Source organism: Mustela lutreola, chromosome 5, assembly GCF_030435805.1.
Source record: "Mustela lutreola isolate mMusLut2 chromosome 5, mMusLut2.pri, whole genome shotgun sequence".
Lineage (NCBI taxonomy): Eukaryota > Metazoa > Chordata > Mammalia > Carnivora > Mustelidae > Mustela > Mustela lutreola.
In genome coordinates this window covers 150,083,260-150,225,312 of record NC_081294.1, presented here as the reverse complement: position 1 = coordinate 150,225,312, position 142,053 = coordinate 150,083,260, and the positions used below count along the sequence as shown (strand labels likewise).

General features: G+C 42.3%; 4 protein-coding genes, 1 long non-coding RNA gene and 1 pseudogene across 13 annotated transcripts; 2 read left to right on the top strand and 4 right to left on the bottom strand.

The window, feature by feature from the left end:
* Positions 1-9,075: 9,075 nt before the first annotated feature.
* B4GALT7 (beta-1,4-galactosyltransferase 7) lies at positions 9,076-18,682 on the bottom strand. 3 transcript variants are annotated; one of them, XM_059175849.1, is made up of 6 exons: positions 18,537-18,682; positions 14,912-15,274; positions 11,705-11,930; positions 10,540-10,623; positions 10,173-10,277; positions 9,076-9,765 (listed from the first exon to the last, which is right to left on the bottom strand). In XM_059175849.1, the coding sequence occupies exons 1-6, from the start codon at positions 18,584-18,586 to the stop codon at positions 9,610-9,612; spliced, it is 984 nt and encodes a 327-aa protein (XP_059031832.1). In that variant the 5' UTR covers positions 18,587-18,682; the 3' UTR covers positions 9,076-9,609. The 3 variants fall into 3 exon arrangements, with proteins under 3 accessions (XP_059031832.1, XP_059031834.1, XP_059031833.1); XM_059175851.1 differs by having other exon boundaries at positions 18,420-18,549; XM_059175850.1 differs by lacking the exon at positions 18,537-18,682 and adding an exon at positions 18,383-18,530.
* A 2,866-nt stretch (positions 18,683-21,548) lies between these two features.
* On the bottom strand, positions 21,549-25,180 carry LOC131832621 (transmembrane emp24 domain-containing protein 9). Its single transcript, XM_059175848.1, has 5 exons — positions 24,965-25,180; positions 24,695-24,795; positions 23,798-23,923; positions 23,339-23,485; positions 21,549-22,423 (listed from the first exon to the last, which is right to left on the bottom strand). Exons 1-5 carry the CDS (start codon positions 25,146-25,148, stop codon positions 22,274-22,276), a joined length of 708 nt encoding a protein of 235 aa, XP_059031831.1. The 5' UTR covers positions 25,149-25,180; the 3' UTR covers positions 21,549-22,273.
* Positions 25,181-32,668: 7,488 nt separating this feature from the next.
* Positions 32,669-35,196, top strand: LOC131832619 (transmembrane emp24 domain-containing protein 9-like). 2 transcript variants are annotated; one of them, XM_059175847.1, is made up of 5 exons: positions 32,669-32,916; positions 33,313-33,413; positions 33,725-33,850; positions 34,403-34,549; positions 34,675-35,196. In XM_059175847.1, the coding sequence occupies exons 1-5, from the start codon at positions 32,778-32,780 to the stop codon at positions 34,822-34,824; spliced, it is 663 nt and encodes a 220-aa protein (XP_059031830.1). In that variant the 5' UTR covers positions 32,669-32,777; the 3' UTR covers positions 34,825-35,196. The 2 variants fall into 2 exon arrangements, with proteins under 2 accessions (XP_059031830.1, XP_059031829.1); XM_059175846.1 differs by having other exon boundaries at positions 32,669-32,931.
* On the bottom strand, positions 32,985-37,864 carry LOC131832620 (uncharacterized). 2 transcript variants are annotated; one of them, XR_009354121.1, is made up of 3 exons: positions 37,602-37,864; positions 33,766-33,904; positions 32,985-33,173 (listed from the first exon to the last, which is right to left on the bottom strand). It is a non-coding gene; the product is annotated as an uncharacterized LOC131832620 (long non-coding RNA). The 2 variants fall into 2 exon arrangements; XR_009354122.1 differs by having other exon boundaries at positions 33,772-33,904.
* Positions 37,865-43,587: 5,723 nt separating this feature from the next.
* On the bottom strand, positions 43,588-45,274 carry LOC131832618 (elongation factor 1-alpha 1-like; annotated as a pseudogene).
* A 7,519-nt stretch (positions 45,275-52,793) lies between these two features.
* Positions 52,794-129,957, top strand: YTHDC2 (YTH N6-methyladenosine RNA binding protein C2). Of its 5 annotated transcripts, XM_059175841.1 has the most exons (30): positions 52,794-53,178; positions 54,616-54,706; positions 63,562-63,758; positions 65,108-65,307; positions 72,605-72,771; positions 73,527-73,629; positions 74,871-75,027; positions 78,021-78,128; positions 79,705-79,853; positions 81,450-81,585; positions 89,316-89,442; positions 89,699-89,764; positions 94,811-94,989; positions 95,429-95,525; positions 95,606-95,693; positions 95,780-95,860; positions 97,821-97,903; positions 101,144-101,249; positions 103,184-103,303; positions 103,620-103,892; positions 106,543-106,669; positions 107,764-107,969; positions 108,306-108,501; positions 110,796-110,905; positions 114,000-114,292; positions 119,884-120,061; positions 125,640-125,843; positions 126,604-126,786; positions 127,985-128,072; positions 128,174-129,957. In XM_059175841.1, the coding sequence occupies exons 1-29, from the start codon at positions 52,995-52,997 to the stop codon at positions 128,063-128,065; spliced, it is 4,290 nt and encodes a 1,429-aa protein (XP_059031824.1). In that variant the 5' UTR covers positions 52,794-52,994; the 3' UTR covers positions 128,066-128,072; positions 128,174-129,957. The 5 variants fall into 5 exon arrangements, with proteins under 5 accessions (XP_059031824.1, XP_059031826.1, XP_059031823.1 ...); XM_059175843.1 differs by lacking the exon at positions 126,604-126,786; XM_059175840.1 differs by having other exon boundaries at positions 127,985-129,957.
* The last annotated feature ends 12,096 nt before the right edge of the window (positions 129,958-142,053 follow it).

Below are 142,053 nucleotides of genomic sequence, written 5' to 3'. Positions count from 1 at the left end.
TCCCGCAGAAGATCAGCAAGAACATCCTGTCAATACTAAGTTCACCGATGAATGAGAACTGCAAAACTTCAGAGGGAAACGGGAATACAGCACATAGAATTCATGGCTTTTTTCACATGATTTTTTTAGTCTTTCAAGTTAAGTTTTTAAAATTTTTATTTTTTCTTACTTTTTTTTAAAAAAGATTTTATTTATTTATTTGACAGAGAGAAATCACAAGTAGATGGAGAGGCAGGCAGAGAGAGAGAGAGAGGGAAGCAGGCTCCCTGCTGAGCAGAGAGCCCGATGCGGGACTCGATCCCAAGACCCTTAGATCATGACCTGAGCCGAAGGCTTAACCCACTGAGCCACCCAGGCGCCCCTTTCTCTTACTCTTTAAAAAAATATTTCCTCTTTCCTATTTTAACCTTTTTAAACTATTTTATCTAATCAACCTCTTTTAAAAAGTCTTTTAGGGGCACCTGGGTGGCTCGGTTGGTTAAGCGGCTGCCTTCAGCTCAGGCCATGATCCTAGGATCCTGGGATTGAGCACCGCATCAGGCTCTCTGCTTGGCAGAGAGCCTACTTCTCCCTCTCCCTCTGCCTGTTGCTCTGCCTACTTCTGCTCTCTATCTCTCTAATAAGTAAGTAAGTAAATAAATAAATAAAATCTTTAAAAAAATCTTTTTAAATTTTTCATTGTTATAGTCATATTCTATCATATTCTATCCCTTCATTGTATTTAACCTTATTTTTTGTATACATATAGGTTTCTCTTTCTTTAAAATTTTAGGATACGGTTTTTTCTAACAGATCAAAATACACCCTAAATCCAGTGCATGGCTTTGTTCTACTCTCCAGCCTGATCACATTCTTTCCTCTTTATTTTTTTCTTCTTCAACTAACTTATCAAGTCCTTTTTTAGAATCTTTTTAAATTTTCATCTTTATAGTCATATTCCATCCTTTCATCATGCTTACACTTATTTTTGTATATATAGAAGTTTTCTTTCTTAAAAATTTTGGGAATTAGTTTCTTCTAACAGACCAAAATAACCCAAAATCAAGTGTGTGGCTCTGTTCTATTCTCTCTCTCTCTCTCTCTCTATATATATATATATATATATATATAAAATTTTTTTTTCTTTTCTCCCCCATTTCTTCTCCCCCCGGTTTCATGTCTCTTCTGATTTGGTTAGTGTATGTTTTTCTGGGGTTGTTGCTACCCTATTAATATTTTGATCTCTCATTCATCTATTCTTATCTGGATAAAATGACATGGTGGAAAAACTCCCCACAAAACAAAAACAAAAACAAGAAACAAAAAACAAGAGGCAGTGCTGATGACTAGGGACCTAATCAATATAGACATTAGTATTATGTCAGAGATAGAGTTCAGAATGATGATTATCAAGGTGCTAGCTGGGCTTGAAAAAACCATGGAAGTACTAGAGAATCCCTTCCTGGAGAAATAAAAGCTGTTTCTGGAAATATAAAAGAACTAATTTCTAACCAAGTTGAAGTAAAAAAAAAAAGCTATTAATGAGGTACAATAAAAAATGGAGGCTCTTACTGCTAGGACAGATGAGGCAGAAGAGAGAATTAGTGATATAGAAGACCAGGTGATGGAGAATAAAGAAGCCGAGAAAAAGAGAGACAAACAACTACTGGGCCGTGAGGGGAGAATTTGAGAGATAAGTGATACCATAAGATGAAACAATATTAGAATAATTGGCATCCCAGAAGAAGAAGAAAGAGAGGGGCAGAAGGTATATTGGAGCAAATTATAGCAGAGAATTTCCTTAATTTGGCAAAGGGAACAAGCATCAAAATCCAGGAGGCACAGAAAACCCCCCTCAAAAATCAATAAAAATAAGTCCACATCCCATCATCTAATAGTAAAACCTACAATTCTCAGTGACGAAGACAAAATCCTGAAAGCAGCTCAGGATAAGAGGTCTGTAACATACAACAGTAGAAATATTAGATTGGAAGTGGAGCTATCCACAGAGACCTGGCAGGCCAGAAAGGACTGGCATGATATATTCAGAGCACTAACTAGAAAAAAAATGCAGCCAACTGGGCTGTCCCAGAAAATAGAAGGAAAGATAAAAAGCTTCCAGGACTTTGGGTGCCAGGGTGACTCAGTTGTTAAGCATCTGCCTTCAGCTCAGGTCCTGGGTCCTGGGATTGAGCCCCGCATCAGGCTCCCTGCTCAGCAGGAAGCCTGTTTCTCCCTCTCCCTCTGCTGCTTCCCTGTTTGTGTTCCCTCTCTTGCTGTCTCTCTCTCTGTCAAATAAATAAATAAAATCTTTTAAATAAAACCCAAAAGCTTCTAGGACAAACAAAAACTAAAAGAATCTGCAAACACCAAACCAGCCCTATAGGAAATATTGAAAGAGGTCCTCTAAGCAAAGAGCGAGCTCAAATGTAACAGACCAGAAAGGAACAGAGACAATATTCCTTACCGTAACAGTCACCTTACAAGCAATACAATCGCGCTAAATTCGTATCTTTCAACAGTTACCCTGAATGTAAATGGGCCAAATGCCCCCAATCAAAAGACACAGAATAACAGAGTGGATAAAAAAAATACAAGACCCATCTATATGCTGTCTGCAAGAAACTAATTTTAGACCCAAAGACACCTCCAGATTTAAAGTGAGGGGGTGGAAAACAATTTACTATGCTAATGGACATAAAAAGAAATCTGGGGTGGCAGTCCTTATGTCAGATCAATTAGAGTTTAAGCCAAAGACTATAATAAGAGATGAGGAAGGACACTATATCCTACTTAAAGGGTCTGTCCAACATGAAGATCTAACAATTTTAAATATCTATGCCCCTAACATTGGAGCAACCAATTATATAAATCAATTAATAAAAAAATCAAAGAAACACATCAACAATAATACAATAATAATAGGGGACTTTAACACCCCCCTCACTTAAATGAACAGATCATCTAAGCAAAAGATCAACAAGGAAATAAAGGCTTTAAATGACACACTGGACCAGATGGACATCACAGATATATTTAGAACATTCCATCCCAAAGTAACAGAAGACGCATTTTTCTCTAGTGCACATGGAACATTCTCCAGAATAGATCACATCCTGGGTCACAAATCGGGTCTCAACTGGTACCAGAAGATTGGGATCATTCCCTGCATATTTTCAGACCACAATGCTCTGAAACTAGAACTCAACCACAAGAGAAAAGTAGGAAAGAACTCAAATACATTTCTATACACCAACAGCAACACAGAAGAAAGAGAAATTAAGGAATTGACCCAGTTGCACCCAAAACCATAAGATACCTAGGAGTAAACCTAACCAAAGAGGCAAAGAATCTGTACTCAGAAAACTATAAAGAACTCATGAAAGAAATTGAGGAAGATACAAAGAAACGGAAAAATGTCCCATGCTCATGGATTGGAAGAACAAATATCATGAAAATGTCTATGCAACCTACAGCAATCTACACATTTAATGCAATTCCTATCAAAGTACCATCCATCTTTTTCAAAGAAATGGAACAAATAATCCTAAAACTTATATGGAACCAGAAAAGACCCCAAATAGCCAGAAGAATGTTGAAAAAGAAAATCAAAGTTGGCAACATCACAATTCCAGACTTCAAGCTCTATTACAAAGCTGTAATCATTAAGACAGTATGGTCCTGGCACAAAAATAGACACATCAGTGGAACAGAATAGTGAACCCAGAATTGGGCCCTCAACTCTATGGTCAACTAATCTTTGACAAAACAGAAAAGAATGACCAATGGAAAAAAGACAGTCTCTTCAATGAGTGGTGTTGGGAAAATCAGACAACCACATGCAGAAGAATGAAACTGGACCATTTCCTTACACCACACACAAAACCAGACTCAAAATGGATGAAAGACCTCAGTGTGAGACAGGAATCCATCACAATCCTTGAGGAGAACACAGGCAGCAACCTCTTCGACCTCAGCCACAGCACTTCTTCCTAGAAACATCACCAAAGGCAAGGGAAATAAGGGCAAAAAGGAACTATTGGGACTGCATCAAGATCAAAAGCTTTTGGGGTGCCTGGGTGGCTCAGTGGGTTAAAGCCTCTGCCTTCGGCTGGGGTCGTGATCCTGGGGTCCTGGGATCGAGCCCCGTGTCATGCTCTCTGCTCAGCGGGGGGGGGGGGGGGCTGCACCCCTCCCCCCGCTTGCCTCTCTGCCTACTTGTGATCTTTCTGTCAAATAAATAAATCTAAAAAAAAAAAACAAACCCAAAAGCTGTTTCACATCAAAGGAAACAGTCAACAAAACCAAAAGACAACCAACAGAATGGGAGAAGATATTCACAAATGACATATCAGATAAAGGGCTAGTATCCAAAATCTATAAAGAACTTCTCAAATTCAACACCCAAAGAACAAAGAATCTAATGAAGAAATGGGCAGAAGACATGAACAGATATTTTTGCAAAGAAGACATCCAAATGGCCAACAGACACATGAAAAAGTGCTCTACATTACTCGGCATCAGGGAAATACAAATCAAAACCACAATGAAAGACTACCTCACAGCAGTCAGAATGGCTAAAATGAACAAGTCAGGAAATGACAGATGTTGGAGAGGATGCAGACAGGGGAACCCTCCTACACTGTTGGTGGGAATGCAAGCTGGTGCAGCCACTCTGGAAAACAGCATGGAGGTTCCTCAAAAAGTTGAAAATAGAGCTCCCCTATGACCCAGCAATCGCACTACTGGGTATTTACCCTAAACATAGAAAGGGCCACATGCACCTGAATGTTTATAGCAGCAATGTCCACAATAGCCAAACTATGGAAAGAACCTAGATGTCCATCAACAGATGAATGGATAAAGAAGATATGGTGCCTATATACAATGGAATACTATGCAGCCATCAAAACTCCCAAAGTCTTGCCATTTGCAATGATGTGGATAGAACTTGAGGGTATTATGCTAAGTAAAATAAGTTAATCAGAGAAAGACAATTATCATATAATCTTCCTGATATGAGGAATTTGAGAGGCAGGGTGGGGGTCTTGGGGGGAAGAGAGGAGAAAAAAAGAAACAAAGAGGGATGGGGAGAGAGAAAAACCATAATGGACCCTTAATCTCAGGAAACAAATTGAGCATTTCTGGGGGTTGTGGGGTACTGAAGTATAGGGTGGCTGGATGATGGACACTGGGGAGGGTATGTGCTATGGATAGTGCTGTGAATTGTGTAAGACTGATGATTTCCAGACCTGTACCCCTGGGGCAAATAATACATTATATGTTAACTTAAAAAAAAGAACAGCTACAAAAAACAGAGCTAACATCATACTTAATATTGTGAAACAAAGCTTTTCCTCTACCATCAAGAACAAAACAAGGATGTCTGCCTTTGTCACTTCTATTCAACACTGTAGTGGGGTTTCTAGCCATGGCAATTAGGCAATAAAAAGAAATTAAAGGTATCCTTATTGGAAAGGAAGGAAAACCATTTCTGTGTTACATAATTACATATATAAAAAATCTTAATGGATACACACACAAATTATTCAAGCTAAAAAATGAGGGGTGCCTGTGTGGCTCAGTCAGTTGAGCATCTAACTCTTGGTTTTGGCTCAGGTCATGATCTCAGGGTCATCGAATCGAGCCCCATGTCAGGCCCTGGGCTCAGCATGGAGTCTGCTTAAGATGGTCTCCCTCGGCGCCTGGGTGGCTCAGTGGGTTAAGCCGCTGCCTTCGGCTCAGGTCATGATCTCAGAGTCCTGGGATCGAGCCCCACATCGGGCTCTCTGCTCAGTAGGGAGCCTGCTTCCTCCTCTCTCTCTGTCTGCCTCTCTGCCTATGTGTGATCTCTCTCTGTCAAATAAATAAATAAAATCTTAAAAAAAAAAAAAAAAAAGATGGTCTCCCTCTCCATCTCTTTATGCCCGTCCCCCTGCTTGTGCATTTCCTCTCTCTTTCTTAGATAAATACATAAATCTCAAAAAAAACACAACAACCTCATAAGCCCAGTTATAATGAAAAGGGGCTTACAGGGAACAACAAGAGCCCCACTTCACCTTGATGGCTCTGAAGTGGTTTTCAGGACTGAGGACCAGAGACCAAATATTATAACCAAACATGCTCCCATTGCTCTTATTGCTGAGGAAGTGCTAAGAGCTGGGAGCCAGGAACCATGGATGAAGACCAAATATGTGAGAAGAAATTGCTTTTGGTCCTCTGACAGACCAAATGTATATTTCTGACAAATCATAATATCCCAAGCCCTTAACATACGAGTCATAGTTATTTTAAATTTCCTCTCTGTAATTCCAAAATCTGTGTCATAACTGAGTTTGGTTCTGATTCTTGCTCCTCTCTTCAGTCTGTTTTTTCCCTTGCCTTTTAGCATGGCTTGTAAATGCGTGATTTATTGGGTCAAGGGACTGATAGAGACCTTTAATGTGAAGTTTGATGTTAGTCTGGTTAGGAGTTGGACCAGTTTAATGGTTACTGTAGCTTTAGGTGTTGGTGGCTTTAAGCTGTCCTAATGTCCTTGTTAGTTTGGCCTCAGTATGGCTTCATTATTAGTCTTGTTCAGTCTAAGCTCTCCCTCCCCCAGACTCCGTCTTCCATCCCCCTGGAACCACTCCCCAAGGATCTTTCTAGTACACAGACTTAATCACAGGTCTCTGCTCAGAAACTCTCCGCTGCTCAAAACCCCTGTGACCATGGAATAATGTAGATGCTGCTCAGTGTGGCCTTCCCAGGTCCTCAGGCGTCATCTTAGCCTTCCCTCTGCTGTCCACCTGCCCCAACTCCTACGCTGCATCAGGGTACCAGGGACATCCCGAACTGCTTCCAGGTCTTACACCATCAGGCTGTCCCCAGTGTCTCTGCCTTGCCCTTGCTGATCCCTCTGGAACCCTTCCCATCGTGACTGCAATGTGGCTCCACCACCAAGACCCTGCCTTTGTGGGGAGGCCTTTCCCAAGTCCCTGGTACATTCCTCAGGCACAGTGCCAAGCTGTGGAGCCTGCTGATGTCCCAAGGGACCTCTCCAGCAGAGAAAAATCCCCACCTTCCTCCAGGCAGAGGAGGCAAGGGGCAGACACTCTGGATCTCCCCCTGGCTCTGCTTTTGTCCCAGAAGTGGGTAGGGGGGAGGGACACCAGATGGCACTGACCGGCCCTCCCATCAGCCCTTCCGGCTGGGGAGAGGAGAGGGAAGAAGGTCTGGAAGGGAACATCTAGATTCCCTCATCCCTGGCACCTGCTCTATGGGCCAGGGATGAGGGAATCTAGCTCTCAATCAGAGTCTTGGGATCCAAACCCTGAGCCCCATCATGTATTGGCTCTCTGACCTTGGCAAGCTACTTAACTCTGTTTCATCCTCCTCCTCTATAGAACAGGTGAATAAATAGGACCTAGCTTAGGTAGAGAGAGGATTCATGAGAGAAAGCAATGGCAAGAATTCTGTATGTGGGTAACACCCAATGAGGACTAGTTGCTATTCTAGCCACCCCGTTAGTCAAATGCCGCACCAGCTGCTGCTGAGTCCTGGGTTCACTTCCTGCCCTGGCCGGCAAGACAAGGAGGTCAGCTCCCTTCTGCAGAGCAGGCAACCAAGGTGCTGAGGAAGTGGCAGAGCTGTCTGCTTCCTCCCAGTGCCACTGCTTGGCCCTCTCTTCCTCTGCTGGAGTGGCTGGGGAGGGAGGCAGGCTGCACATTCCGGCTGCATCAGGCCTGGCCTGGGGTGTGTATCAGATCCTGGAAGGAGGTGGTGGCAGAGGGCATAGGGGAAGGGGAGGGAGCCTCCCAGGGCCAAGGCAGCTGGTCCTGCTTCATTCTACTCCCTCCATGCAGGTGGCAAGGAGAGAGCTCCCTTTCCTTGTGGGCATTGCTACATGCTGGGTGAGGACCAAGGTGGGGGCTCTGATGCCACACCCATTCTCACCAACTCCAAAGAAGCTGGTGTTCTGCCTCCATGTTCTGGAAGCCCAAGATGATGCAGCCACGGTTGTACAGAGACTGGCCCATGGGAAGCGCTTCAATCCCCTCTCCTGGGCCTCAAGTTGAGCAAGACCCTCCCCCGCGCCCCGCCCCTACGCTGTCATCTCCCTGTGCTTGTCCCTCACTATGCTGAGTGAAGCTGAATTGCTGGAAGAGGTCAGTTTAGGATAACAGGGACCCTCTGTTAGACATCTGAATAGTTCCATTGTACTCAATTACACCATGCTCAGGTGATGCAGTGCACAACTCCGGCAACTGCATGGGGCCACCCTGAGATCATCCTCAGTGTGGTAGTCTTTTTGGAGCACAGCTGTTGTAATCTACCCTCCCGAACTCTGGGACTTCAATCTCTTCTTTTGGCATTTCAGGTGTCTTGTTAAACAAACCAAGCATCACTGATCCAAGACTCCTCTGACTGCTGGCCCAAATCTTTGGCAGTCAGATGCCTTGAAGAGCCCCTCACCTCCTGCTCTCATTGGCCCCAGGCTTCCATGCGGAGAATTCCTCCAAGGTCACTCCCCAATTCCATGGTCTCCCTTGGCCCCCCCTCCTTCGCCTCTCCTGGACATCATGTGATCAGTGGTTATAGGCCTCATGTTGTGGGAACGCTCCAGGATTCTCCTGCTTCTTGTCTTCTTCCTCCCACCTCAGAAACGTGGTCTTCCCACCCCCAAGCTATATAACCAGGTCCTTGCCGGCACCTTCTGCCTACCCTGAGTCTGGGCCTGTGGATCTCTGTCTGTCCATCCCAGTGCGGTGGGATGAAGCCCCCCTACTCCCCCGAGTTGGAGCCCATCAGAGCCCAGGGGGACCAGACTGCCCAGAAGGGCAGTGAAGCCTGGAGGGCTGTGGGAGGTGGTAGGAGCTTTGCCCGTCTTTCGGCTTCTCTCCCACCTGAGCTTCCCCTGGACTTGGAGTCCCCAGCCCTGTTCCAAACCCTTGCTAGCTTGTCACTAAGAAAGGGGCCATCTTTTGCCCCATTCCCCTCCGCTCGGTCACAGGCAACAAACTGGTGCTCTACGACATGTTTTGTTTGGCCCAGCATCCTTTTCTGAAGTTTCAGTGAGTTGCTAGCATTTAAAAAGTAACCGATTTCACTTAAGAATCCAGAATTCTAGTTTCTTTTGAAAAAATCAGAAGATCCAGCAACATGGGGCCTGCGTTCCTGCACAGTGACATGCAGCCAGAGCCGGCGTCCGCAGTGTCCTACCGTGGGACCTGCACAGCGGTGTCTGCAGTTCTAAATGTCTGCAGTTCTAAACCTCTTGATGGGCCCGGCCACCCATGTTCATGGCCTGGCTTCTGCCCAAGGCGGTCCAGGGGGAAGGAACCAAAAGTCCTCATGGTCTGAGTGCCCGAGGGCAGGTGGAGCAGGGCAAGCAGGAAGGGGGTGGACGGTCCCAGGTGGGAGCTGCATCCAGCCTCTCTGTGTCACTGTTTATTGCCAGCAGCGTCTCGGGCGCCCAAGGGTGTGTCCCGTCCCGGCTCCAGCCTGCCCTGGGGGAGCCGGGTGGCCTACTATCCGCTGCTTCGGGACCCTCCACGTCCTACTGGAGTTGGGCCCGGGGCCTGAGGCTTTGTCCTGAGCCTGAGGAGCTGTGTGGCCTGCGGGTACAGGCTTCCTTATTGTCCCGCCAGCTCAGCCAAACGTGCACCAGGGGGTGGCAGTCTTGTCACAGTCCAACAGGATGTTGAGGACAGTGCATGGGGCCCCGGCCACTGACAGGGCAGTTCGGGAATCCACGCGGTACTTCACGGTGCTCAGGCCGCCCTCGCGGTCCACCTTGAACTGCTCCTGGGAAGGGAAGGGGGAGCGGGCAAGTACTCAGGGCTTTGCGGTGGCCAGTGTTCCCCAGCAGCGCCCCACTAGTAAGCAAGGAGAGCCAACGGACCCATATGGGTGTGTGCGGGATGGTGGCACCCATGTCACAGGTCTGCCTGGGGTTCGGCACCTACAGCAGAGTCCCTCCTTGCTCCCCGCCTGCCCGGACCCTGAGGTCTGGGCCGGCCCACGGTGCCCAGGTGCCCATGCAGCCACCAGGGCGGGGCAGACTGCTTGAGTAGAGTGCTCAGGGGCTGTGCTGGACCACACAGTGGAGGACAGGGTCATCTGGGCCTAAGAGCATGGTGGTAAGGCTTGGCCCCGTTGCCCACCCTCCACATCACTACCTGTGCGTCCCCAGTCAAGGGACCAGTCAGCACCTGTTTTTGAGCAGCGATGCGCTTCTGGTCCCTCTTCCGCCAGGCTGGGTCATGCAGGTGGCGAAAAGTCTTGTACCCAGTTGTGATTCCCGAGGGACGGAAAAGCTAAGAAGGCCAAAGGAAGTTGGGTCAGGCTGCCTCTCAGAGCTCTGGCCCTTACCACTACTGTCCCAGGGTCCCAGCGCCTGCCAAGGGCCACAGGCAGGTGCCTGCACTGCTGTTCGGCAGAAGGGGGCGTGCTCATCGGGGGCAGGGCAGGGGAGCCATCTCCAAGCCCCTGGAACCTCATCTGAGGGCAGAGAAGGGAACCAGGGCAGCCACAATGACTGAGGAGGTTGGAAGCCTTTCGAGGGGCGGGGGTTGTTACCTGCAGCCCGGCCCCTTTGATGCGCCGGTAGAACTCGTCATCTTCACGGCCCCAGCCCCAGAAGCGGTTGGACATCCCATTGCACTGACACAGAAACAGGCAACGTCACTTGCCCCATCCTCCCAGGGGCAGTCCCTGGTCTCCTATCACGTGGGAGTCGGCCAAGGCCCCCTGCTCCTCCTCGTCCCCTGGAGATTCGAATGGACACCCAGGTCCCACAGCTGCTGAGGTATGGCGGGGCGGGCACTGCAGCCCAGTCCCTTTGCCTGTTCTAATGGGGCCTGATTTCTCAGAAAGGTCTGATGGCAGGGAGGGAGGGCACCTCTCTGGGGAGCTGGTGATAGGCAGAAGCGCCAGCTCCTGCTTGACTTCTGCCTGCCCCATGCCCCCGTTTCTCCTAGGGAGGCTCTGCCCTGGTCTCTTCCCGGGCGAGAGGGACAGCTGAGCTCTGGCAGCACCTCTGCCGCCACCTGGCCTGGGGCTTCATCTACACAGAGCGGGCTTCAGCCACACCCTGAACAGATAGGGGTCTGAGCCCCTTGGTCCTTCCCACCCTACCCCTCACCACCCTTGCCCCCTGCCCACCTCCACCTCCAGCCACAGCCCCTGACTTGGGCCGGGCCCCTGACTTAAGTCAGGCCAATCAGGAGGCAGCATGGTGCAGTTCTGAAACTCCTGTCTGGGTTGCTGAGGAAGGCACTCTGCTTCTGCTGACCCTGGGCCTAGATGGACCAGGGCAGGGGGCAAAGCTACGACAACCACCCCGCACCTCCAGTGTCTGGAAATCAATCCACTCTGTGGACAAAGCCGAGCTGAGAGATGGCGGGGGAAATGGTGTCCCGGGGACCCTGAGAGGCCGGGCCAGCTGCCCTAGAAGCCAGACCTTCCCCAGGTCCCACCCAACTGGGTCCACTTTCCCAGCCAAGGAACTCCGAGTCTTCTGAAGCCAGCTGGTCCGGCGGTTCCTGCTGCCGCGGCCGCATCCTCCCTAACTGACCCACTGGGTTCCATTCCTGTCCCGTGTCGCTGGCCGCTCCTGCGCTCCCAGGACGGGCCTGGGGCAGGACACCTCCGTATGCTTGGTCCCCCGAACTGCTGCACCCCCAGCAGCACCCCCATGCCGGCGAGCACCCCCTGGCCCTGGGCTGCACGTGCCGGGCCTCACCAGCTGGTAGTGCTGCTTGGAGAGCAGCAGGATGCCGCCCACGTAGGTCTTGTAGTGGTAGAGCGGGTGGAGCTCCGGGGAGGCCACGTGGAAGGGCCCAGCCTCAGGAAAGCCATAGTCCAGCTCCTCGTTGAGGGGCAGCAGGTCCACGTCATGCATGGCGATATAGTCCGTGCTGTTGCTGCTCTCCAGGAAGCCCACGTTAATGAGGGCTGCGCGGTTGAACCTGCACAGGGAGGCAGCAAACTGGCTGAGTTGGGGGGGTGGGCAGGTGGGCTTGCTCTCCCCGCTACTGTGAGCGGGAGCCTGTCCTCCACAGCACACAGCCCGGGCCAACCCCCCTGCCCGACGCGGTCTTCCCAGGGTGGGGGGGGGGCTGCCTGGCTGCACGCCTGCCCCAGCTCAGCTCACACATGCCTAGCAAGCCCCTACCCTGCGTCAGAAACCAGCGGGATCCCTGCAGTACCCATATGGAGAAGTCAAAGCACTGCCATTAGGGAAAGGACATGCTGATAAGAGGAGAGAAAGGTAAGTGACTGTGTATCTAGCCAGACCCTGGCAGGTGCAGTGGAGGAAGGTAGAGCAGAGCGAGGAGTGGGGAGGCCGCTGGGGGGCAAGTCAGTGTTCTTTCAGACGGGAGGGGGGCAGGGGGAGCCATGGTAATGGGGTGGCAGGTGAAGGGCTGAGGGAATGAGCCAGAAGGGAGCAGAGAGGAAAGCCACTGCCAAGGCCTGAGGCAGGAGCAGAGGCAGGCCGTGTTGTGACTTTGGGTGTAACAGGATGGCTGTGGCTGGGGTGAGGGGAAGAGTCGGGAGTGTCAGGGGGAGCGGGAGTCAGGCTGGGAGGCTCCTACACTCATTCCGGCAGGACACAGCAGTGATTTAGCTCAGGGGGGAGGTGAGAAGTGGGCAGATTCTAGATGTATTCTGAGGGACAGAACGCACTGCGTGAGGGAAAGAGAAGAGCTAAGGACTCTGAGGCTTTCTGGCCGGAGCCACCGGAAGCGAGGAGCAGCTGGCTCCTGAGATGGGGAGGGGGCGGGTGAGGAATCAGAAATGCGGTTTTTTTTTTTTTTTTTTTTAAAGATTTTATTTATTTATTTGACAGAGAGAAATTACAAGTAAGCAGAGAGGCAGGCAGAGAGAGGAGGAAGCAGGCTCCCCGCTGAGCAGAGAGCCCGATGCGGGACTCGATCCCAGGACCCTGAGATCATGACCTGAGCCGAAGGCAGCGGCTTAACCCACTGAGCCACCCAGGCGCCCCCAGAAATGCGGTTTTGATCACACTAAGCTTGGGATGCCCAAGACCCCGAGAAGGAGGGTGATGCGGGCGGCTGCGCGTGTGGGTCTGGAGGTCAGGAGAGCTCCTGGGCTGGAACAGACCCAGGGTCAGCAGGGTCTGGACGGGGTTTAGTGCTGAGACCGGATGACATCCCCAGGGAGTGGCTGTAGCCAGGAAAGAGGACGTGGAGGCACTGAGCCCAAGAGCACCAAGGTCGCGAGGGCAGGAGGGTGAGGCAGAACCAGAGAAGGACATGGCCGGGTGGGGGCGGGCAGTAAGGAAAGAGGAGAAGCAGAGGGCTTCAAAAGCCAAACGGAGGTGTTTTAAGAAGGAAGTAGTCAGCCAGATGGCCAATGCAGGCTAAGAACAGGGCTTCAGGTCATCGCGGCGGGCTCACTGCTGGTATCAGTGAGAGCTGCCTCCCTGTCACAGATGTGAGGGTAAATGTTGGGAGGAGAGCAGGTTCCAAAGAGCGAGATGGGAGAGAGGGGAGTTCTGCTATACAGGGGCGTAGAGAAATGTGAGCGATGGGAGGTCACAGGGTCTTGTCTTCTTTTTTTAGATGGGAGCTATTTCAGTGTGTGTGCTGATGCAAATGCTCCCAGAGGGAGGAATTCGTGCAGGAGAGAGAGAAGCTGATGTCTGGAGCTACGTCCGTCCGGGGCCCGAGTGGCAGAGCTGGCCCTGGAGGGGCGGGGACGGGGCAACACCAGCACGTCCGCACAGAAGCTGGTGGGCACTTGGGCACACCCTCTTCCAGCATCTTCTCAAACAGTTCTGTATTCTCAAACGGGAAGCCAAGCCATCGGCTGAGACTGAGGAGCAGGGAGGAGCAGAGAAAGGTGCAAAGCTGCGTCAGACAGCGGCGCGGCAACAGGCCAGAGGAGCACAAGGCTTCCAGGCAGGCCTTCCATTGCCAGGAAGATGAGCGGAGTACCCTCTCCAGCCACATTCAGCTATCCAGGTGTGGGAGAGGCATCGTCAGTGGTGGTGGGTCAGGGAGCCAAGAAGTAGGTGAGGGACTGCTGCTAACGATGGACCCTGGATTCCAAGCTGGGGTTAGGAGGAGACAGTAAGGACAAAAGGGTGGGCTGTGAAAACTGGGGTGAACTGGGCCTAAAGGGCCTGGTGGGGCCCCTGAGCCTTTGGACCCGGCTCCCAGCTGATGGAAGTGCAGGGAGAGGAGGTAGAGGGGACGTGCGGACTGGCTCACGGAGGCAAGCAATGCGTGGTAAAGGGCGAGGATCTCAGGGTAACACCTGACGGTGAGCAGCTTCGAAGCTGTGGTGTTGACCCTCCCTTCCCCGAACACCCACAGCCAGTTTACGAGAAAGCTCTGCATGGGCTTCCTCCCCATCCCATCTCCCCATCTGCTCCCCCAGAGCCCAGATGCCCTCACCTCCCTGCACCCAGCACCCTTCTCCTGTCCAGGTAAAAGCTATTCCTCATACAGCAGCCGTGGCCATCTTTTCAAAATGGATATTGGGGTGCCTGGGGGGCTCAGGCAGTTAAGTGTCTGACTCTTGGTTTTGGCTCAGGGCATGATCTCACAGTGGTGAGATCGAGACCGTGACCAGCTCGGTGCCCAGCATGGAGTCTGCTTGAGATTCTTTCTCTCCCTCTACCTCTCCCACCTGCTTGTTCTCTCTCCCTCTCAAATAAATAAATCCTAAAGAAACAGAAAACAGCTATCAGATCAGGACACTCTTTAACCCCAAATCTGCCTCTCAAATTCCCAGCACACCAACGAGAAGGGACCACTGCTCCTCCAATTCCTGCCACTGCCCCGGTGTTGGGGGAGGGGAGGGTGCTTTCATAGGCCAGACACCCCCCTGGCATGGGACTCCTGTGGGGAAGGGAGGCCCGAGAGGCCGAGGCAGGGTGAGGGCCTGGAGAGGGGCTACTGCTTCAGGAGACCGTCCCTACCTGAAGTGGTCCACCTGGTTGAGCACATAGATATGGTGCTGGATCTTTTTCCGGCTCAGGAAGCGATGCATGTGGGGCACAAAGACCAGGAGCTCCTCAAAGCGCTCGCGGAAGGGCACCAGCACAGCCAGGCGGTGGGGGCCCCAGGAGGCGTCTTCTTCCCAGTGCTCAGGTGGTGGCTCGGGGGGGCAGGAGCGGGGTGGGCCCGGGGTCTCCTGCCCTTGTCCCCTGGCTGCCCGGGCCATGTCCCCGGAGCAGCTGAGCTGCAGCCAGAGCAGGGAGAGGAAGCCCAGTAAGAGACAGGCAACGAAGAGGTGGAAGACGGAGCACTTCCGAGGGAGGCCGCCGGGGAGCAACCTGGACCTGGGACGAGAGCAGAGACTAGGTTAGGAGTGCCAGTGGCGCCAGGGGTGGGGCCCTCTGACAGGCCCCTCCTCTGGCTTTCCCCACAAGTTGGGCACACAAGACCCGTCTGCCCCAAGCACCTGGGAATTAGTGCAGAAGCCCCCAGAATGCTTTGGTTTGTGCTGCTACCTCGTGTCAGAATCCTGCTCACTGCTCTGGGCCCAGCCTCTGTCACCCTGCCTCCAGAAAGCCCTCCGACCCTGGGGCAGAGCTTCCCCAGCTCTTTCATACCCCCTTACTTTCTGTGAGTGAGTCCAGGTCAGATCAAGAGCTACTGCTGCTGGACGGGGATGAGACTCCTTGTCTCCTGTACCCTCCCCTCCCCAGGACATACAGCCGGAGGTCCAGGCAGGAGCACCGCCTTACAGATCCCACCCATGGCCTTCCAAACCCCATTCCCCTGTTGGTTCACCCCCAGCTGAAACCTTGGCTTCATCCTGCTTCTCACACCAGAGAGGCCCCCAAGGCAGGGGCCGGTGCCAGCATCGGTCCCAGAGAAGAGCCCTAAATTGATTCTGGGAAGATTGGATCTGTCCCCACAACAGTACAAGGCCCAAACAGACAATGGCAGTTCACTGAACAGGTCTCAAAGCTTCAGTCCAAGGGGCAGCCTATGTCACAAGAAAGGAGAGCTGGAAGAGGGAGAGGAAGACGCTGGCAGGGGAGGAAGATGGAACCCAAGCTGGGTTTAGAAGCTGCCAGCGCCACTGAATGGCCTGGACACTGAGGAGTGCTGGGATCCTTCTTGCTGAGCATGGGAAGGAGCTGGGCAATCTAAGAAAAGTAGAGTTTACTCGATCTACTGCTCCTGCAAAACACCCAGTTTTATAGCCTTAAAGAGTCACCAGTTAGCTGGCGACAGTTAGGCGGCACAGATTGGACCCGAGTTGCTCCCTACTACCCCTGCAGGGCGCATGCGGGGTAACCCAGAGCTTCGCCACTCACCACATTCCTTCCTGCTCCAGTGCTCACACAGCCTGCTGGGCCCTTCCTTACTTTATCTGCCTGGAAGCCCCCTGCTCCTCCTCCAGGGCCAACCTCCACTGTCACAGCCAGCACGGTCCCTCCCCTTCAACTCTAATGCCGGGGCCTGCAGGGCCCACCCCTCAGTGTGCACCCAAACTGATCTACAAGCTCCCCCCATGACCTCTGGGCCTTCCCTCCTTGAAGAACTGAGAGGTCTGGAATCACTGGTGTCCCTGTTCGCCCTCTTCCCCGCAGGTCATCGATTCCTGCCAGCGGCCCCAGTTTAGGCAGCAGAGGGCTTGCTCGGTGAGTCACAGGAAAGGTTCAAGCAGTCGCAGCATGCTTTAAGTCACACACCAGAGCCAAACTGTCCATAATGCACAACCGCCAACCTGGAAGCCAGCAGCCCTAGCCAGGTCCCACACATGGCAGAGAGGTGGCCAGGTAGGACACTCTGCCTGGGCTTCTGACTTACCCCCCATTGTCCTGTGGTAGGACTCTCCTCCGCTGCAGAGCAGCGGAGCCCAATCCTGCCAGTGGCTTGGGAAGGCCGGAACCTCTACTGATTCTCTCTCGCCCTTGGGGCTCTTTCTGGGGGTGGGATGGAGACCGGGGATGCGGACATGAGGAAACATCCCACCTTTGGGAAAAGAAGCAGTGACTGTTATCCAGGGGTGTGGCATGGATTGGGCACTCTGTGCAATTTCACAGGCTGTTGCTTCAGTCCAGCTTCACTTTCAGGACCATGTTCTCTTAGGCACGCTTATCCTTTGGGCTCTAAGAACCCAAATCAACTCCATTCAGAACCAAATCTCCACAATCATCAGGACAAGTGGACACTGAGGGCTCCTGGCGCCACCTGGTGGCCATCTCCAGGTCTGCAGGCCCAGCGGCTCCCCGCCCTGGGGCACCCTGCTCTGAGGTGCACACCCTGCTCTGTCTCTATTAGTCTGTGCTGAAGGCTAGAAAAGGCAGATTCAAACCGAGGTAGGCCGACTCCAGAGCCAGCACTCTCAAATGTTACACTAGCCTTAATCTGTTGCATGGACCTTTGTACCCTGGGTCCAAAGCAGGCATTGACATCGGTAACTTTTTCTGGGAACACACATATGTTTCCTTACACAAACCTTGTGATACAGGTTTGAATATCAGCTGCTCTGGTTACAGGACCACCCAACTACACAAGGGAACCGTTAGACACCTCCTCTGTGCCAGGTGCAGTGTCAAGAGCTTTACAGATGCGCTCTCAGACAGCCCGGCAGAGTAGATATTATGATCCCTGCTGCGGAGATGGCAAAGTTGAGGTTGGAAAGATGAAGGGATCTGTTTTGGGTCACATGGCTCGGGGCGGACTCCGCTATCCAGGCTTTCCTTCTCTTATATCCCTGTCTTCCGACTTCATCACCACGTCAGAATACCCCCCAGGAAAAAGTTGTGTCCACTGTATTCCAGAATCTTTTGGCACCTGGCAAACTCAAGAGACACACAGGGAATGGGGTGTCATTCCCCGTTCTGGTTCTGGGTGGGAAGAGTTTTGCGGGCACATCTTCAGAACGAAGTGTGGGTGCCCTCCCCAATCTAGACGGGTCTGGATGGCTCCCCTACCCCACTTTTGCTTTAGTGGAAAACATCACTAGCTAAGGTCTGGACCCCGTGCAGCTGCACCGGAAATGAACCAGCATTACGTGTGCCGAGTGCCTAGTACGTGCCAGGCAGGGCCCTGCCAGGCACCGCACACAGAGCTTCTGTCTGGTCGGAACAGCTTCTGGGCGGTCAGCAAAGGCTGGGGAAGCGTGAGGGAGGGTAGGGTCGGAGGCTACAGGGATGTGAGGCGGGAAGTGGGAGACCACAGAAGAGGGAGGCGACCCCCAGCGATCCGGGGGGAGAGGTCCGGGGAGTCAGAGCCCCGCACGCAGACAGACGCCAGTGAGAAACAGACACAAAGAGACCCACACCGAGGGACAGAGACCCGCCAGGAGAGGGGCAGAAACTCACAAGGGGAAGTCATGGGAGAAATACAGACCCGCGGGGGACGGAGACCTGCGGGGCGACGGAGACTGCGAGACACAGAGACCCACACGGAGAGAGGGCGACCCGTACCCAAGAGAGACAGGGACCCACACGGAGAACCACAGACCCTCGGGAAGCCCCGCAGACGGAGACGCGACGGCCTCGGGCTCCTAGATTCCGCGGGGCGGCCCGGAAAATATCGGCACCCGGGAGGACGGGGCCCGGGCCGGCCGCCGCCGCTCACCTGCCGTCCTCCCAGGGCAGCTGCGCCGCTTTCCTCCGGGAGGGGAACATCGTGGGGGGAGGTGGCGGCGCATGGGACTCGAGCTCCCAGCCGGGCCGGCCCGGCCTCCCGGGCCTACGCGGCGCCTCCGCCTCCCGCCCCGCCCCGCCCCGGCGCGTCCGCCCCGCCCCCTGGTCCGCCGGGTCCGCCGCTCCTGCCGAGCCGTCGGCTCCACCGAGCCGCCGCGTGAAAGGTTCCGCGTGCGAGGACCGGTCAAGCGCTCCCGCCACGGCGGTTCAACTGCCTTGCGGGGGAGCCGCTTGTTCTCCCGAGAAGCCGAGAGCCCGTAGGGGGCTCAGGTCACTGGGCCGGTGCTGGATTTAGTTAGCCTCCAGACCTCCAAACCGGCACTCTGGAATGATGATCCGCACCGTCGTCCTCTTCCTGGCCCCAGGTGGTGGGTGCAGGGTTCCTCCGCAAACACGCCGGGTGGTGGGGGCCGGGGGCAAGGCCAGGCTCGCGGCTCCGCCTCGGGCTCAGCAGAGACCCCAAGCGCTAGCGAGGAGCCAAGCACTAGGGGGCAGGGCACCATCTCTTTGCATCTGTTTCGTACTTGCGTGTATGAATACCCCCTGATTGGCTTGGGTTAAAAGAGAACGGGCAAACATACTTGGTAGGTGCTAGGCACATAGCGCGATGTTAGTGACGGCCATTATGCAGGAAGGGGCACTTAGGTGGAGTTGAGGTGAGCACTGAAGGGGGAGTAAGTTGGAGTTCTTCTATCTGCCCTGGCACAGTGGGAACTTAACCTGGCTGGGTCAGCCTCCCATCTGGGAAAAGACAGCGAGTCGTGGGGCTTGATCTCCATACAAATGTGAAGTTCCCTAATAAACAACTAATATCTACCGAGTGCTTAGTAGATGCCAGGCACGGTTCTAAGTTCTTTGCTCCTGTTCTCTCATTTAGTCCTTTCAAGAAGAATATGTATACCCACTTGAAAAACTGGTGCACAGAGAGGCAATTCAGGGTGTAAACCAAGGTATTTTGGTTGCACAGTTGCTGCTTCCAAAGGACTTTACTGTAGGTGAGGAATTTAACCACCACCACCACCACCACCTCCTCGTTTCTCCCTTAAGCCCAGCATACACCCACCAGTGACCTTACTGCTAAACTCTGCCTTGCACTGCACTCTAGAACGGAATGTTGGCAAATGCAGCCTGAGTTTGCTGATGACACAGGCAAGGCTGATCCCCTGCAGAGACCAGTCCAGGTAAGGCCAGTGACAGAAAGAGGGAGGTGGGACTGTGATCTTAAAGCACAAGCCCACCTCAAGGGGACAGCTGTGATTTCAGTCCAGCTAACTGTCACACTGGAATGAAGCCCCACTAGCGTCGGATCTGATTTGTCTCAAGAAATCGTTTTCACACAAAAATCCCAATTAACTAATTTCAGTGACACCCACAGGCATGTTGATAATCAGCACCATAGATAAGATGGATGAGAATGGCACATTTTTTGGTCTTTCAAAACCTCAGAACTCCAGTCTAATCATGATAAAACCAGCAGACAAATCCCAATTGAGGAAAATTCTATTAAAAAACCCTGAACTGTACTCCTAAAAACTGTCAAGATAATAAAAAGCAAGGAAAGTCTGAGAAACGGTCACAGCCAAGAAGGGGCTAAATGTAATGTGGTGTCCTGGATGGGATCCTGGAACCAAAAAAAGGGGGCATTAGGCAATGGCTAAGAAAATCTACATATGGTATGGGCTTCAGTGAGAAATAATTTATTGATATTGTTTCATTAACAAATGTACCATACTGATGCATGACATTAATAATGAGGGAACTATTATCACAATCTTTCTGTAATTCTAAAGCTGTTCTAAAAAAGGGTTTTGTTTTTAATGTGGAGGAGTCTAGGTGGCAATCTGAGGTCAGATCACATCCTCCTGGCAGTTCAAGTAGTCTACAAACTGGTCTCCCCACCCTTTTTCTCACGGGCTTCTGGATTAACCTTCCTCAAATTTATCTCCATGGGGAATGCCTTGGGTGGTTCTATCGGTTAAGTGTGTGCCTTCGGCTCAGGTCTTGTGTGATGGAGCCCACATCTGGCTCCGTGCTCAGCAGAGTCTGCTTGTCCCTCTCCCTGCCACTTTCTCTGCTTGTGCTCTCTCTCAAAAACTTTATCTCCAGGGGGTTGTTGTTGTTCTTTTTTTTTTTTTTTTTAAAGATTTTTATTTTATTTGACGAGATCACAAGTAGGCAGAGAGGCAGGCAGAGAAAGGGGGGGAAGCAGGCTCCCTACCAAGCAGAGAGCCCAATGTGGGGTTTGATCCCAGGACCCTGAGATCATGACCTGAGCTGAACGCAGAGGCTTAACCCACTGAGCCACCCAGGTCCTCCTCCATGGGGTTCTCCTACTCAAAACTGTGTTGAACACTGGGTAACGTACAAATGTCTTCTAACCCTAGCCAACCTTAAACAGCTTCCTCAAATGACCTCAACCCCAGTGGGAACCATGCCCATTGACCTCCATTCGCCAGTTTGTCTAACACCCGCAGCTTTGCCTTGTATCAGAATCCTTCCTCTCCTTCAAGGTCCTTACTAAAATCTCAAGCTTTTGGTTAAAGCCATCGACATCCTCATCCCCACCAGTCCAGGGATTTCTGTCCTTCCCAAACCTACAGCACTTCTGTTCAATGTACATTCCCTTCCTAAACGAGGCCCTTCCTCGCAGCACCATGACAGTGACTTCCACTTACTCTGGAAAAGCAGGGAGGGCACTTTGTTACAAGGGAGGGGGCACAGCGGAAAATGGTATAAATCTGAGCACCAAGCCCCCAAGTATCTTGTTTTATGGTCTTGGGCAAACCCACTATCACCTGCTGCAGGAAGTTGGAGAGCGGACAGAAGGACTAAAGTTCCCAGGTGGATTTTCATCTTGGAACATGAAGCGCTTTGCACAGTGGAACAAATGACACTCCCCAAGCACCTCCGTGTTACAGCCACTGCAGTAACTACACTGGACAAGAAATCAATTTTTTTTTTTTTTTTTATTGGGAAACCAATGTAACAAACCTAGACTTATTGAAAATGAAATCAGTAACTAAGACTCTGCAGGTCCCATCCCCAGCCAGCACCAAGGCCTCTGCTTGGCCTGACCCCAGTTCCTCAAGCTCCCAAAAAGGACAACCAATTTGAGAAGATGAGGTCAAGCTCCAGGCTACTCTCCCCACAGTGCCAACTCCCTCCACCCCCACCCTCCATTGACACAAACATCCTGGATCAGCAGTCTGGGCCCAAGGAGGGTACAGTGAGGTTCCCGGGGTGGCAGGGAATGACAGCCACACCCCCACCTGCTCAAAAATCCCACGTTAGCAAAGGAAGACAGAAAAAAGACTGGCTTGCCCACCCGCTCCCCTTCCCCCAGCCACCCCAGACAACAGCCTCATATCCCTGATCAGTAACACTGTGATTCTGAGGTGCCAGTGGGGCTCCCAGTGGCTTTACCAGCCCCTGGATGATTACTGCAAAGAGCTCAGAGCCCAGGGGAGGGGGCAGGCACTGCCCTACCATCTGCTCAGTATCAGCCAGCCAAACTGCTGCCCTAAGCTTATGCTGGGGGGTGCCTGTAACCCCTCTCCCCTCCAGATAGCCACGGCTCGGAACCAGTCCTCCTGCCAGAGAAAAATCAGTTCCAGGAGGCCCTTTCTCCCCCAGCCTGGGAGGAAGGATGGCCTGTGAGGCCAGGGATGGCTACACCAGCTTCTTCGCTTCAAAGAAGCTTTTGAGGTGCCGCATCTGCCAGACACCGATGGCTACGAGGATGAGGGTCTGCAGAATGGACCACCACAGCACCCGCTGGTTGGTGCTCTCACTCGTTTGCCGGAAGCGCTCCTCTCGCCACTGTGGGAGGAGAAAGGAAGAGGGGCTTAAGGTTGCTGGGCCCCAGCTGGCACCACTGTAACTGGGAGGGGAACCCAGGGCCAGGCAGCTCCACTCAGCTTCAAGTACCTGCAAAGACCTGAAGAGACACCCCCCACCCGAGGACTGCATTCCTCCTCCCCTGCCAGAGGACCTCAGGGAACACACTCATTTAAGCCTGTCTTCTCCTCTGTCAGAAACAGCCCTCCTCTGGTCCCCTCGTGGAGCCTCGGGCAGAGGTAAAGTAGCTGCAGTATCACCCCATCAGAGAGAGCCATCCTCTAGCACTCAGGAGTGGACATGCTCTCACCTCTCTGCCCAGGTCTCCCCAGCTGCTCCTTGAGGACTGTGGGCACAAGCTGCAAACTGGTGGCCCAGTGAGGACATCTGGCATGCACGTGTTTTACAAATATTTAAAACCCAGGAAAAATCCACATAGCTTCTCTTTAAACCCAGGTCTAGAATACCTGCAAGGCTGCCCTCAGCTGACAATTAAGAGGTCCCTGAGGCTTAAACACATAACAGTCCTTATGGTCACAGAGCCACTCATGGTCCCAACCTGGCTCCCCAACACAACGGAGTTTGAAATAGCTGCTCCTGGAAGCACCTGGAGCCACGGAATTAACACCCAAGGTATTAGCATCGATCCCTCCTTTTGTCACTGTGCATATGTCATTGTGATTTAGAGCAGTAACAGCCTCTTAAGAACCTGTCTCCTTGGTTACAAACAGGAGTTAGTGGTACCCACCCTGCCTTTTAGACTTGGCAGAGCAGCACAGACATGTGAATCCCTTGGGTTTCATAATGAAACCCAAGTTTGACCTGCATGCAACTTCTGGATGTGCCAGGGGAAGATACCTGGGATGAAGCCCACCCAGAAGGACCTGCCCGACATACCCGTTGGTAGTTCTGCTCTTTCTGGATCTGCTCTACCTGCTCCACCAGCTGTCTCACTCGGAGCTGCAACTCACTCAGTTTGTCTTTGGCCGCAATTTCTGCATAGTCGTTGGCGTGCTCCCCTACCTGGATGTCCAGGTGAACTCTCTGGGGACAGACAAGGAAAAGAAGAAATGAGGCAGCCCTGTTCCATTGTCCTGCCAGAGATGAGCAGCTGGTCCTCCACAGTGTCTGGCCCTATGCAGCTCTGGGAAAACAGGCAAGAATCAGTTTAGCGGAGCCTTGGACCAAGGCACACACAAGGAGTTCAGCAACCGTGCCGGGATGTTCACTGGAAACCCAGAATTTTTAGGAAACACAAATCCGACATACTCATCTCACACCCAAAGCACCTCCAAGTCTCCAGGCCTGAGCTGGGTCTAGAACCTGAAAGCTACGAATCCCACTAGTTCCACTCACCAACATGCCTCCAGCAAAAAGAGAGAACTTGGTGGAATTGGAGTGAAGACAGATCTGGTGTTCGCCAGGGGTATGGGAGGTGAAAGTGAACCGGCCTTCAGAGCCATATTGTCTGGCCAGGATGACCTGGAGAGAAAAGCCTTCAGTGAGTGTTACAGGCGGAAAAGGGCCAGAAGGAAACAGAGCTTCACGCTCTGAGTGCCTGAAAGTTGGCAAACAGAGTCTTAAGCACCTCACAACACGACAAGGTCCAGAGAGCTGCTCTGCAGCAGTTGCCAAAAGCCTGTCTCAGAACTTTCTGGGGTAGGGGTGAAGGGTCTGAGACAGAGCCGACATGTGACTGCTCTTGGGAAGAAGGGCTCTTTATTCAGAGCTCCTGCCATTTCCGCTCTTTTGGTCTGGTTCTTCTTTGAAACGAAAGGTGACGACTAAGGATTTTTGTTTTTCTTTGGCTTTAATATCCTTACTTGTCGAAATTAAAAGCTGCTCCCTCGTTTTGGGAAGCACCCCGTTCTGGGACATCCTCAAGTCTAGATGTCACGGCATCACAGTGACCGGAATTCTCTGACGGCCAGCACCACAATTAATCCACCAACCACGCCTACCAGACAGGTGAGTTTCCATCTCACAGGCCCGGAAAACCGCGGCGGCTCGGGGCGGGGAAGGGGCTCCGCCGAGTCGGGCAGCAGTCGGGAAGAAGCTGAGAGGAGCCGCTAGCCAGCCCCGCAGCGGCCCAACTGTGGCCTCGAGCGCAAATCCGGGATTTTCTCTCCAGCACCCAGCTATGCTCGGCAGCGGAGCGGCTGCGGCGAGCAGGAGGGGGAAGAACCAGCACCTGCCGGGTTTGGCGGGGAAAGGCAGAGCGGAGGGCTCGGCGGGGCTCAGGGGCCGGCTCACCTTGTCCTCTGGGTCCTTCACCTCCACGAACATGCCAAGGCCGGGGGTGGCCGGCTGGTACTCCTCCCGCTGCTTGTCATACAGCTGCGTCCGATAGTTTCCTGGAGGAAGTGGGGCGAACCCAGGTCAGAGGAACGCGAGGTGGTGTGGAGTCGGGCCCCGCCAGGACGCGGCGAGACCCGCTGCTCCCCGCTCTGGCCGAGCGGACTCTCCCGCGCCCCCCGCCCTAAGACCAAGGTCTTGTTCCAAACTCTCCCCTTCCACCCGCACCTATAACCATGGTCTCGTCCGGAATCTCCTCAATAAAGCACTTCTTTTCGGTTTCCCCGATGTGGAAGTAAAGCGCGCCTCCGCGGGCCGCAAAACACAGCAGCAACACGAAGGCCCGAATCACCGTGCCCAGTCCCGCTCCCCTCCGGGGCCCGACGACCCTCACGCCCTGCTCTGCAGCCATCTTGCCCCACCTGCCGGCGCAAGCGCAGCCGGCGGCGCCACGTAGCCCTGCCGCCGCCGCCCCGGGGCCTGCCGGGACAGCGAGTTCCACTGGCTGGACTACAAGTCCCGAGATGCCCCGCGGCCACGGCGAGGCAGTATCTGATTGGAGAGTCGCTTCTGCCTGCAACCTAATTGCGCCCTCAGAATTGAAACCTCCTCTGCGTTGATCGCGGTGGCTCCGGCGGCTGCTAGTGTTTATCACCTGTTTACAGATGCTGCCAGTCCCGCAGTTTGTGGTCGCAGAATGAATTATGGCCAGATACGGGATTGAAACCGAGGATCCCTCACTTGATATTTCTGCGTGCGACACTCTGGGCTTCTATTTTTAAAAACCGAACTTTGAAAAAAATGACACCAGAAGTGCACCAACTTACCTTTGGGGTAAAAAATAAAAGAAGCCTGGGAGACCTCCTTTACCACTTCTTTGCCATCTCCAAATTCATCCACTCCTAGATCTGGTCTGATCTGGTCTGTATGGTCCCAAGCATCCCTCCCCCCATCCCCCGCCCCGCCTCCGTCCCCGCATCCGCCCCAGACATCATCCGCCCCGGCCTTTCTGCACAGCTCGCCCGAGGTGGCTCCTCTCTGGAACGTCGTTCGGTGCCTCAGTGGTCCGCAGGTGAAGGACTATCTGTCGGGGTCTTGAGGGCAGAGGTCTGGGTGTGACCTTCCTGTCCTTCCTGTATTTTATCCATATCCCGGTGTATTTTGGAAGCTCTTCGGACTTGGCAGTTTCTGATTGTGCTACTTCAGGGTTTCATAGAAGTTGGAGGTTTTCTCTCTAATTTGGGTTCTCTTTTTTGTTTCGTTGGGTCTTGGGGAGGGAAATTTAATGAGGATGTGTTGACATTTCCCCCTCATTGGACGTCTTTACCTTATTTTTCTTAAAAGCAACAATATAACATCATCTTGTTTCATACCTTAATTTTTTAACCATTCCTGTGATGAAAGTGGTTAAGATTTCTTTCCCCTAATCATTTGCTTTCATATATATTGCTGCAATAAAAAACTCCGTTCATTTGTTTCTTTAAAAAAGCATTACTGTAGGACACTGTGTGTGTGTGTGTGTGTGTGTGTGTGTGTTATAAATTGCCCTTTCAATCATACCAATTTACCGTCTCATAGGCAGAGTGTTTTGGGGCTTACTTCCGCACACCCTGGACAAAGGTTCTCAACCTTTTTAGTCTTGCAAAATAATTGAATGAAAAGTTGTATTTCACTATTCTCTTAATTTTTATTTCCTCGGATATGGAGCAATTTTTTATTGGTCATTTGTTTTCTTCTGTGAATTACAGCTTGTGTTTTTCTTAGTGCTATTTTTTAAAATCTCTGTCTCTTTTAAAAAATATATTTTTTTTATTTGACAAAGAGAGGGAATACAAGCAGGGGGAGTGAGAGGGAGAAACAGGCTTCCTGTGGGCCTCGATGCCAGGACCCTGGGATCATGACCTGAGCGGAAGGAAGCACCTAACAACTGAGCCCCACCCAGGCACCCATTTATTTATTTATTTATTTATTTATTTATTTATCTTTCTTTCTTTCTTTTTTTTTTTTTTTTAAAGATTTTATTTGATTGTCAGAGAGAGAGAATACACACAAGCAGGCAGAGAAAGAGGAGGAAGCAGGCTCCCTGCCAAGCAAAGAGCCCGATGCGGGACTCGATCCCAGGACCCTAGGATCATGACCTGAGCTGAAGGCATCGGCTTAACCTACTGAGCCACCCAGGTATCCCAGGCACCCATTTCTTGGTGCTATTATAACTACATCCTACTAGTGCTGATGTCACCACCATTCGGGATTCACAAATGATTACAGAATTAACATATGATAACATTTTATAATAGACATTTTTAGTATTTTTATTTTTTAAAAAAATTTATTTATTTATTTGACAGACAGATCACAAGTAGGCAGAGAGGCAGGCAGAGAGAGGGAGAGAGAGGTAAGCAGGCTCTCCACTGAGCAGAGAGCCCGATGCGGGGCTCGATCCCAGGACCCTGGAATCATGACCTGAGCAGAAGGCAGAGGCTTAACCCACTGAGCCACCCTGGCACCCCTTTAGTATTTTTTAAAATTAAACGTTTTACATTGAGATAATTATAGATTTACATGCAGTTGTAGAAACAATGCAGAGTGATTTAGTGAACCCTTTACCCAGCTTCTTCCATGGTAACATTTTGCCCAAGTAAATGCAATGTTACAACCAGGATATTGACATTGATACAGTCAAAACATTTCCTTCACCATATGGATCTCCCATGTTGTGTATTCAAGACATACCCACTTCCCTATTCCTTCCCCGTCTCCTTAACCTCAGACAAGTAATCTATGTTTTTCATTTCTATAATTTTGTCATTTCAAGAATGTTATATGAATGCAACCATACAGTATGTAACCTTTTGAGATTGACTTTTTTCACTCGGTTAATTATCTGGAGATTTAATCAGCTTATTGCTGACATCAATAATTATAGCAATAAAGTAGCCATAACATGCAATATGTACAGCCATAATTTGATATCAACCACAAAAAAGGAGTGAGAATAGAGCTATTAAAGGAGCAGAGAGGGGCGCCTGGGTGGCTCAGTGGGTTAAGCCGCTGCCTTCGGCTCCGGTCATGATCTCAGGGTCCTGGGATCGAGTCCCACATCGGACTCCCTGCTGAGCAGGGAGCCTGCTTCCTTCTCTCTCTCTCTGCCTGCCTCTCAGTGTACTTGTAATTTCTCTCTGTCAAATAAATAAATAAAATCTTAAAAAAAAAAAAGGAGCAGAGATTTTTTTGTTATTGAAGGTAAACTGGTATAAATTCAAATTAGAATGTTTAACTTTAGAATATTAACTGTAACATGGTAACCACAAAGAAAATATCTGTAAAATATACAGAAAAGGAAATGGGAAAGGAATTTAAATGTTTCACAACTAGGGACGCCTGGGTGGCACAGTTGGTTGGACGACTGCCTTAGGCTCAGGTCATGATCCCGGAGTCCCAGGATCGAGTCCTGCATCGGGCTCCTGGCTCCATAGGGAGTCTGCTTCTCCCTCTGACCTTCTCCTTGCTCATGCTCTCTCTCACTGTCTCTCTCTCTCTCAAATAAATAAATAAAATCTTTAAAAAAAATAAATGTTTCACAACTAAAAAATTAAATGCAAAAGAAGATAGTAAAAGTAAATAGTAGAAGAAGAGTAAAAAATTAACTAAATGCAAAAGAAGGTAGCAAGAGTAGAGGGACCAAAATAAAAGCTATAAGGAAATAGAAAACAAATAGCAAAATGACAGAAGTTAAGTCCCTCCTTATGGTAATTACTTAATTAATATTTTTTAGAGGGAGCACACACAAAAGTTGGGGGGGAGCTCAGCTCTGAGCCTCCATCCCTACCTCCTTCTCCATTTGCCTAATTCCTTTTTATCCTATTAAGACGGGTTCAGCAGCATTGTCTTATTTGTTTCCTTCTTCTGGGTGCTTTGACAATGCCTCTATTGCAGTGTTAACCACATTGAATTGCAATAGTTCATTCACAAGCAAGGTGCTCCCAGCCTGATAGCCTTAGGAGATAAGGATATGGCCTCCTGCTTCAGATTTATCTCTGGTGCTCCCCACAGCCTAGCAAAGAACTAGCAACAGCCTCAGTATGCAGTTGATGTTTGCTTGGAGAAAGGGAAGAGAGAGGAAAGAGAGAGAAAGGAAAGAGTATGGAGGGAAAAGGAGAGAGAGGCGTGAAAATGAAAGAGAAGATGGGAGAAGAAGGAAACAGTGAAGGAGAGAGAGAAGAGGAGAGGAGGAAGGCAGAGGGAAGCAAGCAAGGAAGAAGTGGGGGGAGAGGGAAGAATGGTAATGATGACATGTAATTATAGGAAAAGCCAAAATCTCCATACTCTACGTCTGGTTTTCTTGTGATGTCTCCTCCTGATTATTTCCACAAGGCATCCTGACCTGGGCGTAGTAAGGATGGAATGTTCTGTACATAAAATCAGAGCCAACAGATTAGGAGATGGTTGCCATTGAAAGATAGTTTCTTACCCATAGTTTCCAAGACAAGTGACTGTACTGCACCACTCAAGGGCTACAGGGGACAGCGCCAGGGTCTGTCCAGGGGTAGAGAGTGACAGGAAAGCATGGGTAGAAGCCTTTAATGTATCTTTATGGGAAGGAATAGGAGGTGCAGGGAGCAAGTGAGCAGGTTTAGGATTGACTAGTTGGAATAATTTCAACAGGCTCCACTTCTTTTTTTAAAAAGGTTTTTGTGTATTTCTTTTTTTTAATTTTTAAAAAAGATTTTATTTATTTATTTGACACACAGAGAAAGATCACAAGTAGGCACAGAGACAGACAGAGAGAGAGGGGAAAGCAGGCTCCCCACTGAGCAGAGAGCCTGATGCGGGGCTTGATCCCAGGACCCTGAGACCATGACCTGAGCAGAAGGCAGAGGTTTAACCCACTGAGCCATCCAGGTGCCCCAATCTTTGTGTATTTCACAGAGACACAGACACACACACACACACACACCCCAGCAGGAGGAGCTGCAGAGGGTGAGGGAGAAGGAGAAGAAGCAGCAAGCTCCCAGCTCAGCAAGGAACCTGATTGGGTGCTCAATTCCAGGACCCTGAGATCATGACCTGAGCCAAAGGCAGACGCTTAACCGACTGAGCCACCCAGGTGTTCCTGATTCTGGATTTCTTAAAAAAGTTTTTAAATTATAAATTATATCAAATCTACCACTGTATTAGTGGAAATTAAGTCTTTATGCAATTTTATATGCTGTAATATTTCTTCAAATAAATCTCTCCTTTAAAAAAAAACCTAAGTCTGAGGTCTTCGGTGAACCACAGATGAGGCAAGTAGATGTACCACCCCAGTGTCTTCTTTGGAAGGCAGCTATGCTAACCACTATACCACCAAGGCTCCCAGTGTCTTCTTTGAATGTCACAAATGGCACCCAGGTTCAGTGATCTTGGCAGTCATTGTGGAATGAGATTTTTGCTAAGTGGGAGGATCCCAGAAGGGTGGGTTCACTGCTCTTATGTTCCTAGTCTTGTTATTGGTCAGAAACAGTTGTTCTTCTTTCCTCCTTCCTTCCTTCCTCCTTCCTTCCTTTCAGGGGGAGGGAGAGAGTGTGTGTGCATGCCTGAGAACATGAGGGTGGGGGAGGGGCAGAGGGAGTGGGAAAAGCAGACTCCCCACTGAGTGCAGAGCCCCCCTCCCTGCCCACCTCCATGAGGCCCTATACAAGAATTCTGAGCCCAGGACCCCAGCCAAAGTCAGATGCTTAACTGACTGAGCCACCCAGCTCCACCCCCACCCCCGGTTGTTCTGTTTTAACAAAACACTTGTGCTACTTGGACAGTCATGTCCAACTCCTTCCTAATGTCTGGGTTCTGTGCCTTGAAATCTCACTGGTGTACTATATCCTTACATACATGTAGCTGCAAGCATTTTCCACCTTTGACCCTTTCGGAGGTTCCTGTGAGTAGTCTGGCCAATGGATCACTGCCATGCAAGAGTGGTATTCACAGTGTGGTGTGGGTGCTGGTACTGGTTCATATTGCTTATAGGTCTGCATCGAGGTTAAGTGCAGATATTGAGTTAAGTGTTTAGGAATTTTTACAGAAATTTAATATTGATGTGATATCCAGATACACGATTAGTTTCATTTTTTAATTGTATTTTATAGGAGTATTGGCTTGTGAGGGATTGCAAATTTTATTAAAAACGAAACAGAGGGGCGCCTGGGTGGCTCAGTGGGTTAAGCCGCTGCCTTCGGCTCAGGTCATGATCTCAGGGTCCTGGGATCGAGTCCCACATCGGGCTCCCTGCTCAGCAGGGAGCCTGCTTCCTTCTCTCACTCTCTCTCTGCCTGCCTCTCTGCCTACTTGTAATCTCTGTCTGTCAAATAAATAAATAAATAAAATCTTTAAAAAAACAAAACAAAAACAGAGCCTAAGCTTTACTTTAAGTGGTGGTACTGGTCTGGAGAGGACTGACGGATCAGGACCACGGACAGCACCTCTGTCTCCCAAGCCTGCTTTCTACCTCTGCTCCCACCTCTGGCTAACTCCCTTGGTGAACAATTCGCTCTCAGATCCAACAGATGCTTTCCAGCTTTTGTCTTATTTGACCTTTCTAAAGTATGACTTTTGTTAACATCCGAATCTTTCATTTTTGTTTAATGATCATTCCCAGTGAAGAAATAAAAAACGCTCCCCTAGGATTGCCAATGAACTACACCACTAAAATGAGGGGACCATTCCTGGTAACTAAAAAACACATTGTCAATCTTTTTTTTTTTTTAAGATTTTATTTATTTATTTGACAGAGAGAGAGAGAGAGAGAGTGAGCACAAGCAGGGGGAGTGGAAGGCAGAGGGAGAGGGAGAAGCATGTGGGCCTCAATCTGAGGACCCTGGAATCATGACCTGAGCTGAAGGCAGACGCTTAGCTGACTGAGACACCCAATACCCCCATATTGTCAATCTTAACATCCTGTACTGATTTTATACACACACACACACACACCACCACCACCACCACCACCATCATCATCATCATAACATATTTGCTGAATAAACGGACGAGTACCTCTTACTACCAGGCACCAGGTGGTGGAAGACTTCATCCCATTACCTGAGTTGGGCTACAGCTTTCTGTTGAAGTGTTTGGGTCCACACTGTTCTACCCAGGGCACTGTAAACTTTTGATTTCTCGAGATTTGCTTTTTCTGGGTCCCCATTTTGTCATGTTGGCTTCATCCTCCCACCCCGTTCAGTTGTGTACCCCTACACTTTTCCAGTGGCTTGCTTGCCATCTTCTCTTCCCTCCAGGCTCACTAGTGCAGAGAAAAATACGCTGGATGAAGGGCTCCCCTGTTCTAGCAGGCTTGGCACCTCCTGCGCCCTCAGATTCAGCCCAATTGCCTCCTCCCTCCACGTTCCTATAACTTTTCTTCCCCCAGTCCCTTAACTGGTCTGGCTGCTAGGCAATGCTACGTCCCCCTGCCTAAATTGCTCTTGTTCCCCGCGCTCAGGGAGATTTTAACCATCCTTCAAGGCTTGAGTCAAATCTAATCCCTTCCATGAAAACCGCGACGTCTCCTCCTCCCCTTCTTGAATTACTGCTTCAGACTCGAAACCCCACGGGCCTTCTCATTCCGTCTCACCATGTCACCTCCTTTCCCCAATCAATCCTAAACTCTTCGAGGTTCAAGTCCAAGTAATAAACTTCCCATTATCCCCATTCTTTCCGCACACATTTGGGGTGGCTGCCCTGTAAGTTGCAGAGGGCAAGCCCCCCCCACCCCCCGAGGCTGTTACCTCAAACAGGAAGAAGAGCTAACAGCACCTATGCCTCCACAAGTTTCTCGCGGAGCAAGCGAAGCGGGGCCTGGGTTGAGAGGGGGCTCTCGGGGCCCCTTCGCTGCGTGGGTCGGCAAGAATGCGCCGGGGGCGGGACCGCGCGGCGGCTCCCGGGAGTTGTAGTCCGCGAGCGCGTTCGCAGTCTCTGCAGGCTCCGCGCGGAGACCCGTGGACTCGCCTGCGAAGGTGGCGGGGGCCTGCGGGGCTCGAGGAGCTGGGCCCGGGTCTGGCCCCGGGCAGGGATGGAGCAGAGCGCGAGCCACCGGTATGGCCTGCCGCTGCTGCTAGGGCAGCTGCTGGCGCTTATGGGCCACGGGGGCGCCTTCTACCTCGAGGTCCGCGAGCTGGAAGAGAAGTGCTTCATCCAGGAGATCCCCGATGGTACCGTGGTCATAGGTGCGCGCGCCGGCCTTTCCGGCCTTGCGCTCCCTGCACCCAGAGTCCTGAGAGGGGAGGGGAATAGGGCTCCGTGGCACCATCTCAGATCCCACCTCCCCTCCCCTGCCGGGGGCGGGGGTGGGCTGGGGGGTCGGTAATGGGTGGACAGCAGTCTGGCCAAGGCATCCTCTCTCTTGCCTGTGCGGGGGACAGGGGGCACCGAGTCTGATGCAGACTCTAACGAGGGCAGAGAAGTGGTGCTGGAGAAGGGAGGAGAGGCAGAGGGCCATGGTCAGCTTCCTCAGATTCGAGATCTTCCTGTCCCCCCACCCCCACCCTGGACCATCAGGTCTGAGTCAGGGGATGGATGGGAATGCGCCTCTGTTACCTCTCCATTAGGTAACTACAAGACTGAGCTATACGACCCTGCTATGGAAAAGTACCAGCCCTCCCCACAGTGGATCAATTTGTTCGTGTTTGTGAAGGACCCCGAGAATAAGGTGAGGCAGGCCTTTACTCCTTGCAGCACCCCCGAGGTCCCAGCATCAATGTGTGGCCTTCTCTGGTCCCTCATTTTTCACTGAAGGATGTTTCCTGACAGGCAGGTTAGCTCAAGGAGGGCCATGGTCTTTGCAATCCTGTATTCTGTATCAATGACGTTGGCATATGGGAATTTCCAGCCAAACCTATCCCATTTTCCTTGCACCCACCCCTCGGGCCTGCGGGGGTCTGCACCTGGGATTCTCCTGAAATCATCTCCTGGAAGCAGGTACACGGCTAACTTGTGCTCACTGAAGGCTGCTTCCTTTAGAACCTCCTGGCCCGGCAGTACGGCCCTCAGGGAAGCTTCACCTTCACCTCTCAGTCTCCAGGAGAGCACCAGATCTGCCTCCACCTCGAGTCCATCCGGTTCGCCCTCTTCTATGATGGCAAGCTGGTGAGTGTGGCAGGCGGGAGGTCCACTGTCCCCAGGTGTTCCCTTTCTCAGCCTCTATAGAGTGAGAAGGGTGTGGTGGGTGGTGCCTATTGAGTAGGGCTGGGACTTTACCTCAAGTGTGCATCCCAAGAATCGGTCCTGAGGATGAAAGGACACCTGAGGAGGGAGTCACTCAGACTTAAAATGCTCCCTTGGCTCCAGGCCATCCCTAGGAAAAAGACCAGGCTTCGTAACAGGAGGTTTAGAGCTATTCTGCATCTGAGCGCTTCTGGGCTCTACAATGTCACCTCCCAATTCAAAACTTCTAGTAAACTGCCTGGCTCAGAGTCACAGCTCTACTTCTCTGCACATGTTGTCCCATCGTTGGGGATACTCCACACAAGCCAGGTCCTGGTCTGGTGTCTGGACCCCTAGAGCAGGGCCAGTCACCGAGTCAGTGTGTAAGGAATGGAACTCCCAGTGTCAGGCCCAGCTGGGGTGTAGAAGCTAGATTTCTGGCAGGTTCATGGAGGTGAGCTCCCTCACTCCCTCCTCCTGGGTTCCCCATTCCAGGCCATTCACTTGGACATGCAGTTGGGTGAACACACCAATGATTATGCAGAATTTGCGGCCAAGGACAAGCTGACCCAGCTGCATCTGCGCCTACAGCAGCTTGTGGAACAGGTGGAGTTGATCCAGAAGGAGCAGGAGTACCAGAGGGTGAGGGGCTGGCTTGGGCCAGCTGGGATAGGGTAAAATGTGTGACCTCCTGGGAAGTGGCTCTTCCAGCTCTGCCCCCAGAGGGCGCTCTAGACAGGCATCTTTTCCCTTCTCTCCTCCCACAGTGGCGAGAGGAGCGCTTCCGGCAGACAAGCGAGAGCACCAACCAACAGGTGCTGTGGTGGTCCATTCTGCAGACCCTCATCCTGGTTGCCACCGGTGTCTGGCAGATGCGGCACCTCAAGAGTTTCTTTAAAGCCAAGAAGCTGGTGTAGGTGGGCCCCAGAAACCCAGCCCCAACTCATTCCCTTTCTCTTAACTGATGGCAAGTGGCCTGCCCCGGTGTATTTCCTGACTTCGGATTCCCCCAACCCCATGGGGCTTGGGACTGGGGATGGGGGGTGGGTGGGTGGGGTGGGGTCCAGCCATGGGGGATGGGGACAGAGGACCTCTTTGAACTGTTTTCTCTGCTGGCACTTGGGAGAGTATGGATTTCCCGCCAGCCACTTGTCTGGGGAGCTGCAGGATTCTCTGGGGCTCTGGGCTGCTGAGGAGGAAGGGGAGGGTGCCCCCATCCCCCATGGCTAACCCGGATATATTGTCCCAAGATGGAGAGAATTAAGAGTGTCTATAAACTGCCAACTTTCTGACCTGAACATTTATTGCCTCCACTCTGCAATTCATTCTGGTGTTTTGTTTCTAACCAGATATTAACATTAAGTTTCTGCAAGCATTTGGTGGGACTGATCCCAAAATGGACAGGGTGAAGAAAGCTTGTTCTCCAAAAGCCTTAGCAACCTGTGGAGCCCTTTCGAGAAAAGTCCAGTTTGGGCCCATCTTATGGGTAACCTGAGTGCTTGTGCTGATCCTGTGCCTCTTTGTGGGGCTCCAGTTCCCACATGTGCTCTTCCACTGTTTTTTTCCAGGCAGTCAGACGGGCACCTCTGTTTTCATACTACTCTTCAACCAACCTGTGTCTCTCTCTCTCTTTTTTTTTTTTTTTTTTTAAAGATTTTATTTATTTATTTGACAGAGAGAAATCACAAGTAGATGGAGAGGCAGGCAGAGAGAGAGGGAAGCAGGCTTCCTGCTGAGCAGAGAGCCCGATGCGGGACTCGATCCCAGGACCCTGAGATCATGACCTGAGCCGAAGGCAGCGGCTTAACCCACTGAGCCACCCAGGCGCCCCAACCTGTGTCTCTCTTTATGATGTCCCAGGTTGATTTTTTTTCAGGATATGCTTTCTTTTCTTTCCTTTTTTTTTTTTTTTTTAAATAGGATTTCAAGTAACTGTTTCCATTAGAGTCAGCATCTTGTTAACTCAACTGTGACAGGCGCACATGGGTGTTGATAACCAGGCATCTAGGTACTCAGTACTTCTGCCTCATCTGAACTCTGCTGGTTGCCCTGTTGGGAGTCATCTCACATGTGAATCTGACATTTTCTGTGATAAGGAAATTCACTGGCTGGCACCCTCAACAAAATGAAGTCCAACTCCTCAAGGCTAAGGACATCAATAAAGGGAGACTCCCCATGAGGAGGGGGATATGGCAACAGCCCAAGCACTTGGCCCCTGAGACAGACACATCCTCCCCTAGGATACGCTTGTGGGACGCTGCAAGCCTCGGGTATTTGCTCATTAGTGGATGTGGTCCTGACTGGCTTCTGGAAAGTATGAGTGGATAGAACTGAAGGCTGGGGGTTGGGGGAAACCACTGGAGAGTAACCTCTGACCAAAGTATGTGATCTTAGGGCCCAATACCCTTATCTGATGGGGTATGTGTGTGTGTCGGAGAGGGGGGTGCTCTGATCTCTTTCATAGAAGCAAAATGATCCAGAAAGGCACATTCTCGCACATGTCTGATACCAAATGAGGCAGGGCTCAAACAACAGGTAAAGGTGGTATGTGCTTCTGAGAAGGATATGTGCCAAAAATGACATGATATAGCGCTGGCCTAGTCTAGGTGGTCAGAGAAGGGTGCTTTTTAGAATTGAATTTGTGATGAGGAATCAGCTGGGGGACGTGTGTTCTGGCTAGAAGGAGTGGCACATATTGAAGCCCTAAAGCAAAAAAAAAAAAAAAAAAAGAAAAAAAAAGGCAATTTGAGAAACCAAAAGAAAGTCACTCTATCATAATCCGGACACTAAGAGAGACCACAGGACAGATCTGGTATTTGCTGGGGGTATGGGAAGTGCAAATGAACCTGCCTTCAGAGCCATACTGCCCACCCAATATGACCTAGGGAAAAGGGGCTTCAGCAAGTGTTGGGGGGGAGGTGAAGCTGGAAGGGCTTCATGCTCTCAGTGCCTAAAAATTGGCAGAGTCCTAAGCACCTCACAACACGACAAGGTCCAGAGAACTGCTCTGCAGCAGTTGCCAAAAGCCTGCCTGAGAACTTTCTGGGGTAGGGGTGAAGGGTCTGAGACAGAGCCGACATGTGACTGCTCTTAGAAAGAGCAGTCACATGTCGAAAGGTCTTTATTCAGAGCTTTTATTTATTTCACATGTGAAAGCTCTTTATTCAGAGCTCCTGCCATTTCCGCTCTTTTGGTCTGGTTCTTCTTTGAAACGAAAGGTGACAACTAAGGATTTTTGTTTTTCTTTGGCTTTAATATCCTTACTTATCGAAATTAAAAGCTGCTCCCTCGTTTTGGGAAGCACCCCGTTCTGGGACATCCTCAAGTCTAGATGTCACGGCATCACAGTGACCGGAATTCTCTGACGGCCAGCACCACAATTAATCCACCAACCACGCCTACCAGACAGGTGAGTTTCCATCTCACAGGCCCGGAAAACCGCGGCGGCTCGGGGCGGGGAAGGGGCTCCGCCGAGTCGGGCAGCAGTCGGGAAGAAGCTGAGAGGAGCCGCTAGCCAGCCCCGCAGCGGCCCAACTGTGGCCTCGAGCGCAAATCCGGGATTTTCTCTCCAGCACCCAGCTATGCTCGGCAGCGGAGCGGCTGCGGCGAGCAGGAGGGGGAAGAACCAGCACCAGCCGGGTCTGGCGGGGAAAGGCAGAGCGGAGGGCTCGGCGGGGCTCAGGGGCCGGCTCACCTTGTCCTCTGGGTCCTTCACCTCCACGAACATGCCAAGGCCGGGGGTGGCCGGCTGGTACTCCTCCCGCTGCTTGTCATACAGCTGCGTCCGATAGTTTCCTGGAGGAAGTGGGGCGAACCCAGGTCAGAGGAACGCGAGGTGGTGTGGAGTCGGGCCCCGCCAGGACGCGGCGAGACCCGCTGCTCCCCGCTCTGGCCGAGCGGACTCTCCCGCGCCCCCCGCCCTAAGACCAAGGTCTTGTTCCAAACTCTCCCCTTCCACCCGCACTTATAACCATGGTCTCGTCCGGAATCTCCTCAATAAAACACTTCTTTTTGGTCTTCCCGATGTGGAAATAAAGCGCGCCTCCGCGGGCCGCAAAACACTCCTCCCAGACCAGCTCTGCAGCCGCCCGGCATTTGTCCCCAAGCCGAAGACGGTGGCAGCACGTGACCTTGACGCAGCCGCTGGGCGTGCCGGGAGGACGAGTTCCACTGACTGGACTACAAGTCCCGAGATGCCCTCGGCTCCAGCGAAACAGTACCTGATTAGGGGGCGGGTTCCGCTCGCAATAGAGTTGGGGAGTTGGGGAATTGAAAGCTTTCCGTTGATTGTCGTGGTGGCCAGCGAATGGTAGTGATTATTAGCTTTTTACGGATGCTAAAAGTATGTTTGTGTCGTATGTTATGCGGTGTGCTTGTGATGGCAGAGTGAATTATGGGCAGATACAGGTTTAAAACCGAGGATCCCTGACTTTTCTCCACGTGTCTGCATTTACACTTTGGGCTTGCTTCCATTTTAAAAAACTGAACTTTGAGGGGGGTCTGAGTGGCTCAGTGGGTTAAGCGTCAGGCTCTTGATTTCAGCTCAGGTTTTGATCTCCCAGGTCCTGAGTTTGAAAAAGCAAAATGCAGGGGCGCCTAGATGGCTTCCTCAATTAAGCATCCCCCTCCCGATTTCTGCTGAGGTCATGATCTCAGGGTCATAGGATTGAGCACCCGTCCCACTGAGGTACCAGGCGGAGTCCGCTTGAGATTCCCTTTCTATATCCTTCTGCCCTCCCCCCGCCGCTCGGCGCCAAGTTCGCGCAAGCTTTCTCTCTCTAGGATAAACAAACAAACAACAACAACAAAAAACCAAAACCAAACCAAAACAAAACAAAAAAAAAAACAAAAAAAAAAAAAAAGAAGAAAAAGAAAAAGAAAAGAAAAAAAAAACCAAAAAACCCTCTGAACTTTGAAAAAGTGACACAAATGGTGCGCCAACTTACTTTGGCGGGAGGAAAAAAAAAAAAGCCCAGGAGACTCACTTTACCTTTTTTGCTCTCCAAAACCCATCCACTCCTAGATCTGGTCTGTATCGTCCCAGGCATCCACGCACAGCATCAGCACCAGACATCATCCACTTGGGCTTTGCTGCAGGAGCTGGGCGGTGGTGGCTCCTCTCCAGGCAGGGTTTGGTGCCCTAGTGGCCCGCAGGTATAGGAGTATTGGTGGGGGTCTTGGGGACAGTCGCCTGTTTTGCAGGGCTCTGTGCTCAGTGTGAGATCAACAGAGGGTCTGTGTCTGCCCTTCCAGGATTTTATACAAATTCCAGTGTATTTGGCAGCTCTTGGAACTTAGCAGTTTCTGACTGTGCCACCTAAAGGCTTCGGAAAAATTGGAGGTTTTCTCTATAATATGGGTTCTCTTTGTGGTTTCGTTTGGTCTTCGGGAGTGAAGTTTAATGAGAATGTGTTGACATCTCCCCCTCATTGGAAGTCTTTAGTTCATTTTTCCTAACAGTAACAATGAAACATCATTTTGGTTCATACAGCACCTTATTTTTAACCATTCCTGTAATGAAAATGGTTAAGATTTCTTTCCCTCAATTATTTTTTTCAGTGATCCATCTGTTTATTTTGGAGAGAGAGAAAGAGAGAGAGAGAGAGAGAGAGAGAAGACGTGTGCGTGGGTGTGCACAGGCAGGTGAGGGGCTGAGGAAGAAGAGAAGGTTAAGCAGACTCCCTGCTGAGCACAGAGCCCAATGTGGAGCTCCATCTCACTACCCTGACGTCACAACCTGAGCTGAAACCAAGAGTCAGTGGCTTAACTGTGCCACCTAGGCACCCCCCACTTCATTATTTGCTCTTATGTATATTACTGCAATAGCAATTTGTGTTCATTTTCTAAAAATGCATTACTGTAGGACATGGAGGACTCTTTGATAAGAGAACACAAAATTCCCCTTTCACAATTTGTACCAATTATAGTTTCACCAGCAGTGTACTATAGTGCTTAATTTCCACACTTTGGTCAAATATTCTCCACCTTTTTAATCTTTGCAAAAGATTAGGTCTTTTGCAAATCTTCAAAAGATGTAACCTTTTAACAGAATCTTTAAAAGAGTTTATCTTTTGCAAAGATTAAAACATGGATGAAAAGTTGTATTTCCTTTTATTTTCCATTTATTTCCTTTCCTTCCTATCCTTCTCATTTTTATCTCCTCAGATGCTGAGGGTTTCTTCTTGGTCATTTGATTTCTTCTGTGAATTGCTGGTTGTGTTGTTCTTTTTTTTTTTTCTTAAGATTTTCATTTATTTATTTGAGAGAGTGAGAGGGAGAAGCAGACTCTGCTATCTAGAGAGCCTGACCCCATCTCAGGACCCTGAGATCACGACCTGAGCTAAGGCAGACACTTAACTGACTGAGCCACCCAGGCACCCCTGGTTGTGTTTTTCTTTTCTTTTCTTTTTTTAAAAGATTTTATTTATTAGACAGAGAGAGACATTGAGAGAGGGAACACAAGCAGAGGGAGTGGGAGAGGGAGAAGCAGGCTTCCCGCCGAGTAGGGAGCCCAATGTGGGGCTCCATCCCAGGACCCTGGGATCATGACCTGAGTTGAAGGCAGACTCTTAACCAAATGAGCCACCCAGGAGTCCCTGGTTGTGTTTTTCTTAATGCTTTTATAACTACATGCTGATGTCCCCACTATTCAGAATTAACAAATGGCTCTAGAATTAATAAATGATAACATTTTATAATAGAAGTTTCTGGTATTTTTAAAATTGAACTTTTTTTTTTTTTTTTTTTAAAGATTTCATTTATTTATTTGACAGAGAGAAATCACAAGCAGATGGAGAGGCAGGCAGAGAGAGAGGAAGGGAAGCAGGCTCCCTGCCGAGCAGAGAGCCCGACGCGGGACTCGATCCCAGGACCCTGAGATCATGACCCGAGCCGAAGGCAGCGGCTCAACCCACTGAGCCACCCAGGCGCCCAAAATTGAACTTTTTATGTTGAGATAATTATAGATTCACATGCAGTTGTAAGAAACAATACAGAGAGAATCAGTGTACCCATTATGTTTCCCCTATGGTAACATCTTGCCCACGTATAATACAATATCACAACCAGACTATTGACATTGATACAGTCAAGACACAGGACATTCCATCACCACAGGGATCCCTCATGTTGACTTATTATACCCACACTTTACCTCCCCGTTCCTTCACTCCATCTTTCACCCTAGACAGCAAGTAATCTGTGCTCTCCGTTTCTATAACTTTGTCATATCAAGAATGTTATATAAGTGTAATCACTCAGTGACTCAGTTCACTCAGTGAACCTTTTGAGATTCACTTTTTCCATTCAGTATAATTCTCTGGATATTTATGCAATTTATTGAGTGTTTCCACAGCTTCTTTTTATAGTAAGGAGTAACTATTGCACACAATATATAGAGATATAATTCTGAGATACCCACAACTGAAAGGGTAACAACTGAGCTGTTAAAGGAGCAGAGATTTTGCGTTTTACTGAAGGTAAAGTGGTATACATTCAGATTAGTGTGTTATAACTGTAAGATGGTAGATATCATTCCTATAGTAATCACATAGAAAATAACCATAGGGGGCACCTGGGTGGCTCAGTGGGTTAAGAGTCTGTCTTCAGTTCAGGTCATGATCTCAGGGTCCTGGGATCGAGCCCCATGTTGGGCTCTCTGCTCAGCAGGGAGCCTGCTTCCCCCTCTCTCTTTGCCTGCCTCTCTGTCTACTTGTGACCTGTCTTCCAAATGAATAAATAAAATCTTTAAAAAATAGCCACAGAATATATACTAAAGGAAATGAGAAAGGAATTTAAGTGTTTCACTACTAAAAAATTAACTAAATGCAAGAAGACAGTAAAGGCAAGACATGAGGGACAAAAAAAGCTATAAAGCAAACAGAAAACTAATAGCAAAATGACAGAAGTAAATCCCTCCTTATCAGTAATTACTTTAAATTTAAATGGATTAAACTCTCCAGTGAAAAGGTAAAGATTGGCAAAACTGGTAAAAGCCATGACCCAAGTATATGTTGTCTATGTACAGGAGACTTGTTTTAGATCCAGACACACAAGTGAAAGAATGGGAAAGGCTATTCCACACAAACAGTAATCAGAAGAGAGTAGGGAGACTGTACTAGTATCAGACAAAATAGACTTTAAATCAGAAAAGGTTACAAGATATGGTAATGGCACAAAGAGAGACACATAAATCTATGGAACAGGATAGAGAGCCCAGAAATAAACCCCACTTATATGGTCATTTAATCTATAGCAAAGGAGGTAAGAATATATGATGGGGAAAAGATAGTCTTTTCAATATATGGTATTGGGATAACTGGCAGCTATAGGCAAAAAAAGAAACTGGATCATTTTCTTACACCATACACAAAATAAAGTCAAATTGGATTAAAGACCTAAATATAAGACCTAAAATCATAAAATTTCTAAAGGATGATATAGGCAGAAATCTCTTGGGCATTGGCCTTGGAAACATATTAATGGAAGGAAATGGAAGGTAAAGGAAACAAAAGCAATAATGAACTGCTGGGGGGCACCTGGGTGGCTTAGTGGGTTAAGCCTCTGCCTTCGGCTCAGGTCATGATCTCGGGGTCCTGGGATCAAGAGTCCCGCATCAGGCTCTCTGCTTGGTGGGGAGCCTGCTTCCTCCTCTCTCTCTCTCTCTCTGCTTGCCTCTCTGCCTTCTTGGTCTCTCTCTGTCAAATAAATAAATAAATCTTTAAAAAAACAAATGAACTGCTGAGACCATGTCAAACTAAGAAGTTTTTTGCACATCAGAGGAAACCATCAACAAAATGCACAGGCAACCTACTGAATGGGAGGAAACATTTACAAATTATATATCTCATAAGGTCTTAATTTCCAAAATACATGAAGAACTCATACAATTCAACAGCAAAAAAACCCCACAAAAAAACCACCCCCCTAAACAATCTGATTAAAAAATAGAGAACCTGAATAGACATTTTTCCAAAGAAGACATACAGATGGGCAACAGACTCATGAAAAGATGTTCAACATTACTCAAGATCTAGGAAATGCAAAACAAAATCACAATGACATATCACCTCACAGCAGTCAGAATGGCTAGATTCAAAAAGACAAGAAAAAACAAATGTTGGTGAGGATGTGGAGAAAAAGGAACTCTTGTGCACTGTTGGAGGGAATGTAAATTGATGCACCACTGTGGAAAACAGCATGGAGGTTCCTCAAAAAGTTGAAAATAGAACTACCCTATGACCCAGCAATTGCACTACTGGACATTTACCCTAAAGGTACAAACATAGTGATCCAAAGGGGCACGTGCACCCGAATGTTTATAGCAGCAATGTCTACGATAGCCAAACTATGGAAAGAACCTAGATGTCCATCAACAGATGAATGGATAAATGAATGGAGACTATATATATATATATATATATATATATATATATATATATATATATTGCAGCCATCAAAAGAAATGGAATCTTGCTATTTGCGACGATGTGGATGGAGCTAGAGGGTATCATGCTTAGTGAAATAAGTCAATCAGAGAAAGACAACTATCATATGATCTCCCTGATAGGAGGAAGTGGCGATGGAACATGGGGGGTTAGGGGGGTAGGAGAAGAATAAATGAAACTAGAGGGGATCGGGAGAGAGACAAACCATAAGTGACTCTTTTTTTTTTTTTCTCATTAAACTTTTGTTTTAATGGGTCTCAAAATTCTGTGACAGATTTTTGGTCAAGTTGTTTCCATTAAAAAGTACTGATTTTAAAAACTAATAACTTAAAACTGCCACACACACACAAAAAAAACAAATGGTCCACAAAACATTCTCCTTTCCTTCTGAAGGTTTTACGATGCATTGTTATCATTAACCAGTCTTTTACTATTAAACTTAAATGGCCAATTGACACAAACAGTTCTGAGACCGTTCTTCCACCACTGATTAAGACTGGGGTGGCAGGTATTGGGGATAATATTCATTTAGCCTTCTGAGCTTTATGGGCAGACTTGGTGACCTTGCCAGCTCCAGCTGCCTTCTTGTCCACTGCTTTGATGACACCCACAGCAACCGTCTGTCTCATGTCACAAATAGTGAAACGGCCCAGAGGAGGATAGTCAGAGAAGCTCTCAACACACATAGGCTTGCCAGGAACCATATCAACAATGGCAGCGTCACCAGATTTCAAGAACTTGGGACCATCTTCCAGCTTTTTTCCAGAACGACGATCTATCTTCTCCTTCAGCTCAGCAAACTTGCAAGCCATGTGAGCTGTGTGACAATCCAGCACAGGTGCATATCCAATTTGGCCTGGATGGTTCAGGATAATCACCTGAGCTGTGAAACCAGCTGCTTCCATTGGTGGGTCTTTTTTGCTGTCACCAGCCACATTGCCACGACGAACATCATTGACAGATACGTTCTTGACATTGAAGCCCACATTGTCCCCAGGAAGGGCCTCACTCAAAGCTTCATGGTGCATTTCAACAGACTTCAGTTGTAACATTGACTGGAGCAAAAGTGACCACCATGCCAGGCTTAAGAACACCAGTCTCCACTCGGCCCACAGGGACGGTACCAATACCACCAATTTTGCAGACGTCCTAGAGGCAGACGCAAGGGCTTGTCAGTTGGACAAGTTGGTGGCAGAATGCAATCCAGAGCTTCAAGCAGTGTGGTTCCACTGGTATTCCCATCTTTACGGGTGACTTTCCATCCCTTGAACCAAGGCATATTAGCACTTGGCTCCAGCATGTTGTCACCATTCCAACCAGAAATTGGCACAAATGCTACTGTGTCGGGGTTGTAGCCAATTTTCTTAATGTAGGTGCTGACTTCCTTAACGATTTCCTCGTATCTCTTCTGGCTGTAGGGTGGCTCAGTGGAATCCATTTTGTTAACACCAACAATTAGTTGTTTTACACCCAGTGTGTAAGCCAGAAGGGCATGCTCACGGGTCTGCCTGTTCTTGGAAATACAGGCTTCAAATTCACCAACACCAGCAGCAACAATCAGGACAGCGCAGTCAGCCTGGGATGTGCCTGTAATCATGTTTTTGATAAAGTCTCTGTGTCCTGGAGCATCAATGATGGTCACGTAATACTTGCTGGTCTCGAATTTCCACAGGGAGATATCAATGGTGATACCACGTTCACGTTCAGCTTTCAGTTTATCCAAGACCCAGGCATACTTGAAGGAGCCTTTTCCCATCTCAGCAGCCTCCTTCTCGAATTTTTCGATAGTTCTTTTGTCGATCCCACCACATTTGTAGATCAGATGACCAGTAGTGGTAGACTTGCCCGAATCTATGTGTCTGATGACAACAATGTTGATATGAGTCTTTTCCTTCCCCATTCTGGTTTAGGATGAGCGGTGGTTTTCACGACACCTGTGTTCTGGCAGCAAACCCGTTATGAAAAAGCCATAAGTGACTCTTAATCTCACAAAACAAACTGAGGGTTGCTGGGGGGGAGGGGAGGTCAGGAGAGGGGTTATGGGCATTGGGGAGGGTATGTGCTATGGTGAGTGCTGGGAAGTGTGTAAACCTGGCGATTCACAGACCTGTACCCCTGGGGATAAAAATACATTATATGTTTAAAAAAAAATAAAAAATAAAAAATAAAGATTAAAAAAAAAAAAAAAAGCAGGGGCGCCTGGGTGGCTCAGTGGGTTAAAGCCTCTGCCTTCGGCTCAGGTCATGATCCCAGGGTCATGGGATCGAGCCCCGCATCGGGCTCTCTGCTCAGCGGGTAGCCTGCTTCCTCATCTCTCTCTGCCTGCTTCTCTGCCTACTTGTGATCTCTGTCTGTCAAATAAATAAATAAAATCTTAAAAAAAAAAAAAAGCAGGCAACCTACAGACAAAACAACAACAACAACAAAAAAACCAAACCAGATCAAAAAAGGACTGCCATACAGGCCAGAGGTACCTGGATGGCTCAGTTGGTTAAGCATCTGCATTTGGCTCAGGTCATGGTCCCAGGGTCCTGGGATTGAGCCCGCGCTGGGTTTCCTGCTCAGCCAGGAATCTCCTTGTCCCTCTTCCTTTCCCTCTGCCCCTCTCCTTGTTTGTACACACATGTTCTCTCTTTCTCTCTCTCAAATAAATAAATAAAGTCTCAAAAAGAAAAAAGAAAGAAAGAAAGAAAGAACTTACTGTGCAGTCCATAATTCCATTGTTGGTGCCCAAAGAAAATGAAAACACTTTTTTGAAAAGATATGTGTACCTCTGTATTCATCGAACTGTTATGTACAATGCCAAGACATGGAAGAAACCTGTGTCTATCTATAGACAATGGATAAAGAAGAAGTGGTATCTATCTATCTATCTTCATATATATTCATATATATGTGAATATCACTCAGTCTTAAAAAAAAGAATGCAATCTGTGATAACATAGATGGACCTAGAGGATATTATGCTAAGTGAGGTAATTCAGACAGAGAAAGATACAATATGATTTCACTTATATGTGGAATCTTTTGTTAAAAAGAGATTTTATTTATGTATTTATTTGAGAGAGAGATAGAGAGAGAGAAAGAGAGAGCATGAGTGAGGAGAAGGGCAGAGGGAGAAGGAAAAGCAGACTCCTTGCTGAGCGGGGAGCCCCATGTGGGGTTTGATCCCAGGACCCTGCGATCATGACCTGAGCCAAAGGCAGACGATCCACCAACTGAGCCATTCAGGTGTCCCTTAAAGATTTTATTTATCAGAGAGAGAGGGAGAGAGAGAGAGAGAGAGAGATCTTGTGCATGAGTTGGGGAAGGGGCAGAGGGAGAGAGAGAGTGAGAATCCCAAGGAGGCTCTATACCCAACATGGAGTCTGACTCAGGGCTTGATTTCACAATGCCAAGATCATGACCTGAGCTGAAATCAAGACTTAGAGATGCTTGATTGATTGAGTCATCCAGGTGCCCCTGTAATAAGTCTTTAAATCAGGTAGTGTTGGTCCTCAAACTTTTTTTTCTGTTTCCATATTCTTTTGGCCATTCTAGTGCATTTCAGTATGAAGAATCAACTCGTTAATTAAAAAAAAAAAAACCTGCTAGGGGATGTCTGGGGGGCTCAGTCCATTAAGTGTCTGACTCTTGATTTTGGTTCAGGTCATGATCTCAGAGGTCTGGGATTGAGCCTTCCTTATCCATTGTCTATCGATGGACACAGGTTGCTTCCATGTCTTAGCATTGTACATAACGGCTCGATCAATACAAAGGTACGTGTCAGGCTCTGTGCTCAGTGGGGAGTTGGTTCGAGGATTCTCTCTGTCTCTCTCCCCCTGCCCCTGCTCTCTCTCTGAAATAAATAAATCTTAAAAAAAAAAGGAGAGAGAAAAAATATGCTGGGATTCTGATAGGGATTGTGTTGAATTTGTAGACCAAGGTGAGGAAAACTGATATATATTTTTTTAATTTTTAGATTTTATTTATTTATTTGAGAGTGAGAGAGCGAGAGAGAGAGTGCGCAAGCGAGCGAGCATGAGTGGGGTGGGGGAGGGGTAGAGGGAGAGGGAGAAGTAGGCTCCCGGATGAGCAGGGAGCCTGATGAAGGATTTGATCCCTGGACCCTGGAATCATGACCTGAGTGGAAGGAGATGTTTAACCAACTGTGCCACCCAGGCGCCAACAAATGATATCTTTTTTTTTTTTTTTAAAGATTGATTTTATTTATTTATTTATTTATTTATTTGATAGACAGAGATCACAAATAGGCAGAGAGGCAGGCAGAGAGAGAGGAGGAAGCAGGCTCCCTGATGAGCAGAGAGCCCAATGCGGGGCTCGATCCCAGCACTCTGGGCAGAGGCTTTAACCCACTGAGCCACCCAGGCGCCCCAACAACTGATATCTTAACGTTATTGAGTTTTCTGGTTTCTGAATACTGTATACCTTTTTGTTCATGTAGATCTTTAATTTTTCTGAGCATGTTCTTATGTAGTTTTTGGTTGTTTAAATCAATCAATTAGCATCAGATAATTCAGTTTCTTTATTGTACATGTTTTGCTACTTATTTGCGGTTAATTACAGTGAAAAATGGAGACAACAGGAAAGTGACACATACCACTTCAACTCACTATGCATTTGCCAGAGCTAATGGTATGTTCCCACCCAGCTCTAAGGGGACCAGGAAATACAATTCTGTTATCCATCTGGAAAGGAAGAAAACCAGAAATATTGGGTGACCATCACTGAAGACTATTATAATACCCTTTGTGGCTATCCAACAGCCATTCTCCATCCTTTATTACTTGCCAAGAGAACCCCAGTCCTGTCTCCTCTCTTCTGGGTGATGTCTGCTTTAGGAAAGACGGGACCTCTCATGGCAATCCCATTCCTTCCTTTTTGGGACTAGGACATTAACCATGTTCTGGGTAAGAGATGTAAGGATGTCTATTTCTGGAGCTTCTGGGAAGGTTTTTCTCTCTCTCTTAAAAGAAGACATCAGACAATGGGCACTTATCTTTGGTGGTGAGTTATGATGTGATTACTTTAGAGCTGCAACCAAGAGGGGGAGTGGTGGACACTAAAGATGACAGAATGGTAAGCTGGACAGATGCTGGATGATTGAAGGCATTGGTGTGCCATGTTGAAATGATTGGTCCTGGAACCACCCTACTGGTAGACTTCTTGTTAGAAGACAAGAAATGTCCTTCCTTTGGGCCTTTTTTGGGCTTGGGTTTTCTGTCAGGTGAACTGAGAAGCATCTAAATATACCAAACAGCTGAGTCATGAGTTGGGAATTGTGGTAAGAACTTCATCTGTGTAAAAGTAATGTAATCTCATTTCATCCCCATAAGAACACTGTGCCCTAGGTGTTATCATATCCTTTTTGTGGGTAGAGAGATTAAATCATTGCATGAGACCACACAACTTTAAGTGGTAAAAAGAAGGACAAAACCTTTTGGTCTAGTCTATGCAAAGAATAACTTGACATCATTTGTGAATATTCTATACCTTCCCTACTTTCATTTTTCTCTGAAGCATATGTAAAAAGTAGAATTGCAGTGTTTCACCTCAAGAACTCAGAAATTTTCGGGCGTATGGGAAAATACCAGAGAATGTAGAGCTGATTAACCTTAAGATTTAGTGTTATCTAACTTTAGGTAAGTATTCTCTTTTTGTTAAAAGATTTTATTCATTTATTTGAGAGAGATAGCGAGAGAGAGAGAGCATGAGTTGGGGGGGGAGGTGCGGGGGAGAGGGAGAAGCAAGCTCCCCGCTGAGCAGGGAGTCTAATGTGTGGCTCAATCCCTAGACCCCGAGATCACCACCCAAGCTGGGGCAGACGTCCCATGGACTGAGCCACCCAGGTGCCCCAAGTATTTTTTTTTTTTTTAATTTGGATGAATGTGTTCTATACATCAGCATCAGCAATACAAGCATTTAGTTATTCATTTAAAAGGAAAGGAAATGAATGACAGGGTGCCTGGTGGCTCAGTCAGTATCTGCAATTCTTGATCTTGGGGTTGGGAGTTCAAGCCCCATGTTGGGTGCAGAGATAACTGAGAAAAATAAATAGACCTAACCCCCCCCCCACACACACACAAAAAAAAAAAAAAAAAGAAAGGGAAGAGTGAAAAAAGGAACACAGCATGAAGTCAATGCTTGATACTTACATATTATAACATAGTCACAACCATCCTATGAGTATTTTTTTTAAAGATTCTAATTATTAGGGAGAGAGAAAGAGAGAGAGAGCGAGCGCACAAGCAGGGTGAGAGGCAGAGAGAGAGAGGGAGAAGCAGACTCTCTGCTGTGCAGGGAGCCTGACATGAGACTCCATACCAGGACCCTGGGATCATGACCTGAGCCAAAGGCAGATGCTTAACTATCTGAGCTACCCAGGCATCCCCATCCTAAGAGTATTAAATATACCTATTTACAGAGGGGAAATCTGAAGGTTAGAGTAAATGGTCAAACCAATAATTGCTGGAACTCTGTTGTTATGGGATAAGATTGAAAACAGTTATGTGCCTGATCCATTATAAAATGTTTTCTCACTACATACTTGGTATGCTCAGATATTATCTACTATCTGTTTTGTCTCGGAATGAAGCTGGGCTTCATCATAGCCTGGGCCAGCTTTCTATCTCTACCTCATTCGTTACTAGTAGCATGGCCTTGGGTTAGTTATTTTATTTTATTATTTTTTTTTAAAGATTTTATTTACTTATTTGACAGAGAAAGAGATTACAAGTAGGCAGAGAGGCAGGCAGAGAGAGAAGGGGAAGCAGGTCCCTGACGCGGGGCTCAATCCCAGGACCCTGGGACCATGACCCGCGCCAAAGGCAGAGGTCACCCAGGCAGCCAGGTCAGTTATTTTAATCTCATGCAGCCTGCTTCTTCATCTGTATTATCTGTATCACGAGGTGATATAACTACTTCATATGGTTTTGTGAAGCTTGGGAAAATAAAGACAGTGCCCTGGGCTCTTTTTTTTTTTTTTTTAAGATTTTATTTATTTATTTGACAGACAGAGATCACAAGTAGGCAGAGAGGCAGGCAGAGAGAGAGGAGGAGGCAGGCTCCCCGCTGAGCAGAGAGCCTGATGTGGGGCTCGATCCCAGGACCCTGGGATCAGGACCTGAGCTGAAGGAAGAGGCTTTAACCCACTGAGCCACCCAGGTGCCCCAAGTGCCCTGGGCTCTTAATTAGCGACAGATATTATATTGGCATAGCTAAGGAAATTATGATACACAGAGATCAAGGTAGTAGTAAATGTTCACATGGTTCAGTGATATCTGTGCTGGGGCCAGAATATAGAACCTATTTCTGCAACAGGCAGAAGACATGAACAGATATTTTTTCCAAGGAAGACAACCAGATGGTGAACAGACACGTGAAAAAATGCTCAGTGTCACTCATCATCAGGGAACTACAAGTCAAAACCCCCCTCAGGGGCTCAGTTGGTTGAGTGTCACACTCTTGATTTTGGCTCACGTCATGCTCTCAGGATAGTGGGATCGAGCCCTGCCTCAGGCTCTGTGCTGTTTGTAGAGCCTGCTTGGGATTCTCTCTCCCTTTGCTGCCCCAAGGAGATTAGGAGCTCAAGGATTACAAAGCAAGTTTTTAGAGGGTGGAGATGATCAGTCCTGATTCCAGATTCTAAAATATGGCCAACCAATGAATATTTGTTTTTATGTCTCTGCAGTTTTAGCTGCTGGTGAAACTGACAAACAAGATAAAAAAGGCTCTGGCTCTTGAGTTTATAGTCTAGTGAAAAAGAGCAAATTATAAATAAATAAACTAAATAATTTAAAGCAGTGGTAAATCATAATGGATTGATGTGGGAGAGCCTGTCTATGTCTAGGTAAGGGATAGAATCTTGTCTTAAATGATGAGGAAGTACTGGGAGGAAGATTGTCTTGGGCAGGAGGAAACTATGCAACTGGAAATTTCCCTTGATGGTAATGAACTTGGGTGTGTTCACGGGCAAGAAAACAGAGCCTGTGAGCGCTGAAAGTGAGGGTGAGAGTGAGGAAGATGAGATTCAGGGAGGTAGGGCAGAGGCCTGATCAGTAGTGTCTTGAGGGTCCTGGTAAAAAATTGTGGGTTTTTAGGGTGCTTAGGAGGCTCAGTCCATTAAGCATCTGCCTTAGGCTCAGGTCATGATTCCAGGGTTTTGAGATGGAGCCCTGCTTCAGGCTCCGTGCTTCATGGGGAGCCTGCTTCTTCCTCTCCCTCTGCTGCTCCACCTTCTTGTGCTTGCACACTCTCTCTGTCAAATAAATAAACAAAATCTCAAAAAAAAAAATGTGGGTTTTTAGTAGTTGGAATAGGGAGTTACTGGAGTGTTTTATGTAGGAGTGTTAGCCTATCTGGCTTATATTTTTATCTTTTTAGGATTTCATATATCTTGAGGGGCAACTGGATGGCTCAGTGGGTTAAGCCTCTGCCTTCGGCTCAGGTCATGATTTAGGGTCCTGGAATCGAGTTCCGCATCAGACTCTCTGCTTTGTGCGGACCCTGCTTCCCCCGTCTCTCTGCCTTTTTGTGATCTCTCTCTGTGTCAAATAAATAAAATCTTGCGGAAAAAGAAGATTTTATTTATTTTGAGAGAGAGGGAGAGAACATGAGCAGGGGAAAGGGGCAGAAGGGGAGGGAGAAGCAGACTCCTTGCTGAGCATGGAACCTGATGTGGGGCTCAATCCCAGGACTCTGGGATCAGGGCCTGAGCTAGAGGCAGGAGTTTAACCCACTAAACCACCCAGATGCCCCCATCAGGCTTATATTTTTAAAAGGATCACTCTGGTTGCTCTTTGCAGAATGGATCATGGAAAGACCAGAGTGGAAGCAGTTAGGGTGGCTAGGATTAGGTTTATGTCAGTGGAAATGTACGCAAGGAAGAGCAAATTCTCATAATCCTCTTTGACTTCCAAAACAAAAGAGTCCCCCATTTAGGGTCGCCACATAAAATACAGTGCTCTGTTAAGCTTGCATTTCAGTAGAATAAGGGTTTTTTGTTTTTGTTTTTTTACTACGTGTTCCCAAATATTGCATAGGAAATTCTAAAAACCTATTCGTTATCTGAATGCAAATAAAAGGGGGCATCCTGCCTTTTTGCGCGCTACATCGGGCAACTCTACCCCCACCGGAATGTGAACTCCTTGAGGGCAGAACCCGCGTCACACACCTGGTCCCACACCTACGTACGTGGTGGCGTGGTGCCTGCCGGGCACACAGCGGGAGCCCACACAGGCTCACCGAAATAATTAATGAAGGATTTAAGGAAAGAATAAAAGGAGGCATGGGAGCCCCTTGGTGCGAAGGTGCGGACGGGGAAGGACGGAGAGAATGGGCTGCGTGGGGGCCGCGACACAGGCAGGCAGCGGCGGAGAGGCGAGGAGCGACCGACGCGCTGAGGTCACCGGCGCCCGCTGCCCTGGTGACGTCATCACGCCCGCGCTCTTCGCTTCGCCCGGGCTCTCTGTGGCGCCGGCGCCTCCTCGGCTGTTGTGGTGACGGGGTGGGTTTCTTCTGACCCCGGCCCGGCTCAGGCCGCCTGCGGAGCGGTCCAGTCCCGGCAGTGGCCGTCCGTCCCTGTCATTGACCGAACGCCCGCAGGCCTGGCCGCTCCCCCGCGGGGAGAACTTCTCAGGGCCATGTCCAGGCCGAGCAGCGTCTCCCCGCGGCCGCCCGCTCCTGGGGGCGGCGGGGGCGGCCCAGCTCCGTGCGGCCCTGGGGGCGGGGGCCGGGCCAGGGGGCTGAAGGACATTCGTATAGACGAGGAGGTGAAGATCGCGGTCAATATCGCTCTGGAGCGCTTCCGATACGGGGACCAGAGAGGTGAGGTTCCCGACGGGGACCCCGCCGGCTGCCCCGCCTCCCCCACGCCGGGACCCGCCGTGTAGAGGGGCCGCCTCCGAGCGGGGAGGGAAGGCTTGGGCCGCCCTCGGGCCCGCGGCGCACTGGAGCCGGCCTCCACGGCGGGCCCGGGGCGCGCTTCGTAGTGCTGGGTGGGAGGCACAATGTCCTGCATATCCGCACGGCTGAAGCACTCGCCTGGCATGAGTCGGAAGGTGGAAAGAGACGCGTTGCTCCCCTGCAGGACACGCGTTTCTTTCCCCCAGAGAGAGGCCTGCAGGCAGGCAGCTTGGGGGCGTCGAAGCCACATTGATCCTCCCCCTTCCCTTTTTAAAAGGAGATTAAGGTAGCCTTAGCTGAGGCACGTTTAAGCTACAGCAGGAGAGCAGAGGACATCAGACGAAAAAATGCATTGGCAATATGTATTTCAACCAATTTCTTTGGTTGAAATCCCGAAAGCATCACGCTTAAATACCGAAAAAAATTAAACCGGTTTTGGTGGATGAAACGTCTTTCACACCCCTTAACGATAGAAAGCTCCTTGCCTTGGGTCAACCGGTGCAGAACCCGCAGCCCACCCGCGGTGATCTGTACAACATAGTGTCCAACCAGTCCATGCTGGCCTAGGAAGGAGGCCCTTGACTTTGGAACCTTACAGTCCAGAACAGGCAATGACTTGGGTAGAGTCCGTTTGCCGTAAGCAAAGCCTCAGCAATAGGAAAGCAACACGTGCCCTCTGCGATAGTGAAATATTAATTCAAGACAGTTTTGAAAGCAAAAACAATGGAGTTTGACGTTGAGCATTTATAATGCTTGAGCATCGCTCATTGCAGAAGGAAACGAACCTTTTGTGAATTAAGCAAGTCAGGACTCAACTAAGTTAAATTAGGAAAATAGGTTCATAGTTAGTTATCTTACCAAATTGAACATTCCAGTACAAATAAGAGGAGTAATCTTTGGTGAACAGGAGAGACCTCTATCACATTTAGATTTAATTTTTACTAATATGGTAACTCTGGTAGACATTCAGCAGTTAGTTGAATTAATCACTACTTCACACATAAAATGACCTTTTCACAGAATGTGAAAATGACTTTTCACATAAAATCACATATGCTTACAGGTTTTTTTTTTAAAGAATGCTTATTGGGGGAGGGGAGGAGAGAGGGAGAGAGAGAATCTGAAGCCGACTCTATGCCCAGCGTGGAGCCCCACTCAGAACTCAGTACACAACCCTGAGATCATGACTGGAGCAGAAATCAAGAGTCGTGTGCTCAACTGACTGAGCCACACAGGGGCCCATTTTTTTCATATTTTATATCTGTATGTTTATTGAAGCACCTTTATAGAAAATTGTGTATTCCCAAATGGTCCTTTGTGTGTGTGTGTGTATGTTTTTTTTTTTTTTTTTTCATGTAGAAATGGAATTTCCTTCCTCTTTGACCAGCACTGAAAGAGCCTTTATTCATCGATTGAGTCAATCTCTTGGTTTGGTCTCTAAAAGTAAAGGGTAAGCTGATAGCTTTTCTTATTTAAACATAATTATTTACCAAAAAAGAGAAATGTTCCTGACTCCATTTAAGTAGTCACTACTGTTTTAGATTCACATCCTTAATTATATTGTAGATAAACTGATTTATGTCTGTACCAAACTCAGCTCTTTGCGGTTTCCGTTAGGGGTTTAAAAAAAAAAAAAAAGTAAAATTTAAAGTGTAAGAAAAATAGTTTAAAAGTTTAAGTTGCTTGCTGGAGGAAAATGTTTTCTTTTTTCGTAGAAACTAGTCTCCTTTTTTTAAAAAAAAATGGATGGACTAAAGATAATAAGTACAATTATTTACAGAACTATTTCTTTTTTTTTTTAAAGATTTTATTTATTTATTAGACAGAGATCACAAGTAGGCAGAGAGGCAGGCAGAGAGAGAGAGAGAGGAGGAAGCAGGCTCCCCACTGAGCAGAGAGTCCGATGCGGGGCTCGATCCCAGGACCCTGAGACCATGACCTGAGCTGAAAGCAGAGGCTTTAACCCACTGAGCCACCCAGGCGCCCCTACAGAACTATTTCTTTTAATGTTACTATACTGTAATGGTAACTTTAGAATACATAATCATTGTTTTCTTTCCTATCAGCTTAAGAATCTGGTGATTAAAAATGACTAAATAGGGGTGCCCGGGTGGCTCAGTGGGTTAAAGCCTCTGCCTTCGGCTCGGGTCATGATCTCAGGCTCCTGGGATCAAGACCCGTATGGGCTCTCTGCTGGGCGGGGAGCCTGCTTCCCACTTTCTCTCTGCCTGCATCTCTGCCTACTTGTGATCTCTGTCTGTCAAAAAAAAAAAAAAAAAAAAATTGACTAAATAAAATGGTCCTATATTTGAAGACCACTGACCACAGAGAGAAAAAGTCATTTGAACTATCCAATTCGAAGGGCTCAATTTTAAAATTACGTGGAACAATTTCATTTTGGGGATAAGAATGATGGGATTGCTATATATAGCAGGGTTTCTCAATATTGGTACTACTAACATTTCAAACTGGACAATTATTTTGGAGGGTTGCCTTGTGTATTATAGTATATCTAACCTTATCCAGAGGAGCAACTCCACCCACCATTTTAACAACCCAGAATGCCTCTAGACAGTGCCAGAGTGTTTCTTGGGGGAGCAGAATGACCTCTGGTTAAGAACCAGGGATGGGGAAGAAAGATAAAATTTCAGTTTACCAGGGTTTAGGTTAAGAAGAGAGAAAACAAAAGATTATGAGGTCAGTATTTGTAACAAACAGCAGGACAAGTCCTAAGAGGAAAGTATCTGATGTAGGAATGTCTGGCTTTTGAATGCCCACAATGATAAATTAGAGGAAGATGGGCTTTAGCTTAGGTGAACGTGTATTTTGAACATCACTGAGGCCAGGACTGGAAAACAGTGGTAGATTTTGGGCATGCCCATATCATAGTCATCTGGATAAGTTAAATACTGCACTCGCAATGAAAAGAGTACGGAGCCATAATCCTTTAACCAAAAACACTTGGAACAAGTGGATTTTGAGATTCAGATTTTAGAGACATTTTAGGGTATATTTGAAATATGTTATGTAATACCCCTCATAAGGTACAGGCATTACATTTAATTACAATATTTCTTCTGGTAACCATGGATGTTCACAGTAAAATAAATAAATACTAGAAATAGATTCATGTCCATGTAGTCAGGCTTTCCTGACAAATGTAGTTGCTGCCTTTAACCTTAGAAATAAAACTGCCAGTTACTTTGCGAGCAAGAGGTGTGTTTCTTTGGAAGTAGGGGGTTGCAGGCTGGGACAAGTAAGCTACTACAAAACCATCTGCTAGTCCAGCAAAGAAAAGAGAGGAGCATGATTTTGTGGAGGAGGAGGAAGTTGGTAGGGGTTGTTCTGAACAAAAGTTAGAAGCCGGAAGGGTGATGACAGTTTCTCACTGGCTGGGTTTCAGGGATGGTTGATTTCTTGTAGAAGAAGCAGCAGCAATATAAAGCTTTCCTGTTGAGGCCTATAGTGGAAGCTCCTTTTCTTTTCTCCCCCCCCCCCACCCCACCCCCGAGTGGGAGGGAAAGGGGTAGAGGCAAAGGGAGAGGGAGATAGAGAATCTTAAGCAGGCTCAACACCCAGCATGGAACTCAACACAGGGCTTGATCCCACAACCCTGAGATCATGGCCTGAGCTGAAATCAGGAGTCAGACTGATTGAATCTTAACTAGACTTAACCAACTGAGCTACCCAGGTGCCCCCAAGTTTCTTTCCTCTTGAGGCTCCTCAGCTGGGTCTGTAGTAGACAATTCTTCCTGTAACTGACATGAGTAGTTGGGCTTGTCCTACCAGTCTCTGTTTCTCACATCCCTTTTGCACTAGTGTGGTTCCACTTAGGGAGGTTTCCCTTTATTAATTTTTACAATGCAGACTTAAAGAAATCTTCTAGTTTTCATTGTTGTTTGGGTTAAGAGTTGCTGCTAAGAGGTTGTCTGAAAGCATTTGTTGTAAAGACACAGTTCTGTAGCTCCATCATTTCTGTGGTCGAATTCTGAACAGTTAACATGGAAATGACGTTTAGAGATTACCCTTAGAATAGCAGTCCCTTAGAATGGATGACATCTGCTTCTTCCAGTAGCACAATTGTTTAAGGGATGGTCCCAAATGGAGAAACCTGGGGCAGGTGAGAGTGCAAGATAGAAGTTATCAGGACAAAAAAAAGTGGATGAGGAAACACTGAAAGGAGAGAGGAAAAAAGATGCTGAGGGAAGCCAGCCAACCTTGCCTTCTCCTCTAGACCCTAGTCACTATTCCTCGTGCTCTACAAACCCTCTAGGGAATGTCCTAGCACTTTCCCTCCCATTTTTATCTTTGATTAAAGGTAGTACAATGTTTATCTAGTGGTCCTTGTGATTTTCAAATGCCTTTTCTTCTTTTCATGTATATGAAGAACTTTGAATGTGGTTCTTGTATCCTTTCTTTTCACTTACATGAGAATTTGTACCTGACTTACATTTTTTTGTTTTTTTTTTTAGATTTTTAAAATTTATTTGACAGGGAGATGGAGAGTGAGCACAAGTAGGCAGAGTGGCAGGCAGAGGGAGAGGGAGAAGCAGCAGGGAGCCCAATGTGGGACTCAATCCCAGGACCCTGGATCATGACCTGAGCCGAAGGCAGCCGCTTAACTGACTGAGCCACCCAGGTGCCCGTTTTTATGGGTTCTTTTGTTCACCATGGAGTAGAGGATTTTTTTCCCCACTTCCTTAGTTTTGCCCCCCCCCCCCCCAACTTTTGTACCTGGTATCATGGTTTCTTAATATGTATTTGAGAGAAAGCCTGGTGTGGAGGAAGAGGAAGGCAAGTTGGATTTGACTCCCTGTGTCTTACTGCCTCCTTCTCCTTCTTTGATCATGGCCCTTAACTTTCAGGGCCCGTTTTCTTAAATGTAAAGTATGAAGGAGTTAAGTCTCTTTGTTTTAGTTCAGATTCTGTAGTTTATTTTGAGCATCTTACAAGGTCTGAGAATAGATTCTAGGCTTACTGTGTGAAAGTTGACACTTATTTTTTCTCATCACTTTCTCCTTTTTGCTCTTCTTTCTTTCCAAAATTGAACCATGTTGCTGGATTTTGTTTTTCCTTTCCTCCTGAAGAGTTGGACAGATTTTGCAATTGATTACTTGTTGTGGATTACTTTTTTTTTTTTTTTAACATTTTATTTATTTATTTGACAGAGATCACAAGTAGGCAGAGAGGCAGGCAAAGAGGGGGGTGGGGGAAGCAGGCTCCCCGCTGAGCAGAGAACCCGATGTGGGGCTCTATCCCAGGACCCTGGGATCATGACCTGAGCCGAAGGCAGAGCCTTTAACCCACTGAGCCACCCTGGCACCCCTGTGGATTACTTTTTATAATTGCTCATCTTTGGGTGAAAATTCTCTTGTTGGAGTAATGTCCTCATATTGTGCTCTTTAGTGTAGCCTAAAGTTTTGTTTGAAATTGTTGGCAAGCTTCTCCATACTAAAATTTCACCTCCTTATAATTTGTTTCCGTTTTTCCCCAACTGAAATCTGAGTTTTCATTTTAAGAGCACACTTTTCTGAGTCTCTGACTTGCTCATGAACAGAACAGAATTTCTTTTCCTGTTCTTTCTAGTCTTAGTTACACAAAATGAAATTTACCAAATGAATTCTGTTAAAGACTTGTGGAAAGAGAAACTATGAAGTACGTGGAAATAGGTTTTCCAGGTACAGGTTTCTTACCCTGTGATTGCTGACATTCCTGCTTCCTAGGTATCCATGTGTTCTAGTCACTCTGACTGCAAGTCTCTACCCTGTAAGAAAGCCCCCCTTTTCAGATTCAGGTTCCTACCTCTATTGCCTCTTGTCTGGGAAGATTATGTACTGCACTTTTCTTTTTCTGCCCCTACTTCAAATAGTAAAAATTGGTTAAAAGTTACTTAAGTGTCTTACTTACTTTTTGGGCATCCATTGAAAAGAAACAGCCTACGATGCCCAATAGTAATAATAGTGACAATTCATGTTCATTAAGTACTCTTATGCAGCAGACCTTGTGCTAGAGGCTTTAAGTAGATTAGTTAATGCTGACAGTAATCTTAATCAGTAGATTCTATTAATAACATCTGGTATCTGTCTAATAGGTGAGGCAGTTCGGGGTTGGAGACATTAAGTAATTTTCCCAAGAGCACATAGCTAGCAAGGGGCAGAGCCAGGATTTGAACATAGTTAATGTTTCATTACTTTTTGATTGTTTATAGGGGCACAGTAATGTCCTAGGAGCTGTGAGAAGTTAAAATGGAAATATTAGATAGATCTCGCCTTTAAGTTGTTCATAGTCCAAAGTCACAGAATGAACCAGTGTGCCACCATCATAGTGTCCATGACATGAGAGCAACTTTAGTGACAGAATTAACTGATTGGTTTATTAATTTCCACATAATCACAGAAGAAAGTACAAATTAGTGTGATATAAACTTCAATAAATTTACAATTCTATTCTATAGTATTGGGAAGAAAATGGTTTGGAGTTAGGTCTTTGCATCTTTCTGCCTAAAGGAAGTATAAATTAAGGAAATAGGAAATGATGCATCTGTAAGGCATCGTATGAATGTGGATTATTTTTTGAGACATTTAGCTCCTTGGTGGCTGTGAGCTTCTTACATTGTCATCTCAGATTTTGGCTCTTTAGCTTATTTTTTTTTTTTAAGAAAAGGATTATTAGAGAGAGAGAGGGTGCGGGTGCATGGACGAGGGGCAGAGGGAGAGGTAGAGTGTGCGTGTGCGTGTGCACGTGCATGAGCAGGGGGTAAGGGGAGGGGCAGAGGGAGAGAGAGAATCTCAAGCAGACTCCATGCCCAGCACGGAGCCCCATGAGGGGCTCATGACCCTGAGATTATGACCTGAACCGGAACCAAGAGTTGGGCACTTAACCTATTGTGCCACCCAGGTGCCCCCTAGCTGATTTTTTTTTTTTTAACTCTTTATTTTTTATAAACATATATTTTTATCCCCAGGGGTACAGGTCTGTGAATCGCCAGGTTTACACACTTCACAGCACTCACCATAGGACATACCCTCCCCAGTGTCCATAACCCCAGCCCCCTTCTCCCAAACCCCCTCCCCCCAGAAACCCTCAGTTTGTTTTGTGAGATGAAGAGTCACTTATGGTTTGTCTCCCTCCCATCTTGTTTCATTGATTCTTCTCCTACCCACTTAAGCCCCCATGTTGCATCACCACTTCCTCATATCAGGGAGATCATATGATAATTGTCTTTCTCCGCTTGACTTATTTCACTAAGCATGATACGCTCTAGTTCCATCCATGTTGTTGCAAATGGCAAGATTTCATTTCTTTTGATGGCTGCATAGTATTCCATTGTGTATATATACCACATCTTCTTTATCCATTCATCTGTTGATGGACATCTAGGTTCTTTCCATAGTTTGGCTATTGTGGACATTCCCCTAGCTGATTTTTTCAACTGTTTACAGATTAGGAGAGTGGAGAATACTAAGGCATATGGTTCTATTTGAGGTAAATGTTCAGTAACGTGCTGTATCAATTGACAAATTAATATTAAAATTGCATCAAATTTGATGAGTTAATAGTTTTTCTTAAAAAGGAAGAAGTCCTGAGCCTGGGTGGCTCAGTGGGTTAAGCCTCTGCCTTCGGCTCAGGTCATGATCTCAGGGTCCTGGGATCGAGCCCCATATCGGGCTCTCTGCTCAGCAGGGAGCCTGCCTTGCCTTCTCTCTCTGCCTACCTCTCTGCCTACTTGTGATCTCTCTCTTCCTGTCAAATAAATAAATAAAATCTTTAAAAAAAATAAAAAAAATAAAAAGGAAGAAGTCATGGAAATGCCAAACTTTCTGATAGCATGTATTGATTACTTTTACACTTTGAAAGTTAGATGCTATGTTCTTGCCTGTAATATTAGCACATTTATGTTTAAAAATCACACGTGGAGCTTAAATTTTATTTTGAAAAAATTGTGACATTAATTTATTCAGCATTGTGCAGCTAGTTTCTAGTTAATTTTGCTTTGAAAAGGAGTCTCCTAACGGTTTTCTTCAGAGTAGTGCCACTTTGGAATGAAAGCATAATGAGATCTCAGTGTGTTAGTTTACAAAGTAGGACAAATCTTTGGTGTGTTGAATGTTTTCATCCTCACAACAAGACAAATATTTTATTGAACAATTCACTAATCTTTTTATCATTTACCACTGTCAGTGGTGCTGAATGTGGCAGGAATGAGAGCACTAGGAGCCACAAGTAGAATCTTCCTGAAATATAAAAACTATCAAGTTGATTATATCTTTCTACCCTACCATCTGTGTTCAAAATGAATTCAGTAAATTTTAAATGGTAATGGCCAAGTACTCACACATGCTTACTTTGAAGTTATTTTTGTACTTAAATGCTGTATTATTAGCAGGCAGCTTATGTTAGGAAAGTTTGAATCTGACCCATTTTAGTTGTGAGCTTGTGAGGAGAGTATATTCTACTCAACTTTGTAATCCCAGCTTCTAGCATAGTGCTTGTCATACAGTAGGTGCTCAATATATGATGAATGATTGAATGAATGAATGAAATAAAATTAGTTAAAGGTAAAATACGACAGAACTTTCCAGAGACAGTTTTCAAGAAAATTAAAGCCTCTTGGAACTGATAGATACAGTAGAGATTTTTAAATTAACTTGTGTATGGTGTGAGAGGAATAAAATTTTTAATCACATAGCTAGTTAGTTGAACACAAGACTCCTGGCTCTTGGCTGTAGTGCTCATTCATTCCAGGACACTTCTTGCCTTCTGTAGTTGAAAGTTTTATGAAATAAATGGCACAGGAGGGGAGTGAATAATTGTGCCTTTAATGATTGTGCTGAGTTTTCAGAAAGGTCCGTGGGAGAAGAACCTACTGCAGAAATCATCTCTAGAATCCAGTCATTCTTAATTTACCATAGAAATAACCAAAATTCTTAGATCAGATTAAATTTAGTTATTTCACTTTTATGTCATAATTTAAAGATCACTAAGAGCTTGTTAAGGAATAGATTAGATAGTTCTGAACACTTAATAATTCATTAAAGCATTCCATAAAGTTTCTAGAAATTAAAAATCTTGGTAACTCAAAAGTCTCACTTAAGGCTTAGACAGCTCAAACTGTATAGGTTAATCTCCAGTTTGATATTGATTTTGCTGTGAAAATATTGTTAAAGTTTTTTAAATCTTATGAAAATTAGGAAAAGTATACATGTACTTTTCATTATATTTGTGGTTTTGTTGCTCACTTCTGTAATGTGCTGGTGACAGTAACAAGTGGTAGAATGTTTTATGAAATATTTTGGGTAACTTTAAAAAAAAAGTTATTTTTTTCCAGACTATGTAATAATAGCTTTCCTTCATTTAATACTTACTTTGTAACAGATTTTGCTGTTTATATGCATTATATTTAGTCATGAGTAATCCTTTGGGGCAGGTATTACTATTATCTTAGGGTCAGAGCTATTAAATAATTTGTTTATAGTCCCACAGCTGATAAGTGGTGGAACTAGGATTCATATCCATGTTGGTATACTTTTAGATCCTGAGTGCTTTACAAGTACTATATTGTATTAGATTATGGACATGCATTTTTAAATCAGTAAAAACACATTTGAAGACTTCCTGTGTGTTTAACATTGTACCTGAAACTCTTGGAGCTACAGAAGTCATAAAAGACGTCTTCAATCCTGGACCAATTGAAGCAACAAATACACTTACATCAAATAATTTGATAACAGTTATAAAGATATATCAGGTAATGACTTTGTAATTGAAGGCGAGAGCCCAAGGCTTTGAAAAATTTCTTTTTCCCAAGATGCATGTGAAAATACTTATCAGTAATGTTGATTTATGCTTTTTTGGTCCAGCCACTAAGCTTGGTTCTCAACAGGTTTTCATGGGATGCGACATTACCAGCATACTGTGGAAACATTCAGCGGGCGTGAACTGTACCTTTTTTATTAGTGTTTTTAGATTCTGTTGTTGAGTTTGGTTTTCTTCCTCTGTATGCTTCCAACTGGTGATGTTTCATCCACCATGAAGTCTGCTAAGTCAGACTTTAACATTTGTGGGTAAGTAAGCCACTTGGGGGGTTTAAAATCTGGATTTGCTGCAGTTTGAGATTTTAACTGAACATGGTCTTGTGGCCCCTTCAGCACCAAACCCCCTTCTTATAGACTTTTCAGCATCTTCTCCCAAAGCATTTTGATTTTTTTCAATGTTTTACTTGAGACATGTTTTCTAAGCAGGCATACATCATTTGTGAACAAATTGACTCTATGTAGTAAATAAATGATTTTTATTAATATTCAGAAAGGGAGCAAATAGATACCTAACTGTGAAGAAGAAAGATGGATCAGAAACAGCTCATGCAATGATGACCTGTAATTTGACTCATAATACAAAACATGCTGTTAGGAGCCTAATTCAGAGATTTCCTGTCACCAATAAAGAGCGTACTGAACTTCTACCTAAAACAGAAAGAGGAAATGTGTTTGCAGTTGAAGCTGGTATGTATTTTCTGGGGAGCTTCCTTGTCTGTCCTATTATTTGATGACTGTTCTTTTACCATTTTAAATTTATTATTTTTTTTTAAAACTAAGATGCAATAAGATTTCTCAGTTTGAATCGTCTGTTAGAAATGAGAAAGAACTGTGGAAGTTTTTGTAATGACATGCAGTGTTAAGGTGTGTGATGAAGTTAGACAAGTCTTTAAGCGTCACAGTGACAGCTGTCTATTGAGCACCCGTTGTGTGCTAGACAATGTGATAAACTCTTTATATAGGGCCTCATAGAACCTTCCAAGGCCAGAATTTCCTCTATTTCGGGGGTGATTAAATGGGTTCAGAGCAGTTAAGTAATTTACTCAAGGCTACTCAACTAGCCACTACACTGCAGAGCTGGGATTTGACTCCACAGTTTGGACTTTCCTATGTTACACTGCTGAGACATGCTAATCAGTGAGCTTTTGAATTGGGGCTTTAGCTTCTGGTAAGAGGACAGAGTCTTCAGTACACTAACTTGCCAGAAGATAGATAAATAATATTTTTAGGTTATAAAATGAAGTTTTAATTTTATTATTTGGAAAAATAACTTCTTAGAAAATTATTATTTACCTAAAGTGACAGATATGCAATATTTCCATTGTCTGTTGGAGTAGGTTTGCACAGTGTAGAAAATACATAGTCCTAGATAGCAAGGAATTTAAGTTCTAAATACATGGCCACAAAAATGTTTTGAGTTAAAGAAAATGTTTTGAGTAATGTGAAGAATATAAAACACATCATGCCTCTTTTTTATTCCTGTCTGCTCATTAATTAAATATAGATGCTGACTCAAATTCTTAATAAGGAAATTTGTTAAGATTAGGACCTTATATTTATATGTATTCTATATGATCACATAGTCTTACATATTTAACTTTACACATACAGACTATTACTCTTTTCACGATGTGTTTTCATATTGTGCATAAAAGACTTGTTATGCACGTTGTTTCCCATTTTAGTTTTTTGTGTCGTTATTGATAGAAGCAAGCAAGAAAACTCTTTTAGGATATCAGAATCCCGTTATATTTTTAGTTACAGAGTGATTGATTTTTGTTCCTTTGTAAACATTATGCACCAGAAATACTTTTAGAAATTGGCTTTTTGATTGATAACCGAAATTTGTAACTTGTTTTTAAAGAGTATTAAGCGTAGGAGTACAGCGGTGGTGCATTGCTCACTAACTTTATGTAGACTGAGTAGAGAAGAAACATTCAAATGGAATTACATTGGAAATTACATATCTTTGTTTTGTATACTTTTTAAACATTGCTGACCATAATTTTTTTTTGTTCTTTTATTCATTTTCAAAGAAAACCGGGAAATGAGCAAAACAAGTGGGCGACTCAACAATGGCATACCTCAGATTCCAGTGAAAAGAGGGGAATCGGAATTTGATTCTTTCAGGCAGTCTCTGCCTGTGTTTGAGAAACAAGAAGAAATTGTTAAAATAATTAAAGAAAATAAAGTAGTTTTGATTGTAGGAGAAACTGGCTCTGGAAAGACTACACAGGTTTGTTTTTTCTTTGTTTTTTACGGAAAACAATATTTTATTCCACAGGATAGTTTTTTTTTTTTTTTAAAGATTTTATTTATTTGACAGAGAGAGAAATCACAAGTAGGTGGAGAGTCAGGCAGAGAGAGAGAGAGAAGCAGGCTCCCGCTGAGCAAAGAGCCCAATACGGGGCTCGATCCCAGGACACTGAGATCATGACCTGAGCCGAAGGCAGCGGCTTAATCCACTGAGCCACCCAGGCGCCCCTCCACAGGATAGTTTTATATCAAATTTGTACTGAATGTACGGCTGGGTGGCTCAGTGGGTTAAGCCGCTGCCTTAGGCTCAGGTCATGATCTCAGGGTCCTGGGATCGAGTGCTCCATAGGGCTCCCTGCCGAGCAGAGAGCCTGCTTCCTCCTCTCTCTCTCTCTGCCTGCCTCTCTGCCTAATTGTGATCTCTGTCTGTCAAATAAATAAAATCTTAAAAAAAACAAATAGACGTAGGGCATATGATTGGGCATAAAGGGATATGGACGAGGCTAGTCTTGTAACCTCCGTGAGCCAGAGCCCACATTTGTAAAATGGAGCTAATAATTGCTCCCATTTACGGTGAAGTTTAGAGATGTCTGTAATGAGCCTACCAGTGTTTTGTATGTAGCAGCTAAATTAACAGCAGTATTAACAATGGTTTGTTAATATAAAGTTGACTGTAGACATTGAGGCCTGCGCAGGTCCCAACCTGTTTGTGGTTTGGGGTTGCTATCCGTCTCATAAAACAAAGTAGAGGGTTTGTCTTCTGGAAAGACAAAGTCGTCTTCTCCTCTGAGAAAGCCTCCTACATCGTTGGCTTCGGCATCTCCCTTGAATAGGGAGGCAGGGATTGAGGCCTCAGGAGTCTGGGTTTTTGGCTGAGGAAGAGAGAGAATGACAGTGCTTATAACCAGCCTGGGCTTCGTGACAGGTGTAGAAGGAGATTCCTTAATATTAATGATACAGTTAAAAAAAAATAAAGTTGGCTCTAGAATGGAATTACTATGACGGTTTGACTTGGATGTTTAGTATCAAAGTGCTTCAGTACGCAATTTCCCTCATTGGGTGATGGATTGGAAGTAAGTATGGTATAGTGATTTGACCTTGTTTATGTTCTTTACATGTTCACATATTAAAATAGTAAAATTAGTTTAATTTTGATAGATTCAGATAGAATAGTCAATATAATTTTACATTTTTTCTCTTCTTTTATGGACACATAAATTTGCTTTTGACAATCGCTTAACATTTCCTATGGTCATATTGGTTGGCGTAATAAGCCTAGTCCATAGGTAAGGCAAGGGGGTAGAGGCAAAGTTGACTATAAAGTTTACCACTTACTCACTTGAAGGACTTAGCCATTTTTACAGAGGTATAACTATGCCTAAAACATGAGCCTCTAAAACTGGATAATGAAAAACATAATGAAATTTTTACCTGAGCACAATATATAAGATTTTTTTTTTAGTGTAAGTCCTTTTATGATTAATTGGAATTCCATGGAGTCATTCCAGAGAATTGGTTCAGTTGTTGATTTAGTGTTAGAGTAAGTTTTGCCAGTGGGTTTTAATTGTACTCATTCTAATTATATTGAGCAGGGATTACGAGAGCTCACTTTGGCAGCACATATACTGAAGGGAGATTATGAAAGTTATGACAAATTTATGTTTTCATTTAAATTATTTGAATATCCTTGCTAAATGATCTTTGTATATGGGCATTAGGTATGCTTATTTTCACAATTATGTATATCATTATATTAGGTATGACGATACTTGAGAATTTAATTAGAAATGGATTATTTGATTATGGCTTTTCAAGAAGAAACTATTAATTTATTGGGTTTACACCTAAGAAATGATCACATCTTATTTGAGGAGTTCAAATAAACTTACTGATGTGTCTGTTTTTTGGGATATAAATGTAACAGAATTTAAAGTTCATATCATTAGCCAGTTTCATCTTGCCTTTACTAGCATTAGGAAGTTAATTGCCTTTTGCATTTTCATGTTCACTGTTCATGTTCATTATGTAAAATTCGAACATTATGGAAAATAGTACATAGAAAGTGAAAGATTTCTAGTTCTCTTGCTACTCTCCATGCATTTTTTGTAAGAAACTTGGAGTATGTATTTGTTTTTAAAAAAAAAAAATTTTTTTTTATAAAGATTTTATTTATTTATTTGACAGAGAGAGATCACAAGTAGGCAGAGAGGCAGGCAGAGAGAGAGAGGAGGAAGCAGGCTCCCTGCTGAGCAGAGAGCCTGATGTGGGACTCGATCCCAGGACCCTGAGATCATGACCTGAACCGAAGGCAGTGGCTTAACCCACTGAGCCACCCAGGCGCCCCTTAAAAATTTTTTTTGATGCCTTTGTGTTTCATTTTCTTTAGAGCACTGATATATATATGTACATGTATAATTATATATATATAACATATTAGATATTACATATAACCACTTATATATATATATATATTTATTTTTATTTTATTTTATTTTATTTTTTTTTAAGATTTTATTTGTTTATTTGACAGACAGAGATCACAAGTAGACAGAGGCAGGCAGAGAGAGAGAGAGGGAAGCAGGCTCCCTGCTGAGCAGAGAGCCCGATTCGGGACTCGATCCCAGGACCCTGGGACCATGACCTGAGCCGAAGGCAGCGGCTTAACCCACTGAGCCACCCAGGCGCCCATATTTTTATTTTTTAAAAAAGATTTTATTTATTTATTTGACAGAGATCACAAGTAGGCAGAGAGGCAGGCATATTGAGAGAGAAGGAAACAGCTCCCCGCTGAGCAGAGAGCCCAATGTGGGACTCTATTCCAAGACCCTGAGATCGTGACCTGAGCCGAAGGCAGAGGCTTTAACCCACTGAACCACCCAGGCGCCATATATATATATAAACAAACAAACATGAAATAATATGCCTTTTGCATCTTGCTTTTTTCACTTAAAAGATATGGGATATTTTTCAGTAGAGAGATATAACTCATTTTTTTTTTTTAAAGATTTCACTTATTTATTTGACAGGGAGAAACACAGCAAGAGAGGGAACACAAGTAGGGAGAGTGGGAGAGGGAGAAGCAGGCTTCTCATAGAGTAGGGAGCCAGACTTGGGGCTTGATCCTAGGACCCTGGGATCATGACCTGAGCCAAAGGCAGATGCTTAACAACTGAGCCACCCAGGCGCCCCAAAGATATAACTCATTAAAAAAAAAAAACTTTATAGTATCCCCGAACGTTTTACAATAACAATGATAAAAAATGACAATTTACTATGTGTTGAACTTTTGAGTTCTCTCGTTTAAATCTCTCAGTAACTTCAACACATGTAGGCTTTTTATTATTTCTACAGGTGAGGAATAAAAACTGGAACTTACAGATATAATCTGTCCAAATTCCCATAGCTAGGAAGTGGCAGAACAGGGATTTTATTCTTGCATTATACTTCTTAATATTGTATTCTAATACTTCTTTGCTAATTTATGGGAGTAGTTTCATAGGATAAGTTCCTAGGAGTGGAAATGCTTGGTCAAGAATGTGGCAGTTAAATTTTAGTAGCTAGATTAGCTAGTTATTGTCTGATAACTCAAAAGAGAGTTGTATTATAATAAAATTGAAGATATTGAAGATTCCCATTTCTTTGAAGCTTGGGCAGCAATGATTTACCTTTATTAATCTGATAAACAAGAAATAATATTTTAATTTGTATTTCCTTTCTTAGTTGAGTATCTTTTCATTTTTGCTTGTTCTGTGGTTTGCTTATTTATACCTTGTTTTTCATTTGGCTTAATCATTTTGGATTATTTATTTTTTTTTTTTTAAAAGATTTTATTTATTTATTTGAGACAGAAATCACAAGTAGACAGAGAGGCAGGCAGAGAGAGAGAGGGGAAGCAGGCTCCCCGCTGAGCAGAGAGCCTGATGCGGGGCTCGATCCCACGACCCTGGGATCATGACCTGAGCTGAAGGCAGAGGCTTTAACCCACTGAGCCACCCAGGCACCCCTTGGATTATTTTTAATCATTTTGGTTTTATTTTTAAATTTTGGTTTATTTAGTATTTTTTTAAATGAACCCCATCTTAAGGGAGTTTTGTGGTAATTAGGACTATGGGATTGTGCCGGCAGAAGTTAGATATTCAGTATATCTGAAGTTTTTAAAAAGATTTTATTTATTTACTTGAGAGAGAAAGAGAGAGTGAGAGAGAGCATGAAAGGGAAGAAGGTCAGAGGGAGAAGCAGACTCCCCATGGAGCTGGGAGCCTGATGTGGGACTCGATCCCAGGACTTTGGGATCATGACCTGAGCTGAAGGCAGTTGCTTAACCTACTAAGCCACCCAGGTGCCCTATTTTTGGTTTATTTTTAACTGTTAATATATATTTTATATGTTTTGGGTACATGTCTTTATGTATTATGGGTATATCTCTGTTGCCTGTTAAGAGATCCTAAAAATGATTTTGTCAGTTTTTTGTTTGTGTTTTTAGCTTTGCTTGTGGTATCCTTTGTATTAGTTTCACATTTTTACTTAGTCCAACCTGTCAGTCAATTTTTAGGGCTTTGAGCCATACTAAGAAAGGCATTTACTACCCCAGGATTAAAAAAACACTTTCCTATAAATATTTTATTCTAGTATTTTTTTTTTTAAAGATTTTATTTATTTATTTGACAGAGAGAGATCACATGTAGGCAGACAGGCAGGCAGAGAGAGAGAGAGAGAGGAGGAAGCGGGCTCCCCGCTGAGCAGGGAGCCCGATGTGGGACTCGATCCCAGGACCCTGAGATCATGACCCGAGCCGAAGGCAGTGGCTTAATCCACTGAGCCACCCAGGCGCCCTTATTCTAGTATTTTTATACTAAAGTTTTAAAAAGTCCATCTGGAATTTATAATATCATATCAGGTAGGAATCTCACTGTTTTCCTCATGTTATTATTTAGTTGTTCCAATATAATTTTTACTTAATTATTCTTTCCCCTTTTAGTTAGGGTACCACTTTTGATCAAATACTAAGTTTCTATAGTACCTGGCTCCGTTTCTGGAATTGTGTGTGTGTGTGTGTGTGTGTGTGTTTTAAAAGATTTTATTTATTTTTTAACAGTGATCACAAATAGGCAGAGAGACAGGCAGAAAGAGAGGGGGAAGCAGGCTCCCCACTGAGCAGAGAGCCCGATGTGGGGCTTGATCCCAAGACCCTGGGATCATGACCTGAGCCGAAGGCAGAGGCCTTAACCCACTGAGCCACCCAGGCGCCCCTGGAACTTTTTGTTTTATCTTTAGTTATCTATTTTTGTGCCAAGATCCTTCTTTTTGCTTTTTGTAGTTTTACAATGTGTAGCATAGTATTCCTCTTTACTATCTTATCTTTTTAAATATTTCTTAATTTGGGTTCCTTTACACTTCTGGATAAACTAGTTAAATTAAAAAAGATCCTAGAGGCCAAGACATGCATAAAATGAAGTTCTCTCTCATTCACAGTTAAAGAGATGAAATCAAAAGAACAATTAAAATTTTCAACTATCATGGGGCGCCTGGGTGGCTCAGCGGGTTAAGCCTCTACCTTCCGCTCAGGTCATGATCTCAGGGTTCTGGGATCAAGCCCCACGTCGGGCTCTCTGCTCAGCAGGGAGCCTGCTTCCCCTCTCTTTCTGCCTGCCTCTCTGCCTACTTGTGATCTCTCTCTGTCAAATAAATAAATAAAATCTTAAAAAAAATTTTTTTCAACTATCAGATTGGCAGAAATTAAAAAGTTGATGATATCAATATTTGAGTAGGTGTTGGGGAAACAGCATTTTCTATTTTATGGATATAAGTATAAATTGTTTTGGAAGGGCACTTTGGTGATGCTTCTGTCCAAATTAAATTTAGATACTCTTTCACTTGACACACATATATATAATATATATGCAAACGTTTGTGAAGATAGGTATTCACTGCACACTTTTTAAAATAACAAGCATCAGTAATAATCTAAAAAACTGGAGATAATTTAACATGATACTTGTTAAATTACAGCACATCCGTAGGATGGAATATACAGCTATTAGAGTGGAGTGGGTAGATCTGCATGTTAAGGGAAATCTGCAAATTATAAACATTTAGTACAGTAATCACTTTATGTGAATAAAAACCTGTTTATATACACAAATACTTTAAATTGTGTGAATACTTTCCCCCCAAAAGCATTCATAAGAAATAGTAATTACTTTTTTGGAGACTACTGATAGTGGTGGGGTGGGAAAGACTTAATTTTTTGTCTTTCTGACCTGTTTGAATTGAGTGTAGAAAGGTTCCTACAATCCCAGTATTAGGCTGTTTTGGTTTTCTTTAGGCTTTTCACTATTTAAAAATTCCAATGGAATTTGGATTATTGTTTCATTTATTTCATAGATAATTTGGGGAGAGTCGTGAGTCAGTCTCATAATTTGGGGAGAATTGACATTTTTGCAATTACTGATTATTTCCACTCAAGATTGTGTCGTATTTCTTTATTTGTAATTTATAGTCTTCTTTGTGCAAGAGTTAACTGTTTTTATATGAAATTTTTTTAAATAATTTTTTTATTTTTTATAAACATATATTTTTATCCCCAGGGGTACAGGTCTGTGAATCGCCAGATTTACACACTTCACAGCACTTACCAAAGCACATACCCTCCCCAATGTCCATAACCCCACCCCCCCTTCTCCCAACCCCCCTCCCCCCAGCAACCCTCAGTTTGTTTTGTGAGATTAAGAGTCACTTATGGTTTGTCTCTCTCCCAATCCCATCTTGTTTCATTGATTCTTCTCCTACCCACTTAAGTGGGTAGGAGAAGAATCAATGTTTTTATATGAATTTTATAAGAATCAATGTTTTTATATGAATTTTAAAAATTTTATTTTAGAATGAGAGGGTGGGCGAGGGGCAGTGGGAGAGAGAGAGAGAATCTTAAGCAGGCTCTACCCCTAGGACACAGCCCGACAAGAATGCTGGATTTTATACCTCAGATCATGACCTGAGCCAAAAATCAAAGTCAAAAGTTGAATGCTTAACCAACTGAGCCACCCAGGCGCTCTATATATAAATTTGTTTTTAATATTTTAGTGTCTCTTGTAAATAAGATCTTCTAAAACTATATTTTCTAGTCGATTGTTAGAAGTTATATCAAAGTTGTTGATTTTAAGATTATTTTATGTTAGGACATGTTACAGAACTTTGCTTTAGTTCCAGTATTTTTTTCCACTGGACTTTCTGGGTGTATAATCATGTCATCTTATAGGACTTTAAAACTTTCATTTCAGATTCCTCAGTTCCTTTTAGATGATTGCTTTAAAAATGGTATTCCCTGCCGTATATTTTGTACCCAGCCAAGACGGTTAGCCGCAATTGCTGTGGCCGAAAGAGTTGCTGCAGAGAGAAGAGAAAGGATTGGTCAAACAATTGGATATCAGATCCGATTAGAAAGCAGGTAATGCTGGTTCTCCGATAGCCTATCTTTGATCATTCTTCAAAAAGACTAATATTTATATTTCACTTAAATACAGAGGATATGTTGGTTAAAAAATTAGATGATCATTTTGCTTCAAGAAAGTCTTTGATAAGATATTGAGGTCATGACTGAACTTAGTAAGGTTTTGAATACATAGGTTAAAAAAGAGTTGGGCCGTAGTTCCAAATCCCGTTTCATAGTTTTATAATTAAATACTAGTTAATTTTACCTCTCTGAACCTCAGTTTTCTCATCTATAAAATGGGGCCAGTAAAAGCAGCTAGAGCCCAGGTTTGATATGAAGTTTATAGTAAACAATAAATGATAGTAACAGAATTAATTTTTAGAAGGGGTACTAGTAGTACCTTCTTGATCAGTATACTGTTTCTTTGCTCTCTGTAGTTTGGATGTAGTAATTCAAAAAGCTGCTCATTTATGATATACTTTTTTCCTCTGAGCAAAAAGTGTTAAAGGTTTTTAAAAAAAAATCTATTTATGGTTCCTTAACAAAATAATTAATTAAAGTCTGTTAATAAAAATTTTGTAAGATTAGCAAGTATGAAAGACATATTTCACATAACTTGGGTCATAAAGCATGCATACCAGTTTGCCATTATATTAATAACCTTAAGTAACCCTTATTAAAGTGCATATGAGACTAACATTTAATGTGATCCTGCTTTCATTACATGTAGGAGTTGTAATTGCATGCTTTATTTTTATTTTTTTAAAAAGGGTTTCTCCAAAGACACTTCTGACATTTTGCACTAATGGTGTATTGCTTCGTACGTTGATGGCAGGAGATAGTACATTGTCAACTGTGACACATGTTATAGTGGTAAGAATATTGCCAAGTTTGTCATATACAACTCAGATTGCTTAGAACGTTGAATATGTAATGACATTTTTAGGACAGGATATGTATGAGAACCAATTCTTTTAAACAGCTGTTATAATTAGGTTGCTTTCTATTGCCTGTAATTGTTAGACATAAATATTTGTATTAAGTAGAGATATTCTTACTATCAGTAAGAATTTAGGTTTTATGAGGGCAAATAAATAAGTAGGTAAGTTTTTCCAAAGTGCTTTTTATATGAGAAAATGATACATGTATTTAGCATTTCCCAGAATGGTGAAAGTTTCCTTTTTTCTGTGCTTAGTCATCTGATTCCTCATTTTAGCTACTGTGTATTTCCTAGTCTTGGAGTACACTTTTTTTTTTTAAAGTTTTTATTAATTTATTGGACAGAGAGACAGCAAGAGAGGGAGCACAAGCAGGGGGAGTGGGAGAGGGAGAAGCAGGCTCCTTGCCGAGCAGGGAGTCCGATGTGGGGCTTTGGGGTACACTTTGGAGTCATTTAACTTCATAATTCAGCTGCTAAATTAAGTAGCTACTGATGAAGTGGATGAATTACCACCTTATTAAAAAATTCTAAGTTTTTATCCAGTTTGTGTCAGAAAAACATTAGATTAAGTTGTATAAGTTTGCAGTAAGCAGCTTTTGGAAACTTACTAGTTGTGTGCTTTCAAACCAAAGGGTGCACCAATTCCCCAATGCTAATGGAAGCTTATTTATTTATTTATCTAAAAGATTTTATTTATTTATTTGTCAGAGAGAGAGAGAGAGAGAGAGAGAGTGTGCATAAGCAGGCAGAGTTGTAGGCAGAGGTGGAGAGAGAAGCAGGTTTCCTGCTGAGCAAGAAGCCTGATTCGGGACTTGATCCCAGGACCCTGGGATCATGACATGAGCCGAAGGCAACAGCTTAACTGACTGAGCCACTGGGCGTGCCTAGAAGCATATTTAAATACATTTTATATGTATTAAAAATACGGTAGGCTCCAGTACTTCAGAATTTGTTGTAGTTTGTCCTTTATATCCTCTGGGAGGTGGTGCTTTGTTACCCATGGTGGTTGTTGATGTCTGATTATTTCTGCATTATCCATAATACAAAATTTTCATGAGTACTGATTGGATTTATTCACATTAAATTTGAATTATTATAAAACCTATGGTTCTGTACTTTTAAAGTCTTTGTCATCCATAATGTTTTAACTATTCCATGGTTTTGTATATTGCAGGATGAAGTACATGAAAGAGATCGATTTAGTGATTTTTTACTTACAAAGTTAAGAGATCTGTTGCAAAAGCACCCAACTTTGAAACTTATTCTTTCTAGTGCCGCCTTGGATGTAAATCTTTTTATAAGATATTTTGGAAGTTGTCCAGTGATACATAGTAAGTTAAACGATCAGATTTCTTCTAGGATTTTCATGAAAGTATACTTTTTAGGCCTGATTATATTTACTGTACTAGGAGCTGGGGAATGGCCTGAGGTAGGAGCATCCATTTCTGTTTTCTATGAGGTATGCCTCAAAAATCTCTCTAGAGTTTTGTCTAGACTCTGTGGGACTGTTGTGAGGGCACTTCTCTAGTCTTAAAAGGACATGTACTTTATTTTGGTCCTTTATCCTCCTTTAATTCTGTCCTCTTGTTTCCCCTTTGTTGCTAGACTCCTTGAAAGAGTAGTCTGCGCTCCCATGTTTACTTCCTGTGTACTTCAACATAGGCTGCCTTTTCACTTTTGTCCTGTCCTTTAATCCAAACTGGTTTTGACACCAATCTTTAAAAAAACAAATTATTAAATTCTTCCTTAAAAATTGAATAAGTCATGTGTCTTTGCCTCAGTGACACAGTACAAATATAAGAGAGAGGTTCAAAATTGCCCCACCCTCTTTCCAGTTTATGGCCTACTTTGCTGATATGACTTGAGGCTAAAGCCTCGTGTATGTCCTTTCTTATGCTCCCCGTGCTCATGACATATCAGACACATCCATGTACATGTGTCTAAACTGGTTTGAGCGAAATGAGCACATGCCTTCTACATTATTTTGCAATTTGCTTTATTCATATGACGTCACATCCTGAAAAGCCCTCCAGTGTCATAGTTGCAGATGTAGTTCATTATTTGAAGCAGCTGCTTTAATATTTCATAATACGAATGTACCATGATTTATTTAACCATTTATTTTCAGACACTGATTGGTCCTAACTCTTCCCCTGACCATAAACAGTGTTGTAATAAACATCCTTCTGTGTATATCCTTATATACTGGTGCTCTTAATCCTAGGGAGAGATTCCTGAAAGTAACAGTGTTGTGTAAAAAGAGTGTATCTGTTTTTAATTTTCATAGAATTTGCCACTGTACTTTTTCAGAAGAGCTGAAATGATTTATATGTATTTCTGTAGTGCATGAGGCTGTTCTTTTGTATTATTACAGGTGTTGTTTGATACTGACTTAATTGCCAAGCCTACAATTTCAGTTTTACACAAAGATCTTGAGTTTTGTGTATTTCTCATGGTTGGCTTCCCCCTTTATTGTGTGTGAAATGCTCTCATCCCATAATTTACTTGACAGTACTGCCTCCTAATTCTTGCATTCTGCATTAGGGTCCATACTTTCATGGTCTCCTTTGTGTGGTTGTTTGTTGGTATTTTATTGGCATTCTTCCCTTGACCCATTTTTTTTCTCTTCCTTACTCACCTTCCCTTCTTTTCTTTATTTTGTTTTTCCTCTTTTTTCCTGCTCTGTACTCCTAGGTACTGGAGACACACCAGTGGTTTCCCTGGAAGCTCTCATTCATGCCCTTGGCTTCTACTTTCTTCTTCAAACTCATGACTCCTAAATCCTCATTTCCAATTGAAGTTGTTCTCCAGAGCTTTGGGCTTAGATGTCTTATAAGCAGACCATTTTTTAATAAGTCCCAAGCTAAATATTTAATCTGTTCTACAAAATCTACTTCTCATGTGTTGCCCCTTTTAGTAAATCATACCATCAACCTAGTCACCTAAGTCACAAACCTGTCTTTCTTCTCGTAATATTCTTAGATGATGAGACACATAAAATGTGTGTGTCTGCTAACTGAAAGCTCATTTTGGCATCTCATGTTTGACACATCTGAAACCAAACTCCAACTCTGACTGGCCAAACTGTTGCTTTCAGCTTTTCTTGTTACCTCAGAGAATGACCTTATCTACCCAGTTTTGTGAGCCAGACATCGAAGAAACATGGTTGACGCTTTGTATTGTTCCCTCACATCCAATTTAGTGTTGGGTTCATGGATTTTACTTCCTGACTATCTCTAGAGTCTGTCTCATGTTCATTTTTATCAGCACCAGTTTCATTCAAATGTTGTTCTCTTTCATGTGAATTATCAGAATGATAACCCAGTCTGTTCCATCCCTTCTGCTCTCTTTTAAATCTCTGCTCTCCATTGCAGCTAGAGTGGCCTTTTCTGACATGGAATTCTGAGAATGTTGAACACTTTCTTAATCTGAAGACTTTGGATAACTTTTACCTCAGGATGAAGACCTAAATCCTTAATAAAACTTACCTGTTCGGGGCGCCTGGGTGGCTCAGTGAGTTAATAAGCCTCTGCCTTCAGCTCAGGTCATGGTCTCTGGGTCCTGGGATCGAGCCCCACATCAGGCTCTGCTCGGCGGGGAACCAGCTTCCCCCCTCTCTCTGCCTGCCTCTCTGCCTACTTGTGATCTCTCTCTCTCTGTCAAATAAATAAATAAAATACTTAAAAAACCCAAAAAAACCAAACTTACCTGTTCCTCCTGCCTCATCTAAAATTGCAGTCCCTTCTTTCTCCCTGTTCTCGCCATGTTCCAACCAGCTTGGCTGTTTAGTTTCTTTCTCAACATAGGATGTTCGCATGTACTTTTGTTCTCCTCATTGTACACTCCTCTCCTGTTAGTTCAGTATTTTGTTTACCCTTTCTTTTGGTCCTCATCTTCTCTAAGAGGATGATTTTCTAAATTCCTTCAGACCCCCCTTTATGTCATGGTATCTTGTCCTTCTCTCTGAGAGGACTTATTACAACTCTGTTTTTACATTTGTATTCTGGATTTTTGAATTGATGTTTGTCTCCTTTGCTAGCATGTAAGCTTTAGGAGATTCGGAGGCAGCTGTCCTTCTTATGATTTGTATTCCTGGTGCTTAGCATGATGGCAGACACATACGCCCTGGAAGAAATGAATGAATGAGTAGTTTTGGAACATAAAAATCAGAATTAGGTTTAAAGGACAATATCATGAGGATCACTTGCCCTGTGGAATTGCTTTTGGATTTTATACTCAGGTTCATTAACTCAGGATTTTCATGTTTTTGTGTGCATTATCTCTAAGATGCAAATGGACTCTTTAAAGTATTCCTGTCGTTTAGTACAGGGAAGACCATTTGAAGTGAAAGAAATGTTTCTGGAAGACATCTTAAGAACTACTGGATACACAAACAAAGAAATGTTAAAGTACAAAAAGGAAAAACAACGAGGTAAGCTTTTTATCAAACAAATACTAAAGTACTATTGATACAATTTTTAGAGTCTTCGACTGTGGAGGTGCAAGGACACTTGAAAGTGTTTTTCCTTTGTATATAATCATATAATAGTATATTAGAATTCTGTCGCAAGTGTACTTACTACATTGTGGTTTATGCCCATAAATTGTGATCTGTGGAGAGGAATTGACAGTGGATGCCAGGGTTGAGGAGGAGCGTGTCTGTATTCAGAGATGCAACCAGTGTTGTAAGGAGGCACAGGGGTAGGTGCTGCCCCATCTGTGATGGGCCACGGGGTAGGGGGGTAAGAGTGCAGTATGCCATAGCAGAGCTCATGGGACGGGAGTGGGGAGTGGGCGGGAAGGATGGAAAAGGGTAGCATGTGAGTAATGACAGTCTCATCTTTGATACAAATGTCAAGGCTTCAAATCTTGATTTCTTTTTTTTTTTTTTTTTCTGAGAGAGTGATCCTTAGTGAGGGGGCGGAGGCTGTGGAGGGGCAGAGGAAGAGGGGGAGAGAGAATCCCAAGCAGGCTCCACGCTCAGCTTGATCTCACAACCCTGAGATCATGACCTGAGTGGACATTGAGAGTCAGACGCTTAACCAACTGAGCTACCCAGGCGCCCCTCGATTTTGTTATGAGTTGCATCTGAACTTAAAATTTAGCTTTATTTGTCCATTACTACATCTTTTCTCATGACTTAACAGTGTCTCTCAGCTTTTGAGTTAGGGTGAGATTCCTTTTTTGCTGACTTGTAATTACATTAATCATGATAGAAGATTTGGCTTCAAGCTTTGATTCCTTTGTTTGTAGTCTGTATGACCTTGGCCAGATATCTTAAGTTCTTTGGATTCTCCACTTGAAGAAAAGCAGTTTGCTGTGCCTGTTTCACAGAGCAGTGCTGAAGTAGTAATATGCAGATCGTGAAACTAGTAGTTCTATAAATTTTTGAAGGTGAAGACGGTGTGTAACTATTATCTCAAGCAACTGGCATGGTGTAGAAGTTCAGTAAACTGGTTTTCACAAAGTGCTCTATGAATGTTAGTCGCTGATTTAAGCAGTATTTAGTGTATGGCTAAATACTGTTATTTGAATTTGGACTCACTTAGGAGTAAACTTCTCACTAATAACGTGAACTAGATGTTTTGAAGCAGTTTCATATGTCCTTAAGGAACAGTGTGACAAATTTTACTGAACGTTTCTTGTTAATGTATTTTGAAAAAGTAACTTCAAAATTAGGCCAATGTTTAAGTATTTTTCAAATTCAGTTAATTTTTTTTTTTTTTTTTTTTTTATTTTTTTAAAGATTTTATTTATTTATTTGACAGAGAGAAATCACAAGTAGATGGAGAGGCAGGCAGAGAGAGAGGGAAGCAGGCTCCCCGCTGAGCAGAGAGCCCGATATGGGACTCGATCCCAGGACCCTGAGATCATGACCTGAGCTGAAGGCAGCGGCTTAGCCCACTGAGCCACCCAGGCGCCCCTTCAGTTAATTTTTTTAAACAAAGGCATATATTCCCCCAGTTGAAACTTTTATCTGCTTACTCTTTCTTTTGTTATTAATTTAGAAGAGAAACAGCAAACCACCCTTACAGAATGGTATTCAGCTCAAGAGAATACTTTCAAGTCTGAGTCTCAGAGGCAGAGAACTGTTCCCAGTGTGACTGAAGAGTATGATTTATTGGATGACGGTGGTGATGCTGTCTTCAGCCAGTTGGTAAGACCTCATTGGTTTCACATTGATATTTTGAATGAAAATCATACAGTTTAAATTAACATCTTACGAGATTATAATTGTTACTGGATTACTACTGTGTGATTCTCTTAGTTTATCTTAGGCTACAACATATTTTTCAGAACAACTTTTTTTTTTTTTAAGATTTTATTTTATTTGAGAGGGACAGAATGATAGAGAGAGAGAGAGAGCGTGAGTGTGGGAAGGTCAGAGGGAGAAGCAGGCTTCCCGCTGAGCAGGGAGCCCAATACAGGACTCGTTCCCAGGACTCCAGGATCATGACCTGAGTTGAAGGCAGTCACTCAATCAACTGAGCCACCCAGGTGCCCTCAGAACAACTTTCTAATGTACTTTTTTGGGGCAATTAATGCAGCATCTTTTATTGTTTTATTTTCAGTTTAAATTATTTCAATAAAATAAATTTTTTGAGGGAAATAGTTATAGATATTATGCGTAATACATTATCATTGTCTGATATTTTGTCATCTCAAAAGTTTAAGAACCTGTGAGCTAAACAATGGCTGATAGGCTCAGTTAAGAGAAAGTTGAGGAAGGACTGTTGATACTAGAGCACATAATCCACCAACCCGCTGTGTGACTTTGTAAAATCAGTTACACACTACAGACCTCAGTCTCTTCTCTGCTCCTTTTCTTTTTTCTGTTTTTTTTTTTTTTTTTCTACAGAATCTTTTACACATGAAATATTTCATGGAAGCCGTGCGTGCTCACCCTCAGTGTCCACCCCCATCCGTCGGTGGGGCCTCTGCTACCTTGGGTTTCATGGAATCTGTTTGAAAACTGGAACTAGCTGGTTTCCTAGGCACCTTCGGGTCTTTCATTTTGGCTTAGAATTCTTTAAAAGGCATTGGTGATGAGTGTGATGCAAACTGTTGCTGGGCCCGTGGACTTTTTAGAGAATGTTTAATTGTTTTGAGCATGAGAAGGTACACATGCAGGCCCCTAAACAGATATGTTTTAAGTTCTAATGCGTCCAAATGAACTCTACATGTTCCTAAAAACGCTTGTGCAGAATGTTTAAAAGTTGTTATGTAGTATGGGGAACATCCTTCTGGCTCAGTGAATGGCATTTGGACCAATAGATTCGTGTTTCTTAAGCCTGGCTGTGCACAATCATCACCTCAGGAACTTATAAAGCCCTGTAGAATGTGGCCTGCATCAGCAGAGGTTCTAACGAACTGGCCGTGGGGTGGGACCTGACATCAGTGTTGAAAAACACAAGGGGTGGTCCCTCTGGTGTGCAGCTGGGAGAGAGAACCACTGGGGTAGGTATGTTTCACAGCGTTCTGCCAGAAGAACATTTAGATAATATTTTGACTGAATCATACTCCTTTGTTTACAAACCCATTCCCAGATAAAAGGTAAATGTTAGAACAAAATACCGTGTTATAAGTGGAATGTTTGTGTTGAGATGAGAAACTTTTATGGTAAAGCTGACACTGTAATATGTGGTTAGTAGTTCTTGTGGCCATTGTGGTCATCTCACATACTTTGCACATAAAGGTTAAGCTGTTAGGTAATTTATAATCTTTGCTTTTTTTTTTTTTTTTTTTTTTAAAGACAGAAAAAGATGTGAATTGCCTTGAACCATGGTTAATAAAGGAAATGGATGCTTGTCTCTCTGACATATGGCTGCATAAAGATGTCGATGCCTTCGCTCAGGTCTTTCACCTTATTTTAACTGAAAATGTTAGTGGTACGTGTTATTTCTTAAAACATATTTTTATCACTTTTATGGTTATTTATAGTGGAAGTGTAATTTAATTCGAAGTGTATGTACTACATTTTTTTGTTCATAACCAATAATTTGTTCTTTGGGAGTACTTATTCACATGGACAAATCAGGATCTTATTAGCATAGTAGGATAAATAAATATTTGTTGTGTCAAATCAGGGATTCTTTTTTTTTAAAGTAAGTTCTATACCCAATGTGGGACTTGAACTCATGACCCTGAGATCAAGAGTCCCATGCTCTACCAACTGAGTCAGTCATATGCCCCTAAATATTGGGATTTTTTTTTTTTTAAAGATTTTATTTATTTATTTATTTGACAGACAGAGATCACAAATAGGCAGAGAGGCAGGCAGAGAGAGGGGAGGAAGCAGGCTCCCTGCGGAGCAGAGAGCCCAATGTGGGGCTTGATCCCAGGACCCTGGGATCATGACCTGAGCTGAAGGCAGAGGCTTTAATCCACTGAGCCACCCAGGTGCCCCAAATCTTGGGATTCTTAATCCAGTTGTCTCCAGAAGGGTTATATGGGGTCTGTGAATATATGATTTATGTGCAGCAGTATTTTTGTGTATATGTGTTGTGCATATAAATATACACCCCTTCCCTCCCACGGGAATATCTTGGGTTTTTTAAGTAATTTGCAATTTCGAAAAAGGAAGGAAAAGAAAGGTTAATAACTTTGTTTGGATTTTGTGTTTAGTAAATGGAGAATTTCAGCCTACCTTTAATTATATAAGCTCAAGTGCAAATTCATATGCATATGCTTTTTGTCGTATGATGTGTTTTCACTAATGACCTATCCTGATTTTATTAGTTGATTATGGTGGATGTTGGTAACCAGAGGTCAGTTTCAGAGCCCTGAAGGCTTCTAGGCAAAAGACAGAATAAAAGACCATAGAAGGTCAGTACTGAAAAGGATTTAGATGTCCCCTCACTTCTCAACATTATTTTTATTATAATTATTATTGATCACATCTTTCTTGAAACATTTTCTTCAGTTAACCTTAATATTCCATGCTTGGTTTATTTTCTTCTCTCTTGTCTCCCTTGCTGGAACTTCTTGGTTTCTTTGGCAGAATTTCCCTCTTTTTCCTTTCTTGGTTTCTTTGGCAGAATTTCCCTCTTTTTCCTGACTTCTAAATATGAAATGGCCCAGGCCTCAGTCCTTTGGTGTTGCTTCTATTTATACTTACATCTTATGTGGATCTCATCTAGTCGTAGTTTTAAATATTTATTTAAGATGACTCCTAATTTTACTGTTCCAGTCCTGACCTCCCCCTGACCTGCGTACACCTGATCACTTCACATCTCCCCTTGGGAGTCTGTTAGGTGAATAAAACTAGATATGCCCCAGAAAACTTTTGGTTCCCTTCTCACTTCACTCCTGACCTGCCTTTTCCTTAGTGTTTCTTTCTTTCTTTTTTTTTTTTTTTAAAGATTTTATTTATTTATCAGAGAGAGAGAGGGGGAGAGAGCGAGCACAGGCAGACAGAATGGCAGGCAGAGGCAGAGGGAGAAGCAGGCTCCCTGCTGAGCAAGGAGCCCGATGTGGGACTCGATCCCAGGACGCTGGGATCATGACCTGAGCCGAAGGCAGCTGCTTAACCAACTGAGCCACCCAGGCGTCCCTCCTTAGTGTTTCTTAAGTGATCATAATCGGTTGTAGACTTCTTTAAAAATTCATGTGCCTGGCCATCCCAGACTTTTTTTTTTTTTTTAAAGATTTTATTTATTTATCAGAGAGAGAGAGGGGGAGAGAGCGAGCACAGGCAGACAGAATGGCAGACAGAGGCAGAGGGAGAAGCAGGCTCCCTGCCAAGCAAGGAGCCCGATGTGGGACCCGATCCCAGGACGCTGGGATCATGACCTGAGCCAAAGGCAGCTGCTTAACCAACTGAGCCACCCAGGCGTCCCCATCCCAGACTTTTTGAAACTGAATTTTCACCTGGTTGCTGAGGCAACAAAACATGAAGTAAGTCATTAAAAAAAAAAAAAAGATTTTATTTATTTAATTTGAGAGAGAGAGCTTGTGTGCTGTGCATGGTTGGGAAGGGGCAAAAAGAGAGGGAAAGAAAAACAGACTCCCCACTGAGCCGGGAGCCTTATACGGGGCTCCGTCTTCAGGACCCTGGCATCATGACCTGAGCTGAAGGCAGATGCTTAACTGAGCCATTCAGGTGCCCCATAAAGTGGTTCTTGACTTTGTTTTCATATTCCACATATTCATTTGCAAGTCCTGATGGTTTTACCTTCTAATTAAATCCTGAATCTGACCCCATTTTGCTCCTCCTCCTGCTGCCATTCTAGTCCAAGCCAACATTTCCCTCCCGGGACGATTACTGAAGCCTGTGAACTGCTTTTATTCTTAAGTCATTCTGGTCTGTTCTCCAGAAAACAGTCAGAGTTATCCTTTCAAAAAAACTGGCATCATGCTACTTCCCTTCTTTCCACTCTCCCGTGGCTTTCAGTTACACATTGAGTAAAAATCAGAGCTTTTTCCCTGACTGGGTCTCTCTAACTGCCTTTTGGACCTCGTTTTCTACGACTGTGGACCTTTTGCCACTATTACCTCCTAGCTCTTCTTCACGTATCAGCACATTCTGACCTGGGGGCCTTTGCTTTGGTTGTTTCTTGTGCGTGGAGTGCCGTCCCCACAGATGATCTTACAGCCCAATGTCTACTTCATGTAGGTCTCTGCCTGGGTCTTGCCTTCTCAGCAAGGCCTCTTTGGGGTCATTTTACTGAAATTGGGCCCTTCTCTCACTCTTCCTCTGTACCCCGCTGTATTATTCACTGTTGTACTTTCATTACCTGACAGTGTATGTTTTTAATTTTTCTTACTTTCTTACTTTTTCTCATCTACTAGAATGTAAACGACATGAGGGGGAAACCTCGTTTGTTTTACTCATCTCTTATCCCCAGAGGTTTTGTAGCAAGTGCCCAATAAATATTTATTGAAAAATGATACAACTTCTAAGGATCCTATCAAATGATTCATTCATCTGTTTGAATATGTTTAGTGATAGGAAGCTCACTACCTTCCTTTGGGACACATTTTTCAAATTTGGTGTCTTTTTTTTTTTTTTTTTTTTTTTAAATTACAGTTCTTTTATTTTTATATTTTTTTTTTATTTTTTATAAACATATATTTTTTATATACATATATTTTTATCCCCAGGTCTGTGAATCACCAGGTTTACACACTTCACAGCACTCACCAAATCACATACCCTCCCCAATGTCCATAATCCCACCCCCTTCTCCCCAACCCCCTCCCCCCGGCAACCCTCAGTTTGTTTTGTGAGATTAAGAGTCACTTATGGTTTGTCTCCCTCCCAATTTGGTGTCTTTTAACTGCTAATTTTTTTATATGTTCTGAGGAGTAAAGTGAAATCTACCTATATAGCTTCTACCCTCTTCTGCCTTTGGGGTGATATTGAGGAGATTTAGTATCTGCTTATGCCTGACAGACCTTCAGGTATGAAGATAGTTATTCTTCCAGCTTTCTCATTTTCTGGGCTGACCAGACCTGACTTCGTCTGTTTGTCTTTAATGTGAGATGCGGTTTAGTCTTCTAAAGAGGCGGTTTTGTCTGCCTAGGTTATGTGGAGTTTGTCCTTTTTTAAAAAGCATGCTGTCCTTTCCTGAGTGTTAATCTTAATGACTACCTTCAAGTTGAGTAGGTCAATCAGCCTAAAAACCTCTACTTTTTACTTACAGTAATTCAGCCTGTGGTCAGGATAGCTCTTTGCCATCCACATTGTCTTACTGATTCATACTGCCTTTGAAACTTCTAGTTCTTTTTTTTTGTTGTTTAATAACTGATTTTAATAAATGAATCCCTCCCATGATTTACTTGTTGTTCTGATTTTTTTTTTTTTTTTTAGTTTAAGACTTTCTGTTTGTTCTGTTTAAATCTCATAATTAAACGGCCCATTGCTTTTGTTTCACAACTCCCCCCCCAGTCTAATTGTTACCTAATATATTAATAAACTTTCTCAGGTTATGAACTCAAGAGGCCTGGGTCACTGACGAAGTGCTGTGTATGCTTTAGGTCAACATTTGGGTGTGGTTGTTCAAGTGGTTATAATTCCATTCATCTACTAATCTAGCAAACTTCTTAAGAAGGAAAGGAAGATCTTTTGGCCTTTCTTGTTTTTGTTTGTTTGTTTTTTTTTTTTTTAAACTTGCTTGTTCATTTATTTGACAGAGAGAGAGTGAGAGCACATAAAGGCAGAACAGCAGGCAGAGGGAGAAGCAGACTCCCCACTGAGCAGGGAGCCCGATGCAGGATTTGATCCCAGGAGCCTGGGATCATGATCATGACCTGCGCTGAAGGCAGATGCCTAAACGACTGAGCCACCCAGGCGCCCCATGGTCTTTCTTATTCTTTGTAAATTTATTTTGGTTTCTATTGCTCTATTTTTTTCTAGCTTATTGGTTATTAAATAATCTATCTGTATTTTGAAATTTTTTGTATTTGGAAACGTTGATATTTGTTCATCTCCAGTTCTCTGGCAGTCTTTTTTTTTTCCCCCACAGAAAAAAGCTTAGCCATCTTAATTGAAAGTTAAGAAAATTTGAGCTCTGAGGCATGTTGCTTTAAAATATTTGTATATTTATGAAGCATTATTCTTGACCTTTTTTTTTTTTTCTAAAAGAGAATGAGAGAGAGAGAGCATGAGAAGGGGGAGGGGCTACAGGGAGGAGTCTGATATGGGACTCCATCCTGGGACTCCAGGATTATGACCTGAGAAGAAGGCAGTTTCCCAACCAACTGAGCCACCCAGGCACCCTATTCTTGACCTTCTTCCTAGATATTTCTCTAGTGTTTACTAGGCTATTACTTTGATGTCATATCCTATGAATCCAGGTTCCTCATCTCTTTTTTCTCTTTTAAAGATTTGTTTTAAAGTAATTATTATTATTTTTTTTAAGATTTTATTTATTTATTTGACAGAGATCACAAGTAGGCAGAGAGGCAGGCAGAGAGAGAGGAGGAAGCAGGCTCCCCGCTGAGCAGAGAGCCTGATGCAGGGCTCGATCCCAGGACCCTGAGATCATGACCCAAGCTGAAGGCAGAGGCTCGAACTTACAACCGCGAGGTCAGAGTCACATGCTTTACTGACTGAGCCAGCTAGGTGTCTCTGGGCCACTCATCTTTTATAAGTGTTTCACTGGACATTTTTTTTATCCTTTCTTCCTTCCTTCCCTCTTGCCTTCCTTCCTTCCTTTTTTGGATTTTATTTTTTTATTTGTCAGAGAGAGAAATAGAGAGAGAGGACAAGCAGAGGAGGCAGCAGGCAGAGGGAGAAGCAGACTCCTCACTGAGCAGGGAGCCTGATGTGGGGCTCCATCCCAGGACCCAGGGATCATGACCTGAGCTGAAGGCAGACGCTTAACCGACTGAGCCACTCAGGCCTCTCTCACTGGATGTTTTCTAGAGTGCAGTATTTTTTTTTTAAGGTTTTATTTATTTATTTATTTGTCAGGGAGAAAGAGAGAGATGGAGAACACAAGTGGGTTCCCTGCTGAGCAAGGAGCCCAGTGTGGGACTTGATCCCAGGACCCTTGGGATCATGACCTGAGCCGATGGCAGATGCTTAACCCACTGAGCCACCCAGGCATCCCTAGAATGCAAGATTCTAATGTCTGAAGCTGTGTGAAGTGAACAAAATGCTATGGTAGCTCTTTGAACAGTTACTGACTTCCCATCTTTTTATTTCTCTTCTAAAATCTCAACCCTTAATTAGCACCAGAGTTGAAAATGCTTCATGTAATCCAGGAAACCTCCTACTTTGCAGGTTTCTTTTTAATGCCATCAGTTTCTCTGTGGAATCCTGTGGAAGTAGCTAGTAATTAGTGAGACAGGCATTCTCTGTCATGCTTACTATGCTAGTCCTCTGTTGTTGCATGACGAATGATTCCCAGCCTTAGCACCTCAGTCATTTGTTGTCTCACATTGTTCCTGAGACTCAAGAATCTGAGACCGGTTCTGGCTTCTAGTGACTGATAAAGTAGTAGTGGAGCTCTTGTCTGAGGCTTTGGTCGTCTGAAGGTTCACGGGAACTGCAGGGTCTGCTTTCGAGAGGCTCACTCACGTGGCTATTGGCAAGAGGCCTCAGGTCGTCTCGTCTCCTCTTTTGGCAGAAGGCCTCAGGTCTTGCCATCCAGACCCCTTCATAGGGCTGGCTGTCTTAATCTTCCCTGGATGTGGCAGCTGGCTTCTTTCTTAGTGAGTGAGTCAAAAGAAGGAGAGAAAGCAAGCAGGAAGCCATACGTACCTTTTAGAGTGAATCATTTGGTTTAGCTCGTACTCAAGAAGGGAACTTAGACTCTACCTCTGGAAGGGAGGAGTACTAAAGAATTGTTGGATGTTTTAAAACACCCACACTTAGTTACACCCTGCTGCTCAAAATACACACATTTTGGTTCTTTTCTCCAAGGCTATCAAACGAATATTCAGCTGAAGCAGTAATTCTCATATAGTGAGTACAGATCATAATCTTTTCAGTCCATTTTAAAACTACATGTTCCTGGCCATCCCACACCTACTGACTCTGAATCTAGGAGTCAGTCCTGGCCGTCTTTGGTTTCAGAAGTAAGGAACCTTAGGTAATTCTCTTGTAAGTCCTCCCCACTTGAAAAACCACTGACTTATATTAATAATGGTTACCAAGTTTTAGAGTATTATTAAACACTGAGGATGATTGGGTATTTATGGAAAATTAAAATTGCCCATTTGCGATTATTTTAAGTTTTACTGCAGAGTTTTTTTTTTTTCCCAGTGATGATTTCTTTTTAAAATCACCAATTTTGTAATTTGGTGTAATTTGATTATAATAGATTGCATTTCTTGAGAAATATATTCTAGGAAGGAAATTAAATTCAGTAGAACTTTAATTATTTTTCTCATGGAGGGCTTTTATGGGAAGTAAACTTTCTGCCAATGTTATTTCCATTAAGCATCTCAGAAAGTAACAGTCTGGAATGATGGGGGAATAAAAGCAAAACAAGAACAACAAAAAATGGTCTTGGACTTTGCATTTGCAGTCTTAAGCATTCTTTTCCAGTTACTGATGAACCTTAACTTTTATTTTTATTTTTTATTTTTTATTTTTTTTTAAATTTATTTGACAGAGAGAGATCACAGTAGGAGAGAGAAAGGGAAGAGATCACAGAGAGAGAGGAAGGGAAGCAGGCCCCCTGCTGAGCAGAGAGCCCGATGTGGGACTCGATCCCAGGACCCTGAGATCATGACCTGAGCCGAAGGCAGCGGCTTAACCCACTGAGCCACCCAGGCACCCGAACCTTAACTTTTAATTCTTTAATTATATCTTGTCATTTGGTGATCAAGACAATATCTGGGCTAGGAAGATTATTTAAGGGTTCTGCAAGTTACTAGCCTTCCTCTTTTGTTCTCATCACCCTGGTGAGCTTGAGACAGCTGAACGACTATCTCTTGTTCTCCTACCTTCCAAATGTCATCCCTCTTCCATCCTGTTTAGACTAAGGGTGCGTTAATAATAGATCTGCGTCCAGGGTAATGTAATACTGTTACAGTGTTGTTGGATGAAGGAGCCAGTCCCAGGTTGATTGTCCTGACACTCATTTCTTTCATTTAAGTTAAAAAGGGATGAAAATGATCGAAAAGTTTGGAAATATAACGTGCATTTGTCTTTTCCTTGCTTTAGTTGATTACAGGCATAGCGAAACCAGTGCAACAGCCCTCATGGTTGCTGCAGGGCGAGGTTTTTCAAGTCAAGTAGAGCAGTTAATTAGCATGGGAGCCAACATTCACAGTAAAGCATCGAATGGCTGGTAAGTATAAACCACATCCCTTCTTGCTGTGTCTCTGTACAGCTCCACATACCGGTTTTGATTTCTTGTGTTTGTCTTTGTACTAAAAGCTATTGTGTAATAATTGTTGGTCCATCTCTAATGGTGAATGAATCCTTTGACTCGGTTTTATACATTTGAGAACATTATTTCTCTGTCTAAATTTGATCTCTTTTTTAAGAATTTTTTATTTTATTTACTTATTTATTTAAAATTTGATCTCTTTGAATTTTTGCAGGATGGCTTTAGATTGGGCCAAACACTTTGGACAGACTGAAATAGTGGATCTTCTAGAATCATACAGGTAAAACTTTATACTGTGTTTAATTAACCCTAACCTGTCTTTTTTAAAGGCTTAACCATGTAAATGACAGCATATGACAAGGTAGGCTATAGTCTCTTTTGCAGAGATTTTCTTTTTTCTTTTTTGAATTCTAAGGAACTTTTGTGTGATTGTTATTTTTTGTTTTTGATAGGGTGCCAGTAAGATCCAGTGTTATAATACTTTTTAAAATTTCATTTTGCAAAGCAGAAGGGGGATTTTCAGTTAAACCTAGTAGATACAACACATGTAATTTATCTTTGCATTTTCCTAGAACCTCATTGAAATGGTAAGGAAGGATTATAAAATGTGTAAGCTAACAAAGTCGAAGAGCTTGGAAGAGGACATCGCAACTGGTGGAAGATAGGAGTAATCGAAGGCTAATGGATCAGTGGTGTTTGACTTAGCAGAGCTGAGAAAATGGAAAGCTCGGTGCAGGGAAGGGAGGTACCAGGGAGAAACCAGCTCATTTTAGCTTCTTAGAGGTTCAAAAACCCCACCCAGAATTGATTGAAATTCTTTCCGAGGAACATTCAGAATTCCAGATTTCCACCTCTCCTGCCATTAGCTGAGATCTCCCTTCCCTACCTTGGCAGGAAGTGGGAAGTTTATTAAAAAATTAAGCCACATGAAGCTTTGGACTAGGGGCCCATCAAGCACAGAGGGGAGCGGTAGTGAGGTATCAAAGAGGAAGGTCCCCCGACAGACTGAAGGCTGAGATTCCATCCACTCCCTTCCACTGCTGTCCCTGTCGCCATTTCCTGTTAGAAGCTTACATTCTTCAGCAGAAAATGGGAGAATTCTTTCCCAGGAAAACAGACCAAGCCGACAGAAAAGAATTAGAATTATGGAAGGTTTGGTATTCTTTTCATTGAAATGACCATCTTTAAGCCAAATAGCTCGACAGTCGCTGCCTGTGCACATGGACATTTTTTGTGCATTCTCTTTGAAGATTAACAAACTGCCAAGCAAGTTTGAGGGGAAAAGTACCCATGATCAAACAACAATAGCAACAAAAAACCCTGGAACTTTGATGGGCTGCGCATCAGTAATCAGAAGAAAACTTCAAAAGCTAATAGAAAATACTCATAAAACAGAAACAATGTGTTATAAAACAGGAACAGAACACAAATCTTTATTCAGATTTTATCTTCATGAGGGCTACCTAAATTTATCCTGTTGTGGTAGTTTACCTTCTTGTGCTGTTGATCCTTCTCAACCTACTCTATTTTTCCTTTTTTTTTTTTTTTTTTAAAGATTTTATTTATTTATTTGACAGACAGAGATCACAAGTAGGCAGAGAGGCAGGCAGAGAGAGAAGGGAAATCAGGCTCCCTGTAGAGCAGAAAGCCCGATGATGTGGGGCTCCATCCCAGGACTCTAGGATCATGACCTGAGCCGAAGGCAGAGACTTTAACCCATTGAGCCACCCAGGCGCCCCTATTTTTCCTTTTGTCTGTAGGACCTGTCACCCTCTGACACATTTTTTTTTTCTTTTTTAAAAAATTAAATTCAATTAATGAACATACGTTTTTAGTTTCAGAGGTAGAGTTCAGTGATTCATCAGGTTTTTTTTGTTTGTATTTTTTTTTTCTCAGAACTTATTCATATTTTCAAGATTTTATTTGAGAGAGAGAGTGTGTGTGCGCCTGTCTCTCTAGTGAGAAGGTGGGAGGGACAGAGGGAGGAGAAGCAGGCTTCCTGCTGAGCAGAGAGCCCGATGCAGGGCTCAGTCCCAGAACAGTGAGATCATGACCTGAGACAAAGGCAGAGGCTTAACCCACTGTGCCACCCAGGTGCCCATCATCTTATTTTTCTTTTTTAGTTTCTTTTTCTTTAAAAATTTCAATTCAATTAATTAACATGTAATATATTATTAGTTTCAGAGGTAGAGGTCAGTAATTCGTCAGTCTTGTATAATATCCAGTGCTCATTACATCACATGCCCTCCTTAATGTCTGTCACCCAGATACCCCATCCCGTAAACTCCCTCCCCTCCAGGAGCCTTTTGTTTTCCATGATTAAGAGTGTCTTATGGTTTATTTCCGTCTCTGATTTCATCTTGTTTTATTTTTTTCCTCTCTTCCTCTGATCCTCTGTCTTGTTTCCTAATTTCCACATATGAGTGAGATCATATATGTATAAATTTGATTTAAAAAAAAAGATTCGGACAATACTTTCAAATGCAATGACACAAATCGTTTATTTAGGTAATTAAAGGTTTTGGCTAAAGTTAGATTAGATATTTAGATAGATATGTAGATCTTAGATTAAATATCTAAAGAAAAGAAAAAGGTAATTTTAAAAGAAAATATATCCAAAGAAAATATGTTTTATAATACATTGATAGCACTTTGTTTTCAACCTATATGAATCAAAAAAGATAAAAATGAATCTTAAGTTAAAATATACTAAAATATCTTTTACACAAGAATATAAAAATGTTTTATTTGAGTTGGGGTTTTGGATTTTATTCTATAGATAATAGTCTCAGGTGAAGTGAATGTTTGAAGTATGAAGTTATTCTTGTTATTTTAATTTCATTAAATGATAATGAAGGTTAGAGTCACAAAGTTCTTAACAGACCCAAATGCCAATTATATTATGCCAGATTTTGTTGTCATTTCAATAATAGCACCCAGAACTAGCAGTCCTTTTTGACATTGATGCTTTGAATGTTCCAGATGTTCTTAGGGTGCTGGGAATAGCTCAGTAGACACTACAGATTACCAAGTAGTAGTAATTTGGATAGTATTCTAATTATCCTGCCTAACTGGGCTTTCTTTTTATTCTGCAGATCATGACATCATCAATTACAAATTTCAAATGTTTAAAATTAAATTTATGATGTTTGCAGGATTACTGATAATTGATAAGTAAAGTTAGAGCTTTATTTTTTTTTTTAAATTATTTGAGAGAGAGAGGAAGAACACAGAGCAAGGGAGAAAGTTGTGGGGGGAGAGGTAGGGGGAGAGGGAGAAGTGGGCTCCCTGCTCATGGGCTCCATCCCAGGACCCTGCGATCATGACCTGAGCTGAAGGCAGATGCTTAAGTGACTGACCTGCCTAGGGGCTCCTAAAGTTAGAGCTTTAAACGTGGTCTTTTTATGATCGGCTTCTGTCACAGCATTGTACCCTCTTCATTTACCTGTTAAGAAGTAAGAAAACAAAAAATTTGGGATGTTTTAAAATGAATCTTAAAATTTAAAATAACTACAGTTAGAATTTTAGTATTTTCTCTTTTGAAAGCAGGTTTAGTTATTTTTCTGCTAAGCTCTTTGGAAGAAATTGGGCAGAACTGAACTTCTTAGAAATTTTAGTAATAGTTACTAGTAATGGCAGAAGATTACATTTTACCTATGGGATGAAAAAGCAAGCTGTTATTTCAGTAATTTATGCTGATTTAGGGCTTTTGGAAGATAGCATAATCAATCTGCTTTTAATATGGAATAACCAAATTGGCAGTCATGTTAAGCTGGCACCGGTAGAATTGTTTTAAATGTAGACTTTGGGGGCACCTCGGTGGCTCAGTGGGTTAAAGCCTCTGCCTTCGGCTCAGGTCATGATCCCAGGTCCTGGGATCGAGCTCTGCATCGGGCTCTCTGCTCAGCAGGGAGCCTGCTTCGTCCTCCCTCTCTCTCTGCCTGCCTCTCTGCCTACTTGTGATCTCCGTCTGTCAAATAAATAAATAAAATCTTAAAAAAAAAATAAATGTAGACTTTGCTTCAGAGTGTTGTTTATAAGAGTGAACAATTAGAAACAACCTATTAAAAAGTGCAAATGATGATCAAAGGTTTGTGTGTTTTAAGTTTTTTTGAGATAAAGTTTACAACCATGTAATTCATCCTTTTGAGTGTACAATTCAGTGGCGTTTAGTGTGTTTGCCTTGTTATGAATTTTTTTTCAAGATTTTATTTATTTATTAAGAGAGAGCAAGCAGAGGGAGGGGAGAAGGAGAGGGAGAGGGAGATCTTGAGCAGACTCTGCACTAGGTGCGGATCTCAACAACCCTGAGATCATGACCTGAGCTGAAACCAAGAGTCGGATGCTCAAACAGCTGAGCCACCCAGGTGCTCCCATGTTATGCAGTTATTATGATAATAATTTTGAGAACATTTTCATCACCACCCCCCAAAAATTCCTGTAATCATTAGCAGGCACTCCTCATCTTCCCCAGCTCTTCCAGCCCTAGGCAACTAGTCTGCTTCCTGTTTCTGTAGATTTGTCTATTCCATACACTTGATCTAAGTGGAATGATATATACGTGGTCTTTTTATGATCGGCTTCTGTCACAGCATGATGTTTTCAAGGTTCATCCATTCATGTTCTAACATCCTTTCTGACTTGAGTTATACTCTGCTCTGTGGCTAGATCACAGTTTGTTTAACCATTCTTCAGTTGATGTACATTTGGGTGGTTTCCACTTTTTGGCTGTTATGAATAATACTAGTGTGAACATTTGTGTACACCAGTTTATATAAACATATATTTTCATTACTCTTGTTTATAAACCTAGGGGTGGAATTGCTGGGGCATCTGGTAACACTGTGTTTAACATTTTGAGGAATGGCCACATTGTTTTTCGAAGTGACATCATCATTTTATGTTCCCATTAACAATGTATGATGGTTACAATTTCTCCACACCCTCTTTAACACATATTATCTTCTGTCTTTTGATTATATCGTCATCCTACTGGTATGAAGTGGTATCTCACTGTGGTTTTGATTTTCATTTCTCTGATACGTAATGTTGTTGAACATCTTTTCAATGTGTTTATTGGCCATTTGTATGTTTTCTTTGGAGAAGTATCTTCAGATTGTGTTTTCGAAAAGCACTTATTGATAGATTTTACTTTGGATAATGTATGTGTAAGCCAAAACATGAATTGTAGCTAGGACGTTAAGTATCATTTACCCTCCTTAGGGTATATTCAAAATTTAAAGAAGGACATCATGGGAATCATTGACTTTAAAGGATTACTGTTTTTGATGAAAATTGAGTTGGTCTTTTTTTTCTTTTTTTTAAGTGCTTCACTGGAGTTTGGAAATCTAGATGAAAGTTCTCTGGTTCACACAAACGGAAGTGACCTCAGTGCAGAAGACAGAGAGCTCCTGAAAGCTTATCATCACAGTTTTGATGATGAAAAAGTAGACTTGGATTTGATCATGCACCTTCTTTACAATATCTGTCATGGTTGTGATGCTGGTAAATGAGTATTGTCTAAAATAACTAGAACAGCAAAGTGTACTTCAGTTTCCAAGATAATATTTTGTGTGTACAGATTTTTACAGAATTCCATTGGCTTGGCAGTACTGCATAAGTAATCTCTTAAGTGTCCTAAGTATTACACTTTATCAGTATTTCAAAACTAGTGATATAGCTCATCATAGCTGGGCCTGTCGATAGTTTCTGGTTTGTAAAGCCAGAGATTTAATATTTTATTTCATTTATTTTAAAAGATTTATTTATTTGAAAGGGAGACAGAGAAAGAGAAGGAGCAGGTGGTAGGGTAGAGGAAGAAGGAGAAGCAGGCTCCCCCAGGATCCCAGGATCATGACCTGCACTGAAGGCAGCTGCTTAACTAAGCCACCCAGCTGCCCCGAGATGTGATTTTTTTTTTTTTTTTAAATCCTTGTTTTCCAAGGTGCAATATTAATTTTCCTACCTGGATATGATGAAATTGTTGGACTGAGGGATCGCATCCTGTTTGATGACAAGCGGTTTGCTGACAACACACATAGGTAAAAGCTAAAGTTTTATATTTGTTGCTCTAAGTAACTGATAGGTGTCATAGTGTATTTTCCCTTTCCATTGTCAACAGATACCAAGTCTTTATGCTTCATTCAAATATGCAAACGTCAGATCAAAAGAAAGTATTAAAAAACCCACCTGCCGGTGTTCGAAAAATAGTAAGCTTCATACAGTTTTCTTTTGTCCATTGCAATAGCCATTGGTCCTGTATTCATATTAACTGTGATGTCACATCCCCTTGCAGATCCTTTCCACCAATATTGCTGAAACCAGCATCACAGTCAACGATGTTGTCTTTGTTATTGATTCTGGTAAGGTGAAAGAGGTATGTGTAGATAAGTTGTATTTTGTTTAAATGAAGAGGGTTACGTTACATTCCAATAAATGGTTTTATGATTCATTTTAATGAGAAGATGGTTCTGCATGAATTTAACATAGTAATTGTTGATTTCTCCAAAGTGAATATTTTACCATAAGCAGTTCAGAATGTAGGATCTAATTATTGTAACAGATTATACAAAAATAAAAAACAAAACAAACTAGCTTCTGCTGATTAAATACTAGGAAGAATGTAAAGGGTTGGCTAATTACACTGAAAGTTTTGTCACTGTATGGGAATTGGATTACATGTTTTGTATGCTTTCCTTCTTTCCTTCTACATATGGGCATGGAACATGTCCCTCTTCTTCAGAGTTAATCTCCAGGGCTCCACATGTAGTGGGTATTCAAAAGACATTTTGTTCAAGAGAACCATCCTGAGACAGTGCAAGCAGTCAGACCAGACTTCAGCAGATGCCAGTTAGCAGCCACACGGGCCCAGCATCTGCTTTTATAAAAATAAATATCGCTGGAACACTGCCCTGTTCACTCTTTTGTCTCTTGTCTGTGGTCGCTTTCACACTGCAACTGGAAGAGTTGCAACAGCGACCCTCTACAAAGGCTAAAATATTTACTGCCAGCCCAGATATAAAGAAAAGACAATATTTATTTTCTGTTAGCACTGGGATGCTCAGCAGTTCTCAATACCCTTCATTTTGGTGGATCCTTTCACGGAAAGAATGGAAAGTGATAGAGGTGGTTGATTTTCAAGGGAAGATCCTGTCTATATTGTGGAAAGCAAATGATGTCTGTTATAGTGGATAGCAATGATCATGTTTTAATGTGGGAAAATTTGTTAATTGCTTTTTAATGTTTTCAATGTAATTTTTAGGAATATCTTACAGAAAACAAAATTTTATTATAAAATTTGGACATTTCAGTATAGTTGGGTACTATAAAGAAGAGATATGTTTTATTTTTTTATCAGAGGTTAATGATGCATATTATCACAAAGTCTGAATGGTGAGTCAATGAAAATTCAGATTTTATTGCCCTGATTATCTAAAGCTGATGAAGTAGATTTTTAATATCTTAGAAATTAATTCCTATAGGTGTCATTTATCAAGTAAACCATGGTTTGGAACATGATGGTAGTGTCAAGTTATTTTACATACAAAACTGACAAATATGACATTTTATTAAAAACCACATAAGTAGCATCTTTTCTAAAAATCCCATAATTAAACTATTATAAGAACACATTTGTATTTGCTCTATTTAGTTATTTTATGAAAGGGAAAGTATAAGTCACTGAATGGTTAAGTGTATATTTTAGTTAGGAATGCATTCTTTAAAAATCTCTACAGTAAATTTTGGCTTTAGATTAGTTAGGGAATATAGAGGTGATAACGGTTCTTTACTTTCTCTTTTACAACATTCTGGTTAGGCTAACTGTTCGTAGTTCAGCAGAGGGTAAAATGAAAAGGAGTAAAAATTCTTCACTTGGGGATAGGATTGGTTCAGTGATTATTGTTATTCCTCCATATCAGCTCCCTGGCACATATTTTAGAAACTGTCTTTCCCTGATCATTCCTATTCTTCCTGGTGATAGAAATCTGATAGGAAATGACCTCAAGAGAATAGATTTTTCTTCAGTCTTGATGTCTATGAGTACTGACTACTATTATTCAAGTGTAGCAGAGAGGAACAAATAACTAAACAAGGCAGGGAATGAGGAAGTTTTTATAGCTCTTCGGAGTTTATTTTTCATTCTTTTTACTTAGAATGTTTGTAACCAGATATGGGGATTTTTTTTTTTTAAAATCTGTGCCCCATTCTAAATATCTAATCAAAAGGGGCTTCGAATTAAACTTGGCATGTTAAAATATATTCATAATACTTCTTGCTATTTCTTCTTAAACACCTTTTATAAAAGTTTTAATATGAAGATAACTTAAATATTACAGAAATCCTTTGATGCACTGAATTTTGTTACAATGTTAAAAATGGTGTGGATTTCCAAAGCTAGTGCCATACAACGAAAAGGCAGGTAATGTATATTTAATGTACATTCATTCACTCAATTGCCTATAAAATGGAAACATTTTGATATATATTACATATTTAATGTATATTCTGCTTCTTTCTATATTAAATGTTAACATTTTCATGTTAGTCTTAATTCTTATATTGTTTTTTTTTAATTTTTAATTTTTTATAAACATATATGTTTATCCCCAGGGGTACAGGTCTGTGAATCACCAGGTTTACACACTTCACAGCACTCACCAAAGCACATACCCTCCCCAATGTCCATAATCCCACCCCCTTCTCCCAAACCCCCTCCCCCCAGCAACCCTCAGTTTGTTTTGTGAGATTACATTGTTTTTGCAAGGCAAGGCATTTCAGTACTTTCTTTAAAAGTTGAATTCAGGTTATGTTAAAAATTTTTGACTAGTATAATCTGTCCTCAGAAGATGTAAGAAACTTAAAAAAAACAAAATTGAAAGGAAAATATTTTAAATATTTGCAGTATAGGACAAAGGGCTAATTGCTATATTATGCAAAAAACTCATTAAAATAAGTTCATAATAACCAACACATTAACCTCACATACACTACCTCATATATGCCAGAATAAGTGCAAATTAATGAGGAAATTTTTTTGCTTATCACCAGATTGGCATTGATGAAAATGTTTAACAGTACCTACAACAGAGTTGGCCAAAGCATGGGCCAGTAAGCTTTCATAGTTTGCTGATGGGAGTGTAAACTGCTGTGACTTCTTCAGAGGACAGTTTGAAACTGTTTATCCAAATCTCCCCTTTGCCGGTGGATTCCGCTTCTCGTAGTTTATCCTGAGTGTACCTGTGCATGTGCCCAGACGTGTGTTGAAGAATGTTTTCCACAGCACTGTTTGTAATAGTGAACTCTCTGGAAGTTTGGTAGTTAAATAAATTATGCAATAGTTGTGCAATGGTATATTAGACTATGACGATGAAAGATGTGGATGTTTGTATTGTTTTATGTGCGATGAGTTCTCCAAATATATTATTAATTGAAAAAAGTAAGGTGTACAATATGCATCTATAGTATTTGTACTTAATATATATGTATAGTGCTAAATAAATATATATGTATGTATATATGTATTTAGGGCAGAATTGCATTGACAGATCTGAGAGAAACATTAAAAAACAATTGTTGACTCTGAGAAGGAGGATTTGTGGAACTCTTTGAAGGAAGGAGGATTTAATTTTCTTTTTTTTTTGTAGTTTGGTTATTTATTTTAGTATGTACTTGCATTACTTTTTCTTTTTAAAAAAGGGAAGATTTAAAAGTATCCTATTTATCAGTAATCATTTGACTAATTTTTCTTGCATTTTAATAGGAAAACATCTGATACTGACTTTAAAGCAGTGGCTCATGTGCTGAAGCTGGTGGATGCATTATTTCTGTACTTTATAATTTCATGGAATGTTCTTGAAGGCTTTTGCTATTACCGTACCAGTCATTTTCCTATGACAGGGTGTGGCTTGATAACACTAGCTAAAGTTAGTTAGTAATACTCCATCTCTTCATCGTGTTTACCTCTTAATCGTGTTTACCTCTTAATCGTATATTATCCGGGAGGAAAATCAGAAATTATAGGAATTTTCCTTGTCTTATTTTTCAGCCTATTTCTTTTGACAGCCATTACTGTGTAAGTGTTAGGGATGCGACAATGAATAAACTGTAGTCTGATGAGTGAGGTTTGTGGTGGGGGAATGGTGCAGTCCATCCTGGAATCCAGTAAAATAAGCAATTTTAATACCATGTGATTTGCACTACAACTGGATAATGCTTCTGGAGGAGTGAGGGTAGACTCTGAGATAAATACAAATGAAGAGTTTTTTGAAAAGGCTTTTCTAGCAAAGGCAAGGCACGCACAGAGGCCTAAAGGCAAGAGTGAACAACAAAGTTGTCTGGATGGAGTTTAGTTTAGAGGAGAATAGTGAAAAAAATGACTAAGTTGTAGACACGTCCTTAAGGATCATTTTGTGTTTCCTCTCTCTTTTTCTTCTTAATAAACCAGAGGATGACATGATTTTAGTATTCTTTCATCTCCTTGAAGAATGAATTGGTAGAGACAAAACTGATGGCAGGAGGATCCAGTAGGAGGCTCTTTCATTAATACTTGGAATTTACAAAAAGGGAGAGATGACAATAGTCTGGATTGTGATAGCGGTGTTAGAAGATATTAAGGAGAGCAGTATTGGGGCGAGTGTGTGTCCAGGAGCAAGGAGTAGTGTGGAGTCAAGGATGTCATACAGGTGTCTGTGTTAGAAACTTGTGTGGATGGTGGTGCCCTTGTCGGGGGAAATGGGAATAGCGGTTATGTTGGTGAGAAGAATTAATCTTTGGTTGTGTTGAGCTTGGGTTGACTAGAAAATCCAAGTGGAGCTAAGAGGCTTTTGAAGTATGGGTGTAGGGTTAGGGTGAAGAGATCTCAGTGCATGAAAATTAAAGTCAGGAGGATACTTACGATCCCCTTGGGAGCGAGGATGGACTAAGAGAGCAGAGGGCTGAGGTCCAGCCTCACAGGAACACTGCATTTAAGGACTGGCGAAGGATGGAAATGTCTCAGAGAAGGCTGAATAGGAGGGAAAGCAGAGGGGTTGATAGTGAGGACAGTACTGATGAAGGAAGCAGTGGTCCAATGTCTCATTTTGTCACTTGTAGCACAGTGTGTTGTAGCTTTGTGATGGGAGGGATATTTCTGAATCTCTATCGCTTAGCACATTCAGCCTGGCCATTAGCTGATACAGTGACTCTGGGGGAAATGAAGAGAGGCTGCTTTCCTTCAGGATATTTCTCTCCTACTTCCCAGAAAGTGATACAAGTCTCTCTGGCGACAGGAACTGCCACTCTCTGGAGTTGTGTAATGCTTACTTTGCACAGCTCTGAGCTGTGGGCTTGTGCATGGTGCTTGTGTCAGTTGAGTAAAGCAGATGAAACGTCAATTACCGTGTATTTTTTCATTATTTTTACTCACTTTCATGTGTATGTCACTTACAGATTTGTTTTTATCGTTACCTTAGTAGGTGTATCAGGTAGGTGTCATTCGTAAGTTTTTATGAATGATGCCTAGACAAGTGACGTGCCTTCTGGAAAGATTCGGGAGGGAATCACAGTCAGCTGTCCTGACACTGGTCCATTGCTCTGTCTTCTAAAGCACACTGCTTTTAGAGTTGCCGTGGTCTAGTCTTTATTCCTTGTTTGAAGCTTAATTTTTTATTTCACTTTTAAGGGCAGGGAGATGCAGACCTGGAATTTGTTTCCGGCTGTTCAGTAGACTCCGATTCCAGAATATGTTGGAATTTCAGACTCCAGAACTTTTGAGAATGCCATTACAGGTAGAAATGTACTGAACTCTAAAAGGCTGCTTTCAGGGGTGAGGGAGGAGAGGGACCACTTCAACTTAATACCAGTCGAACTTTTAAATGGTAATTCCTAAAACAAAATTATAAAATATATATGATGGGAGGTGGTTATGTATCTAACTAATATTTTTTTTCTAGACAAGAACATTTAATCCAGGGAAGTCTGGGTGGCTCTGTCAGTTGGGCAACTGCCTTCAGCTCAGGTCCTGATCCCAGGGTCCTGGAATTGAGCCCTGCTTTGGGCTCCGTGCTCAGTGGGGAGCCTGCTTCTCCCTCTCCCCTTGCCTGCTACTCTGCCTGTTTGTGCTGTCTGTCACATAAGTAAATAAAAATTCTTAAAAAAAAGTTTAATCCATAAACCTCCAAAATTTTATTTATTTATTTATATATTTTTTAAAGATTTTATTTATTTATTTGACAGACAGAGGTCACAAGTAGGCAGGCAGAGAGAGAGGAAGGGAAGCAGGCTCCCTGCCGAGCAGAGAACCCGACTCCGGGCTCGATCCCAGGACCCTGGGATCATGACCTGAGCCATAGGCAGAGTCTTTAACCCACTGAGCCACCCAGGCGCCCCCAAAATTTTAAAGGACTACTTGAGTTCATTTAAATTATGGTACAGTTTATATATATATATATATATATATATATTTTAAAAGCAACATTTTAGAAGTCTGTCAACCATATAATAGTGTTCATCTTTCACATTCTCATTGAGGATTAGAAAACAAATTATTTAAATTCCAAAAGATAATAGCAAAATTTCAGTTTAAGATGCTGAGATTAATCTTGGTAGTCTGGAACTCAGTCCACTGAGATTTCCTGACCTTTACTAATTGTTTTGAAAAATGGTTTTCTGACTTCACACTAGCCAGACGTTGTAGTTTCTAGGGAAACCTACCAGAAATACATTAATTTGGTTCTCTGGTGTGCTGAGCCAGATGCTAGCTTCCAAACTTTTTTAAAGATTTTATTTCTTTATTTGAGAAAGAGAGAGAGGGCGTGGTAGGAATGGACAGAGGGAGGTGAGAGAGAAACTCTAACTAGACTCCACTCTGAGAGCAGAGCCTCACTCAGGACTTGATGTCATGACCCTGAGATTAGGGCCTCGGCTGAAAACCAGAGTCAGACATTTAACTAACTGAGCCACCAATGTGCACCCCCCCCCCCACTGTTCTTTTTATTTAAATAATTTTTTTTAAAAAACATTTTGTTTATTTGACAGAGTGAGAGTGAGCACAAGTAGGCGGGAGTAGCAGAGGGAGAGGGAGAAGCAGGCTCTGCACTGAGCAGGGAGCCCAGTGTGGGGCTCCATCCTAGGACCCTGGCATCATGACTAGAGTGGAAGGCAGATGCTTAACTGACCAAGTCATCCATGTGCCCCTCTACTGTTCAATTTTTTTTTTTAAGATTTTATTTATTTATTTGAGAGAGGGAACACAAGTGGGTGGCCGTGGGAGGGACAGAGGGAGAAGCTGGCTGAGCAGGGAGCTTGATGGGCTTGATTTCAGGACCCTGGGATCACGACCTGAGCCCAAGGCAGACATTTAACCGACTGAGCCACCCAGGTGCTCCTCTACTGTTCATTTTAATCAGAAGACTCTGCTAGTCTGTTTGGGGACTATGTTTCCCATGATTTCTTTCTCTTTTTTAAAGATTTTATTTATTTGAAAGAGAGAGAGCATGAGCAGGGGGAGTGGCAGAGGGAGAAGCAGAAGCAGTCTTCACGCTGAGCGGGAAGCCCATGAGATCTGGCGCTCAGGCTCGATCCCAGGACCCTGGGATCCTGACCTGAGCCAAAGGCAGACACTTAACGACTGAGCCACCCAGGGGCCTCTGATGATTTCTTTGAAAGTCAAAATCAACATAAATTTCAGCATTTCAAAATGATTTGCTGTTCTTGTTTACAGGAACTTTGTTTACATACTAAGCTGTTAGCTCCAGTGAACTGTCCTATTGCCGATTTCCTTATGAAAGCTCCTGAACCCCCACCAGCTTTAATTGTAAGAAATGCTGTACAGATGCTTAAGGTTGGTGTCTCCACAGTTTTATTTTACCTGTTTTACTTGAAATTTAAACACAGTGAGGATACATCTTACTGAATTTTGTCCTTAAAAATGTTATCTTAAATAATCATGTACTTTGAATAATACTCTCATGGTAATTATAGTAAAACAGTAGAGTTCATAGTTCTTTTTTATATAAAATATGGAAAGCAGAATTTTTTTTATAAGATGTAGCAGAAGAAAATTAACATTTTCATTTCCTGATGACTTTTTAGGTATGTGATTTGATTAAGCATAGTTTTTGGTCGTGTCAGATTCTGTTTTGTGTTCTTTTATTTAGACAATAGATGCAATGGATGCCTGGGAGGATCTCACTGAGCTGGGATATCATTTGGCTGACTTGCCGGTAGAGCCACATCTTGGTAAAATGGTCCTGTGCGCTGTTGTTTTAAAGTGTCTGGACCCCATCCTCACAATTGCTTGCACGCTAGCCTATCGAGACCCTTTTGTCCTGCCAACCCAGGCTTCTCAAAAACGGGCAGCTATGCTATGTAGGAAACGCTTCACTGCAGGGACTTTCAGTGACCACATGGCCCTTCTCCGAGCCTTCCAGGTATGGTTTATTATTGTCATTTCATTTCTGAACATGGTGTTGCCTATACACGTATCTGGGGCAAGTGTAATGAATTCACAAAGAGACACGATTCCATTAATTTTGTTTCATTCAGAAGTCATATTTTATACTGGCTTATAAAAATACCTTTCTACTGTTAATGTGCTGGAATTATCAGTTTCTACCTTTTTTCTCTTTCATTTTCTCAGTTTTCTCCATGTAGGAATATGTGAATGCATGTATTTATGTTTATTTACTTGTATTCTTTTTTTTTTTTAAGATTTTATTTATTCCTTTGACAGAGACAGATCAGAAGTAGGCAGAGAGGAAGGCACAGAGAGGAGGAAGCAGGCTCCCCGCCAAGCAGAGAGCCCGATGTGGGACTCGATCCCAGGACCCTGAGATCATGACCTGAGCTGAAGGCAGAGGCTTTAACCCACTGAGCCACCCAGGCGCCCCTTGTATTCATTTTCTAATACTCAAGTTCCTACTCTTTTAATCCTATTTTGGGTAGGGAATGCACTAAAATTTTAGTTAAGAAGCAATGTATATTACTCAAAGTGTATAGAACAAACATTGGAAGAAAATTACCTTGAATTTAGTATCTATTTATTGATTTCTTTTTAGAGTACATCTTTTTCTTATGTGCTCGCAACACTGCACTACGAACTTAATTTTATAAAGTAAAATCCAAATATCACTTAAAACTTTTCAAGATAGGAGTAGTGAGAAATTGAGGAATGTGATAAATGAGAAAGCAAAGATAAGGAAAATGGGATTCTGAGGGAAGGAAGTGATACGTAATTTAGAATTTCAAATAATGTGGAGAAGATGATGTTACTTCTTGAAAAGGTAGACATGTTATTTATCCTTAAATTCTCTCGAATGTAGGCTGTGACTATACTTTTTTCTTTGTGACTATACATTTTTTCAAAAAAATTTCATTTTGTTTATGCAGAAAATACTCTTTTTCCAGGCATACAGGAATTTTCTGTTATATATAGATTAAAAAAAAATAATGGCAAGCTGTTTTGTGAGCATCATTGAACAATGGATAATATCATGCTATTGAGTTCATTAGATACTCCATGTTATGGTAGATTAGTTGAGTGGATAATAGAGGGAGATTTGGTGTAGAATTCCTATGCATTCTTTGTTTTTTCCCCAGCTCCTTCAAAAGCAGAGAGGATAAAGTACTGCCTTGGTCTTTTAGTTATATTCCAAAGTAAGAAAAGTCATTTTCAAAGAGGAGCTCTCTTATACTGCATATAGATGGTTTCTGGAAATCTCACTTCCCATTCTCAGATAAATTAAGAAGAGGTTGATATAAAGTTTTTTTTGGAGGACAGGAGTGGTAGAATCCTTACATATAAACGGTGTTATGGTGGCTTAGTTAAAAACCTCCAGTACTTCAGTGGAAGAAGACTAGCAGACACATCTGAAAAGGTAGATGTTTTTACATAGCTGGTCCGTTTAGGTTAATGGATACTTTATTCTCATTAGGATTTTATAAACTGAATGGCTTTCATAGCATTTGAATATAAATTAATGATAAATTTTATTTAATCATGAAGTCTTAGATTTTTCTTATATTTAATTTTAAAATTTATATTTTTTAAAAATTGAGATGTCATTGACATATAAGATTAGTTTTAGGTGTAAAACATAATGATACTATAATTGTATATATTGGGAAATGATCTCTATAGTAAGTCTAGTTAACATCCATCATTGCACATAGTTACAAATATTTTTCTGTTGTGATGAGAACTTTTAAGATTTACTCTCTGATATGTTAGATTTATTGTGATCATTTCATAATACATACAAATACTGAATCACTATTTTGTATACCTGAAATGAATATAATGTTAAATGCCAGTGATACCTCAATTTAAAAAAAAGTTTACAAAAAAAAAAAAATCTACTCTTTGGGTACCCGAGTAGAGCAGTTGTTTGGGCATTAAGCCCCTTCTGCTCAGGTCATGAGATTGAGCCCCGCATTGGGCTCTGCACTCAGCGAGTGCAGAGAATATCATGAATATCATGAGACTCTCTTTCCCTCTGCCCCTCTGCAGACTCTCTTTTTCTCTAAAACAAATAAATCTTTTAAAAAAACTATACTCTTAGCAACTTCCAGATATACAATGTAATGTTATTAACTATGGTGACCTTGCTGTAAGTTACAGGACTTAAATATTTTATAACTTTAAGCTTGTATCTTTTGACCCTCTTCACCCCACCTCTCTCTCCTCCCCTGCCTCTGGGAACTACCAATCTGTTCTCTGTATCTTTGAGTTTTGGGTTTTTTGTTTGTTTGTTTGTTTAATTTTGTTTATTTATTTGACAGAGATCACAAGTAGGCAGAGAGAGAGGAGGAAGCAGGCTCCCTGCTAAGCAGAGAGCCCAATGCGGGGCTCGATCCCAGGACCCTGGGATCATGAACTGAGCCGAAGGCAGAGACTTTAACCCACTGAGCCACCCAGGCACCCCTGAGTTTTGTTTTTTTTTAATAAGGGCCTAGATTTTATCAAATAATTAGAAGGAGAATTGACCTTGACCTCTAGCTAATGTAAAGGTTTTCAGTTACTTTGCAGCCTAACTAAGGAATTTAGTGAATGTATCTTGTTATATAATTATATTTTCGTAGGCATGGCAGAAAGCACGAAGCGATGGGTGGGAGCGAGCCTTTTGTGAAAAGAATTTTCTTTCACAAGCTACCATGGAAATAATCATTGGCATGAGAACTCAGTTGCTTGGTCAGCTTAGAGCATCAGGTAAAATTTTCCCTAAAAAACTTACTTAGACCACTGAGAGCACCTTACATAATTATAGCTATTTGTGTTTTTATTGTTAACTGATGCCATCTGATATTATTTTTATGACATTTTCACATTGTTTTATATCTTGTATATAACAAACTGCTTTGTAGACTCCTTTGTGATTTCAGCTTTTGTTTGTTCGTTAGAAAAACGATATTGTAGAAGCTGTAGTTGAGAAATCTATGAGTACCTTTTGATACTATAGGCAGTGAGCAATTTATAGTACATTTGTTGGCAAAAAGCAATTTAGATGTTGTTCTGTTTTATCACTTTAATAAACAGCTGTTTAGCTCTATAATAGATTTAAATATATAAAAGTAGGTTGATACAAATGTGGTCTTCATATTTTTAGAACATAAAACGCTAGTAATCTCTATTTAAGGCACTTTTTTTTTTTTTTTTTAAGAGAATGCCAGTATTGTTATGTCAGTTTGGAATTACTTCTTTAAATTTCCTTTTGTTAATTTTTTAATAAATTTCCTTTTGAGTAGCATAGTACATTGAGAATATAGTCGAAAAATACCAGAGCCCAGATGCATGGATGAGCTAAAGAGCCAAAGTAATAAAAGGAGTGAACCAAAAGGTTTTAGAGTGGTCTCAAATATTAGGAAATATGAAAGGCTTTGGAAATTCAAGCAAGAGTATATGTATTGCCGTCACTCTAGAATTCATGTCTGTCATAACCAAAATGTTATTAATACCAGTCAGAAGAATGATTTAGATTTTCAGCTATGATTTTAGTATATTTCTTTTTTAAAAAAATTTTAGTACATTTCTGATAGCATCTTACAATGAACTTTATAGCAAGGATGTGTATTCTTTAGAAGTCCCTAAGTCCCCCATACTTTACTTTAGCCTGAGCAAACTTAAACTTTCTTAGAATGTTGATTCTGTATTTTAAACTTTACAGAGGAGATTTTATTAATTATTGTGGAATTTGAATATCATGAAACGTGCATGGGTTAGTACAATTTTTGTAAGAAACACACATGTTTGAAAGTATATTTTGTGCAATAGTGTGTTGTTGTGTTTTTTTCCCCTCCGTCTAGGCTTTGTTAGGGCACGAGGTGGCGGTGACATTCGAGATGTTAACACAAATTCCGAGAACTGGGCTGTCGTTAAAGCTGCCTTGGTAGCAGGCATGTATCCTAATTTAGTCCACGTGGACAGAGAAAATGTCGTATTGACAGGGCCGAAGGAGAAGAAAGTTCGGTTTCATCCCACTTCAGTTCTCAGCCAGCCTCAATATAAAAAGGTAAAATATTTTTAATGCTCTTAGGCCTTGAGGTGAAAGTAATCTAATTTACATAGTTGAAGAGCAACAAAAAGATGTTTCACAGACCAAGCAATTAATTGGCTATATATGTATAATTAAACATTGGAACAAAATTTTGATGTAATCTTAGCATTGGAAGAGGTCATGTGTTAGGTAATGAGGACTTGTTTTCCAGCTGCGTGAGCAATGACTTGCTTTACTGTTTGCCTGACAATATCTGTCATCTGTTGCGCTGAGGGACTTACTGCAGGTTAAAAGTATGGCCAGTAAAGTAGGTGGTAAATTAGTTAAGATTTTGATTTCTTTTTCTGATAGATTCCTCCAGCCAATGGTCAGGCTGCAGCGATTCAGGCACTGCCTACAGATTGGCTTATTTATGATGAGATGACCAGAGCTCACAGAATAGCTAACATTAGATGTTGTTCGGCAGTGACCCCTGTCACCGTGTTGGTATTCTGTGGACCAGCGAGGCTGGCAAGTAATGCTCTTCAGGAACCTTCATCGTTTCGAGGTAAATGGATCATAAGGAAATACAAATCTATTTGAAATGAAAAAAAAAAAAGATTTTTTTTACTAGACCAAATAAGATTTGAAATTCCAAACACATATGTAGGAGTAGCTCTCTTTTGATATATTGAGACAAATTAAGAAAATACTAAAGTGTACCTCAGTTCTTAAAATTGATTTCTAAAGTAACTCGTTACTGGTTTGTGCATTTTTGGTTAATTTTGCTATAGGAAGTTTACTTTTCTCTCCCACTTGAAGTTAAATAATAGTTTAACATAAAGGTAATTGTTTAAAGGAAATCGTAAGAGTGACCCATGACCCCATTTCCCTTATGCAAGCAAACACTTTTTATATTATGTTAAGAATATTGGGGCACCTGGGTGGCTCAGCCGGTTGAAAGTCTGCCTTCTGCTCAGGTCATGATCCCAGGATCCTGGGATCAAGTCCCATATCGGGATCCCTGCTTGGCGGGGAGACTGCTTCTGTCTTCCTCTGCATCTCCCCCAGCTTATTCCTTCTCTCTCTCTCTCAAATAAATAAAACTCTTAAAAAAAAAAAAAAGGATGTAGCCAAAAAAAAAAGATTATGTGATTTTATAAAGTTATATATATTTTTTATTTTATATCCTGCTATTTTCATTGTACAAAAATATTTATATTAATGGCTGCAAAATATTCTATCACTTAAAAGTGGCAATAATACATTTAAAATGTTCCTTTGTACTTGCTTGTTTTCAAGTTTTTGCTGTTCAGTGATTCAGCAAATATTCATTGGTCAACTCCTATATGTCAAGGATGCTAGACATTGAAGATGTAACAGAAAACAGTATAGACAAGGTGTTTTGGTCCTTAAGAGTTTACATGGTAGTGGGGGGTAGACAGTAAAAAAGTAAATAATCTGCATGCTACTATGAAGGAAATAAAGAGGACTGCCTTAGGGGGGTAACTTGCTTTAGAAAGAGACCCTAGAACAAGTATCTCTGAAGGGGTGTGATTTGAGTATAAGACCTAAAGTATGAGACGCTGTTAGGAAGAGAAGCAGATTCAAAATGATTCTGGAGGTACTGCTAATTGCTGGATTGAATGGGTGGTGAGTGGAAGGGAGAAGTCAGTAACTTGCAGGATTTTGGCTGTGGTAGCTTGCTGGAGTAACTTTTTAAAATTCTTTTTTCTTCTTGATGTTCACCTTGGATGGTTTCTACCGCCCTGTCTTCTAAATCACTGATCCGTTCTACTCATCTAATCTGATGTTCAGTCCTTTTAGTTTATATTTCATTTCAGTTCTTATATCTCTCAGCTTTCTCTTCATATACTGTTTTAGAAAGCTTACATGATTGTATATCACATTTGGCATCTTTGTTTTTTTTAAAGTATTCATTTATTTAAATCATCTCTACACCCACCATGGGCCCTGAACTCACAAACCCGAGATCAAGACCTGAGATGAGGGACGCCTGGGTGGCTCAGTTGGTTAAGCAGCTGCCTTTGGCTCAGGTCATGATCCCAGCGTCCTGGGATCGGGTCCCACATTGGGCGCCTTGCTCGGCAGGGAGCCTGCTTCTCCCTCTGCCTCTGCCTGCCATTCTGTCTGCCTGTGATCGCTCTCTCCCTCTCTCTCTCTGATAAATAAATAAAATCTTTAAAAAAAAAAAAAAAAGACCTGAGATGAGATGAAGAGTCAGCCACTTAACTGAGCTACCCTGGTGCTACATCTCCTTTTCTTCTTTTAAATTTGAAACTTATGAATTTACATGAGCTTTTCTTGATTTATAGTGTTTTCATTCCCTTCTTTATGTTCTTAGTTTTCTTCTCCATCCGGTTAATATTTAAAGATTGTGTTTTGATTTTTAAGTTCTTGTCTTTTTTTTTTTTTTTAAGATTTTATTTATTTGAGAGAAAGAAAGAGAACACAAATTGGGGTGAGGAGGGGCAGAGGGAGGAGGAAAAGCAGACTCCCCGCTAAGCAGGGAACCTGATGTGGGACTCGATCCCAGGACCCTGAGATGATGACCTGAGCCGAAGGCAGTCGCTTAACTGACTGAGCAAGCCAGGCGCCCTATTCTTGTCTTTTTAAAATTTCCTGCATTTTGATTAGAGATTATAGTCTTTAAAATGCCTTTCCCCCCCTTTTTATAAATACTGAGACTTAATTTGTGAACTCTTGGATTTGAAGAGCTCTCCACCCAAACTGTTAGTATATCAGGTAGATTTATGTAAATACAGAGTGTCTGTGTTTACTGACTTCTTTTGCTATAAGATGTTAAAAGTGAAATTTTTTGCTTTCGATGTGTTTGAACAGCGGATGGTATTCCTAATGACAGTAGTGACAGTGAAATGGAAGATAGAACTACTGCTAATTTAGCAGCTTTGAAACTTGATGAGTGGCTCAATTTCAAACTAGAGCCTGAGGTAAGTTGCTCTTCAGTAGTGTGGTGAGTTTCTTTCATTCAGTGAGTATGAACTGACATACGGTATGTCACGTGAGCCCTTAGTGTTAGAGAATATTGTTTGTGTTTCAGTTTTCGCAGGGCCCTTATGCATTCTCTGACATTCTGGGGTGTATTCAAGTAGAGGATTTGAAAAGCCTCGGTGTGGCTCGTATTTAAGCACACTGATATTTGAGTGTTTCTGTGGGTGGTACACAGGAACTCCCTTTGTTTCGTGTAACTCTGTTTCTGAGAGAAAGATACGAGTTCATTCTGTTTTCTCTTTTTGTATATTTCTGAATTGGGAAAGATGAATGTCTTTTCTTCAAATTAAAAATGTTCTTGACGAAGCCTTCCCTTCATTCCATCTCCACCTTTATGTATTTATTTTTTTTCAAGGTATTCAAATCCGTATTGTTATTCTCCTCCTTTATCTTTCTATACAGCTTTTCTCCTTTTGGAATGGGAATAACAGAGGAAGTACGTTACTTTCTAACCTTAAATGTTTATACAGATGCTCAACACATTTAATTATAGAAAATCAATTTGTTTTGAGTTACAAAATTGATGTGGATATGTAATTAATGAAAAAAAGATGTTAAAAAGATAACTATAAGAATACCCAGATACATGCTGTATTCCCAGTTATATGGCTCTGATTCATAAAATATCAGCACATTCACTTGCATACTAATTTAATCCATGGATCAAGGCTATGTATTCGAAGGATGCCAGGGCCCTTCAAGAGCTGGAGAAAAGAGTTTGGGAACAGAATATGCTTTATTTAGCCAGTGAATACCTAGAGTAATAAAGTTTTATCTCATGATAGCAGTCAGACTTGCAAACATGCAGAAATAGGATTTAAGGTTTTTTTGTTTTGTTTTTTTTTTTTAAAGAGTTATTTGAGAGAGACTTATAATGCATGTAAGTAGGAGAAGGGGGAAGGAGAGAATCTCAGGCAGACAACCGCCCTCCCCACCCCTGCCTAGTGTAGAGCTTGATGCAGGCTTGCCCCCATGTTCCTGAGATCACAGTTGGAGCTGAAATCAAGAGTCAGATGCTGAACTGACTGAACCACCCAGGTACCCCAGGAATTAAGGGTTTTAAATGTAGTTATAAAGCTCATAAAAAAGCAGACTGAGGTACATTTACTCAAAATGTTGAGATTCATTAACTGGTAGCAAACAAAATAATTCCTCAGACAAATGCACATTTTCCAGTATATTGGGGGAAGGAAGGGAGAAGAATGTGCGTTAAGTAGTGAAATCTGCCAAGCTGTGTATCAGTATTCTGTCACACCAAACAGTTTGGAGACAAGGAAAGTGTTCTGACATAATTTCAGATTATGTTTCACTTGGCTAAAATAGAGCTTAAGGTTGATTTGCCATATTAAAATTGACTACAGTGAATTTTCACAGGTTATAGACTTGAACTCTGGGACTAAATATGGCATGAATTTTTTTTTTCTTAAGATTTTATATATTTATTTGATAGAGAGAGAGAGATCACAAGTAGGCAGAGAGAGAGAGGAGGGAGCAGGCTCCCTGCTGAGCAGAGAGCCCGATGTGGGACTCGATCCCAGGACCCCGAGATCATGACTGAGCTGAAGGCAGCAGCTTAAACCACTGAGCCACCCAGGCACCCTGTGGCATGATTATTTTGCTTTTAATCTGTCAAATAGCTAAAAATTGACAATTTTAAAAACTACTACAAAGAACAAGTTGTAGTGATGTGACTCTTAGGTCACTGAACCACTTGTAAAGGGGTCGACTGATAGTATTTAACCAATTCAGAGAGTTAATCCTCTCTGAGTTAATTCACTCAGTCTCTATGCCTTAGCTGGGACACATAATTACAAAAGATAGCTATTGGTAAAAGCTCTGTCTCTCTCTCTTTTTATCTTTTTTTAAAGATTTTATTTATGTGTTTGACAGAGAGAGACACATAGAGAGAGGGAACACAAGTAGGGGCAGCAAGAGAGGAGAAGCAGGCTTCCCACTGAGCAGGGAGCCTGACTTGATCTCAGAACCCTGGGATCATGACCCGAGCCAAAGGCAGCTGCCCAATGACTGAGCCACCCAGGTTCCTGCTCTGTCTGTATTTTTAAGAGATCCTAATATTTCCATTTTTGTTGTTATTGAAGGGGGAGGGTGGTCAGTAAAGCTATCAAAAGTTGACAGCCAGCTAGGTTTACTTTTTTACTCTCTGTTCACTCATCATTTCAGTCCCACCCCTGGAATCCCACTTCTATTTGCACCAGCCCTTCCGTTCCCTGAAACGGCCTTTGTAAAGGTCAGCATGTCCCCCACATTGTCAAGGGCAGCCTCCTGTCCTTGAGTTCACCCTTTCTCTTATGTTTGGCACTGTTGTTTATCCCCTTCCTTGTGTAATACTGCCCTTCTCCTATTTTCCTCCTCACCTGTCCCAGCTTCTTTGTCACAAGTTACTATGACATTAGTCTTTCCTGGTTCTTCTTTCTTAAAAAGTCATTCCTTCTTAGGTTCTTTCATTGACTGTGCCCTTATGTGTTTGTGCCTTAAATGTTAGATATTCTCCAGTACTCTGGGCTTTACTGTGCTCTTTTCATGTCTGTGTACAATCTCTAGGGACCTTACCTCGGTGTGTAGGTTTAGTAACCATTGATGCATGGATGACTCCCAGGTCAGTCTATATTTCTAGCTTTGGCCTTTCTCTGGATCTGTGAGACTAGCTGCTCTCTGGATCATCATGTGGATGTTCTCTAAGCACCAAAATAAAATATGAAGGAAACAAAATGTATTTTTCTTTATTTACTCTGCTGTTACTGTTCAAGTTTTAATCACACTCTAACCACACATTATTGGCCGTCTGATCCACTGGACTGTGTCATTTGACTTTGTGTCTCTAGTCCTCATATGTGGTCAAGAAGAAATGTTATCTCATTCATGCAACAAAAAGAGTGAAGTACATTACTTCCTGCCAAGTTGCACAGTGTCCTTTGGAAACAGTCACAGAGCTTCACTAGTAAATGGGTGTCTTGCAAGTGGTTTGCCATCTTGCTTGGCTCGCCTTGAACTGAGGAGCCCGTTCTATTCCAGGCAGCCAGTTTGCTGCTGCAGCTCCGGCAGAAGTGGCACAGCTTGTTTTTACGCCGAATGAGAGCGCCATCCAAACCCTGGTCTCAGGTTGATGAGGCCACCATAAGAGCCATCATCGCTGTTCTCAGCACGGAAGAACAGTCTGCAGGCTTACAGCAGCCGTCGGGAATAGGCCAGAGGCCAAGGCCTATGTCTTCAGAAGAACTTCCTCTGGCATCATCTTGGAGGTCAAATAACAGCAGGAAAACTTCGGCAGATACTGAATTTTCAGATGAGTCTGCTGCTGCAGAAAGGTAAATTGGTAACATTTTATCAAAACTGGAGACATTTTTCCCCCTAGAAAAATGAATTATCAAAGAATCATGAGCTTTTGTAACATTTAAAAATTACTTATCATGGAAAAAAACATAGAAAGGTTACAACAAAATGGGAAGAGTTTTTTTTTACCTTTTAAAAAAATTTTTTTAAAGATTTATGTATTTATTTTAGGTGGGGAGGGACACAGGGAGAGCAAGAGCATGTCTTAAGCATGTCTTCAGCTGAGCTGAACTCGATCTCACGGCCCTGAGATCACGACCTGAACCGAAACCAAGAGTTGGGCACTTAACCGACTGTGCCACCCAGATGCCCCAAGTTTTTTACTTTTAAAACATGTTTTTCAGCAGTCTTAAGATAAAATGAGGGATTTTAAACTCTTGGTATTTATGAGTTATTTAGTAAGGAAAATTTTTTTATCAGGAAAATCTCAAATGTTTAATTTCAAGAATTGACAAGTTTAGCATCTGTTAAAAAGCTACCATTATTTTAAAATTACATATTTTTGTTGCTACATGTCAAGTAATATCTTTCCCAGACATCCTACAGCAAGAAGCATGGGCTGTGGCCATTTGAAAGAACAACATTCCCACAAGTCTTACCTTAAGTATCAGTATTGCTGATTGTATTGTATTCCTATAGGAGATCAATTATTCATTCATTGATTCAGTGATGCGTTACATGTGCATTGTTCTTGGTGTAAGAGATATAGCAGTGTACCAAACAAAGATCTCTTTCTTCAGAGAGTTTATCTTTTATCCAGGGGAGGCGTATAATAAGCAAATTTACTGTAATGGCAGAATCTGTTACACTTTAGCCAAATTCTTCTTTTTCTTCCCAGCATTAAGCAATTAGATGTGATATTTTTATTTACTATATGATGATGATTAGTAATAAGAGAGCTTTTCTGTTGAATTATTTATCCAAAAATGTGCTTCAATTATAGTGGTTGTAATGAATCATTGGCCATGATTCAAAAATATTTGTAGTGTAACAACATTTGTTAGAACCAAATTTGTTTCTTTATATCCATTAAAACATGTCTTACCCTGCTAGAATTGATAACAAAAACAATATTCTTGTCTGTGATGCTAATTTTGGCAATATTGGTAGAAAGTCTGTGTGTTAAGACTATTTCATTGTTAAAAAAAGCTGAAAATACAGACAGTGAAAACATGAAAGTTATGTAATGTTTACTGTTTTTTAAGGATCAGATGGGGCTGTTAGTGTCTTCTTTTGGTCAGATTTGCATATTTGAATGAAACATACGGTTTCATCAGGTCAGACTTCAGTTAAGGGGAGTATTCCATACTGGTTTCCAAGTTCTTCAGATATTACACTTGAGGAATAATTCGGTCATTTGTCAAGAAAATCTTCTCATGTGTGTTCCTGAATGTTTCTGATGTAGACTCTGCTGGGCAGTAGAAGAGTAAAAGGCACATTTTCTTCTAGACACTAGCTACTTTTTGAAAAGATTTTTCTTTTTTTAAACATTTTTTTATATTTTATTTTTTAAAAAATTTTATTTATTTATCTGACAGACAGAGATCACAAATAGGCAGAGAGAGAGAGGGAGGGAAGCAGGCTCCCTGCTGAGCAGAGAGCCCGATGCGGGGTTCGATCCCAGGACCCTGGGATAATGACCTGAGCCAAAGGCAGAGGCTTTAACCCACTGAGCCATCCAGGTGCCCCTGAAAAGATTTTTCTGAAAGCTTCCTTGAACAATGGTTTAGAATATTGGAGTAGATTTCCATAGATACTGTTATGTGGTAATGTTATTCCTAGGCCCATCTATAAAAACCTGTTAGGTTTGTAGAGACTGTGTGTTTTGTGTGTGTGTGTGTGTAAATGCTAGTGTATATGTATGTGTGCATCTATTCGCATACACACATACACATTTTTGGAAAATGTGTAATAGATGCTTATTTAATAAAAGATAGAAATTTAATAAAATAAAGAAAAAATGATAAAATGTAATATTAGTTATAATTTAGATATTCGTTGTCTTATAAATTTAATTTTTCACCGGTGACACTGGAATCAAGCATTTCTATTTCTTTACAAGTTGTAGCCTGGAAGTCTTCATTTTCTTACCTGTTGAATGGTGAGATTTGGAATTTCATCTACCTTCAGAATTTTGGTAGTATTAGTAGATAAGGCCTGGAGTTGGTGGATTTGGTGGGGAATAGGATGAGGACACTTAGGAAGATTTATTTTTATTTATTTATTTTTTTTTCAAGATTTTTTTCTTTTTTTTTAATTTATCAGAGAGAGAGAGGGGGAGAGAGCGAGCACAGGCAGACAGAATGGCAGGCAGAGGCAGAGGGAGAAGCAGGCTCCCCGCTGTGCAAGGAGCCCGATGTGGGACTCGATCCCAGGACGCTGGGATCATGACCTGAGCCGAAGGCAGCTGCTTAACCAACTGAGCCACCCAGGCGTCCCAGGAAGATTTATTTTTAAAGGGAGAAATTAACAGTCTTTGTGAGACTACTTCTTGGAGAGAAAGTATAGTTAAGAGTTTTCCTCTGCAGTGGTAAAATACATTTACTTTTTTTTTAACATAAGTACTTTTTTCTTTTTTACTATATTTATTATTCTTTTAATAAAAACATTTTATTGAAACTATTTTCAAATAGTTTAAGAAACTATTAAAGTATTAGAAATTGCCCTTCTTTCATCCTAAATCATACCAGTCTATTTTTTGCTTGTCATTTTGATAATTGGATGGCAGAGGACAGGTGCATCTTTTCTAGAAGAGAAATGAGATAAAATGAATTCAGTGTCTGAACTTCTTAAGTGAAAAGGTGGGGGGGCTTGCGGAGGGCTTTGTTTCCATCTTTATGAAATTTTCCAGGGAAGCCAAGCATAAGAGAGAGAAGCTAGAATGGAGCTCAGATTAAAAGATCAGTTTGAAAACCAAAAGATAGACCGGAAAATACATTTTTATTTTAATGAGGTTTTACCCTCATTAAGTTCTGTTGCCTAATTTTCAGGTCACTGAGGTGCCAGGCTAAGAACGATGTGATTTTAGGGGGTCAAATTTACATAATGCATTGAACATCAATTCACAAGAGAAAAAACCCCCTGAAAGATCTTTTACACTTCTTAGTAGGTTGTTAATGATTCAGATGTGCATTCATTATATAGTCTTTTGTTAATATGTTTAGGCTTTACTGCTTTTATTTTATTTGTGAAAGAAATAATCCTGGATCTGAGATAGTTACTCTTGAAGGAAGAGTAATTATAATTGTAGGAGTCTATGGTAGTTTATGAATTATTAAACACATCCTTTTTTGTTTTAAACTTGTTTATTATCAATATTGTTAAACACAGCAAACTAAATGATAACACCATAATGAACTCCATGTCCCACATTCAGCAATTACCAAGATTTTTACCACTTGCTGTATCTAACCAGATTTTCTTTTTTCATTCTTGGCTTTCTTATTTGGTTTACATATTTCCAGATAAATTCCACACATCGTGCCATTTTACCCTTCCATATTCAAACATGCATCTCTTAAAAATAGAGGAATTATTAAGTGGGTGGCTCAGCTGGTTAAGCATCCAATTCTTGATTTTGATTCAGGTCTTGATCTTAGGGTTGTGAGTTCAAGCCCGGCATTGAGCTCCATACTGGGCGTGGAGCCTGCTTTAAAAAAAAAATGAGGAAATTTTTCTACATAATTAAAATCCAATGATCAATCCCAGCAAAATGATCATTTCCCCAGTTGTCATACTATATACATTTATTTGAATTAGCATCCAGGGAAGACTCATCAGGGCGTCATGTTTCTTGAGGCTTCTATGATCTAGAGTAGTTCTTCTGTTAACTTTTTTTTTTTTTTTTAAGATTTTATTTATTGGAGAGAGAGAGAATGAGAGTAGTTCCTTTGTTAACTTTTTTTTTTTTTTTTTTTTTAAAGGTATTGCTCAAGGCTTCTTCTTTTTTTCTATTTTTCTTTTTTTTTTTTTTTTTTTAAAGATTTTATTTATTTATTTGACAGAGAGAGATCACAAGTAGGCAGAGAGGCAGGCAGAGAGAGAGGAGGAAGCAGGGTCCCTGCTGAGCAGAGAGCCCGATGCGGGACTTGATCCCAGGACCCTGAGATCATGACCTGAGCTGAAGGCAGCGGCTTAACCCACTGAGCCACCCAGGTGCCCTGTTAACTTTTGTTTTTCAAAGATTTTATTTATTGGAGATAGAGCAAGAGAGAGAGAGAGAGAGTTCTTTAAATAACTTTTGTTTTTAAAAGATTTTATTAGAGAGCAAGAGAGCGAGTATGAGTCGGGGTGGGGGTGGGAGAGACACAGGGACAGGGAGAAGCAGACTCCCTGCTGAGCCAGGAGCCTGCTGCTGGGCTCTATCTCAGGACACCTCAGGATCGTAACCTGAGCTGACTGGGCCACCCAGGTGCCCCCTCTATTGACTTTTTTGAAGAAAGTGGGTTGGTAGTACCGTGAGGTATACCACATTCTGGATTTGTCTGTTTCTTCTTGGCCGCCTTTGTTGGCATACCATGTGTATTTCGTCCAAATTGGTAGTTAGCTCTCAGGATTTGATTTGAGCCAATATTTTGGCAAGTGTATTTTATAGGTGGTGCTGTGAACTTTGTATCACATGACTTTAGGAAGTACTCAGTGTCTTTTTTTTTTTTTTTTTTTTAAGGTCTGGTTGTTCCACTAAGACCTATACTTTTAGAAAAATTGCAAAGTTTCTGACTGCCAGCTTTGCTGCACTTATTCATAGAATTTTAGAATAGAAGAATTTTTATAGTTTAGTATAATCCTTTTATTTAACACGTAAGTAAATGAAAGCTCAAATAAGTTAAGAGACTTGCCCAGGATTAAATACCTTAGTTGTAAATTTAGTACTGTCTTAGAAGTCTCTCCTGACTGTAGTCCAGCAGTATTTTAATACTTTATCATATTTTTTGGTATGCTTTTAAAATATATTTTACTTGGCTCTAAGATATTTTGTGAAAGTGGAAGGGAAGTAGAGTGAGTGATATTTTAGTAAGGGCCAATAGCATAGATGTATTTAAATAACTATATAATGTTAAAGACCTCTCCAATAGCATCATACAAGAGGTTAGAAATTTGTTTTTTAGGATTTTATTTATTTACTTGAGAGAGAGAGAAAGAGCAGAAGCAAGGGGGGCAGCAGAGGGAGAGGGAGAAGCAAAACTCCTGCTGAGTGAGGAGCCCGACAGGGGGCTCTACCCCAGGACCTTGAGATCATGACCCAAGCTGAAGGCAGACGCCCAACTGACTAAGCCACCCAGGCTCCCCGAGGTTAGGAATTTTGTAAGGGAAATAATATTTTGAGTATCTGTTAACATTAAGTTAAGAACTTATATAGATTTTTAAAAATACATTTTTACCTATTGTTTGTGTAAATGCACCCTAATATCTCAGATGTTTTTTCACTCTAAATGTGAGATAAATGAAATTCCCTTAGTATTACTCCATGTATCATAATGCCACTGCGACTCTGGTTTGAAATGGGATCTGCTTTGTATTATGAACTTGTGGGTCACTGATCTTTGTTTCCTCCTTCCCACTCAAGAGTATTGACGAAATCTCCATCTCCAGCACTGCACCCCCCTCAGAAGTACAAAGATAGAGGGATTTTACATCCTAAACGAAGCACTGATGACCGATCGGATCAGTCTTCTGTGAAATCTACGGACAGCAGTAGCTACCCAAGTCCTTGTGCCAGCCCTTCTCCTCCATCCTCAGGAAAGGTACAGTATCTACAAGTTGATATAGCAAGGACCAGATGGCTAGCACATTTCACATTACATATTGAAGCAAAATGACAATAGAGTTCTATCTTTGGTTACTAATCCTGGTCTTTGTTCTAGATATAAATGGAATCTGGCAGACTTGAGACACCTTGCTTAAAATTTTTAGTTTTTCCTGCTTGGCAGAGATTTCTAGTTAGCACCATCTTGGGATCTTTTAAAACTAACAGACCGTTTACCAATGGCATGTAACTCAGCCGCCCGCCATGTCCTTTCTGTATCGTTAGAACCAGTTTTGATTAAGTAACAAGATGATCTCAAATTAGTTTAGGTTTGTAATTTCAGAGTTGCAAACAATGGTTTCTTTGAATTACGAATTGATTTCTCCAATTCAGTGATTATATTAAAAAGTACAAGATAGGGTGGGAATTAGGAAGGTAGGGAATGTTGGTAGGGAATTGAGAACTATGTATCTTTGAAAAAAATTTATAATATGAATGATTTCAAGTATTTAGAGTACGTTTACTTCTAATTTCCTGTGTTGATGGTACTAAGTATTCAGTTAGGGTTATTTAGCTATATGTTGTGTTCTGGGACAAATGTCTGCTGAAACACTCTTGTTAAATAAGAGGAAAAGAAATGTTTTTTGTGTATTTGCATTCTTAGGTTTTAGGGTATTTTATTTTAAAATATATTTATTTAGGTATATACATAATAAAATTTACCAGTTTATATAATACAGTGAATTTTGACAAATGTATATAATTATGTAAACATATCCCAGCCACGTACAGGATATTCCCACCAGCCATGGATCATGATGACTACTGAATTGCTCTCTGTCTCTAGAGTTTTGCCTTTTCTGCAGTTTGCTCGAAATGGAATCATATGTATGTGGTTTTTTCGTGACTGGCTTATTTCACTTTTGAAACTCAACCAAATTATCAAAGTGTATTCTTAGTTCATTGCTTTTTATTGCTGGGTAATATGGCTAATATCATAGAATGTTTATCCATTCCCCAGTTGACAGGCATTTGGATTGTTGCCACATTTTGGCTGTTATGAATATTCGAGGACAAGTCTTTATGTGTACACATGGATTCTGTTCTTGGGTAAATACCCCAGGAGTAGAAGTGTGGGATTGTATGGTTAAGTGTATGTTTAACTTTACAAGAAACTATCCAGCTAATTTCCAAAATGGCTGTACTTTTTTCCATTCCCTTCAGTCATCTGTGAGGGTCCCGTATGCTCCATATTCTTGACAATACTTGACATTATTAATCTCGACATTATATAATACTTGACATTATTAATCTCTTTAACATTAGCCGTTTTGGTGGGTACGTAGTGATACCCCATTGTAGTTTTGATTTGCGTTTCCCCAATGACTAGTGATATTGAGTATCTTTTCGTGTGCTTACTCACCGTTCCTGAATTTTCTTTGGTGTGAAGTATCTGTTCAAATTTTTGTTCAACTTTTTCTGGTGGTTTACTATTTGTCTTTTTTATTTAATAGTAAGATTTAAAAAAATGTATTCTACATATAGATCTTAATTTTATATGCTTTGCAATTTCTCTTACAGTCTGGGCCTGCTTATTCATTTTCTTAACAAGTGTTTTTTGAAGAGAAGTGTTTTTAATTTTGATGAAGTCCATTGGAGCTATTTTTTCCTGTTTTGGTTTTATCTATTTTTCTGTTGTCGTTCATATTTTTTGTGTCCTAAGAAGTGTCTATTTAACTCTGGGGCGCCGGGATGGCTTAGTCAGTTGAGTGTCCCACTTTTGTTTTTGGCTCAGGTCATGATTTCATGGTCTTGAGATCGAGAACCCCCCATGGGGCTTTGCCTAATAATTGTTCTAGCACCATTTGTTGAAAAGGTTAAATTTTCCCTTGATTTATTTTGGCACCTTTGTCAAAAACCGATTGACCATAAGTAACGTGGTCTATTTATTGAACTTGATTCTGTTGCATTGATCTTTACACCTCTCTGTTTGCCTCTGCTACAGTGAGTTGATTATAGTAGGTTTATATTAAGTCTTGAAACCAGTTAATTTTTTTCTCCAATTCTGTTCTTCTTTTTAAAAATTGCTTTGGTGTTATGGGTGTGCTAGTGTTCTTTCATATGAAGTTTAGAAAATGCTTTTGTCAATTTCCACAGAAGCTTTTTTTGGTGTTAAGTGGAATTGCATTGATTCCATAGGTCAGTTTGAAGAAAACCAACAACAGGTTTTAGTTTCCTAATGCGTAAGCATAATATACATCTGCATTTCTTTTATCAAAATAAATTTTTCAGACATGTTTTGTAAATTTCAGAGTTCAGGTATTACACATTTTTTGTTAAGTTGATCTCTAAGTATTTTATACTTTTGATGCTGTTCTTTTTTTTTTTAAAGATTTATTTATTTATTGGGGGTGCCTGGGTGGCTCAGTTGGTTAAGTGACTGCCTTTGGCTCAGGTCATGATCCTGGAGTCCCAGGATTGAATCCCACATTGGGCTCCCTGCTCAGCAGGGAGTCTGTTTCTCCCTCTGACCCTCCCCCTTCTCATGCTCTCTCTCTCTCTCATTCTTGCTCTCTCTCAAATAAATAAATAAATCTTTTTTAAAAAGATTTTTATTTATTTATTTGACAGAGAGGGATCACAAGTAGGCAGAGAGGCAGGCAGAGAATGGGTAGGGAAGTAGGCTCCCCGCTGAGCAGAGAGCCTGATGTGGGGCTGTATCCCAGGACCCTAAGATCATAACCTGAGTTGAAGGCAAAAGCTTAACCCACTGAGCCACCCAGGCACCCTGTTCTTTAAATTTTTAATTTCCAGTTGTTCATTGCTAGCATATGGAAATACATTTGACTTTTTGTTATATTTACCCACTATGCTACAATCTTATTTCATTTGTTAATCCTATTAGTTTTTTATGTAGATTTCTCAGGATTCTCTGTATATATAATCATTTCATCTGTTAATAAAGGTAGTTTTGCTTTTTCCCTCTCTAGTGTTGATTCTGTTCCTTTCTTTTCTTGCCTGTTCTCTCTGATTAGAACCTCCATTAAAATGTTTAATAGAAAGTGTTGAGAGCAGACATCTTTGCCTTGACCTTAGAGGGAAAGCTAGCTCCTAGTTAAATCTGTCACCATTTATGATAACATAACTATGAGACATTTCCTTTAGATTTAGTTTGCTAAGAGGATTTATTAGGAATAAATGTTGAATTATGTTCAGTGATTTTTTTTTACATCTACTGAAATGATAACATAATTCTTTTTTTCTTCTATTAATAAAGTGGATCTCATTGACTGTTTTTCTAATGTTTATGCTTCACTTGGTCACGATGATTATTGTTTTAAATATTATTGGATTTGATTTTGCCTAATCAAAACTTCTGTTAATTTTGGGATCTTTGTTCATGAGGAATATTCTGTAGTTCTCTTTGCTTGTGTTGTTTTTGTATAGTTTTAGTATTAGGGTAATGCTGGCCTCATAAGAATAGTTGGGACGTCTTCTTTCCACTTAAGGTTTTTAGAAGAGATGCCTAGAATTGATAAGATTTTTTTCCTTAAATGTTTGGTAGAATTCGTACCTAAAGCCCTTTTTAACTCTCCTTGGTATATTTCCAATTAGTATTATGTGCTTCAGGTATAGTTTGAGAAGCTTGCAACAGTGTATTTCACCCCCCAGTCTTTTGTGTTACTGGTCTCATGTTAAAAATGCCAGTGTAGTATTTTTACTTCAAAGTAAAGTGTCTTTTCTCAAAAGTCAGAAAAATGTCTTTTATATTTATTCAATATTTACCATTTCTTGTGCTCTTTATTCTTTTGTGTTGATCTGAATTTCTGTCTTGAATCATACACTTCTGTCTGGAAACATTTTACCATTTCTTTTAGTACAGATATTCTAGAAATGGAGTTGTTAAGCTTTTGTCTAAAAAACCTTTTTCACCTTTATTTTCGGAAGATATTTTTACTGTGTATATAATTCTAGGTTGACATGGTTTTCTTTAATTTAGGCAAAGATGTCATTCCATTATCTTCTTTATAATTTCTGAGGGAAGTTTACTGTGATTCTTAATTTTATTTTCTTGTATGTAATGTATTTTTTTTTTCCCCTCTAGCTGCTTTTAAGATTTTCTTTTTGTCAGTGGTTTTCAGTAGTTCGATTTTGGTATGTTACTATTTGTAGTTCTTATAATCTTTGTATTTATAGTTTACATCAATTTTGTAAAATGTAGGACCATTACTTCTCCATATATATATATTTTGTCTTACCACTTCCCTCTCCTTTATAGGAGTTTGGATGCACAAGTGTCGATACTATTCCACAGGTCACTGAAGCTTTCTTCATTTTTTTCAGTTGTTTTCATCTGTTTGTTTCATTTGCGATGGTTTCTCTAGCTATGTGTGTAAGTTCACTGAGCTTTTTATTTGTGGTGTCTCATCGGCTATGTATCCTTTCTACTGTATTTTTCACTGCCTTCATCTCTAGAGCATCCTTTGGGTCTTTAAAGAAATACCTTCCATTTCTCATTTCAAAAGGCATGTTCATGTTCACTTTACCGTCCTGAGCACAGTGCATGTATTGGTAATAGCTGGTCTGACATTCTTGTCTCCTAATTCCATCATCTGTCAGATCTCTTTCCCTATTTGTTCATTTTTTCCCTAGGTTATGGGTCATAGTTTCTCATTTCTTGACATTCCTTATAGTTTTGTTTGGCTGCTAGATTTTTGTTGTGTTCCTTTAAGTACTGTCAGACGTTGTTCTGTTACAGAGCTAAATTAGTTGCTGTCGGTTTAATCTTGTTGAGATTTACTTTTACGCGATGTTATGGTAGGTCCCAAGCAGTTTTTATTCTGGTACGAATTTAGTTTCAGTACTAAGGTGTAAGCCTTCTGGGGGCTAATGCCATCTGTATTAACAGTTCTTTCCATCATGGCTGGGGATAACGGGGATTGCTCCCAGCCCCATGTGAGCTCCAGGAATGGTTTAAGTCTACTGCTTTCCCTGGCGTTAGGTCAAGTTTTCGTAAGCGTGTGTAGGTCAGTATGGAGTCAGAAACTCCGTTTCTGTGGGGACCTGTCTTCAGTTCTTCAGGAACTCTGTTTCTGTGCAGCTCTCTTCTGTCCAGCCCTCTGTTATGCACACTCTGACTACTGGGCCTCTCGACTCCAAGCTCTGTCTCTGCAGTTCAGGGAGACGGGTTCTGTTTGTTTCCCTCTCCTGCACTGTTGCCTGGAAACTGTATCCAGGCGGTAAGCTGAAGCAATTTTTGTTTTGTTTTCAGTGTTTGAAAGTTTATTAAAATATTTTCTGAAAGTACATTTGGAGCATAAATCAAAGTTTGTAATCCAGGATCCTTTCTTGATAAGGGATTTTGAATGCTCTTGAAAATGAGTGCTTGGTTTTGGCTCTTTAACCTCATTTTGATCAAGTCTTATGTAGCTTTTCAGGCATGATGGAGCTATTTGCATTTGTTGAATATTTGGTAAAATATTTTGATTTATATGTTTATGAAGATGTTATTTAATGGAGCCTATTGATTTCGGAAGGTCAAATTACCTTTCAAGAATTTATGCATTCTTTTATAGGGCTCAAAATCTCCTTCACCAAGACCAAACATGCCTATTCGATACTTCATAATGAAGAGTAGCAATTTGAGAAACCTTGAAATTTCTCAGCAGAAGGGTATCTGGTCTACAACCCCTAGTAATGAGCGGAAGCTAAATCGAGCCTTTTGGGAAAGCAGCATGGTTTACTTGGTATTTTCTGTTCAAGGATCTGGACATTTCCAGGTGAGCCATCCTGAACCAGTAAAACGGGGTTGTTCTGGCTGCACATTAGACCACACAGATTAAAACAAAACCCCCAAACCACCCTGGCTTTTTATTGTATCGGGATGTAAGAACGCATTTTGCATGACTGAGCATGAGGGATGTAGTGTTAGCTCTTCAAGGGACTGACTCTAGGGATCCCGTTGTTTTCCTCGTCTTACCAGAACCTCTCTAGATGAGCCATTTCTCCTTCTGAGGACAAGTTCAGATTTATTATTTCTCAGGTGGATTGAGAGTAATGAGAAGCTTGACTTTTTGGTAAAATTTTTTTTTAAAGAGATAAGAAAGTTAGAATTGGTAATTCAGAAACTGAGTGTGTTTCTTAACTCCTCTTGACTCGATGTCCATCTGAATTTAGAAACTAAGGAATTTATTATTTGATATTATAATTTTTGGAAGTAAAAACTATTGGGTTAGATTGTATCTGTTTATCATGGACTAAGTGTGGGTTTAGGGCTGTTAATACATTATTTAGAAAGTATCTGTTCATATTGAAATTATGTTAGAAGGCTGGAATCAGTCTTCCCTCTAAAATTTGCAAATACTTCTTTTTATGAAAAACAGTAAGTAACTAATTTTTGGTTTTTGTGAGGTATCTATTATTTTTATATTACATTTTTACCTTAAAATTTAAAAAACCTCAGAGCTTTCTCAGATAAATTGAATTCAGACAATTTTAATATCATCCTCACCTTTCCCCTTGCCCTCATTTTACCCACAGGGATTTTCTAGGATGTCTTCTGAGATAGGAAGGGAGAAGAGCCAGGACTGGGGCTCAGCTGGACTGGGAGGAGTATTTAAGGTGGAGTGGGTCCGGAAGGAAAGTCTTCCCTTTCAGTTTGCTCACCACTTACTCAATCCCTGGAACGACAACAAGAAAGTCCAGATCAGCAGAGATGGGCAGGTATACAGTGGCATTTAATATTTGTCTCCTGCTTTTCTTTTTGTTTTGCTTGCTGTTACTCGGTGGTTTGAGGAGGAGACATAAGAGTACAGAATGTACGTTCCACACGCACACAGGAGGTGGTTCCGACATGTGGAAGAGCTAGTGAACACCTGCTTGCACAGGTGTTTGACAGAGCTCGTGGCTTTCTTAACATTGTGTAACCTGGGCTTCTCTCTGCCATTACATACATATAAAATCTTTCATAAGTTACTTCACGGAGGCTCCTGTTACCTTACTAATGGGAGATTTGCTCAAAACCGAGTGTAATTCTGAAGTCTAAGGGTAACAGTAGTATCTGACTTCTTTGTGCTTTAACTAATTATATAACATAGATAACAGCCTTTTTATATTTTTGTGGCTTGTTTTATTTCTGTTGCATTTACTTGGGCTTTATCATGATAGCTGCTGACATGCATTTTGAACTAGTTAAGGAGATGGGAATTACCATAAATATGGACCACATTGCTAGCTGCTATACATGAAGTAGTTTAATTCAATGCATGTTGAGTTATTAGCCCAGTTTTAATCAGGAGAAACAGGAGAAATTGTTCTAAGGTCACACAGCTAATAATTTATTTAAACTAGTGTGACTCCGTTTAAATCACCATACATAAAGTGTTTGGGTTCTCTTTAAGTGCACATCATATCACAAGAGGACTATAAATGACATTCTTTTCAGTTGTATCAGAATATTTTAATTTTTATTCTATAATAAGGATTTTGAAATAAGTCTAATTCCTAAGATAAGAATATCATATACTCTCGATGATTTCTTTAAAACCCCCAAACATCTAATATGCTAGATTTCAGAGTAAACCTTTGAAAGCTGAAGCTGAGTGCCGTTGGCAAATCCCCATTAAAAACGAAATTCTGTATTTCCAGATAGAAGTTCCGGGAGAACTCTGTGGAAATTACCATTTTGTCACACATTGTTGCCATACTTGCAGGCTAACTCTAATCTTGAAGTCTGGAAGTGAACTTCACAGACCTGAACACAGAGAATCCCAGAGCAAACATGCCATGTGATTTTATCATGTTCTGGTAGAAAAATGAAATTGAATGGATTTGTCCTACATTTTTATCAGCATAGGTTTTGGTGATTTAAATAATTCAGTCTAGTTCCTTTGGTGTTTATTCTGACATCTGCTTTATCTAGGAGCTAGAGCCTCAGGTTGGCGAACAGTTGCTGCAGCTATGGGAACGCCTTCCCCTGGGAGACAAAACCGCAGCCGACTGACACTCAGGTTATCTGCTCCTTGACTTTGAGTATTGGCAGTATTTGTAATCACTAAGGATATCTTTCAAATTATTTATCTTTTTTTTTTTTTTTTTTTAACTCGTTTAGAGCTCTTAGCTACAGGAGAACGCTGTACCTATTTAAAGCCACCGAATGCACTGACTTCTAAAAACCGAGGTGGACATGTTTGTTAGGAGTGGATGGGCTTTTCTGGTTGAGAGTTTCTCTTAAGACCCACCATCTTCATAAAAAAGAGAAAAGGGTAATTTACATTTTTATAGTGATGGTAAAGAATGATTATGTCATGTTTGTTAACTATATGTTTATAAGTGAATAAAATAGTAGTAGTTTCATTGTTTGGCACAACAGCAGTTGTTCGAACCATACTTAATTTTGAAGTTAAACATTTCATTTGTTGAAAACACTGACCTATGACTCTTAATTGACCTATGATTTTTTCGTAATGCAAAGTTAATTGTTTTAAGAAAAAGGCCTGAATGTGTCAGTACACCTGAGCACCATTTTAGAACCATCAACTCTTTAAGTTTTGTTGTTAAAAAATAAGCAAATAACCCAATTCTAAAAATGCCCCTTTTGAAAATAGTGTGTGCTGATTAAGGACTATTCATTCTGCCATTTTAAACCTGAGATACATGAAGAAAAAACGGAGAGATGTTCTTTTTCTTTGATTACGAAGTGCAGTAACATCTGAAGGAAATGAGAGAGTTCCTCACTCCTTGTCTTTGCTCAGATAAGATTTAGTGCTTAGTCTTATTCCTGATCCTCTTGCCTCTTAACCCAGTGTGCTGCATACAGCCTTCACACCTCTCTCGCATGAGTGCTGTAATTATGTCCTCTTCGTTTTGGCTAGAGAAGCTTGATTTAGACAAGTTAAAAATGGAAACAAATGAAACATGTTAAAAAAAAAAAGTGCCTAACAGTTAGTGAGAGCTTTGTTGGTGTATGTCTTTCAAACTAAGGTCCCCGGCACCACAATTCTGAATGCCTTTTATTTGTTTTCTAGTACTTTCCATCCTACTTACATTTTTGGATTTCTTATTTTTTTTGCATTTATGGTTTAATAAATGGGTAATTTTTTATAAACCTGTGTAGTGCCAACTCTCCTATTTTTTCTTTTTTTTTTTGTCATCTCAGGATTATTTGATAACTTTACCACCACTGTCTATAAAGTTTCCCCGGAGGCTTTTTGAAGGGAAATAAAGGTACAGGGAGAAATGAAAGAAATGTCTTGGTTATTGAGCTCTAAATAGAGCAGCTTTGATAGCACGTCTCATGATATATTTGGGTTATTGCTGCATGAAGAAAAACCGACCTGAATCTAATTTAAAGACAAGAAGACAACTCCTCTAAGTTTTTTGCGTCTGCATTTGAGAATAAAGAAGTGAAAAGTTAGGGTGACCATAAGATCTTGAAAATCCTCCTTTCTCTTGGAAAGCGTTGTATGTTGGCATAGTAGCTTAGAATGGCAGCTGTGATTTTTTTGCCTATTTTTGCCTTTTTGTAGTTACTGGTTTTTGTTTGTTTTATACTATGAGAGATACACCTGTAAATTGAGCCTATGTGAATTATGTTCTGCTCTATGTGTATTACAGTTCTTTTCCCATTACAGAAACTTGTGTTTTTTCTGATAATGTATATATACTTTGTTGAGGTATATATTTAGCAGTTACGGTGTTCTAAATTTGGAAGTGAGGACTTTTAAAAAAAATAAAACTTATTTTAATTTCCTTCTGTTTTCTAATATCTAGCTCTGTATGTAAATGATGGGTTTGTTGATATTTAAAATGAACACAATTTAAATGTAATTAAAATGCTGTTTTTGGAAGAGATGAACTTTAAATACACTCATTAAATGAAATTCTGTTAAAATATCTAGATCTTGTTATTTCTGACCCTCTGTAATAGGGCTAAGGTAACAATGACCAATAATATCCCTTGAGATATTAGGGAATTTCAAACACCTTGAAGAATACTAAATTGATAGAGAAGGTGATGATTTCATATCAGTATCTCCTCATTGAAAAAATTTGCCTTATTGCCATAAGGGAAGGAAAAAAACCCTCAAGACATATGTTCAATAGGAAATCTTTTAAATGTGTTCCCTGTCAGGACACTGGATCTTGGTAATGTGCCCTTCTATCCACTGCACACCCCAGCCGTATTCTGCCAATTACAGCAAAGCTTGCCAGCGAGGGAAGCACAGTCTCAAATGTGTACTTCGAGAAAAGACTAATTCATTTAAGACTTTGTCTTCAGAGACTCCTTCTTCACCAAAGAAAGCCTTATTTCCTGAAGCAGGGGAAGTCTGGAGGACCAAGTCAAATGAGCTTCACCTCTGAGTCAACACCGGGGCACAAATCCTGCCCTTGAACTTGTCATTGACAGGTGATGACGCCTTCTGGTCTGTGAGCTTCCCACAGCACACATGCTCACTGTGCTCCAGAACCTTCCGCAGCTCCTCTCCACGCAGAGGCCCACCACACAGTGTACTCACGTCTGCCCAGGGCCCCTATGTGTGCCTTGGTCTTTCCAGCCAAGGGTGAAATTTCCACTCGGCTGTCTCATAAAATCACAAACGATGCATATTGAAAATGGAACAACTGTTCTTTCCTACAGCCTGCTCCACCAAAGACTACTCTGTTCAGCGGCCCCCATTTCCATCACTTGTGGTTGCTCAAGGCCAAAAAACTTGTAGTCATCCCTGATGTCTTTCCTTCTCTCAGTCTCCTCCAGCAGAGAATCTTCTTGGGTCTACCTTCAAAATAGACCTAAACCCCAACTGTTTCTCCCCACATCTGTCACAACCACTCTGGACTAAGCCATAGTCCTCACCTAGGTTACCGAAGTCGCTCCCAGTCTGTTTTCCACATAGAAACCGGTGATCCTTTTATTATTTTATTATTATTTTTTAAAGATTTTACTTAAATATGACAGAAAGCACAAGCAGGGGAACAGCAGAGGGAGAGGGAGAAGCAGGCTCTGTCCGTGGCAGGGAGCCCGATGCGGGGCTCGATCCCAGGACCCAGAGACTATGACCCGAGCCAAAGGCAGAGGCTTAACCCACTGAGCCCCCCAGGTGCCCCTCCTGGTGATCCTTTTTAAAAGTTTGCATTACTTGGCTGCTCAGAACCTTGTAGTGGCCCCCCACTTCTCCCAGGAGCCGAAGTCCTTACAATGGCACCAACACGACATGATCCAGTTCCCCATTATATCTCTGGCTGTCTCGCCTCTCCTCTACTTACTCCACTCTAGCCACACCAGCCTCCCCACTGTTCCTTGAATATCCTAGGCCTGTTCCAGCCCAGAGACGTGAGTGAGCTGTTGACTCTGCCTGGAATGCTCTTCCCAGAATATCTGTGTGGCCAACTGGTTGTCACCATGTAGTGTTAACTCTGCTGTCAAGTTTTCTGTAAGGCTTATTTAACTTTTAGAAGTAACATACAGTAAAGCTAACTTTTTTTAGATGTGCAACTCTGAATTTTGACACCAACACAGATTTAGGAACTTCCACCTCCATTAGGAGCTGGTTCCATCACCCTCAAAATGTCCTCGTGCCACCTACCCCTGTGTAGTAACAGCTTCCTCTCACCGCTCATGCTGTCCCACCATAGATTTATTCTCTGACATGCACGTTTTTTCCTTTTGAGAACATCAGATAGGTAAAATCCTACAGTATGTAACCTTGTGGGGCTGGCTTCTGTCACTCAGCATAAGGCCTTTGAGACTGATCCAGGCTGTATATATCAAAGTCCATTTTCTATTCCTGCCAAGTAATATTCCATTGTATCGAATGTGCCACATTTTTTTGGAAGCCATTTACGTGTCGGTTATACACACGTGCAATTGTATTTGGAACAGCTAACTGTTTGTGCACAGGTTTTTGGGCAGAAATATGTTTCCGTTTGTTGAGCAAATAACCAGGACTGGAATCGCCAAATCATATGGTAAGTGTATGTTTTATAAGAAACTGCCGAACTATTATCCAGAGTGGCTCTACCAGTTTGCATTCCTATCAGCAATGCTTCAGAGTTCCAGCTGACAGCACTTAACTATGGTCAGTATCCTTTTTTTTCTCTTTTAAGTTGAAAATTCACATCACTTTTATGAAATTGTTGCTAAATTCCACTGAAGAATAGTATAACTAATTAGTACTACAGAATGTGTGTTCTGCATGTTATTTTGTCGTATTTGGTACAATAACTTCATAAATATAAATACACTATAATTGATCAGTTTAAACCGAGAGACCTGCTAGAGTTAATCCAATGTATCTATCTAAGAAGGATATGTTCATAACCTTTCTTCATTCCTTTTTATTAATTTTTTTCATCATGATGAGTATATTCCTTAATCCCCATCTCACCTGTTTCCCCCTTCTCCCACCATTTCCTTGCTGGTAACCATCAGTTTGTTCTCTGCAGTTTAAGAGTCTGTCTCTTGGTTTGTCCCTCTCTTATTTCCTTTGCTTACTTAAATTCCATATATGAATGAGATCATAAGGTCTTTCTCTGGCTGGCTTATTTTGTAGTCTTTAGCTCTATCCATGTTGTTGCCAGTGGCAAGATTTCATTCTTTTTTATGTCAGAATAATGTTACCTCATATATACATGCCCATTTCATCGTTACGCACTCGTCAATTGATGGATAGTTGGGCTGCTTCCATAATTTGGCTGTTTAAACAATACTGCAATAAACATAGGGCTGATGTATCCCTTTGAATTACTGTTTTATTTTTTGGTTAAATAGCCATTAGTTGCAATTACTGGATCATAAGGTAGCTCTATTTTTAATTTTTTGAGGAACCTCCATGCTGTTTTCCAGAGTGGCTGCACCAGTTTGCATTCCCACCAACAGTGCATGAGGGTTCCTTTATCTCCACATCCTCGCCAACATCTGTTGTTTCCTGTGGTTTTTATTTTAGCCATTCTATTGTCAATATCTTTTGTTTTTATCATTCTTTCAGATGTGCAGTAGGATCTGATCATGGTTTTAGGTTGTAGCTCTCTAATGTCTCCTAATGTTGCTCATCTGTTCATGGGCTTGTTATGTCACTCAGTCTGTTCAGGCTGCTCTAACAAAATACCACAGACTTACACAGGCTTACAAACCACAGAAATTTGTTTCTGACAGTTCTGGAGTCTGGAAGTCCAAGATCAGGGTGTTGCCATGGTCAGGTTCTGGGGGTAGCCATCTTCTCAGTTGCGGACTGCTGGCTTCTCGTTGTGTCCTCGCATGGTGGAAGGGGATACAACATTTATCCTCTTTGGTGAAGTGTTTCTCCAAGCGATCGGACCATTTTAAAATTAAATCCATCGTTTTCTTACTGTTGAGCTTTAAGAGTTCATTATATACATTACCCCCCCTTTATGTACAGGGCTACATTCTAATACCCACCGTGGATGCCTGAAATCATGGATAGTGCTGAACCCTATATACTGTGTTTTTTGCTTTCCTCTATATATACACCCATGATGAAGTTTAATTTATAAATTAGGCATAGTAAGAGATTAAAAGCAACTAATAAAATAGAACAGTTATGGGGCTCAGTGGGTTAAGCCTCTGCCTTCAGCTCAGGTTATGATCTCAGGGTCCTGGGATCGAGCCCTGCATCATGCTCTCTGCTCAGCGGGGAACCTGCTTCCTCCTCTCTGTTTGCCTCTCTGCCTACTTGTTATCTCTGTCTGTCAAATAAATAAAATATTTTTTTAAAAAATAGACCAGTTATGACAATATACTGTATTAAAGGTCATGTGAATGTGGTTTATCTCAACATACCTTACTGTACTGTACTCACCCTGTGATCACGTGAGATGATGCGTACACGATGAGATGAAGGGAAGGGAATGATGTAGGCATTGTGTCATAGCGTTCCGCTACTGCTGACCCGATGATACCTGAGAAGGAGGATCATCCACCTCCTTCTGGATTAAGAGTGACTGTGGATACTTGAAACCTTAGATAGGGAGAGCTTCTGTATTCAGAGTCCCAAGATTTTTGTCAGTTATGTGATTTGCAAATATTTTTTCTCTGCCTGTAGCTTGTCTTTCCATTCTCTTCCCAGTAATTTTTAAAAATTTTTTTGGTGGGTTTACTTTTTTTTTTTGTAGTTTTAAATTTTTTAAATTGACAAGTTGCCAATTTTTTTCTCTTATGGATTGTGATTTTGGTGTCACGTCTAAGAATTCTTTGCTTTATTTCCAGTCAGGAAGGTTTTCTTCTGTTTATTCCTAAAAGTTCTGTAATTTTATATTTCTAGATTCATGATTCATTTTGAGTTAATTTTTGTCCAAGTTGTGATAATTAAGTTGAAGTTCATTTTTATGCATGTAGATATGCAGTGGGTCTAACACCATTGTTGAAAAGAGTGCCCTTTATTGAACTGTTTCTGTACCTTTGTGAAAAATGAGTTTGCCATGTTTGTTTGGCTCTGTTTCTAGACTCTTTATGTTCTATTGAACTCTATCTGTCCCTTCACCAACACCATAGTCTTGATTATTGGTGTTTTAGAGCAACTTTTAAATATTGGATAATGAAGACTTTCACTTAAAATTTTTTTTTTTTATTTGCTTAGTCTCTATATCCAATGTGAGACTCAAACTCAAGACACCAAGATCAAGAGTCACACACTCTTTTGGGGGAGTCAGCCAGGAACCCCAAGAAGTTGACTTCTAACTAAAATGAAGTAACATGGACCAGATTTACTTTCTTCCCTGAAACGACATATATATAAATACATGGAACACTGGTTTTCAAAACACTGGTCATCAGGCAGTGAAGGACAGTAATCCCTGAGAGATGAGAAACAAAGACACCTGCCCAAACTTACTGCCTTGTGAGATATCTAGGCCATGACACAGGGAGGGGAGGGGAGTTGAAGCAGAACTTGACAGCGTCCAGAGCTGAGGCAACACAGTTGAGAGTGGGGAAACCAAACAGCTAGAGTTTATAGAACAGAATACCAAAGGGAGAACTGCATACAGAGAGAACCCCAGAGATGCATAGACAGTATCCCTGGAATATTCAGCAGAGTGCTGATGCAGCATGCTTGTGCAGAAATGGTCAGGAAAAGAACAATTTGAAAGGATTAAAGGGAATAGTACCTGTTCCCAACTAGACTTGTAAAAATCCAAAAGAAGGCAGGAAAGAGGAAAAAAGAAAAAACAAATTGAAATAACAAATAGAAACAACAACAAAAAAGAACAAAAATAAAATAAGTAGCAAGATGATATACTCACCTCTAACAGAATCAACAATCATATTAAATATCTAAAAATACCAACTAAAAGGCAACTGGCCGGCTCAGTCAGTGGAGTGTGCAACTCTTGATCTCCAAATCTCTGGGTTATGGGTTTGAGCCCCACATTGGGTGTAGAGATTTTTTTCCTTTTTCTTCCTTCCCTCCCTCCCTCCCTTCTTTCCTTCCTTCCTTCCTTTCTTTCTATCTTTTTTTAAAAGACTCTATTTATTTTATTTGACGGAGAAAGGCATAGAGAGAGAACAGAAGCAGGGGGAGTGGGAGAGGAGGAAGCAGGCTTCCCACTGAGCAGGGAGCCCAATGTAGGGCTCTGTCCCAAGATCCTGGGATCATGACCTGAGCCAAAGGCAGATGTTTAATGAGTGAGCCACCCAGGCGCTCCAGGTATAGAGATTTCTTAAATAAATTATAAAAAATTTAAAAATCCCAATGAAAAATCCCAATTATTATTAGGTAGAATAAAAAAAATCAAGATTCAATTACATAATGCCTATAAGAAAGATACTTAAATATGAAAGCACAAATAAAAGTTAAAAAAAAAAAGGAAGGAGTTACCCTTGCTAGCATTATGGAAAAAAAAGCTTCTGGCTATATTAATATTAGGCAAAAGAGAATTCAGAGCAAAGAATATAATCAGGGATAAAAACTGTCATTTACTCCTAATAAAGGGGTAAATAATAATATATATATATATATATATATATATATATATATTAATAATCCTAAACACATAGGCACCTATAAAAAAGCTTCAAAATACTTAAGTAAAAATTGATAGAACTGAAAGGAAAAATATGCGTAAGTCCACAATTATTGTCAGAGAATTCAATAACCCCTCTCAATAATTGATAGAAAAAATAGGCAGTATATCAGAAATGATACAGTGGGCTGGAAGAATGCTATCAACCAACTTGATCTAATTAACATTTACAGAAGGTATCACCCAACAGCAATGCTGCAGTGAACATGGAATGCATGTATCTTTCTCAAATCCGGATTTCAGTTTTTTTGGATATATACCCAGAAGTGGGATTACTGGATCAATATGGTAATTTTGTTTTTAAAGAATCTCAGTAAATTTGGGGCACCTGGGTGTCTCAGTCAGTTAAGCTTCTGACTCTTGATTTAAGCTCAGGTCACGATCTCAGGGTCATGGGATCCCTGTGTCAGTCTCGGAGGTCAGTGTGGAGCCTGTTTGAGATTCTCTCTCTCCCTCTCTGCCCCTTCTCCCAACTCGTGTGTGCCCTCTCCCTCAAAATAAATAAAATCTTTTTTTTTTTTTTTTAAGATTATTTATTTATTTATTTGACAGACAGAAATCACAAGTAGACAGAGAGGCAGGCAGGCGGGGGGGGGGGTGCGGGAGGGTGGGGGGGTGGGGTGGGCGGGATCAGGCTCCCTGCTGAGCAGAGTAGGATGCGGGGCTCGATCCTAGGACCCTGGGATCATGACCTGAGATGAAGGCAGAGGCTTAAGCCACTGAGCCACCCAGGCACCCCAATAAATAAAATCTTTAAAAAACACCTCAATACACTTTTTAAAAAAGATTTTATTTATTTATTTGACAGACACAGATCACAAGCAGGCAGAGAGAGAGGAAGGGAAGCAGTTTCCTTGCCGAGCAGAGAGCCGGATGTGGGGCTCGATCCCAGAACCCTGAGACCATGACCTGAGCTGGTTTTATTTGGGGCACCTGGGTGGCTCAGTGGGTTAAGCCTCTGCCTTCGACTCAGGTTATGCCCTCAGGGTCCTGGGATGGAGCCCCACATCCCACTCTCTGCTTAACGGAGCCCGCTTCCCCCTTTCTCTCTGCCTGCCTCTCTGCCTACTTGTGATCTCTCTCTCTCTTCAAATAAATAAATCTCTTTTAGATTTTACTTTTAAAAGATTCTATTTATTTGACACAGAGAGATCACAAGTAGGCAGAGAGGCAGGCAGAGAGAGAGGGAGAGGGAAGCAGGCTCCCCGCTGAGCAGAGAGTCCGATGCGGGACTCGATCCCAGGACCCTGAGATCATGACCTGAGCTGAAGGCAGCGGCTTAACCCACTGAGCCACCCAGGCGCCCCTATTTTAGATTTTTATTTATTGATTAGAGAGAGAGCACAAGCAAGGGGAAAGGCAGGGAGAGGTTATTTGCTTACACATATTATTGCAATAAACGTAAGTTAAAATGAAAGCAATACCATTTATGATAACATAAAATATATCAAATACCTAGGACTAATAGCTGACAAAATATGTAAAAGGCTTATAGAAATACAAAATACTGCTGAGAGAAATTAAAGCAGACCTAAAAAACAAATAGATTAACCTTGTTCATGGATTGGAAGATTCAGTACTGTTAAGTTGTAAATTCTCCCCAATCCCAGTCAAAACCCCAGCACCCTTTTTCTGTAGACACTGACAAACTGATTCCAAAATTCATATGAAAATGCAAAGGATCTAGAATAGCCAAAAGACCTCTGGAAAAGTACTGGTTTGGAGGGCTCACACTACCTAATTTCAATACTTACAAAGTTCATGGACCACGAAACTTTATATTGGCATAAAGATAGACAAATGGATCAGTGGAGCATAATGGAGAGTTCAGAAGTGACTCCATCATCTATGGACAACTGAATTTTTAAAAAAATTCCATTTATTTATTTGAGAGAGAGACAGTGAGAGAGAGCATGAGAGAGGAGAAGGTCAGAGGGAGAAGCAGACTCCCCGTGGATCTGGGAGCCCGATGCGGGACTCGATTCCAGGACTCCAAGATCATGACCAGAGCCGAAGGCAATTACCCAACCAACTGAGCCATCCAGGTGCCCGGACAACTGATTTTTTTTTTTTAAACAACAACATAAAGGCAATATTTTTTTAAATTTTTTATTTTTTATAAACATATTTTTATCTCCAGGGGTACAGGTCTGTGAATCGCCAGGTTTACACACTTCACAGCATTCACCAAAGCACATACCCTCCCCAATGTCCACATAAAGGCAATATGATGGAGGAAGCCGAGTCCTTCCAAGAGATGGTGAAAGAACAATCGGCTCTCCCTATGCAAAATAATGAACTCAGATCTTTGTCTCATGATATACTAACATTAACTCCTAATACATCATAGGCTTAAATATAATAAGAATGACAGCTATGGAACTTCTAGGAGAAAATAGGAGAAAATCTTACCTGGGCTTATGCAGAGATTTCTCAGATCCACTATCTCTAAAAGAGCAAAAAGGTAAATTCGACTTCATCAAAATTTAAAACTTATGTGCTTCGAAAGACACTTAGGAGAATGAAAACACAAGCCATACGCTGCAGGAGGCTATTTGGAAGGCATGTAGTCAATAAACCATTCGCATCCAGAATACCTAAAACAATTCTCAAAACTCTACAGTAAGGGGAAAAAAAAAACCTAGTTAAAAAAATTGGGCCATTTGAACAGATATTTCCCCAAAGAAGATAGAAGACAAGTAAGTACATGAAATAATGCTTAGCACCAATAGTCATTAGGCAAAGGCAAGCTAAAACGCACCACAAGATACCACTGCGTATCTAGTAGAACAGCTAGTGTGAGAAAGACTGCCTGTGCCAAGTGTTGACAAGGCTATCCAGCAACTGGACTTCGCACCCACGGAAGGCGGGAATGTAATATGATAGAACCGCTTTAGAAAGTAGCTGGACACTTTCTGAAAAAGTTAAGCATATACTTAACCACTTGCCACTCCTTAGTACCGACTTAGTTTTTTCCTGATTTGCATATTTTCTTTTTTTTTTTTTTTAAAGATTTTATTTATTTATATGACAGACAGAGATCACAACTAGGCAGAGAGGCAGGCAGAGAGAGAGGGAGAAGCAGGCTCCCTGCAGAGCAGAGAGCCCGATGCGGGGCTCGATCCCAGGATCCTGGGATCATGACCCAAGCTGAAGGCAGAGGCTTAACCCACTGAGCCACCCAGGTGCCCCCTACCTGGGTCAATTTTAATAATTTATTTTTATTTATTATTTAGAAGTTTTTTAAGCTTTATTTATTTTAAATTTTATTATTTTTAGAGAGAGAGCATATTGCGGGGGGTGGTTCTGAGGAAAGGTCAGAGGGGGAGGGAGAAAGAGAAACCCAAGGAAGCTCCATGCTCAGTGTAAGTCTATCCCATGATTCTGAGATCATGACCTGAGCCAAAATCAAGAGTCAGATGCTTGATCGACTGACTCACTCAGGCACCCCAAAATTTATTTTTAAAGGAGGAAAATAATCTTTATATATTTTTCAACTTTAAATTTTTTTTTTTTTTAAAGTAGGCTCCACGCTGTATGGGGAACTCCAACTTGGGACCCAAACTCAACTGTGAGTTCAAGATCTGAGCTGAGATCAAGACTCGGGTGCTTAACTGAGCCACCCAGGTGCCCCAGGAAAATAACTTTAAAAAAAATTGGGCCTATTATCTTTGGGTTTAAAAAACACACACCCATTTTAACTGCTGGTGGTTCTTTCTCTTCCATGTAGCAATAATTTTTTAAAAACAATTCCATAGTTACAATTTATTTTTTTCTAAGAACATGTTTCATCCATTCTTAATATATCCTGGCTAACTATCAGAAACCCTTATGTGAGTATGTAAATATGTAAAATACTCTGTCTTGTTTCAAAAAGGACTTGAGATTGTATTAAATGCTGGTGTGAAATGTTGGGGAGAATAACAACACAAGAAATGATTTCTTGGAGGACTGTATCAACAGCATAGTGTACGGTCCTCCGGTGAGGAAGGGCACCTATAATGGGCCAATACTTGGATCATCTTTAGAGATGTGGTTCATGGAATTTTTTTTTTTTTTTAAATTTTGAGGGAGGCATGCAGAGAGAGAATCTTTTTTTTTTTTTTTTAATTTTATTTATTTATTTGACAGAGATCACAAGTATGCAGAGAGGCAGGCAGAGAGGGGGGAGGGAAGCAGCTTCCCTGCTGCGCAGGTAGCCCGATGTGGGGCTCGGTCCCAGGACTCTGGGATCATGACCTGAGCTGAAGGCAGAGGCTTTAACCCACTGAGCCACCCAGGCACCGCCAGAGAGAGAATCTTAAGCAGACTCCATGCTTAGCATGGAGCCCGACATGGGGCTCTATTTCACAACCCTGAGATCATGATCTGAACTGAAATCAAGAGTGGGTCGCTTAACCAACTGAGCCACCCATGTGCCCCATTTTCTGGAAATTTTAATTAGTTTTTGGTCTTCTGCTTTAAGTAAAAGTGCTATTAAGTATACGATTAAGTATGTTGGATTGGGGAAGAGTTAGTTTGCTGGTCACCCTTATGAACTGAGCATGTGTATCAGTCACAAACTTTGGTGTTACTTAATTGCAGGTATCACATTCCGACTTTAAGTGGTAAAGGGCTTTATTGGAAAGGTGCGAAACAGTTCCCAGAATTGATGGGACTGAAGAACCAGGTATGGAAATAGGCAGGAGGAGATGGAATGAGAGCCAGGGAAAGGCTGGGTCGGGACCTTGCCCCTGGCTTTGCTGCTGCTGCACCCAGCCAACGCTAGATTCTCCTCTCTTTTTCAGCAGTTTTCCAGCTTCTTCTGTTTCTTTGTCACACTCTCTGAAGAATCACGGTTGGTTGGAGCAAGTGACTGGTCAAGTGGGTACCCTTCCTGTTAGACGGTACAGGAAAGGTTCCACGGGCAGGAAAAGGGAGGGGTCCCTGATTGGCTCAGTTGGTAGAGTGTGTGACCCTTGATCTCCAGGTTCTGAGTTCAAGCCTACTTAAAAAAAAAAAAGGGTCTGGCCTCTTCTGCCTCCCACCAGTTATAAAACAATCAAGTATCCCCTCAAATAGAAGGGACGTTTGGGTTATGGTTAAGTTAAAACAGAAAGTTATAATCTGTTATATGTATTGATTCCTGATGATTATAGGATCATTTTTCATTTTTTAAATAACGTTTACAGTTGTTAGAACCACGCATGATTGGGAAGGGCTGGGGAAGGCCACATACTCCCTGAAATTATACACAGAATTTTGGTATGAGTGCCTTTTGCATTGTTGGGTGGCAGGGGGACCCATAGCCTTTGATAGCTTCTCCAGGAGGCCCACAGTCTACAAAAAGTTAAGAGATCCTAACTGGAATGTTCTTCATAATTAACTTTCTCACTGGGAAATTTCGGTTCATTTGTATTAACTGTCGCTGGTATTACTACCTTCTGCCGCTAGATGGCGCTGTGGCGCGCATTTTCAAACATCAATCACCAGGTTCATTGATTTATCAAGCGAAAAAGCATCCTGGTTTAAATAAATAGTTCATTTTAGGTTGGAAGGAACTTCCGAAATCAATTAGTTCCATCTCATTCTTTTACATATAGGCACCTGATGAGTTTGACTGGGTGGGACCAGACCTTTGGAAAAGTCAAAAGGATGCCCTGAGTAGTAGAAGGGAGGGGAAGGGGGTCGGATTCAGGGGAGTGGGGGGTAGTTGTGGGGAGAGCTGGGGCACTCCTCCTACCAAGCTGTACTTTTAGGCGGTGCCTCTGGTCTCTGGAGGACTGGGGGCAGTACGCCTTGTGGACTTTATAGAGTCTTTCCTTCTGAGACATTTGTTTATTTCACTTACAGTCATGACGTGAAGTGTGGTCCTTCCCCGCTGCCCGGGGGTGGTATTGCTGAGAAAGGCTTTACTTAGTTAGGGAGGGAAGTTGTACCAGTCCCACGCCCTTCCCTGGTTGGCTTTAGACA

What these genes read in the sequence shown, in the direction of transcription:
- B4GALT7 (XM_059175849.1), bottom strand. Translation starts at nt 18,586, where the DNA reads ATGTTCCCCTCCCGGAGGAAAGCGGCGCAGCTGCCCTGGGAGGACGGC. An exon ending in CCAAGCAGCACTACCAGCTG is followed by an intron (nt 10,624 to 11,704) that starts GTGAGGCCCGGC and finishes TTTCTGTGTCAG; the next exon opens with TGCAATGGGATGTCCAACCG. An exon ending in TCAAAGGGGCCGGGCTGCAG is followed by an intron (nt 10,278 to 10,539) that starts GTAACAACCCCC and finishes TGGCCTTCTTAG; the next exon opens with CTTTTCCGTCCCTCGGGAAT.
- YTHDC2 (XM_059175841.1), top strand. Translation starts at nt 52,995, where the DNA reads ATGTCCAGGCCGAGCAGCGTCTCCCCGCGGCCGCCCGCTCCTGGGGGC. An exon ending in ATTCTGGTAAGGTGAAAGAG is followed by an intron (nt 95,861 to 97,820) that starts GTATGTGTAGAT and finishes TAAATATTACAG; the next exon opens with AAATCCTTTGATGCACTGAA. An exon ending in AAGGATCTGGACATTTCCAG is followed by an intron (nt 125,844 to 126,603) that starts GTGAGCCATCCT and finishes TTTTACCCACAG; the next exon opens with GGATTTTCTAGGATGTCTTC.
- LOC131832621 (XM_059175848.1), bottom strand. Translation starts at nt 25,148, where the DNA reads ATGGCTGCAGAGCAGGGCGTGAGGGTCGTCGGGCCCCGGAGGGGAGCG. An exon ending in GGACGAGACCATGGTTATAG is followed by an intron (nt 24,796 to 24,964) that starts GTGCGGGTGGAA and finishes CACTTCCTCCAG; the next exon opens with GAAACTATCGGACGCAGCTG. An exon ending in TTTTTGCTGGAGGCATGTTG is followed by an intron (nt 23,486 to 23,797) that starts GTGAGTGGAACT and finishes GTCTGTCCCCAG; the next exon opens with AGAGTTCACCTGGACATCCA.
- LOC131832619 (XM_059175846.1), top strand. Translation starts at nt 32,778, where the DNA reads ATGGAGCAGAGCGCGAGCCACCGGTATGGCCTGCCGCTGCTGCTAGGG. An exon ending in CGATGGTACCGTGGTCATAG is followed by an intron (nt 32,932 to 33,312) that starts GTGCGCGCGCCG and finishes CCTCTCCATTAG; the next exon opens with GTAACTACAAGACTGAGCTA. An exon ending in AGGAGCAGGAGTACCAGAGG is followed by an intron (nt 34,550 to 34,674) that starts GTGAGGGGCTGG and finishes CTCCTCCCACAG; the next exon opens with TGGCGAGAGGAGCGCTTCCG.